The sequence below is a fragment of the Elephas maximus genome, chromosome 25, assembly GCF_024166365.1.
Source record: "Elephas maximus indicus isolate mEleMax1 chromosome 25, mEleMax1 primary haplotype, whole genome shotgun sequence".
Taxonomy (NCBI): domain Eukaryota; kingdom Metazoa; phylum Chordata; class Mammalia; order Proboscidea; family Elephantidae; genus Elephas; species Elephas maximus.
In genome coordinates, this window is record NC_064843.1 from 38,792,417 (window position 1) to 38,934,745 (window position 142,329).

Sequence of the window (142,329 nt, forward strand, 5' to 3'; positions counted from 1 at the left end):
CCTCTCTTTTATTTTAGCTGGTATATGCCCCTAACATCATGACTGTGTTTTTCTGAATCTGTCCTTGAGGTTTGATCCTGTCTTGCTAAACATCCTTTGTGCCTATTCAAAGTAGACTGAGTCTAGCATTTGTTTAACATCAGATAATCCCAAATATGAGTCTAAGAAGATTCTGCTGATAGGGAACTATTTACATGAATGCAATGGAACTTCCCGCAGAGCTTTCTGTCACTGAGGACTCTTGTGGCTACAATGGAATCTGCCATAAACAATAAAGTATATAGAATGATCAGAAATCTGACTCCATTTCTCTGATTCTCTTGTCTATTATATGTGTCAACTTTGGATTCAGAATGATTCCCCTCAGGGTCACAAGATGGCTGCCAATGGCAACTGTGGCAGCAAGCTTTCTTCTTGGCTACAGGTAGGGTAAGAGAGAGAGAACCTTGCTCCCAACTGTGGAATAAAGGCCCATCTCGTCAACTGACTGGGCCAATATAAGCCATGGGCTCACCCCAGGACCAGTAACAGTAGCCAGATGTGGTAGATTGTTCCTTTGTTCAAGGGCCATTTACTCTATCCCATTTCCATTTGATTTGCAGTGATTCTCTGGGAGGTATGTGCTGTCCTCTGTGTGGCCACACTTCTCCTAGTAGGCTTCCTTATACTGATGGCCAAGAGGATGGAGATGGATGCTGCGAGGTCTCTTGAGGCCTAGGCTCCAGATACCATATGACAGCCCTTCTGCCACATGCTATTGGTCAGATAAAGTCACATGGCTCATTCACATCCGAGGGGATGGAGAAACAGGCTCTGTCTCGGATGGGAAGAATAGCAAGTGTCACATTGCAGAGGCGCTTAGATAAGGGAAGGAAGGAATGTGTGGTAATTCCACAATTTGCTGCAGAGAATGTTTACACTTTACAAGGTCCATGTCCTCTACTAACTCTAAGAAGTTGGTGGAAGGTTTCCATACAGAGATTGCAAGCTTCATTATTATCCCCATTTTACAGGTGAGGAGATGGAGACTCAGTGATGTACATTAAGGTGCCTGCGGCCACACAGCAAATAAGCAGAGGAGTCAGATTGGAACCCGTGTTTCTTAGACTTCAAAGCCTCATGTGCGTGCACAGAGAGGCAGGCAGGAAAATGCTGATTACTGCATCGTTTTCAGTAGCTTAAAATCAGAAACAGTGCACATGTCCGTCCACGGGGGCTGTTCAGTAAACGCTGGCGCTCCCAGCCAGGGAGTGCTCTGTGCTGGTTACAAGAAACAAGGTCATCCTGTACAGGGAGACATGGGACCATCTCCAAGGCATTCTGTTTAATCAAAGAACCTCTGGGAAAAAAAAAAAAAAATCCATGCACCAGGAAACGAAAGCCAAATATTCCATAAAATCTAAATCTGTGTGTGTATGTGTGTGTGACCTCTGAGAGCTCATCTGAAACAAGTGGAGGTGAATTAAACAATAGGATCTATTTATAGGACCCTTTTCCTTTCTTTAGACCTTTCTTTTTGTTGAGTTTTGAAATAAGACATGCTCAAAGGGAAACTTCAAAGAGCACAGCAAATTGTCAAGTTAAAAAAAAAATTACCTGAAATTCCACCCCCCCACCCCAGAATTAATCAGGCTGTCTTAGACTGGGTTCTCTAGAGGAATAAGACCAGTGAAGTGTGTATATACGAATATGTATAGAGAGGGATATCTCAAGGAAATGGCTCACGGAGTTGTGGAGGCTGGCAAATCCCCAGTCTGTGGGTCAGGCATCAGGCTGGAGGCTCCTCCTGACTCCTGACTCATGTGGTTGCAGGGGCTGATGAACCCAAAATCAGCAGAACCAAAACCAGAGGTGAGAGGATGACAAGAGGATGCAGGATCCAAAGCTAGCATGAGCTGGAACATCCATTTATATAGTGGAGGCAGGCCACACCCCAAAGGAAACTCCCTTTTAAACTGATTGGCTGCTCACAGCAGATCTCATTATGGCGGTCATTACGTTATAACGTATCTCACCGTGGAGATGATTGTATTACACTACATTGTGAAAGAGTAATCAGTCCAATGTCTGCCAAACCACTGAGAATCACAGCCTAGCCAGGTGGCCACATAACATTAACCGTCACACAGGCTCACACTTTGGTATGTATCTTTTTGGTCATCTTTCTGTGTGGGGGTGTGTGTGTGTGTGTGTATATATATATACACACACACACACACACACACAATGAAGTGCTCTTGTACATGGGATTTGATTTACACACAGACCGTAGAAACCAAAACCAAACCAAACCAAACCAAACCCAGTGCCGTCAAGTCGATTCCGACTCATGGCGACCCCATAGGACAGAGTAGAACTGCCCCATAGAGTTTCCAAGGAGCGCCTGGCGGATTTGAACTGCCGACCCTCTGGTTAGCAGCCGTAGCACTTAACCACTACGCCACCAGGGTTTCTAAGACTGTAGAGAAACACGCATATATGAATATGAGAATTTTGCTGCCATGAGAAAATGTCTCAAAGGTATAGAAGCATAAACAACATAGAAGCTTATTTCTTTGTCACATTAACTTGAAGGCTGGTGATGTTATGAAGATTGCCAGGAACGGTGGGTGGAAATGAAACTACAGAGAAGGCGGTCAAATGAAGGTGCCTTTTCCAAATACCACAAGGTCCCTGGGTGGTGCTGATAGTTTGCTCTTGGCTACTAACCAAAATGTTGGCGCTTTAAGCCCACCCAGTGGTGCTACCTGAAGAAAGTCCTGACGATCTGCTTCCATAAAGATTACAGCCAAGAAAACCCTATGGAGCTCGGCTCTACGTGTGATACATGGGGTCACAGGAGTCGGAATCGACTCCGCAGCAATGGGTTTGGTTTGCAAATGCCAGCGCACCCTGTCACCTAGCTAGCCCCTGGCAGAATAGGTTAGCCTGGATAGCACCATCGTCTACAGTCTCTTCTGCATGTACTTTCTCCGTGTGTGTAATTAATCTAGGAGCATCTGCCCACGTCAGCACAGTTGTCATTTTGTTCAGGTTCCACTCCAACATCCTTTCTTAGAGGAATCTATCGGAAACGACCCAAATGCCTTTGTAAGGGCAGCTATTAAAAAAAAAAAAAAAAAAAAAATTCTCCTTGCTGCAAAAAGGGACAAACTCTCCCCTCTTTTTTCTTAGAACATTTACTTTAGGAAACTTGTAAGTTATTTCTCTGCCCCTGAGATGTGTGTAAATCTTTTTAAAAGCTAAGCCAGCCTCTAGCCAGTTTTACAACCCAGGAATGTTTCCTCAAGGACTTGGGGCCATCTCTTTGGAATGGAATCATCGAGGGAGATAAACCCATTGCCGTTGAGTGAATTCCGACTCATAGCAACCCTACAGGACAGAGTAGAAGTGGCCCCACAGGGTTTCCAATGCTGTCATCCTTCTGGAAGCAGATGGCCCCATCTTTCTCTGGTGGGTTTGAATCCTTAGCCTTTCGGTTAGCAGCTAAGTGCTTAACTGCTGTACCACCAGGGCTCCTTATCAAGGAAGATAGGGTCCCTATTTCCCAGTCTCAGTGAGAGGTTAGGAGTTTAACTTGCTCGCTTGGCTCCAAGTTGTAAAACTACCTACTGTCATGATAGGAGTTAATTCTTCCTTGGTGTGATGGTTAACGTTGTGTGTTAACTTGGCTAGGCTATGATTCCCAGTATGTGCAGTTGTCCTCCATTTTGTGATCTGATGTAATTATCCTCCATTTTATATATTGTAAATCATAACCTCTATATGTTAATGAGGCTGGATTAGTGTGGGATGTGTCTTGAGTCACAGCCTGATGTAGGGGAAGTTTCCTTGGGGGTGTGACCTGCATCCAACATATACAGATGCTCTGGCAAGGCTCTCCCTTGCTCTGGATCCTGCATCTGGCTCGTCATTATCTGACCTCTGTTTCTTGGGACTTGAGCCTCTCACCTGACCTGCCACTTCTGGGATTCACCAGCTTCTTCAGCTCTGTGAGCCAGCAGCCCGCTATATGATCCGCCGATTTGGGGTTTGTCAGCCCTTGCAACCACGAGTGAGAAGCCTCCAGCCTGATGCCTGACCACGGATTTGGGACCTGCCAACTTGAGATAAATCTCTATGTGTATATACATATGTATATATACACACTTCACTGGTTTTGTTTCTCTAAAGAACCCAGCCTAAGACACTTGAGTAAATGCAATTTGCTAACACAGATGGCCACCCCACTTAGCAGGTGAATTCAGGATAAACACGTGTGACCAATGGTGCTGTCTAGTCCTCTTAACCTGAGGACTAGTTATCGTTTATCTTAAGAACATGTATGTAATAGGTTATATCTGCCTGGCTATTTAAAAGGATGAGATTTCTGTTTTGTAATCTTTTTAGTGGATTGTCTGTGATGTGTACACAGTCTGTTTGAACATGTTTTTAATAATCAAACTGTATTCTTTCTCTTTTACTTTTGCGGAGAGTTTTTCTGGTTTGGCAGGAAATTTTGCTTTTAACTATTCCCCAACACCTTTAAATGTTTTCTACAGAAACCAAACCAAACCCCTTGCCGGCGAGCTGACTCTGACTCATGGCGACCCCATGTGTTACAGAGTAGAACTGCTCCATAGGGTTTCCTTGGCTGTAATCTTTAAGGAAGCAGATCACCAGGCCTTCTTTCCAAGGTGCCCCTGGGTGGGTTTAAACTGCCAACCTTTAGGTTAGCAGTCCAGAGCAAGCTGTTTGCGCCACACAGGGACCTTTTCTCTACAGAGGGCTGGTTAAATTATGGCACCTCCACCTGGTGGAGTACTACGCACCCATGACAAAGTATAAGAATCCTCTTTCTGATTTCACTATTGAGGGAAAAGGGCAAGGCACACAGTGGTTTACTACTTTTGCTGTAAAAAGAAGTTTAAGAATTAAAACTCTGTATTTGCTTACATTTGCATAAATAATCTATAGATTATTTATGTAGGTGTTGAGATGAGCTGGGCAGGTGGGGGAAAGGGGAGGGACAGACTTTTTGCTGTACATCCGTTTTATATTTTTTGAATTTTGAAACATGTGACTGCATTTCCTATTCAAAACAATGAAGAACAAAAGGAGGGCGGTGGCAAGCAAGCCAACGAAACCAAACTATTAAAGAAATTCTAGGACCCGACCTTCTCTAAGTATTTGATTCTGTTCATTTTGTAGCTCAGTCTTGATCTTCGATTAGAACCAACTGAAAACTGATCAGATTGATACATTCTGGGGGGTTTATGTTGTTGAACTTCTCCTTTGAAGGCCATCTGAGTGTAAAAGCAGGGAATGTCTTTATTAAACAAACAGCAAAAAGTAAAACAAAACACTTAGGTAGGTCATGCTCCCCTCTCTGCACCTCTCCTCCTTCCAGTTGAGGGAACTATTTCCAAGGGTCCTCAAGTCCAGCCCAACACCTGGTAGGGAGCTCACTTTCTGAGGGTATGGTGGGACCCATAAGTCATTTCTCTCTGCCTTCCAGGAGCCCACTTATCCTCCAAGGAGCAGACCTTTGTGGGCCAAGAGGGGACAGGAAGAGGCATGGGGGCACAACGTCCCTCCACACTGGGGCTCAGGAAGCCACGATGACAGACCCCACCATGAGCCTTCTCCTAGAATCTCCTCTGGGAGGAGAGTGGGAAAAGGGACATGGGGCAGGGGTCACTTCTCAACCCTCTGGCCACCTCCAGGTTGTGTTAAACGTTGCTCTTTATCACTGCTGGGGATCAGATCAGGAAATGACCCAAGAGGGCGTACTACATGCTGGGACCTCTCTCTTTCATTCCTGCAAAGAGCCTAAGTAAGTGCTAGTTATTACAACCCCATTTTATAGATGAGGAAAAAGAGTAACAGTGAAATGAAGCGACTTCCTCAAAGTCACACAGCTTGTGCGGGCCAGGTCACCCAGATGTTTTCCACCTAACATGCCTTCTCCTTGGGTCTGACTCTGCAAATCAGTTACGTATCAAGAACCAAGGGAAGGAAGCTCCGGAATGGTGGACTCCCAGGCACTGTGACAGAGTTGGGTAGGGTTGTGCTTTGCATTTTCAGGCCCTTTGGGGGACCTGATGCATTCGCCATAGTTCCAAATGGGAGTTCGTGTCGATGGTTCCAGGACTCAGGCTCTGTCTCTCCGCTCCCCTACCCCTTGCTTGGGCATGCCCCTTGCCTTTCTGGGTGTCAAGCGTCCAGGTGTTAGTAATGGTGGGCGAGCTTGGTGCCTTGTAATGGTCCGTGCACCTCAACACTGCAGGCTACAGAAGTCCGCGGAGGAGAAGAGCCTCAACACGTTGACCAGCGGGAACATGAGCACGGCGCCGACCAGCGAGCCTAGCTGCACAGCCGCCCCACACCACAAGAGGGCGCTGCGGCTACGTTCGCGCAGGATCATACCCAGCATCGCCTTGACGTAGCTCAGACAACCAGTGAACAGCACCCACGAGGCCACCTGCGGAGATGGTCGGGGAGAAATGCAGAGTGAAGGGGGCTTGAGGGAGTGAGCCTCAGGGTGAAGGGTGCTCGTAGGATGACTCAGTAGGGCCATGGGAACGCCATGGAATAACCTCTAAGTGCAAAGAGAACCGCGTGGGGTGACCTCGTAGGACTAAGGACATGAGTTGACACTCCGCCCAAGGGCAAAAGAGAGCCCAGTGGTTTTTCTGGTCCCCGTGGTAAAGTCAAGAGCACCTAAGAGAAGGCCACTGCTGACATACACAGGTGGCATTCAGAGGCTGGGCTGTGACCTTGAACCAGTCACCTCACCTCTCTAAGACCCCATCCCAAATGAGAATTGACCCCTCCTCCTTCTCTGCCCAACCCAGGACTTCCTGAGAGACGGTCAACAGAAAGGCCTGTACCCAGGGTGGGGAGGGGAGAGCAGCCCCAGACCAGATACTTACGATGAGGACTTCACCACCCCAGTGGCCCTGCAGGAGGGGGCAGGGGCTCATCACAGCCATGGCCATGTTGTAGGCCCCAAACCCGGTCCCAAGCACTGTGAGGACCCCCAGGAACGGCAAAGACCTAGAACAGATTAGGGAAGATGATAAAAACGGCTATAAAAACAGCGGGGGGTCAGTGTCTGACCTCCTCTAACTTCGGGAGGGGAAAGATGAGTTAGGAGCAGCAGCCCATGGCTGATTCCTAGAGGTAGAGGGTCAGACATGCCTCCTTTCTCTGCCATCTTTACCAACTCTGACACCAACTGTCCCTCCCATGGCACGCTCTACTTCTCTGCTGGGTTCAATTATTCATTGAAATGGCCACACAGAACTCACAGACCATACTCATGACCTTTGCCTCCACCCTTTCCCAGCAGAGTCCATGTGGGAATGGCCTCCCATCTTCAGGGTTAGGAATTAGATCCATGAGGAAACTTCCAGGCCACCCAGGGCCCGTGAGGCTCACAAAGGGAAGGACTGGCTAAGTCACACTGGGCATTAAAGGTAGGGCCCAGCATCCTGGCAGGAGAAACAGAATGGCCTCTGGTTCCAGATGGACCTGGCTCAAATCCCAGTTCCACCATCTAAGCTGTGAACCTCAGCAGGGCTGTGGTGACCTGCAGGAACAAGTGTGCACAGCCTAACCCTGGCCCTGGGCCCCATATCTTTACCTTATCTGCCATTTCCTCCTGTAACACGCCCAACTTCAGCCAGGAAACTGGGCTGACTAGAAGGTAGCTTGGATCACAGCACCAGCACTGCAGGTATGCTGTATGACCTGGGGTGACTCCTTCTCCCTCTGGCCTCAGCTACCCCTCTCAGGACCAAGAGGTTTGCATGATCTCCAGGGCCTTGGCAGCCAACTCAGATAGACCACCATTGACTGCAAGGAGCATCACTCTACAGGTAGCCTTCCATGCAGAGCCCATGCCTGACAGGTGAGGACCCTGCTCTTCATTTGTGGTCCTTGTCCACACTCTCCAGAATGCCAAGACTGGTCTGCACCTTGGGTGAGACAGAAGGGGTCTGTCCCTGCCTCTAAGGACACTTTCTGCTCTAAGATTCTTGGATTCTGTGACTCTCAAGTTCTGTAAGGTTCTAATATTCTGGGCTTCTCAGACTCTGCAGGTCTGTGGCCTCTGGCCCCGCTTCCCCAGAAATCTCAATCCTCCCTCTAGGGTTTTAAAGCCTTGTTATGGGTTCGACTGTGTCCCCTTAAAAGATATATTGAATTCCTCACCACCGGTACTGTGAATGTGACCTTTGTTTGGAAATAGGTCTTGGTAGATGCAATTAGTTAATATGAGGTCATACTGGAGCAGGGTGGCCCTAATCCAATATGACTGGTGGCCTTATAGAAAGAGAAGGGACACAAACAGATGTGAGGAGAGATGGCCATGTGAAGACAAGATTGGAGTTATTACTTGTGAAGAGTGTGCTTCTTAGTTCAAGTAGATACATGAGACTAAATAGGCAGCTCCTGTCCCGAGGTGAGATGACAAAGCAGAAAGGGACAGGAGCTGGTTGAATGGACACAGGAAATCCAGGGTGGAAAGGAGGAGTGTGCTGACATAGAGAGAGCAACTAGGGTCACGTAACAATGTGTGTATAAATTTTTGTATGAGAAACTAAAGTGAGCTGTAAACTTTCACTTAAAGCACAAGAAAAAAAAAAAGATTGGAGCGATGCTACCACAAGCCAAGGAATGCCTGGGGCCACCAGAAGCTGGAAGAGGCAAGGAAGGATCTTCCCCTAGAGCCTTCAGAGAGAGCATGGCCCTGCCACTACCTTGATTTTGGACATCTAGTCTCCAGAATGGCCGAAGAATAAATTTCAGTTGTTTTAAGTCAGTTTGTGGTCCATTGTTACAGCGGCCACAAGAAACTAGTATGAGCCCCCAGGGAGATAACCTGGCTTCCTAGAAACCTGGCGTTTTCTGTCTGACTCCGCTGTCCTCCTTCCCTCTCCTTCCTGCTCTGGGGGAGGTGGGTGTATGCAGGTGGGGGTGGGCAGATTTGAGAGGCCAGCAAGGGCCAGGCAGTGTGGAGGGGGGAACAGGAGGCTCTTAGAGCTAAAATTTTATGTCCCCAAAGTTGGCATTTCTCCTCCTGGAGTCTGAAGCCCTGGCATTGAACCACCCAGGTTGCTTATTAAAAATTCAAATCCCTGGTCCCCATCCAGGCTCCACGTGAGCTGTGCCACCTTCCCCACTCATTCTTCCAGAGCTGCAGCTCCAGGGGGGCCAGCTGTGGGCTAGAGGCAGGAAGGCAGGGCTGGAAACCTGGGAGTTGTACCAGGTCATGCCCTCGTTCCGAGCTTCACTGTTCTCACTTATAAAATAGGAACTGCAGTAGCTGCCTGTTTCTTGCCATGGGGCTGATGACAGTCGTGGCTGACACTTTCACAGGACCTGCTGCGGGCCAGGTGCTGCTCTATGAGCTCTGCAAAACGAGCTCATTTCATCCTCCTTGCAACCCTAGGAGGTGGGAGCTATTATTATCCCCACTTTCCAGATAAAAGTCTCTGAGGCACAGAGAGGTGAAGTGATTGTCCAATATCACACAGCTAGCAAGTGGCAGAGGTGGGATTTGATTTCAGGCAGCTGACTACACATATAGCCTGATAGATGGGGCTTGGAACTCTGGGTTCTGGAGTGACATCTTCCCCCAACCAGGGTTCCCCAGGGCCAGATGGGCCAGACCTGCTAGACAGGAACATGGCCAAGAAGCAAGCGAGAGGGTTGGCCATGGAGCTGAGGGTGACAGACAGGTGGTAGGCGACAGGCCCGTAGGACAGGCAGGAGTAGGTCTGCACGGAGGGCAGTACGCCATTGGTAAGTGCATTCACAAAGGCCACCAGGAGGTAGATGAAGGTCAGGCGAGCCAGGTGGAGAGGGGCCATCTTCTTCTCTAGAGGTGCCTGGTCCTTGCCACTGTCCTCTGGGGCTGGGAGACCCAGGTCCTGCTTTTCGTGCAGCCGGATGGAGCGGAGGGTGATCTGGGAGCTGAGGAGGTCCTCAGTGGAGGCCTTCCAGTGCCTGGGTTGGCGCTGGAGGAAGAAGAAAGCCACTAGGCAGCAGGCCATCATGAAGGACAGCAGGAGGAAGAAGACCAAGGGTGAGAAGTTGGCGGGGAGGTAGCGGCTTTCCAGGTGGACAGTGGAGGTTTTAGTCCCTGTGAGGTCAGACATGACGGTGCTGCTGGTTCCCTGGGTAAAGACAAAACAAGGGCCAGTCAGATCCCTGGGGATGGGAGGATGAGGGTCGGTCAGGTTCCTAGATGGTGTCAGGACCAGGATTAGTCAGATCCCTGGGTGATGTCAGGATGAGGGCTGGTCAGGTTCCTGGGTGAAATGAGGATGAGGGTCAGTTAGTCCCTGGGTGATACAAGGACAAGGGTCAGTCAGGTCCCTGGGCGATGCAAGGACAAGGGTCAGTCAGGTCCCTGGGTGATGTCAAGACCAGGGTCAGTCAGATCCCTGGGTGATGTGAGGACAAGGGTCAGCCTGATCCCTCGGTGATGTTGGGATGAGGGTTGGTTAGATCCCTGGGTGATGTTGGGATGACAGTCAGTCTGATCCCTGGGTGTTGTCAGGACGAGGGTCAGTCTGATCCCTGGGTGATGCTGGGATGAGGGTTGGTCAGATCCCTGGGTGTGAGGTATTGAAGCAACATCTAAAGTCTATAGTTCTCAATCCTAATTGTACCTTAGCATCACCTGAGGAATTCTGACAAAATACAAGGTCACAGTCCCTTATCTGCAATTCTGAAATCCAAAATGCTCTGAAAATTAAAATATTTTATAGAACTAGTTGGCAACAACCCTGGAGATGAACAGATGTGTGGCTATTTACAGCCCTAATTGGCCCTCTGGGTGTGGATGTTGATGGGCTGTGAGCAGTGATGTCAGTGTGCTGGGTCACTGGGTACCCTGCATTGCTGGGGACTGGGGGCCCATGTTCTCAAATCTGAAAACCCCAAATTCTGAAACACATCTGGCCCCAAGGATTCCACATAAGTCCCACCCTCAGAGATTCTTATTGAATTGTTATGAATGTGAGTAGCTTCCCCAGGTGATCTAAGGTGCAGACAGGTAAGAATGCTGGTCTACCCAGTGTCTAGGAAACACAAGCCCTCTGCATGATCCACTCATGATTAAACCCAGAGCAATGCAATGGCTCTGGGTCCCACTGGGTACCTGTATGAGGCCAATCGTCCTGTTAGTCACAGGGCTTGGGGTGGTGTCTGGTGTTGTAGTGATGTTGATGCAGGTGGTAAGACCCGAGCCCTGAGCAAGAGCCACCAGGGCAGGCAGGAGGCCACTGAGTCCTTCGCCCACAAAGAAGGTGGTGAGGTAGCGGGTCGGCAGCCGACTCATGAAGGGCAGGAAGGTGACGGAAGAGGTACAGTCCACTAGGGCCAGGAAGAAGGTGAGAACCATGAAGGCAATGCTGTGGTGGCCACCCAGCACCCAGGAGGTCATGCTCCAGAGGAAGGCGAAGAGGATGCAGGTTACGGTACCCACACACACTATGGCAAAGATGACGGGCACCTCAGGAAGGCAGCTGGGCTGGAAGTGATGGAGCAAGGTGACCAGGAGGGGACCAATGTTGGCCAACTGGATGATCACCGTGAGGTAGGAGGGCAGGTACCAGCCCTCAGGCAGCTCTGTCACCAGCAGGGGTAGCTCTACCCAGAGCCCATTGATGGCCACCCAGGAGCCCGTTCCAAAGATGCAGACCAGCAGGTGTATAAGGATGGCCATGGTACTGTCTGCCTTGGATCAGAGCCACTACCTCCTCAGGTCAGCCTACAGCAGGAAGAACAGAGAAAGATACCAGGTAAGCAATCTCTAAGTTTACAGCCTAGCAAGAGACTGTGCTTTTGGGCCCAATGTTTTTCTTGTCATCCCTCTACCCATGAACAAGCTGGCTTCTTAGTAACAGAAAACACAGGCAAATTCCTTTATAACTGGGGAAAGCCTTCCTAACCATGATTCATAAATCCAGAGGGAACAAAAGAAAAGGTTTGATACGTTCAACTGCATAAAAGTGAAAACAAACACAAACCAGCAAATAGAAAAAAAAAAAAAATCTATGTGGCAAAAAATACCAAAAGCAAAGTCAAAAGGCAGATGACAACCTGGAGAAAAATATTTGCAGCGTGCACCACAAAGGACTCATCTCCCTAATATATAAAAAGTTCCTAACTATGTGCCAAGCAGTGTCTTAGGAACTTTATATATATGATCTCATTTGATCCTATTATTACTGCCACTTACAGAGAAGGGAACGGAGGCACAGAGACGTTAAGTCACCTTCCCTGGGTCACCCAGCTAGTGAATGGTGGAGCCAAGATACCAACCCAGGCGGTCTGGCTCCAGAGGTGGTGCTCGTACCTGTTATGCCCCACTACCTTCTTCATTTGGATTCTGTGAACAAAGTGGCCAAGAGGCCCAGAGTGGCTGGGGAGGTGGCAGCTGGTCCCTCAGAGTATAAGCGAAGGCTGGCCCATATCCTGGGCCTCATCAGCAACTCTCATGGATTTCTGTGTGTGGAATTCCCTGGCTGTGGTTACTGGCCAACTCCCCCTGCTCTCTGGGATGGGAGCTGGGTTCCCAGGGGTTGCTTGTCTCAGTGATCCAATTGAAGTCAGTCATCTCATTGTCTCCATTTTCTGCCTCACACTTGCCAGGCCAAACTACCATCCCTTGGACTCCCTGTGATAATGGAATATACCACTTATATACCTCTCCTGGTCCCTGAGTCTTTCCTTGATTTTCTTACAGCCTCCTGGCTTCTGGTGAGAACTCTTTTTCTCTTGAGGACTATTTGCTACTTTTGTGACTGTGACAGACACAGTCCTAACTGAAATCACCTCCAAGACTTAGAGAAAGCAGAGTGCCCCTTGTTACCCTAATACTCCACAATATATTTTCCCCTTTTCAAAATGGGTAATTGAGAGCTTGACATAACTAACGCCACAATAAGCCTATAAGTTTTTTTCTGCTTGCCTCCTCCTTGCTGTATACTTTTGTTAATGACTGTTTTGTTCTGTCCAGCCACCTGTGACTTACGACCCCCCCACATGAAGATTACAGCCCAGATGTCTGGCACGTATATCTTTAGCCTAATAAGGACATGTCTGGCATGTATCTCTTTAGTCTGATAAAGAGTCTCTTGTAATTATCTTGTAATGAATAACTCATCCGGCCATGCCATCTGTGGGCTGTGTGCCAAAAGACACTTCGAAACAGTGATATATAATCTCTAATGTGAAATTGCCTTTCTGGACTCCAGAAAGACAGCCTGTGTTACTGCCGGACTTTCTGTTGGTGTCACCTCCTAAATAAACTTTCTCTTTCTGAAAAAAAAAAAAAAAAAAAGTTCCTAGAAATTGAGAACAAAAAAGAGCAACAGCCCAATAGAAAAGCAGACAATGGATAGGGACAGTTCAGAGGAAAAGGTGCAAATAAACCTTAAACAATGGTAATGCCCATTACAATACTACTTGTGTTTCTCACCAGGAAATTGTCCTTGGGACGAAAGTTACCTGCCCCAATTCACTAATTAGATAGTAGATAAGAACTACTTTAGGTGAAGGGAAAGACAGCACACAATACAGGGGAGGTCAGCACAATTGGACTAAACCAAAAGCAAAGAAGTTTCCTGAATAAACTGAATGCTTCGACGGCAAGCGTAGCAGGGGCAGGGATGCGGGGACCACGGTTTCAGGGGACATCTAAGTCAATTGGCATAATAAAATCTATTAAGAAAACATTCTGCATCCCACTTTGAAGAGTGGTGTCTGGGGTCTTAAATGCGAGCAAGCAGCCATCTAAGATGCATCAATTGGTCTCAACCCACCTGGATCAAAGGAGAATGAAGAACACCAAGGACACAAGGCGATTATGAGCACAAGAAACAGAAACGGCCACATGAACCAGAGACTACATCATCCTGAGACCAGAAGAACTAGATGGCGCCCGGCTACAACCAATGACTGCCCTGACAGGGAACACAACAGAGAACCCCTGAGGGAGCAGGAGAGCAGTGGGATGCAGACCCCAAATTCTCATAAGACCAGGCTTAATGGTCTGACTGAGACTAGAAGGACCCCAGTGGTCATGGCCCCCAGACCTTCTGTTGCCCCAGGACAGGAACCATTCCCGAAGCCAACTCTTCAGACATGGATTGGACTGGGCAATGGGTTGGAGAGGGATGCTGGTGAGCAGTGAGCTTCTTGGATCAGGTGGACACTTGAGACTATGTTGGCATCTCCTGTCTGGAGGGGAGATGAGAGGGTGGAGGGGGTTAGAAGCTGGTGAAATGGACACGAAAAGAGAGAGTGGAGGGAGAGAGCGGGCTGTCTATTTAGGGGAAGAGTAATTGGGAGTGTGTAGCAAGGTGTATATGGGTTTTTGTGTGAGAGACTGACTTGATTTGTAAACTTTCCCTTAAAGCACAATAAAAATTATATAAAAAAAAGTTACCTGCCCCAGACAAAATGATGCCTGTATGAGATTACTGTTCGCTGTGGGGCCTTCTTTGTTGGTAATAGCTAAAGGTGAGAAACCACCTAAGTACCTATCAAAACGGGAGGGGCCAACTAAAGGGACCCAAAAAACCAAACCAAACCCATTGCTGTCAAGTCGATTCTGACTTATAGTGATCCTATAGGTCAGAGTAGAACTGCCCCACAGAGTTTCCAAGGAGCACCTGGTGGACTTGAACTGCTGACCTTTTGGTTAACAGCTGTAGCATTTAACCACTATGCCACCAGGGTTTCCAAATAAAGGGACAGTCTCTAGAATATCAGGACCTGTTTAAAGAAACGAAGAATGCAGAACGGCTGACTGGACTGATCTCCAGGTTATTCTGGTAAGTGAACAAAAGCAAGGTAGCTAGAGGGAGGGCGTGTTGCCCTGTGGTAGGAGGCAGGGGAAGAGAAGGGGAAAGTAAGGTATCTGTGCTTGTATTTGCATAAAGTCACCCCTGAACAACACACAGGAACTGGTCAGATGCTGGAGGCACCTCAATAGCTATATCCTTTTACATAGTTTGGATTTGTTAACCACGTGAACATACTGTTAGTTGTCGTCGGCTCTGACTCATGGCGACCCCATGTACAACAGGGCAAAGTGTTACCTAGTCCCACACCATCCTCATAATCGTCGGGATGCTTGAGTCCATTATTTCGGCCACTATGTATTTTCAGTGCTTTCCAATCTGAGGTGCCATTTTCCAGCACTATATTTATATATTAGACAATATTCTGTTGCGATTCACAGAGTTTTCATTGGCTACTTTTCAGAAGTAGATTGCCAGGTCTTAGTCTGGAAGCTCCATTGAAACCTGTCCACCATGAGTCACCATCGCTGGTATTTGAAATACTAGTGGCATAGCTTCCAGCACCATGGCAACACACGAGCCAACACAATATGACAAACTGACAGACGGGTAGTGGTTGAACATATTACGTATCACAAAAATATGGCTACCTGAAATAAAATCTAGTCTTTTCTCCTGAAATTATAGAACTTCCTAGCTGGACAGGACTTCGAGACCACCTACTCTAGCCCTCCTGAGCCATTTCGGCATCTGCTTACCACTTTCCCGATTACTATCCCAGGCCACCTGGGCCGTTTCTGACTCTCTTCTATCTACCCTTGGTCTAAGAATAAATATTGCAAAGGCCAAGAGCTGTCTGGGTTTGATCCAGCTCTTCCGCTTCCTAGCTGGTAACCTTGGGCAAATGACTTTGCCTCTCTGTGCCTTGGTTTTCTCATCTGTAAAATGGGGACTCTAATAGTATCTACCTCATGATTTGTAAGGAGATGTAAATGCCATTTCAAACAGGCCTGGCACATAGGAAGCACTCATTAAGGGTTAGCTATTATAATTTTTTTTTTTTTTTATTACTAGGAGCCTGAGTGGTGAAGGGGTTTGCAATTCGCTGCTAACCCAATCAGTCTGAACCCACCCAGTGGCTCCACAGAAGAAAGGCCTGGAGAATTGCTTCTGTAAAGACTGCAGCCAAGAAAACCCTATGGAGCAGTTCTACTCCGTGACACGGGAGTCGGGGGCCAGTTCGATGGCAAACAACAACATCCTTATCATGAAACACCAGGTTTGGCAACATGGTTATTACTTTTTTCCCCTAATTCACATAAACATTAATGTATGATCATTAAAATTAAAAGAGAACAAAGTTCTCCACAGGCACCATCTTTGGAAGTGGGAAGCAGGGTCCCGAGAGGTAGAGGGGCTTTCTGGAGGCTGGGAGGTGAGATTTGGAGTAGGTCCCCTGCACACACAGCCCACTCCATGGTAACCCCTGATCCCTTGGTTCAGCTTAGTTCACTTGGTCCGTGTTTACCTCCCTGGCTCTCTTCTTTCCAGAACATACAGGAGCCACCCTTTTGGCTGTACCAGGAAATTCCCAACTCTCCCTGTGGTCTCTCGCCCTGCCTCAGGGCCTCCCCTTCCTCTCCAGGAAGTGCTGGGGCAGAACGCAGTCAGACCTGTTTCAGTGCAGCTCCACCACCCCGTCTGGGCAGCCATAGGCAAGCCACTGGAGCTCTCTGTTCGAGCATGAGAAACTGGATTGACTAACAGCCCAGGACAGGCCCAGCTCTGTGTGCGCCCAGAGGACCCAAGGAGAGAGCGCGGGCTCCCAGACCACTGCCACAGGTGTTGCCCCTTCCCCACACTGGCTGTTCTAGCTAGAGCACCAACTCCACCCTGTCTGCATCCTAAGCTTTCTGCTAGATCCCATTGTCCCAGCCTCACCTCCCCAGGAAACCTTTCAAGTATCCTCACATGGGAACCTAGAGGTTCAAGGTTTCTGTTTTGTGGATTTATGCAGATACACGCCTTGTCTTCCGGGAGAGGCTGGAGAGCATTGAGGGCAGGGAGCTGCCTAGCATCTGGCCTTTTGAAGGCAGAAGGGCCTTTAGCCATCGTCCAGCTCAGGGTTTGTAAGCTGGTCCCACGAGAGCTGAAGCCAGGCAGCAGACATGCTATTTTGGTTTGCTCAGTGTTCTAGAAAAGAGCTGTGGTGGTGCAGTGGTTAAGCACTCAGCTGCAAAAGGTCAGCAGTTTGAACTCGCCAGCTGCTCCCAGGGAGAAAGATGTGGCAGTTGGCTTCCGTAAAGATGACAGCCCAGGAAACACTGTGGGGCTACTCTGTCCTACAGGGTTGCTCTGAGTTGGAACTGGATTGCTTCAGCAGCCACGGGCTTAGCATTCTACACAATTCGTTACCGAATCTGGCCAGTCAGGAGATGGCATATAAAACTCTGAAGTTCTGGTTTCTCAGGAGTACTGTGGAGGAGCTGGCCAGCTAGGCTTGCATGCCCATATGGCAACAATCAGTGGGAGCTTCAAGTGCTCCGCCCAGACACACGGCCTCCAGGATACCACTCTTGGTCCTGTTCAGCTAACAGTTCCTGCCTGGCCCTGCAGGAACTTTTGTTTGCAACCCTGACTCTACTACTAACCTAAAGGTACTGCTGAAGAAAGGTGACCTGCTTCGGTTAAGGAAACCCTATGGAGCTTAGGTTCTGCTCTGTAACATGTAGGGTCACCATGAGTCAGAATCAACCCCATGGCAACAGGTTTGTTTTTTTTTTTGGGTTTGGGGATTAAGCCCCACCCTCATTTTCTAAAGAGAGATGTGGCTTGTCCAGGCAAACTGGGGCTGGAATCCAGCTCTTTGGCCTCTAAGTCCAGAACTTCATGTACTGCCTCCAGCCAGCTTACTGCTCTCCCTGAAGTAGGGAAGTAGCGTCTGGAGCCCGATGCCTGGGTCCAAATGCCCCCTGCAACCCTTAGAAGCTGAGCAGGTGACATAACCTCCAGAGCTCCAGATTCCTCTCCTGCCCAATGGGGAAACTCCCAGTCTCAACAGGATGCAATTGTTATTATGATGAACACGTAAAGTGTGCAACAGTGCCTGACACCCAGTAAAAAAAAAACAAAAACAAACAGTAAGTGCTCAGTAAATGTTAGCTATTTCAGCAAATGTCAGTACTTCAGCAAACATATCAATTGTGTTTGAAATACGATTACCCTGAACACATTTCTGGACACCACAACACAGTGATTCCTGATGGCAATATTGTCATCATTTCCTTCTAATCAACGAACAAGGGGTTATTAAACACCTGCTTTGTGCCTCACCTTGTGCTCCACGCTATGAGGGATGCAAGAAAGGAGAGCCAGGAAAAGCTGTGCTGGCTGCAGAGCCCAGGCACAAGGGACAGGCTGAAGGAAGAGGCGGAGTTGAGGGAGGGAGCAGGGTGGCTGGGACTGGATCCTGGAGGTGGAGCTTCCCACCCTGCCACGGCCAAGGCAGGTAGCTCATCAGCTGCAGAGCGGAGGCAATCCTTCCCTGGTGGAACAGTGGAGTGGAAGAGAGGGGGACCTCTTTCCAGCTACTGCCTCTCAGTTTCCATCGCACTGTCTGAGAAGACCCAGAACCAGGTAGTGGATGCCCACCCCCACCTGAGAGCAGAGTCTGGCATAAAGCATGCAAAATCCCACTGAATAAACCTGCCCTGTGTCAACCCTGGCAGATCTTTGCCTATTATTGGTGAAACAATATGAATGTGAAAAAAGGTAGGAAGTTGTGTGATATTCCAAGGCACAGGCTGCTCAGTACTTCCCAGTAGTCACTCTCGTCTTCGTTTGTTGTTACAGAGCCCTGATACTTTTTGTTGGGCAAATAGCCACTCAGCTAAAGGACTAGCTGTCTTATAGTCCCTTGGAGCCGGGCATGGCCTTGCGACTAAGCTCTGGCCACTGAGGTGATGAGGGACTTCAAGAAGTTTCTTTAAAAAATGAGGGAGTGTGGCCTTCTGCCATCCTCCTGTCTAGAACTCGGATGCGATGGCCAGAGCTTCAGCAGCCATTTTTTACTATGAGGGATGGGGGTTTAGAAGCAGACCAGATCCCTCAGGACTTGGTAGAACAGAGTAGCCATACCAGGACTATGCTGCCTGCCCTGAACAGTTTGTTTAATATTGTTTAAGCTATAAATGAACTTTCATCTTGTTGAAGCTCTACCTATTTCATATCCAGCAAAACAGTGACTCAAATGTACAGAGGAATATGTTCAAGGATGTATCTTGACCAACTATTAGTAACCAAAAACTAATGAATAATATATTTACCTCCTGCACTGTCTATGTTCTAACTCAGAAACTCAGGTTCTGTCCCAACCAGGATTAGGTCAAAAACAAAAATCTACCATAAAGGGGCATAGCCACCTGCAGATACAGGTTTGGTGGTAGATATTTCTACATATATGACTGTATATGTTAATATAGACAATAGAGCACACAAGGGGCACAGTCAGGAAAACCTCTTAGACATAACCAAACACCTTGTGGGATGAAGTTCCTAGGCTCGAAGGCAAAGTACCATAGACTCAGGGGATATTTATGTCAATCAGTACAACATAGCTCATAAAGGCAACGTTCTGCATCCTACTTTGGTGAGTAGCATCTGGGGTCTTAAAAGCTTGTAAGCGGCCATCTAAGATATAACTTTCGGTCTCTTCCTATCCAGAGCAAAGAAGAGTGAAGAAAAACAAAGATTAAAGGAGCAATTAGTTCAAAGGACTAATGGACCACGTGAACCACATCGCATCGTACGTGATCCCGAGACCAGAAGTAGTAGATGGTGCCTGGCTGCCACTAACAACCGCTCTGACCACAACAGAGGGTCCCGGACAGAGTGGAAGAAAAGTGTACAACAAAAAATCAAATTCACAAAAAAGACCAGACTTACTGGTCTGACAGAGACTGGTGGAACCCCTGACTATGAGACTATGGACCTAAGACATCCTTCTGACCTGTAACCGAAGCCATCCTGGGAGACCACCTTCCAGTTCCAAAATTGACAAGCCCGTAAAATAAACAATGATACCCGAGAAGAATGTGCTCCTTAGAACAATCAGTTGTGTGAGATCAAAGGGGTAATATTTGTCCAAATGCAGGGATGAGAAGGCAGGAAGGAGAAGAATGTCAGGATGAGGGGAAATGGGGAAGCCAGGGTGGAGCTGGGGAGAGTGCTGACACACTGTGGGGAATGAAACCAAGGCCATGAAATACTTTGTGTATAAATTATCAAATGAGAATCTAATTTGCTCTGTAAACTCTCACCTAATGCACAGTGAAAAAAAGAAAATCAGCCAATGAAAACCTTATGGATCACAACAACAGAAATCTACCAAAATTAGTTGTTCAGACACACCTGAAAGAAAGAGACACCAAAAGGTTATGAATAAATGGGGGTAAACTTCCAGAGAAATGCAAAGAAAGAAAGGAAGGGAGAGAGAAAGGGAGGGAAGGAGGGAGGGAGGAAGGAAGGAAGGGGTCTTGATATAGATTTTGGTGCCAAAAGTATAAATTGAGATCCAGAGTGATTTCATATTGATAAAGACTACAGTTCACAGTGGAGTCAAACTGTAATGACATCAGTATTCCCAATAACATTCCCCAAACAGCCTGAGGCTTGCCGAAAGAAGTGGACAGAGCGGCACAGAGTGGTAGGGCGTTGACTCGCTGTGCCAGGCCTTGGCAGCTGAAGAAGGTATAGCATAAACAAGGCTATAGAGGAGGTGATAAATAATGGCACCAAAAAGGAAGAATAAGTAAATAATTAAAGGCAGGAGGTGAATTTACAGAGACGGTTACCTTTGCCATCTGAAAAGCTATTAAACTAATGAGAGAGTTCAGCAAAGTGGCCGGTTACACATTTACAAACATCAGCAGCTTTCCTGCATAGAGCCAGTTAGAAAATAAAGTAAGACTTGGTATTGGGTAGTCATTTGGGCAGGGAGGTTATATCTTTCTAACTTCTTACACCAAAAAAAAAGAAAAAAAAATCAATTCTAGCTGGATCAAACATATAAATACATATATATTTTTAATTGTTATTGTGCTTTAAGTGAAAGTTTACAAATCAAGTCAGTCTCTCATATAAAAATTCATATACACTTTGCTATATACTCCTAGTTGCTCTTCCTAATCAGACAGCACACTCCTTCCCTCCACTCTCTATTTTCGTGTCCATTCGGCCAGCTTCTGACCCTCTCTGCCCTCTCGCCTCCCCTCCAGACGGGAGCTGCCCGCATAGTCTCATGTGTCTACTTGATCCAAGAAGCTCACTCTTCAACAGTATCATTTTTGATCCCATAGTCCAGTCCAATCCCTGTCTAAAGAGTTGGCTTTGGGAATGGTTCCTGTCTTGGGCTAACAGAAGGTCTGGGGACCGTGACCTCTGGGGTCCTTCTAGTCTCAGTCAGACCATTAAGTCTGGTCTTTTTATGAGAATTTGAGGTCTGCATCCCACTGCTCTCCTGCTCCCTTAGGGGTTATCTGTTGTGTTCCCTCAGTTGTAGCCAGGCACCATCTAGTTCTTCTGGTCTCAGGATGATGTAGTCTCTGGTTTACGTGGCCCTTTCTGTCTGTTGGGTATAAATATTTTTAAAATTTCAAAAGTAACAAAAATACCCAAAGAACAGATAGGCAGCTTGTGCTAAGGTCCTAAGGTGAGTGTGACTGGAGCAGAGGGTTGATGGGGAGATGAGGGCAGACCAGGCAGGCAAGGAGTTTAAATTTCATTTTATGAGCAACGGGTCCTGTGCACACAAAGCCTAAATCCCCCCTCCCCACAGAGCTGAGTTGTCAGAGGTCTGATCCAGATGCCACCATAGCTGTGTAGTTTCAGGCTAGTGATTTGGTCCGAGTCTCCATTTCCTTATCTGGAAAATAGGCATGGTGGGGCAGGATGACCCATCTCTCTGGCCTCCCTGCCCTGACCCACTCACAGTCAGCCCCACTGAACTACCTCTGTTCCTCAAAAGTGCCATGTGCTCCTGGATCTGGGTGACACAGTGAGGAACAGCCAGCAATGACGATGGGAGGAGGCGGCGTGTCTGAGGCAGAGGGAACAGCATGTTCTAAGGCCTGGAGTTTTCAGAGAACCAAGGAGTGGCTCAGAATGGTGGAAGCTCAGTGTTGGGGACATTTATAAAATAGGCATTTCTATCTTTCCTATTTTTTTCTACAGTGACCTTGCAGTTCTTATTTGTTTATTTTACCAATATTTATCGGGCATCTACCATGTGCTGGACAACATCCCTTGCTCTCAGGAATGTGTAGGAAACAGACACTACGCAAAATAAAAATTAGAAATAAAGAGCAAGTCAGCTGATGATAAGGGGTGTGGAGGAAAGCAGAGCTGGGAGGAACAGGCAGGAAGGGGGTTGCAGTCTTAAAGCGGGTCATGGGAAAAAAAGTCCAAGAGTGAGCCCCTCCAGGGAAAGAGTGGTCAAGGGGAGGCAGCAGCAGGTGCAAAGGCCCTGGGGTAGGACAGCACCTGGCATGTCCCAGAAATAGATCTTGGTGTTTGAGGAGCAGCCAGGAGGCCAGTGCGGCTGCAGCAGCAGGAGGGAGGGGGAGAGGGCAGGAGATGGGGTCGGGAGGTGAGCAGAAGGTCACTTAGGGCCCTGCAGGCCTGCGTGAGGGCTTGGGTGTTTATCCTGAGCCAGAAGCTCCTTTGTTGGACAGAAGAGGAACAGGCTCTGAATTAGTTTTTAACAGGATCGCGCTGGCTGTTGTGAGGAGAATAACAGGGGGCTAGGGCGGAAGCCTGAGTGAGGCCCGTTAGCCCGTTGGGAAGCTGGCATAATAATCCAGACAAAAAAGATGATGATGATGATGATAATAATAAAAACCAAACTTGTTGCTGTAGAGTCGATTCCAACTCATGGCAACCCCATATATTGCAGAGTAGAACCACTCCACAGGGTTTTCTTGGCAGTAATCTTTATGGAAGCAGACCACCAGACTTTTCTTCCTCTGTGCCGGTAGGTTCAAACCACCAACCTTTAGGTTAGTAGTTGAGTACAAACCATTCTCGCTAACCAGGGACCTCTTAATAATGACAATAGCTGCTCTTTATTACCTGCGCAGGCGTCTCTTAAGTGTGTAAAACATATTATCCATCAAATCTTCTCAACAACCTTGGGGTAGGTGTTATGATTCTATCCTTTCTACAGACAAAGAAACTGAGGCTCAGAAACGGAAAATAACTTGCCCGAGGTCATACAGCTGGTCATGTGGAGCTGAGATTTGAACTCAGGCATGTCTGACTGCAGACCCAGCCCTCTTAACCCAGTCTGAGCAGGGCACTGGGGATGAGGGGACCGGGAAGGGTTTATCAAGAGGCTGTAGGGCAGGCTCCCTTTCCACTCCCCTCAGCCTCCCCATCACTGGGCCAGGAAGGGGGGAAAATGGGGTACAGTCTCCAAGACATATCTGCTTCTCAAGAACCCAGGGCCTCCTCTGAGACTGAAGAGGCCAGAGATCTCAGGCTTTGAATGAGGCAGCTAAGACCCTCCCTGAAGGACAGAGAAACCAGAGGGCTCAGTTCCAGAGCAAAGGTGTCCCTCATTCTTGCATCAAAACCAAGATCTTTCAAAGGCGGGGCAGGCTGGGTAAAAGAAAGGGTGGAAGGAGTGTGTGGCTTGGGCCATCTCCTCCCCCAGCAGGCAGGAGTGCCCTGTCTGCCCTTGGCCCTCTGAGCCCATGCAGCCCTACCCAGGCCTTTGCTCCAGCCATCTGCTTTATTATTTAAGTCGGCTTGGTTACTACTCCCCATGTGAGCAGGGTCCTGTTCTCCCCCAGTACCCAGGTGGCCATCTGATTAGCCAAGGGCTGGGCTACCCAACCCCCTGGCACCACAGCTGGGTCTTGCTTTGCAGGGGTCAGCAGGCAGCGGCTCCACTCCCAAGTGATATCAGCTGGAGGCTATCAGGAGACCTTCTCCACTGTTCGTCACCTTCAAGCTGAGTCCCCATGGATTTCATCTCAACTCAATGTCCCCATCATGCAGATGGGGAAAACCAAGGCCCAGAGAGGTGGCTGTGTGTGCCCATCCCAGGCTGTGGCGGTCATCTTGCCTGGACTCACTGACCATTGCCCTCCCTGGGCCTCAGTTTCTCCAACTGTGTAAGGCTCTGGGGATGCTCCTTGGCTGGGCTTGGCTGCCAGGGAGAATGCCCAAGATAAAGAGTGCACAGGCTGGCCTGCAAGACTGTGAGTTCCTTTGTTTCCTCTCCCTCGGGGCCTGGGGGGGAGGTTTCCACCTCCCACGGGGCTGACCTTGGCAGAGCAGCCTCCCCCAGGTGGGATGCCCTCACCCATGGTGCTGGTTCCCACACTCCTAGCCCCACACCAGGCTGGGAGGCTCAAGCTGACCTGGCAGCAGTGGCCGTCTAGATACCCCGATGGGGTGGAGAAGAAGCTGGGCAGGGATCAGCGGGGACCCAGTCTTTTTTGGCTGAGGGTTGAGGGGGCAGGAGGGGTCTGGAATCCACCCCAGCCGGCTCAGCTGGGTCTGTCCCAACCCCAACCCGAGCGGCTGGCGCTGAGGAAGAGGCCCTCCTTCCCTCCTATTCCTCCGCCCAGGAACTAAGGGCAAAGCCACAGGCCATCCGCTGTGCCCAGACATGCGCTCCTCCCCACCCAGCCCCGTACTCTAATCGTGCCAGCGGCTCGCCCCCGGTACCTGCAGCTGTGCCCTCGCAGACTTGGGCCGCCTGGCTCTGCCGGGTACCTGCCGGTCCAGTCCCGGAGTGGAACTGCTAGGGAGGAGCCCGAGGCGGCGGCTGGGTTAGTATTAACCTGCCCGCCTCCACCTCGAGGTGACGGAAAGGGAGGAGGACGGTGGGCGGAGCTCCCGGCTCCACCAAGCGCCTACTGTGTGCGGGGGACCTGGCCAGAGCCCCGCTGCGAGGAGAAACAAGATGAGGAGACAACAGAAACAATAAACGGCTGACATTATCGAGCACTTCCTGCTCCCCAGTTCACGAGCGTTGACCCCCAGAGGGCAGAAGAATTGCCCAGAAGGTTGCCCCTGGCCCCACCCTGGGGTCCCTGGCTCCACTCTGTAGTTGTTATAATCCCTTTCACACAGGAATAGGGCTCCCTGGAGCGGAAACTCTTGGTTCAAACGCTGGAGTTTAAGCAAGTTACTTTTAAGGCCAAGTGTAAATTGTAAAGTGGGGATAATAATAGCGCCCTCCTCACAGGGCGGAAATTAAACAGCCACAGCGCGCTGAGCGCTGAGCCTGTGCCAGGCGCTGTTATTCCAGGGCTTGACACGCACTGACACATTTAAGCCTCACCGTAGCCTCCTGGGGAAAACACTACGGGTGGCGCCAACGGTTTGCACTCATCTAAGCAGTGGAGCCCTGATGGTGTAGCGGTTAAGCGTTTGGCTGCTAACCAAAAGGTCGTCAGTTCAAATTCACCAGGCGCTCCTTGGAAACCCTATGGGGCGGTTTTACCCTGTCCTATTGGGTCGCTATGAGTCGAATCAACTCAAAGGTAATGAGTTAAGCAGTGGCTGAGACATCAGCTGCTAACCAAAAGGTTGGCCGTTCTAATCCACCTCAGAAACCCCATGGGGCAGTTCTACTCTGTCCTATAGGGTCGCTAAGAGTCGGAATCGACTAGATGGCAACGGGTTTATTAACCTAAAGAGCCCTGGTGGCGCAGCAGTTAAAGCGCTAGGCTGCTAACCAAAGAGTTGGAGGTTTGAACCCACCAGCTGCCCTGCGGGGTGGGGGGTGGGAACAGGGAGGCGGGGGCAGTAGGAGGAGACGTGACAGCCGCCTTCCGTGGAGATTATAGCCTAGGAAACCCTACATGGACAGTTCTACTCTGTCCTGTAGGTTTGCCGTGAGTTGGAATCCACTTGACGGCAACGGTTTTTGTCTTTGGTTTATTAATCTAATGGTTGGCGGTTCAAATCCACCCAGCAATGCCAGAGGAGAAAGGCCTGGTGATCCGCTTCCTTAAAGATTACAGTCAAGAAAACCTTCTGGAGCAGTTCTGCTCTATAACACATGCAGTCACCATGACATAATTGATTAGATGACTGTATATATATATATATATATATATATTTTTTTTTTCTGTCACTATCCCCAGAATGGAAACCCTGGTGGTGTAGTGGTTCAGAGCTACGACTGCTAACCAAAAGGTAGGAAGTTCAAATCCACCAGGCGCTCCTTGGAAACCATATGGGGCAGTTCTACTCTGTCCTATATGGTCACTATGAGTTGGAATCGACTCGACAGCAATGGGTAGGGGTAGGTATCCCCAGAATGCTCCTTAAAAGAAAGGATGGCAAGACTTCATCTCAAGTACTTTGGACATATTATCAGGAGGCACTAGTCCCTGGAGAAGGACAGCATGCTTGGTAGAGGGTCAGCAAAAAAGAAGAATATCCTCAATGAGATGGATTGACATAGTGGCTGCAACAATGGGCTAAACATAAGAACAATTGTGGGGACAGTGCAGGATCGGGCACTGTTTCATTCTGTTTTACATAGGGTCATTATGAGTTGGAGCCAACTTAAGAGCACCTAAGAACAACAACATCCCCACTTTACAGAACAGAAAACTGAGGCCCAGAAGTCAAGAATCTTGAATGGTATCACACAGCTGATACATGGATATATGCCAAAGTTGGTCTTTGATGCCTCTTGAGGTACCCCGGCAAATACAAATAGCTAATGTCCCAATTCGATCCCATATAGTTCTTTAATTAAGTCTTAATTAATCAATTAAGTTAATGTCTGATTAAGTCAACCCTATGGGGCACGTGCTAGTTTTATTCTCCACTTTACAGATGAGGAAACTAGCTCAAAGAGGTTCAGCAATTTGTTCAAGATGCTATAGCCGGTAAGTGTAGGCCGGAATTTGAACCCAGGCTCAAAGTCCACACCCACACTGTGTAAAATGGCTCACACAGAGCCTGGTGCCTAGTAAAAGCTCATTCCATGTTAACTTCTACTAAGAATTCTAGCCTGCTTTTTGCATTATTTTCCAAGACATTTATTCACTTAGTAAATAATTGCTCTCCAGCGAATGGTCGGAGCGAGAGATGAGCGGAGCCTACTGGGCCTGGGGAGGGGACTGCATCCCTTGCTCAGCAGGCAGATGCTCAGGAAGCCTTAGTATCAAGCACTTCGGGTCTCTAGGATGCAGGGATTTGTTTCTGGGGGAGCCTGGGGCACTCATCCTCTCTGTGCCCTCCATCTAAAACTTCAACAGCCACTGCCAAGGCTGCCCCAGGTCCAAATCCCTTCCTCCCAGGACTACTCCCCTCCTGCCTCCACTAGGAAGTTCGGAAGGTCCGACCGGAATTTCTGCTGCTGTGGTCTCACCTCAGGCCATCTTCTCACAAGCACCTCTTAGGCTGTTTTTACTTCTTAACTGATATGTGACATATGTGGACCTGCAGTCCTTCAGTCCCCTTCCCAGAGGCAGCCATCACTGGGTTCTCATGAGTGTGTATTTGTGTAGCCAGTCCCAGGGTGGCGCAAACGGCTAAGCACTTGACTACAACCAAACGATTAGCAGTACAAATCCACTCGGAGGAGCCTCAGAAGAAAGGCCTGGGAATTTGTTTCCAAAAGGTAGAAAGGAGCCCTGGTGGTGCAGTGGTTAGAGGCTACGCTGCTAACTCTAAGGTTGATGGTTTGAACCTACCAGGTGCTCCGAGGGAGAAAAGACCTGGCAATCTGTTCTTGTAAAGATTACAGCCTAGAAAATTTATTGGGAAGCTCTATGTCCCTGATCAAAATGTTCAATAGTGGTAGCCAGGCACCACCTAGCTCTTCAGTCTAAAGGTAGAGAAAGCAGTTGTTCATGGAGACAATTAGTCCTATAGTATGGTTCTTTCTCTCATTCTTGGGTTCCTTCTCTTTTGTCCCAGACAAATAGAGACCAAAAGTTACATCTTGGGCTGCTTGTAAGCTTTTAAGACCCCAGACACTACTCACCATACTGAGAGGTAGAGCGTAAACTTTAAGAACTATATTATACCAATTGACTGGATTGTCCCACAAGACCATGATCCTAAGCCCTCAAACCAAGAGAACCCATCCGTTGAGGTGACTGGTTATATCTTATTAGAATTAGCATCTATAACCCCCCTGTTATGGATTGAATTTGTGTCCCCCCAAAATATGTATTATACATCCTAACCCTTATACCTATGGTTGTAATCCCATCTAGGAATGGGGTTCTCTTTGTTATGTTAATGAGGCAGTATTAGTATAGAGTGTGTCTTAAGTCAGTCTCTTTTGAGATATTAAAAAAGCTGATTGAGCAAGCAACGAAGCAAGCAAGCAGAGATGGCAGAAGATAGATGGCAAGCCACATGAAGGTCTTGGAGGAACAGAAGCTCAAAAGAGAGACAAGGACCTTCCCAAGAGCCCACGCAGACAGAAATTCTTCCCCCAGAGCCGGCAGCCTGAATGCAGACTTCTAGCCTGCTAAATTGTGAGAAAATAAGTTTCTGTTTGTTAAAGCCACCCACTTGTGATATTTCTGTTATAGCAGCACTAGATACCTAAGTAATACGAGAATCTGGACTATATGAAGAAGAACGGGGCATCAGGACTGGAGGAAGACTCATTAACAACCTGTGTTATGTAGATGACACAACCTTGCTTGCTGAAAGTGAAGAGGACTTGAAGCACTTACTAATGAAGATCAAAGACCACAGTCTTTAGTATGGATTACACCTCAACATAAAGAAAACAAGAATGATAAATGGAGAAAAGATTGAAGTTGTCAACGATTTCATTTTACTTGGATCCACAATCAGCAGCCATGGAAGCAGCAGTCAAGAAATCAAAAGACGCACTGCATTGGGCAAATCTGCTGCAAAGGACCTCTTCAAAGTGTTGAAGAGCAAAGATGTCACCCTGAAGACTAAGGTGCGCCTGACCCAAGCCATGGTATTTTCAATCGCATCATATGCATGTGAAAGCTGGACAGTGAATAAGGAAGACCGAAGAAGAGTTGATGCCTTTGAATTGTGGTGTTGGCGAAGAATAGTGAATATACCACGGACTGCGAAAAGAACGAACAAACCTGTCTTGGAAGAAGTGCGGCCAGAATGCTCCTTAGAGGCAAGGATGGTGAGACTGCGTCTTACATACTTTGGACATGTTGTCAGGAGGGATCAGTCCCTGGAGAAGGACATCAGGCTTGGCAGAGTACAGGGTCAGCGGAAAAGAAGAAGACCCTCAAGGAGGTGGATTGACACAGTGGCTGCAACAATGAGCTCAAGCATAACAATGATTTTAAGGATGGCACAGGACCGGGCAGTGTTTCGTTCTGTTGTGCATAGGTCGCTATGAGTCGGAACCGACTCGACGGCACCTAACAACAACAACAACAGATAACTAACACACCTCCCCTCCCCCTTTTTTAGTTGTTGTTATTGTTGCGAATTTCTCTTTTTTTCTTATGTGCAGCTTATTGACATCAATTATATTAGTCAAGCTGCGCAAACTTTATCCACGTTCATTGCCACCTTTCTCATTATAAACAAAAAGTGACTACTACCTCGAGAATACTTCCCCCTTCTCCTTTCACACCCCTGGTAAGCACTAATGACCATTAGCCTCTGTGTATTTACCTATTCATGTCATTTCATAAAAGTGAGAACATACAATATTTGTCTTTTTGTGATTGACTTATTTTGCTCAACAAAATGTTGTCCAGGTTCATCCATGTTGTAAGATGTTTCAGGAACTCATTTTTATCACTGAGTGGTATTCCATTGCATGTATGTACCACATTTTGCTTATCCATTCATCTGTTGATGGGTACTTGGGTTGTTTCCATTTTTTTACTATTGTGAACAGTGCTGCAATGAACATAGGTGTGCATGTCTCTTTGTGTCATTTCTGTTAAATCCCTAGGGTATATACCCAGGAGTGGAATTGCTGGGTCATATGGCGGCTCTACCTCTAGTGTTTTGAGGAACTGCCAGGCACCATAACGGCTGTACTACTTTGTATTGCCACCAGCGGTGGATAAGGGTTCCAATTTCTCCACATCCCTGCTAATGCTTATTTTCCTTGTTGTTTTATTTTTATTTTTTTTATCTTAGCTTCCTACTTTGCTCTTCTTCTTCAAAATTGCTTTGACTCTTCAGGGTCTCTTGTCTTTCCATATAAAATTGAGGATTAGTTTTTCCATTTCTATAAAGAATGCTGTTGGAATTTTGATCAGGATTGCATTGTATCTGTAAATCACTTTGGGTAGTATTGACATCTTGACTTTATTAAGTCTTCCAGTTCATGAGCACGAAATGTTTTTCCATTGATTTCGGTCTTCTTTAGTCTCTTCCAGCAGTGTTTTATAAGTTCCATTGTATAAGCCTTTCACATCCCTGAGTAAATTTATTCCTAGATACTTTATTATTTTAGATGGTGTTATAAATGAGTTGTTTTCTTAATCTCCTTTTCAGATTTCTCATTGCTGGTATATAGCAACCCAAGTGAGTTTTGTGTGTTGACCTGCATCCTGAAATTTTGCTAAATTCCTCTATTAGTCCTATAAACTTTTTAGTAGATTGTTTGGGATTTCTTATATATAGGATCATGTCATCTATGAATAGAGACAGTTTTACCTCTTCCTTCACAATTTGGATACCTTATTTCTTTTTCTTGCCTTATCGCTCTCAGGAGCCCTGGTTGTGCAACAGTTAAAGTGCTCTGCTGCTCACGGAAAGGTTGGTGGTTCAAACCCACCAGCCGCTCCACAGGAGAAAAATGTGACAATCTGCTTCCATAAAGATTTACAGCCTTGGAAACCCTATGGGGGCAATTCTACTGTCCTATAGGGTCACTAAGAGTTGGAATCGACTTGATGGCAGTGGGTTTGATTTTGGTATTGCTCTGACTAGGACTTCCAGTACAATATTGAATAAGTCTTCTATAAAATCTTTGATCAAAACATTCGGTAATGCTAGCTGGGCACCATCCAGTTCTTCTGGTCTCATGGCAAAGGAGACAGTTGTGGGAGCAAATGGGTGAGGGAGCCAGCAGCCACTTTCAGGGCAAGAGTCCCAGGCGGGGGAATGACCTGTAATGGTCAATAGCTGGAGTGGAAGGAGAGAGGGCTGGCAGTTAGGGTGAGGTGTGAGGTAGGCCTGGTGGGCAGCAGGGGCTGGGCTCTTTCTCACAGCTGGTCAGGCTCTCATTACCCACTGGGATTAATTTAGCCAGCCACCATTGCTGGGCACTATCTTTTTTCCCCAGTCCTTTTGTAGGCTATATATTTAATGTAGTGTGAGCAAGTGACATATACAAAAATAGATGTATTAATATTTTAAAAATTAAACGTCTTCTGATTGTAAAAAAAAATACAGATTATATCATAGAGAACTTGGAAAATACTGACATGTATAAAGGAAATGAAAGTCACCTAGATCCAATTAGCCAAAAATAACCATAGTTAATATTTTCACCTATTCCTTTAGTCTTTTTCTATCAATTTTCTTTTCTGTATAGGTAAGATGATACAGTACAGAAATTTTTAAGTCTATTTAACAAACATCTACATGGAGGATGACAAAGAGGAACTTGGTGATAGATAGCATTTACCACTCAAATTATTCAGTAGGCTTTAAGGAGAAGGCTAACAATCTCTCATGTTGCCTGTCCATTCATACAGCCGTCAGAGTATCTGTAAGCCTTAAACGTGTACTGAGTTCCCACCAAAGTGAATGCAGACATAGACGTTCTTTTTACATCCAAGTCTAAACCATGTACAAAGGAGTACCCCACACATTAAAACATTCAATGCCATGGAAAAGCCCCTTTGGGAGAAGACAACAGCTGTCATCTGATTAGTAATATTTAGTAGCTTCCAATGAAACCTGTATAATGCACCTTCAACCTGTGCATACTTAAATTTGCATAAAAGTGGGTTAGCAAGAATATAAGGCATGATTGACAATGGCTCGTGGAAGTTTTAAATGATGTCATAGTCTGGATCACATATTATTGAAATTCCAAAGAATTTATTATCAAAACTAAACACAAAACTTAAGCTGTAGGTAAAGGAATAAACCTTTACAACAAGCTGTTACGGGTAAGTGGTAGCGTAAGTTCACACATATTACTGAAGGCAGAGTAGGCAAGGGAGAGCCCAGGGAGGAATGTTGATTACGTTCGTACAGTTTGCTCTTGACTGAAACCCTCATGACACACTGAGTGAAATCATGATATGGGAAGTTCACAGCACCTTGCTGACCAGTATCCTGTCTTCTTGAAAGTTGTGAGAGGCCTCAGTTTGACGCAGCTGTCAATGTAGTCATCAAAAGTGATCTTTCCATTGGTGCTATACCTCTTTGCAATTGAATTCACGGCCTGAGGGCTCAACATAAATCCCATAACCGTCAGGGCCTTCTGTAATTCTTGAGGACCCACCGTTCCACTTCTATCCCTGTCAAAACTGGTGAAGTGCCATTCAGTACAACACAGAGTTCTTTAAATTCATTGAAACCCATTGTGCCAGACATGTCTCTATCCAGCATCGAAACCATCCGCTGACCAGTCTCCAGGTTAAAAGGTTTGTATCCTCCAGCAATGCCTGACTGTGTTAGACACCTCTGCAACTGATCAACGTCTGTTGTGCCATCCCGTCCAGCTACAGCAGCAAAGTAACCGTCCAGCGGATCCTGAGTTTGTCCGGGAAACGCAGGCCCTCCTTGAGCCCCTTCGCACTAGCTTGGGAAGATGTCGCCGCCGGCGTCAGGGGGGCCTGGGGAGCCCACGGTGCCGACTGCGCCGCTGCCACCGGTGCCCCTGAGCACATATCTTTTGACCTCATGGGTAATGCCGCAGTCAACCTTTTGCCCATCTGTCATTTGCCAATGTGTGGCCTACTTGTAGAGTCAATTCTTAGCAGTGAAGCTACACTTAAGAGAGATCACCCAGTCGCCGTCTAAAAAAGCTGTGCCAGGGACGCATGTGTCCCCACAAACGGGCCACCCAGTGTGCTCTCAAACATCTGGTGGATCACAGTCTCCAGGGCAGAGATCAGCTATTCTGTGTCCTCTCCCTTAGGGCTCGCACCGAGACGGTCACAACTTGGGTTTTCTGAATGTATTGATCCCGCCATTGCCGTCTAGTTGATTCCGATTCATAGCGACCCTATAGGACAGAGTAGAACTGCCCCATAGGGTTTCCAAGGAGCAGCTGGTGGATTTGATCTGCTGACGTTTCGGTTAGCAGCCACAGCTTTTAACCACAGGTGAATGGATTGAGGACTGAAGGTGTCCCTGCAGTTTCTCAGAGAAGCCACCAGGGGGCGGAGGGAGATTTAAACTTCGGAAAGGAACTTTTTTTTTTTTTAATTGTGCTTTTTAGATAAAGGTTTACAGAGCAAATTAGTTTCTCATTAAACAATTAATGCACATGTTGTTTTGTGACATTGGATGCTAACCCCACAGCATGTCAACACTCTCCCCTTCTCCACCTTGGGTTCCCCATTACCAGCTTTCCGGTCCCCTCCTGCCGCCTTTGCCTGTGGTCTGGTGTGGCCAGTTAGCCTCGTTTGGTTTTATGGGCCTGCCAATCTTTGGCTGAAGGGTGAACCTCAGGGGTAATGTCAGTACTGAGTTAAAAGGATGTCCAGGAGACTTACCCTCCCGGTTTCTCCAGTTTTTGTGTATGTGTGTGAGTTAGAATTTTGTTCCACATTTTTCTCCAGCTCTGTCTGGGACCCTGTATTACGATTCCTGTCAGAGCAGTCAGTGGTGGTAGCCGGGCACCATCTAGCTGTGCTGGTCTCAGTCTTGTGGAGGCTGTGGTAGTTGTGGTCCATTAGTCTTTTGGACTAATCTTTCCCTTGTGTCTTTGGTTTTCTTCATTCTGCCTTGCTCTAGACAGTCAGATCAGTGGAGTATCTCAGGTGGCAGCTCACAAGCTTTTAAGACACCAGATGCTACTCACCAAAGTAGGATGTAGAACATTTTCTTTATAAACAATGTTATGCCAATTGAGCTAAATGTTCCCCGAGACCATGGTCCCCAGCCCTCACCCCAGTAATTCAGTCCCTCAGGGAGTTTGAATGTGTAAAAGGAGCTTCCATGGCCTTGCCTTGGTCAAGTTGTGCTGGCTTCCCCAGTGTTGTGTACTGTTCTACCCTTCACCAAAATTACCACTTATTTATTGTCTACCCACCCAGAAAAAAAACCCAGTGCCATCGAGCTAGTGTTTTTCCCTCCCCACCCCTCCCCTACCTCACAACCATCAAAGATTGTTTCTTTTTACATGTAAACCTTTTCATGAGTTTTTATAGTAGTGGTCTCATACAATCGTTGTCCTTTTGTGATTGACTTATTTCAGTCAGCATAATGCCCTCCAGATTCATCGACGTTGTGAGATGTTTCACAGATTCATCGTTGTACTCTGTCGTTGAGTAGTATTCCATTGTGTGTACGTACCATATTTTGTTCATCCATTCATCTGTTGGTGGACACGTAGGTGAGACGAACATTTTTAAGGGCATCTGGTGTCAATCCAAAAACGCTGGTGGTGTAGTGGTTAAGAGCTGTGGCTCCTAACCAAAAGGTCGGCAGTTTGAATCCACCATGCGCCCCTTGGAAACCCTATGGGGCAGTTCTACTCTGTCCTATAGGGTTGCTATGAGTTGGAATTGACTCAATGGCAACGGGTTTTGGTTTGGTGTCAGTCCAGATCCCTGAGCGGCACAAACAGTTTGTAACTGACTGCTGACCTAAAAGTTGGCAGTTTGAACCCACCCAGTGGTACCTCGTAAGAAAGGCCTGGTGAACTGCTTCCATAGATTACAGCCAAGAAAACCCTACGGAACTGTTCTACTCTGTAACACATGGGGTCACCATGAGTTGAAATTGGCTCCGTGGCAACAGGTTTGGCATGATTTTTGGATCTTTTGGAAGTAGACCACCAGCCCTTTCTTCTGTGGTACCGATGGGTGGGTTCAAATCGCCTACCATTAGGTTAGCAGTTGAGTGCAAACTGTGCCACCCACAGAGCACAACCATTAAAAACTTTATGGAACTCAATTCTATTCTGAAACACATGAGGTTGCCATGGGTCAGAATTGACGTAACAGCAACTGGTTCTAGTGGCTTGGGGGAGTCCATGCGTGGTGCAAATGATCGAGTGCTTGGCTGTTAACCAAAAGATTGGAGGTTCAAGTCCACCCAGAATGCCACAGAAGAAAGTCCTGGCAATCTACCTCTGAAAATAAGCCATGGAAAGCCCTGTGGAGCAGTTTTACTCTGACACACGTGGAGTCACCATGAGTTGGAACTGACTTGATGGCAATTGTTTCTGGTTTTGGTGGCTTAGGACTTCCTCTCACAGGGGCTGTGTGGGGCTTAAAAGTCAGGGTGAGAAGATGGAGGTGGGAGAAACGGGAGTGGGGAAAAGGAGACTCGAGAAAGGAGGGTTAGGAAGAGGGGCTTTTGAGGGCACCTCCAGACCAGTTAGGGAGCAGTTTGTCTCCCCACTGGGGCCCCCAGCATGATGCAACGCTTCCCTCACCCCATCAAAGCGAACTGGACATTGTACCTACGAATTGAGCTCAAGAGCCCAGAGGACAGTGGGAAAAAATTTGCAGGATAAATACGTACAGTATGATTCCAATTTGTGTAAAAAAACAATATTTGCAAATAAATTCTATATATTCTTTAGGGGTGTGTGAATGTTTATCACGTATCTATCTATAGAGAGAATTTTGGAAGTATAAATTTTAAACTGACAGCAGTGGTTATCCTTGGAATTGTATGTGTGGGGGAGAGGGGGTCAGGGGATGAAAAGGAGGAATGGGTAGTGATCAATGGAACTTCAGCCTTAACTGAAATATTTTAATTTTCTGGGAGTCTGTAACCCTATTAGTTGTATAGGTTAAAATAAAACTTTACACAAAAACAGAAAAAAAAAATCAAATGCCACCTTGAGTTGCATCAACAGAGGCCTCACACACAGCTCAAAGGAGGTGATAACCCCCTTTGCTCTGCTCAGACCACACCTGAGGCCTCCTTTTCTCTCCTTGACCCTGTCCTACCTGAGGGACAGTGACAGCTCTAGGCATGCCAGGGTTTGGGGTGGAAGGGATTGCAGTGCTATCTGAATGGGGTGCAGGTGGGGCAGCACACTCCTTACCCAAGCTGAGTGACCGAGGAACTGGATGGGGAGGAGAGCTGCTTCCAGGTGTGTGTGTGTGGCAAGTGGATGCTTGCAGACAGATCTGTGCAGGGTGCCCTGGGGCAGAGTTTGGGAATGAAGGATAGGGGAACTGCTCAGCGTGGGGCAGAGATTTCTCATCCAGCTAAGGAGGGATGGTATGTGCTCATCTGGGTAGTTGGGAGTTCTGGGAAGTATGCAAACCATGGCAGCACAACGCTCCATAGGATTGCGGAGGAGGGGCCCCCAGCATCCTACTGAGGGTGTGTTGGAGGGAGGATTCTCTGTAGGCCACCTTCAGCTCTGGGCTCTTGCGTCTCTGGTGCCTTCTGTTCCTTTCCAAAAGCAAGAGTCGGGAGGCCGGAAGGGCAGCGGTGGTGGTGTTGGCATGGAGACCAGACCCCTACCTTAGGTGGGCCTCAGTATCCTCACTTGAAAAATGGGTGAGGGGTGTGGTATAGTATCTGATTGTATCCATCCCAGCATCTACCAGGGCCTTTTGTCTGTCTCTTATGGTCCCCAAAGGAGCCGTGGTGGTGCAGTGGTTAAGTACTCCGCCGCTAAGTGAAAGGTCAGCAGTTTGAATCCAACAGCCGCTTCGCGGAAAAAGATGTGGCAGCCGGCTTTTGTAAAGATTTACAGCTTTGGAAACCCTATGGGGCAGTTCTACTCTCTGTCCTATAGGGAGGCTATGAGTCGGAGTTCACTGCATCTCCACGGGTAACGGGCAATGGGTAACTTGAGAACTTGCAGTTCTAAAAATTGGCCACCAGAGGACGCCCTTGGTCAGGCTTAAAAAAAGAAAAATTGAGACGTGAAAGGGGACTAAGGCTGGGCTTCTTGTTCTTTCCCTTCGCATAGATTGTTTACTTGTTCTTTCTCTTTGGATAGATATCTGTTGAGATCTACTGTGTCCCAGGTGCTGGGGATTCAGCAAGAAGCATGCTCCCCAAAATGGAACTGCTGATCTCCCCTCTTCTTTCTCGCACCCTACATCTGACCCCCCTGTGGAACCTCTCTTCCTTCCAGTAGATCAGAAGCCAACCACTCCACAGCCCTCCCCTGCCCCCACCCCACCCAGTCTCCTCAACTCCTGCCTGGACTGTCACAGCAGCCTCTCACTGGCCTCTTGTTTCCTTGCACCCGGGGTCTCCTTCACTCCCCTCTCAGCCAAAGGGAGCTGTGAAAACACAAGCCCTAGCCTATCTCCCCTCTGCCGAGAGCCTTCCCAAGGCTCCTCAGTGGAACCTACAGGACCCTATGTGATCCTGCCCCCATTAGCCTTGACTGCGTCTCCTGGCCCTCCCCTCTCACTCTCTCCACTCCAGCCACACTCACCTCCTTGCTGTTCCCCCCCTGTGTTGAGCTCCACTGGGGCTCTGTTTCTCCAGGTAGCCCCATGGCTCCTCCCTTGCTTTATTCACACCTCTGCTCAATCTCACCCCTCAGAGGTGACCTCTCGTTAAAACAGCCTCACCCCTGCCGCTCTCTATCTCCTCATGCTGTTCCGATGTCCCTCACTGCTCGGTTATATGTTCTCTTATTCATGTTCCGTGTCTGTCCCCTCTCCAGTGTCAGCTTGATAAGAGTGGGGACTGTGACTGCTTTACTCACGGCTGAGGCCTGGCACATGGAAGGAGCTTCATAAACATCTGTTGACCGAATGAATGAAAGGGGAGACCCTTGAGAAGGGGCGGCTGACTGGATTTGGGGGTGAGGGAGAGGGAGGAGTTGAGAGCAACTTCTAGGTTCCTGCTTGAGCAGTGGGTGGAATGGTCACCTTTCCTTGAGCTGGGGACACTGGGTGCGGCACTGATGGAGGGAGGGTCAGGGCTAGGTAACAAGGGGGAGTCTTCTCCAGCTGGGGCTGGGGACTCACAGCCTGCACCGGATTCCTTGTCTCTGAGAGTCTGCAGGCCGCTCAGACTTCTAGGGCCCCGTCCCTTACCTTTGCTTTGACCCTGACTCATGGGGTGCCAGAGACTGGCTTCTAACCCCCTCTATGCCCTGGGGCTTCTCATTACTTCTTTGCTTTTTACTTGTGAGCCCTTAGGAAAAGCCCAGGTCAGGAGACAGGGGACCTGGGCTGGGTGTGGGCCTCGGTTTCCCTGCCTATCCAATGAGGTGGGCAGTGAGAGAGCAGATGCCTAGGCCTGGGTCCACTGGGGTCCACTAGAGCAGCCCAAAAGGGTGCAATGGGCTGGTGTGAAAGGGCTGGACCCTTCTGACCCCACCCCATCCCCAGACATTGGTGGAGTGGCTGGGCTTCCCAGGGTTCAGGGACAGCTAAGCTGTTGTCCAGAAGCTGACCAGATCCCTCCTGCCCGGGCACCCAAGCCCTAGCCCTGAGGACAGATGTATGAAGGAGACAGCCTGCTGTGAGGCTCTGGGAGCCCTCAGGGCATCAGATGCCAGCTAGGGCAGAGAATCGGGGTGTCCCAGGGAAGAAGCCGCCAACAGGGGAAAGGACACAGGGCCAACCGAGTCTCCTGTATACGGGCCTGCCATTTCCAACCCAGAACATTCATTCTATCTTGCCCAGTCTTCTTCCACTTTCATTTTAAGTTCATAATCTTGGCCATATCCAGGAACCGCTATAGTGATGGTTTTCTTAATGCTTTTTTTTTTTTTAGATCAACTGGCTTTCCCTGTTTTAATTAGAATAGTTTTAAGCACACAGAAAATTTAGAGAATAACATTAGGAACTATAAACTCAATGCCCAGACTTAACAATAATGAACATTTTGCCATATTTGCTTCATTTATTTCTTTCTGAAGTATTTTAATGTGAATTATAGACATTGTGAATTTTCATCCAAATACTTTAGTCTGCATCTCTAAAAAATAAGGCCATTTCCCTGCATAACTCAAGACCATTATTTCGTCCCACAAAATTAACAGTTCCGATATCTAATATTAAGTCCACAACTGATTTCCGTAAAATCTGTTTTAGAGTTGGCAATGGATTTCTCGTAAAAGGAAACTTGGTACACTCAATGGAAAGCAAGTATCTTGTCATAAATGACAACAACAACCAAAAAAACAAACCCTTTGCCGTCTAGTTGATTCCGACTCATGGTGACCCCATGTATACAGAGTAGAACTAAACTCCACAGGGTTTTCTTGTCTGTAATCTTTATGGAAGCAAATTGCCAGGCCTTTCTTCCCTGGTGCTACTGGGTGGGTTTCAACTGCCAACCACAAGTAGAAGATATGAAAACATCCCTGGAGGTGGACATCATGCTTGGTAAAGTGGAGGGTTAGCGACAAAGAGCAAGACCCTCAATAAGACGGATTGACACAGTGGCTTCAACAATGGGCTCAAGCATAACAAGGATTGTGAGGATGGTGCAGGACCAGACAGCGTTTTCTGCTGTTGGACACAGGGTCCCTATGAGTCAGAGCCTAACTCGATGGCACCTAACAACAACAAACCCGCTGCCATCGAGTCAATTCAGACTCATAGCAACAACAACAAGCAAGGATTAACATTAAAGACAGAGTGGCACCAAAGAAGACTTTCTTACCAATGTGATAGAACTTGAAAGAGATTCTGAAAGGGAACCACTGTCTCCTCACTGGGCTCATTGTTATTTAATTTGGGGCTGGTCTGCAGGGGTGCGGGAGGTGTGGGCGAGGTAGGGGAGTGGCCCCTTCTCTAAGTGAGGGAGTACTTGAGGCTTCACAGGGTTCTAGGGAAGGACCTGGTGTCCCTGGAAGACCATGTTGATATAGTAGCAGAAGCACTGGACAGGGAGTCTGGGAGTGTGGGCCTGCCCCTGCCCCTGGTTTGCTTTGGGCCTCTCTATTTCTGTCTGTCAGTGGGGGAAGTGATAATACCAGGGCAGTTGCGGAGCTCTAATGAGGTAAGAGAAGACAAAGCACTTTAGCGATGGGAAAAGTGCTGGATGTTGGGGTATATCGGCCCCGTCCCACCCTCACACATCTTCTACCCTTGGGTAAAGTTCCAGCTGTCTTCCAGAGCTTGGAGGACCTGTGTGACCTGGGTGCCCTGGGTGACCAGGCTTCCTGCCCATCTCCCCTCCCCCAGCCCCAAGGCCCCTTCTGTTCCCCCCTTCCCCATGCTCTTGCTGGCTCCCTCCTCCTCACCCTTGGAGCCTCAGCCCTGATGTCACCTGTCCGAGGAGCCTGCCCTGACCTCCTGAATAGATTAGGGCTCCCCACATTTGGGGCCTCAGCTGCCTGTGCTTCCTCCATCACCAGGGCTTTGAACTGGTTCAGGTTGGAACCCCTGCTGAGAATTGCATTTCTAACAAGTTCCCAGGTGATACTAACACTGCTGGTTAGGGACCCATTCTGAGAAGCACTGATCGAGCAGTGGTTCTGAAAATTTATTATATGTAAGATTACTGGGGATCTTGTTAAACTGTGGATTCTGATTCAGTATGTCTAGGGTGGAAAGGCAAATTCTCAGCAGGGGTTTGAACCGGAATGAATCGGTTTGAAGCCCTGTCCATCATATCCCTGACCAGTCAGAACTGTAATCACCTGCTGGCCTTTCAGTGTCTCCAGCTGGCCGCAGGCAACAGACAGCAGAGAGCAAGTATGTCTTATATTCCCAGACCCTGCTTCAGTGCCAGGTGCATACCAAGAACACAAGACCTTTGTTGAACGAACAAGTGATTATTATAATATTTCCCATCTCCTTGGGGTTCTCAGAATGGAAAACTGGCCCTTTGCTCATTCATCGTTGTTGTTACGTGCTGTCAAGTGAGTTTGGACTCATAGCGACCCTATGTACGAACAGAACGAAACACTGCCCAGTCCTGTGCCATCCTCACAGTCGTTGCTATGCTTGATCCCATTGTTGCAGACACTGTGTCAATCCATCTCACTGAGGGTCTTCCTTTTTTTCGCTGACCCTCTACTTTACCAAGCATGATGTCCTTCTCCAGGGACTTGTCCCTGCTGATAACGTGTCCAAAGTATGCGAGGCGAAGTCTCGCCATCCTTATTTCTAAGGAGCATTCTGGCTGTACTTCTTCCAAGACAGATTTGTTTGTTCTTCTGGCAGTCCGTGGTATATTCAATAATCCTCCTCAACACCATAATTCAAAGGCATCAATTCTTTTTCGGTCTTCCTTATTCATTGTCCAGCTTTCACAAGCATATGAGGCGATTGAAAACACCATGGGTCAGGCACACCTTAGTCCTTAAAGTGACATCTCTGCTTTTTAACACTTGAAAGAGGACTTTTGCAGCAGATTTGATCAATGCGATGCGTCTTTTGATTGTCTTTTGATTTCTTGATTGCTGTTTTCATGGGCGTTGATTGTGGATCCAGGTAAAATGAAATATTGCTTATTCATTATTCACTTTCAAATATTGATTGAGCACCTACTGTGTGCCAGGCACTGTGCTAGACATGGAAAGAAAGACAGAGCCCCTGCCCAAGTGGTGGGGGGGTGGGCAAAGAAGGCAAAAAGACAAAATATAAAATAATTTCAATGTTACTTACGCTGCGGAGATAAGCAGAGGCTGTGGAAGAGAGTGTTGGAGGGCTTCATGGAGAAGGTGACATTTATTTGAGTTGAGACTTGGTTGAGAAGGAGCCGGCCAGGGTAAAGGCGCTCCCAGCAGCCAGAACAGAGTGTGCAAAGGCTCTGAAGCAAGAACCAGCTGGGCCTAGTGAGGAACAGTAGGAAGACCTAGGGTCGGGTAGAGGAAGGGAGCTGGCAGGCAGTGCACGAGGGGCTGGTCAGGAGGGCTGTCCTGAGTCCGGGAAGGCCAGTGGGAGGTTTTAAGTGAGAAGAGGATGGAATCTGATTCATATTTTAAAAGATACCTGCCCCTGGGTGGAGGGAGAGCTGGAGTGGCCCAGGGTGGCCTAAGGAGCAGCAGCAGGGCAGTGTCCAGGCAGAGATGGACCAGCGGAGCCCATTCAGCCTCGGTGGAGGTGTGGGGGTCCAGGCCTGGGAAGCCAGGCCAGGTACTGGGCATGCAGAGGGAATGGGGGCAGGGCTTCTGGTGTCATTGGGGTCTTTCTCTGGGCCTTAGAGAGAGAAAGGGAGGCGGGGCTCCCCCTGCTCCAGCTGGCTCATTTGTATCTGGTTAGCCCACATAGGAAGTGCACGGATCAAGTTGAAAGTTGGAAAGGCTGTGTCAGCCTCTTGGGTGGAGGGTCTTGGTGTGCTGGGTTAAGTTTCCACAGAGGTTTTGCCCCGAGGATGCTACCTTCCCTTTCAGGAGGGGCTATACTCCTCCCACCCCACCCCGGCCTGCCACTGCCATCTGGAGTTGGGGAGGGGCCCTGGGGACAAGGCTGGTTCTTTTCTTGAGGGTTCTGCTATGAGAACAAAGGGTTCCTATTCCCGGAACTCCCTTCCCTGCAAAATCCCATCTGTCAGGTCCAGCCTCTGACCTTCGACCTCACTGGCAGTGCAGGATAGGGGAGGGGAGGATTCTTTCCTTGCCTCCCCAGGGGAGTTCCACTCCTCTGCTCCCAGCCTCTGCCATCTGTCCTGGGTAATGCAGACATCTTCCTGCCTCTGCTACCTGCTCTCCCCTTTCTGGGCCTCAGTTTCCCTGAGTGTCACATGGAAGTGGGCTTGGATGGCTTTCCCGAACGTGAATGACTCCTGTTCCTCTTTTGTAATCCTCGCCACATCCATGACCCACCTGTCCTGTTGTTGACTGAACGCTTTTTTTTAAAAAAATTGAACTTACTCTCCTTTACTTAAATAGATTTAATTTAAACATTTCTGTTAAAACCATCAATTTTATACCACCTCTGTAAATGGAAAGGAGCCCTGGTGACGCAGTGGTTAAGAGCTCAGCTACTAGCCAAAAGGTCGGCAGTTCAAATCCACCACCTACTCCTTGGAAACCTTATGGGGCAGTTCTAATCTGTCCTATAGGGTTGCTACGAGTCGGAATCAACTGGACAGCAACCAGTTTAGGACTTTGGTAAATGGAAAACCAGTATCATTTGTCGTAATTAGAAAAATACTGGAAAAAAAATAATGGAATGGAAATAAAACAATGTTATTAAATTTTAGTGTAGCCTGAGGGGAAAGAAGCAGACACAAAAGGCTACATAAATGTATGATTCCATTTATGAGATATTCTGCAAAAGGCAAATCTGTGGAGAAAAAACCAGATTCGTGGTGTCCAGGGGCTGAGGAGGGGGAGGGAACTGACCGTAAGGTTCATAAAGGAAATTTTTGGGGCGATGGAAACTATTTCTTAATTGTGGTGGTTACAGACCGTGTGCATATGTCAAAAAATCATTGAATTGTATACTTAAAACTGGTGAATTTGAGTATATGTCAAAGACATCTCCAAAAGACAAATTAAAAAAAAGAAAAGAAGAGAAAAATTTAAGTTTAGCCTCAAGTGTGAAGCCTCTTGTCTTTGTTAAAATTATCAAGTAGACAGAGGTCCTGACGACAGAGGTACCCAGAGATGTCAAAAGAGAATCGATGAGGGTATAACTGGTTCTAGAGTTATGCTAACCACTACTGTGGCCTAGTGTGGCTATTTAAATGTAAACTCATTAAAATTAAATAAAATTGAAGGTTTAGTTATTCAGCCATACTCGCCATATTTCAAGTTTTCAAAAGCCACCTATGGCCGGTGGCGACAGTATCAGAAAAACATAGTACAGGTACATCCTTACAGAAAGTTCTAGTGGACAGCGCTGCTCTAGAGGATTTATCTGATCTATACAAGCTGGTGTCCTCCCTTTTTTCTCCTCTGGGAAACACTGGGCTCGATTTTACCGGTTGCCATGGGGTCACCTCTGACTCACCGAAACCTCCTGTGGGTTAGAGCAGAACTGTGCCCCAGAGCATTTTCAATGACTGATTTTTTGGAAGTAGATCGCCAGGCCTTTCTTTCAAAGTGCCTCTGAGGGGACTCAAACCGCCAACCTTTTGGTGAGCAGCTGAGCTGTGTCAACCATTTGTACCACCCAGGGACTCCAAGTTTGATTTTAATCTCTATTAAAACCACCGTGTCTTTCTGCTCCAACTTGCCCAGTTTCAGCTCGCACGATCAATGATTCTATAGAGCTGAGGGTGCCGGGAGTCCAGGGCTTTCTCCTGAGGGAATTCTAAGCTTTTAAAGACCTCAGGATTCAAGTAATTCTGGAATTTTCAGCTTCAAACCCTGCTCCTGGAGTTTGAAGGAGTTGGAAGTGAAGAGCTGATGAGGCCCGGCTTGGGCCAGTTCTAGCCGGATCCTCAGGTTTGTCTGCCTCCTCCCTTCCCAGCATCCCCGGCCCCAGCCTGGCCCTAACCCCAGAAGTTTGCTCCAAGTCCCCAGTGGCTCTGAGCTGGTGTCTAGCTAGGCTGGCTCCAGGGTGTGAGCGGGTGTGTTCCCTGCCAGCGTTGCTCTGTGGAATCTCCGAGATGGTCGTTAGCATTTTTCCAGTTGCTGTTAAGTCAGCTCCGACTTCGGGCGACCCCGTGAGTGTCAGGGTGGAACTACACTCCACAGGGTTTTCTATGGCTGATTTTCACAAGCAGATCACTGACTCCTGGCTTCTGCGGGACGTGGCGGAGTAAGCCACGAAGAAGCCTCAGGAAGGCATTCAGGCAGCGGGCCCTGAGGGGAGGAATGGCGTGGTGGGGGGGCATGGCTCCAGGCTGCTAAATGGTACCGGGATTGGCTGCCTAGGGCTTGAGGCAGGGATGGGGTGGAGGCTGGGGTCTCAGGAGCTCCTCTTGGGCTGAGCCCTCCGCTACCTGCCTCCCGAAGCTACTCATGCACCCATAGGTGTCCAGGTCCCATGCTTCTGCATGGGACCTGGGTGAAGAGGGGCCCCATGATCTTGATGTGTTGGGACTGACATTTTGGTGGCTGCTCTGACTCTGCCTAGCTTAGAATCAAATCCTTTCTAAGGGCAGAAAATCCAGAACCCCACCTGGCTTGTGTATTTGAAGAGACTTCCCAAGTGTACTCAAAATGAATGTTATTGCCTTCATTGCAGAGATGGTGAGATGGAGGCTCAGAGATAGGAAGGGTGCAGCTGGAGACTGGGGAGTGAGCCACAATGTGGCTGAGCCATCAGGTGTGTCCTCAGGCCTGGAATGTGGCCATAGGAAACCAGGCCTGGTTCTTTTGGAGGTATAACCTGGTTGTCTGGAAGCATTGATCACCATCAATGAATGGCATGGGCTGCAGGGAACTTGAGACTGAGGTTAGTCTCCGTGTCTTCAGCCTGGCCCCAGCGGGGAGGCAACTGTGTTTGAAAGGCGGCACTGGAAGAGGATGGGTCTCCTGGAGGGAGTGACATTTGAATAGAGACCTGAAGGAAGTGGAGGAGCAGCCATGTGACTGTCTGGGCGAAGAGCAACCCTGGCAAGAGGGAACGGCAAGTGCAAGGGCCCTGAGGTCTGAGGATGTTTGGTGTATTTGAGAAGCAGCACCACGGCCAGTAGTCAGACAAGAGGGGCTGGGAGGGAGGGAGGTAGGCAATGAGGTTGACAGGGGCCAGCTCCTAAAGGTCGTGGTATTCAGAGTGTGTCAGGGAGCCCTTGGAGGGTTTGGGGCAGTGGGCAGCGATACTTTGGGACATGTCTCATGCGCTTATGCTGATCAAACAACCTCATAAGAACAGCGGCAAGATCACCAGCCACAGGGTGCTGAAGATCAGGCAGGGTGCCAGGTGGTTTACAAGTACTAGCTGTGACTTTCACAAGCCTGGGAGGTAGTCATGGTTGGCTCCTATTTTACAGATGAGGAAACTGAGGCTCAGAAAGATGAAGGGATTTTCCCATGACCTCAAATGCTTCCTCTGGCTGCCCTATTCCCTTGTCTACGGGGCTGGCAGGCTCAGTTGTCTTCAACCCTGGTGTCTTAGTTGTCTAGTGCCTCTGTAAGAGAAATACCACAAGTGGGTGGCTTTAAAGAATGTAAGCTTTTTTCTCACAGTTGTGGAGGCTAAAATTCCAAATGAGGATCTCAGCCATGTTGATTGCTTGCTTGTAGATAGTCCTGGGCATTTCTGGGTTCCTTAGCTTGTAGACTATCTTCACATGCCTCTCCCCCCAAACCATGTGCAACTCTCTATGTCTAATCTGCTCTTGTTGTTATTCAGAAGTCATTTGAATTAGAACTCACCCTACTTGGGTGTGATCTGATTAACATAACAAAGAAAATCCTATTTCCAAACAGAATTACATGTGGGTTTAATCCATAACTCCTGAGTGCACACTGGGATGGCCTAGGGTAGCATTTCCCAGGAATGGCCACACCAATACATCTCACATCCCACATGCTTGGCCATTAGAATATGACAGAAGTAACGGGGGTGGCTTCCAAGGCTGGGTCATAAAAGCCATCACCATTTCCACTTTGTTCTCTGGAATGGCTAGTTCTGAGGGAAGCCAGCTGCCCTGTCACGAGGACACTCAAGCAGCCCTGTGGAGGCGCTCGTGGGCAGAGGAACTGAGGCCCCCAGCCTACATCTGCACCACCTTGCCAGCCATATGAGTGAACCACCCCCCAAGCCTTCGGATGAGATCCCATGAAAGACCCTGAGCAAGAACTGCCAAGCTAAGCCCTTTCTCAATTCCAGCCCAACAGAAACATGTGAAAGAGGAAAAAGTATTGTTGTGTTAAGCTGCTATATTTTGTGATGATCCCTTATGCCTAGGGACTGTAACAAATTCCAATGCCCAGGCTGCAACTCAGACCCTCTATCTGTATCTCTGGGAGAGGGGCCCAGGCAACAGGACACTCATGTGCAGCCAAGGTTGAGAGCCACTGAGAGAGCTACTCAGCTTGCAGCTTCTGTTCGGGCAGCCTTCACTGAGCCTCAGCCGAACCATCTCTCCTCTGGGATCCCACAAGCCCCTGTGCTGACCCAACCTGTGCCTGTGGCCATCTCATGCTTAATGCATGTTTTGTGTCTGTCTCCCCCACTAGGATGTGGGCTCCCTGAAAACAGAGGTTTCTGGTGGGTCCTTCCAGAGAAGTTCAGACGTAAGCAAACACATACAGAGAGAACACCCTTTAAATTAAATGAAACAAAATAGAATACAGCCACAGGATGCACAGGCGACAGAGAGCTGACATCTGAGTCTGATTTCATCTCAGTTTCGAGCTGAGTGGAGAAAAAACTGCCAAGGTCAGAGTTCTGGAGGGGGCAAATCCCACACACTGAAGGAGCCACCGGCCTGTCAACAGGGCAGATGCTATTGTTGCTCAAACATGCTGGGTCAGGATAAGACCGTGAGGATTGCTGGCTCCCTCTGATCCAGGCGCAGTTAATGACAGTTTGTCCTTACTCTTAGTCCTCCACCCCAGCTTGGAGGAGGGCAAGGACTGGGATGCTGTCAACCACTCTGGCTAGGCACCAGGCTCTTAGCACATCCTTGAAGGAGGCATCATCAATACGCTGTTGGCATGTGAAGATGCCCAGAGTTCTAGAATCCAATACGCCCAAATTATCTTTCTTCATATGGCATAATTTGGGGTCCAGGGGAAATCCCTTCCCCCCTGGTTTGCTTTACTTTCTTAATCTGGGGAATGAGCCTCAGGTGGTGGTGTTTTGTTTTGCTTGGTTTGTTGTCAGCTGGAAGGCATGCAGGACAGAGGAAAGCTTTGAAGATGCAAGGGTCAGCAGGGCCTTTCTCCAAGCATCTCAAGTATATCCCAACCCCTGATTAAAGTTGAACGATGTTTCAGAGAAGAATCAGACCACAACACCATTATCATTCCTCTTTTAATAACAGGGAGGTCAAGGTCTGGGAGGGACCCTGGCAATGTGCTCACAGGGTCATATGCTTTTGTAACACTTGCCAAAGTAAGGTATTTTAACTGCGCTCTGTTAAAGCCACCATCTCTTTACACTCCAAATTCTCTTTGTGTCAGATGACGTTGGGGTGGAGTTAAGCATTTTGGGGCTTTGGCTAAGGGGACATTGAGTTGGGGACACATTTAGTTTGGGTTTAGTGGGATATATTTAGGTTGTTTCCAGTCATTTTTTTTTTAATTATTTATTTGTTTTTATTTTGCTCTAAGTGAAAGTTTACAGATCAAGTCAGTCTCTCGTACAAAAACATATACACACCTTACTATATACTCCTGGTTGCTCTCCCCCTAACGAGACAGCACATTCTACCTCTCCACCGTGTATTCCCTGTGTCCATTTAGCCAGCTTCTGTTCCCCTCTGCCTTCTCATCTCCACTCCAGACAGGAGTTGCCCACATAGTCTCATGGGTCTACTTGAGCCAAGGAACTCACTCCTCACCAGTGTCATTTTCTGTCTCATAGTCCAGTCCAATCCCTGTCTGAAGAGTTGGCTCTGGGAAAGATTCTAGTCTTTGGCTAACAGAAGGTCTGGGGACCATGACCTCCACGGTCCTTCTAGTCTCAGTCAGACTATTGAGTCTGGTCCTTTTATGAGAATTTGAGGTCTGCATCCCACTGTTCTCCTGCTCCATCAGGGGTTCTCTCATTGTTGTGAATATTTAGGATCTCTGGTGGCATAGTGGTTAAGAGCTTGGCTGCTAATCAAAAGGTCAGCAGTTCAAATCTACCAGCTGCTCCTTGGAAACCCTAGGGGGCAGTTCTACTCTGTCCTATAGAGTCACGTGAGTTGGAATGGACTTGATGGCAACAGGTTTGTTTTTTGGGGTTTTTAAAAACTTATTACTAACTGACCTGGTGTAGGAGCCCTGGTGGTGCAATGGTTAAGAGCTACAGCTGCCAACCAAAAGGCTGGCAGTTTCAATCCACTAGCCATCCCTTGGAAACCCTGTGGGGTAGTTCTACTCCATCCTATAGGGTCGCTATGACTTGTAATCAATTTGAAGGCAACGGGTTTGTTTTTTTTTGACCTGGTTTAATAATGGCTTCCAGGAATACGATTACCCCTTGAACTATCCTGACTCAATTGGTGTTGTGACGTGATAGTGCAGGGTTAGAGGTCATATTTCAATATAAATGACCTTACATCACCCACACCAGAAGTATTTGGGTGCTAGAGGAGAAGTTTGAAATGTACGTATACATGGAGCCAGAAGGTAGTTTGTGGAAAGTATTACATGGGTATGTCAAAGAGGTAATAAAGAATGTTATTTTTCCGGGTTTTGTAACATTTGCGGGATTTGTCAAGTTTTAAAATTTTGTCACTTGTGGTAGTTTCTTTTATCTTTCTAACCAAGTATTCACTTTATGACCTAATTATATATTCTTTGCTTTAAAGAATTCCCCCTAAATTGTATAAAGCTTCAGGCTGCACAAAGCCTGGATCTGCTTCTGCTCAGCTTTTTCCTGTGTCTTATAGGAGCACAGGGCCAGCCTGGCCTTCCCTCACCACTGCTGCCACTGCCACTACCAAAGAGTTCTTGCGTATTTATGAAGGAATATAACTGGCTCTGGATTCAGACAAATCTTAATTTTCTCACCTATAAAATGGGAATAATAGTAGGATCTCTTTCCTCAGATTGCAATGAAGTCATGGCTCAGATTGCAATGAAGTCATGGGAGATAATCTTTGTAAAGCCTCTAGCACAATCTAGCAGGGGATACAGTGAGGGCTAGGTTTGATATTTACCTGGTGCTCACAGTTACAGCCAGACTCCTCATTTATGACAGTTTCTGTTCTGATTTGATCAGTGCCCAAGCCAGAGTTCAAAATCATTGTTAGCTGCTGACATACATAAATGCTCCTTTCTACTCCCTGCCCCCACAAGGTATGTATACATAAGCGCTCAAACATTGACAATGCAATGAAAGAAGGAAAGACACCAGCCAGGATAGAAAACAGAGGCAGGCTCCAAATTGAGCAATGCCTTAGACTCAAACAGTGACTCACAGTTATAAAATTAACCTTGAAGAGCCCTTCATTTATTCTAACCTCATAAAAAAAGAAAACAAAAGAAGTTTTCCTGACAGTTTTAAGTATTGGGAATTTGGAAATTCCACAAAAGCACAAAGAAGAAATTAACGGCTGTTAATTTTTTTTTTATACATATATACATGTGACATCACGATTATAAACTTAATGCCCATCTATGGGGCAGTTCTACTCTGTACTACCGGGTCGCTATGAGTCGGAATTGACCGGACAGCGCTGGGTTTTTTGGTTTGGGGCATGCTGTACATACTGCTTTGAAACATATTTTAAGTTTAATGCATTCTTAGCATTTCCCCTGTATCTTGAAACGTCTTTTAACTATACCATTTTTAATGAATGCTTAACATTCTTCATCAAAAAATGGGGATAAAAAAAATTTTTTTTAATTTGATCTCAGGGAAACCCTGGTGTCATAGTGGTTAAGTGCTACGGCTGCTAATCAAAGGGTCAGCAGTTCAAATCTGCCAGGCGCTCCTTAGAAACTCTATGGGGCAGTTCTACTCTGCCCTATAGGGTCGCTATGAGTCAGAATCGACTCGATGGCACTGGGTTTGGTTTTTTTGGTTTTATTTGATCTCAGAGGATTATCCTGAGCACTGACAAAGTTATACCATGCCAAGCCGCCTGGCATGTAAAAACTCAATAAAAATCCAAAAAAACCCGTTGCCCTCAAGTTGATTCGGACTCATAGAGACACTATAGAACAAAGGAGAACTGCCCCATAGCGTTTCCAAGGAGAGAGGCCGGTGGTTTCGAACTGCCGACCTTTTGGTTAACGGCCAAACGTTTAACCAGTGGGTCACCAGAATGGACTTACATAATCAATCCCTTTCTGCTGGTCATTTAATTTGTTTCCACTGTTTTGCTATGGGGAATAACGCTGAGCTATATTAATCTTTGCTCGCATTTTGATCATTTTCTTAGGACAAATTTCAGGACTGCAGTGCACGTCATTTTAAAACGAAGCCACTCATCGCTGTGCAGCTAGAGGAACAGGGGAAGAGACTTGCCCAGGGTCACATGGCAAGTTAGCTGCAAAGGAGACTAGACACACTCCAGAAGCCCCAACCACTGCCTCTTTCAGGTGGGGACCCTCAGGACTTCCGGTCTGGGGAGCGGGGGGGAGGAGGAGGAACGGAAAGAACCACGCGCCCGGGCGACTGCAGCCGCCGGAAGAACGTGGGGCCGACAGGGAAGGGGCGGGGCCGCCGAGTCCGGGCGCTCAGTTCACGAGGTTGACGCTAAGTCGTCGCTTGGCAACGCGGGCGGCGCGGCGTTCGAACGGAAGCGGGGGACCAATCAGGATTTCCGGGGCGAACCATTCCGGCCGAGGGGGGTGTGTGTGTGTGCGGCGCGCTCACTTCCCCTTCCGCGGATCTCTGGACCTACGCTCCGGCCGGGGCCTTCGGAAAATCAAGGCCCCCGGGCCATCTAGTGAGACGGCAGCTCAAAGAGGCCCTCGGGGCTGGGGTCTTCCGGGCCGCGTTGGGAACGGTCACTCCCAGCCCGGGTCAGAGCTGTCAGCCTCTCCAAGACCCACGCTAGAGGAGCGACGACTCGCGTAGCACAGGCCCCAGGTGAGGGCGCGGGTGGTCTGGGGTGCGAGCCGGGGTCCAGCAGGGGGTTACGGTTCACTGAGCGCCTGCTGTTGGCGTCCTCACTGAATCGTACCTGCAAGAAGGAGGTGTTACCCCATGTCACAGGTGAGGACGCTGAGGCTTAAGAGAGTCAAGTGGCCCAGCCCGGAGAGGTCTGGCAGAGAATCCCATTCAGGTCTTTCCACCTCATCTCGCAGCCTAGATGTGCCTAGAAAGGCCCAGACGGCAACTGGTGGTCACTTCTTAGCTTCTTTGGGGCACGGCTCGTAGACCCCCTGGCTGGATCACCTCCTCCCTACAACTAGGCCCCTCCTCCCCGTCCCCGGCGTCTTTGGGTCTGTAGGGTGCCCCTTCTGGGCGTCTGTCTTCCCTTCCCCAGAACGCCATGGGTTGGACTAAGTGTTCATTTGGGGATCTTCTGCCTGCATTCTTTCTTACAACAAAAATTTATTGGCTTCACAGCCCTGCCCTCCCCCTTGCCTGTTTTGTCTCAGTAGCATTTGCCCCATCTGTTGTCCTATCTATTTCACTTATTAGTGAGTTTATTGTCTTCTCCTCTGGAATGTGACACAGGGCAGGGGCTAGAATGAGGCAAGTGAGGCACTCAACCTCTAGTGCAAAATTTAGGGGTGCCCAAAAGCTCAGTAATTAAGATAAATAGTATTTCAGTGAACCATTTTTAAAAGTAAAAATGCAGTGCATGCTAAGCAAAATATCACTGTTACAGGGTTAGTAACAGTGCTGTGCCAGGCAATATTGGATCCAAAAGGAAGAATTAGTATTCTGTCTTTATAATCACAGAAATGATGTAAATAACCACATATCCAAATGTAAAATTTCAGTGTGACAAGGAATATAATAAGAAGGAGGAGAGAGCCATGAGGGAGTTTCACTGGGGGCCCTGAGCTAGTCTAGGCATGGTCAGGGAGGGTTCCTGGGAAAAAGGGATGTTTGAACTGAGATCTGAAGGTCAGGGAAGCTTTAGGAGGAGAACAAGTGGTGGGCAGGTGAGAACATCCCATGCAGAGGGAGCATCAAGGGCAAAAGTCCTGAGGTGGGAGCAAGCTTGAAGAGGGTGGAGATGTGGCCAGGAAGAAGAGGAGCGTGGTCTCCAGGGCAGGCCAGAGCTCTGTCCCTGGCATTTGGGCCCTTTGAGAATTATTGCTTAAGGGGTACCTTGTAGGGTTGCTATGAGTTGGAATCGACCCTAGTAGCTTTCTTTCAAGTTCCTTGGCGTTTTGTTTGTTTATTTAAGTGTTGTGTAAGCATCACCACTATTTATTTCCAAAGCTTTTTCATCATCCCAAACAGAAACCCTGTACCCATTAAGCAATAACTCCCCATGTCCTGCCTCCTCCCAGCCCCTGGTAATCTCTAATCTACTTTCTGACTCTGTCCATTTGCCTATTCTAGGTATTTCATATAAGGGGGATCACACAATATTTGCTGTTTTGTGTCTGGCTTATTTTCAAGGTTCTTCCATGTCATAGCATGTATCAGAACTTTATTTTTCTTTATGGCTGAGTAATATTTCATTGTATGTGTATACCACATTTGTTTATCTGTTCCTCTGTTGATGGACACTGAGTTGTTTCCATCTTTTGGCTACTGTGAATAACACTACAGTGAACATTGGTGTACAAGTATCTGCTGGAATTCTTGCTTTCAGGTGTCTTGGTTATACACCTAGGAGTGGAATTGCTGGGTCATAAGGTAAGGTCATATTTAATTGTTTTACTGCATGTTATTCTGGTGGGAGGTCAACTTGCATGGCTTCCATGGAGTGTAGTTCCACCATCTCTGTCACAATTACAAGTGCTGTCCGCTGACTCAGCTGTCTCACTTCAGGTATTTCTTCTTGGCAAAATGACATAGGTACAGTGACACTGCAGCATGGTTTGTAATAGGAGGGACTGGACACACACTGGGTGGTGCAAATGCTTAACATGCTTGGCTACCAACTGGAAGGTTGGCCTTTTGAATCTATCCAGAGGCACCTCACAGGAAAGGCCTGGTAATCTACTTCCAACAAATCAGCCATTGAAAATCCTGTGGAGCACAGTTCTACACTGAAACACATGGGGTCACCATGAGTAGGCGTTGCCATGAGCGGGAATCGCCACAAACGAGAGTCAACTCAATGGCAAGTGGAACTGGTAGGCACAGTGCAGCTGTGAAAAAGGAGAGGCTGCTCTCTGGGTATTGATGGCGTACCCAGAACAACATATATTGTTGAGGAAGAAGGGCAAGGTTGAAAACAGTACACAAAGCCTGTTGCCATTTGTGTAAAAAAAGAGAAAACATGTATGTCCATACTTGCTTGTATCTGCCTAAAATTTCCCTGGAAAGACACACAACTACCTGGTCACAGTGGTGCCTACAGGGAGGGGAACTGGGTGGCTCCCCAGGACAAGGGCAGGAGAGAATTTTTTTTTACTCCATTCCTTTTTATAGGTTTTGAATTTTGAGCCATGTGAATATATCACCTGGTTGAAAAATGATACATATGTGATCACTATATATTATATATCTAATTGTGAGAACCACTGCCATATCTGTGGTCTGTCACTGACTTGCTGGGTGACCTTGGGCCAGTTTCTTCACAGCTCTGGGCCAAGGTAAGAAGCCATGATAGTGAGCCCCCAAAGGGTCAGAGGGCAATCAGGACAGAAGTGGGCTGTGGGTCTGCTTCACTTCTACCACCCCCATCCTCTGTGCCAGGCCCTTCCCTAAGGGTTTGCATGTGGCATCTCCCTCACTCTGTACCCACTGCAAGTCCCTCTGTCCTCATTTCCAGAGGTGCAAATCAAGGCCCAGAGGATCAAGCTGGTAGAGGTGGGCAGCTGGTGGGCCAGGCAGGAGCTTACTGCCCACGGTGTCCATGCCCACACCACTCCCACAGCCTGCTCACCTCCCCCTTCCTGAGGTTTATACAAAGCGCCCTGGGCAAGGCTGACTCCTGGGAAGGCCAGAGCACAAACATTTCAGGGGGACTCCAGAAATAGTGCAGAGTTGGCGTGGCACTGGAGGGGCCCAGCTGGGTGTCTATGACCCAGACAGCTGGGCTGAAATAGAGCTGGGCTGCCTGACTGGCTGGTCTCCTCCTGCTGCCTGGAGCCTCTGTGATCCCCTGGGGCAGGCAAGGGTCTCCGCCTCCCACCAAGTCTGGGCCAGGCTTCCATTGAAGGGAAAGAGAGAAGCAGGTGGAAGGAAGAGGAGGAGGGGGCAAGAATGTCATGTAAATTTATAAATATCAGAAAACACTCCCACCCAACAAAGGATAAACATCACAAACATCTTAGTATGTACCAGGCACTTGACAAGTATGTAAAAGTACAGCTCTGAACTCATTTAATTCCCTCAGCTCTATGATAGAACGTAGTTACTGCTGTTAGAGCTTCCATCTTTATTGTTGTTGTTAGCTGCTGTCGAGTTGGCCCCTGACTCATGGCGACCCACGCACAGCAAAACAAAGTACTACCTGGTCCTGCACCATCCCTATGATTGGCTGCAGATTGGACCGCTGGATCCATAGGGTTTTCACTGACTGATTTCTGGTAGTAGATTGCCAGGCCCTTCTTCCGATCCATCTTAGTTACTGCAGTTATAGTTTTCACCTTATAGAGGGGAAACAAGAGAGGACATGAGGAGGTTCAGTAACTTGCCCAAGGTTACCCAAACCTGGGATCCAAACTCAGGCATTCTGGCTCCAGACTCTGCACTCTTAACCATTACTTCGTGCCACTCGTAGATTTGCAGCCTTCTAGAGAAGTGTTCTGGGCTGAGGAATGCCGCACACAGGATCTGGGCACTGGAGGATCTGTTCGGTTGAATAGCAGTCTTAGTTATCTAGTGCTGCTATAACAGAAATACCACGTTTGAGTATTTCTTTATTTTCTCACAGTTTTGGAGGCTAGAAGTCCAGATTCAGGGTGTCAGCTCCAGGAGAAGGCTTTCTGTCTTTGTCGGCTCTGGAGGAAGGTCCTTGTCTCTTTTGAGCTTCTGCTCCTGGAAAATCTTCATATACCTTGGCATCTCTCTTCCCCCATCTCTGCTTTCTTAATCTGCTCCTTCCATATTTTATAAGAGATTGACTCAAAACACACCCTATATTAATCCTGCCTCATTAACATGACAAAGAGAACCCATTCCCAAATGAGATTATAATCACAGGCATAGAAGATAAGATTTACAACACATATTTTTGGGGGTCATAATTCAATCCATAACATTCTACCCTCTGGCCCCCCAAAATTCATGTCCTACCCACAGGCAAAACACATTCACCCCATCACATCATCCCAAAAGTCTTAAATCAACTCCAAGTTCAAAATCTCATCTTCTGAATCATCTAATCAAATATGGGTGAGACTTTAGGCAGATTCCATCTTGGAGCAAAATTCATCTTCATCTGTGAACTTGTGAAACCTATAATACAAGTTATCTGCTTCCAGGGTACAACGGTAAAACAGGCATAAAGTAGACATTTCCATTACAAATGGGAGAAATTGAAGGGAAAGAAGAGATAACAGGCACCAAGCAAGTCTAAAACCTAGCAGAACAATTTACATTAGCTCTCAAGGGCGGCCATGCTCTCTGGATTCTGGGTGGAGACCCCTTGGCCCTGGGCTTCACCTCTGCCTTCCAGGCCCACTGGGACAGCAACTCTTTTCCCTTGGCTTTGGGTGGCTCCATTCTCCTAGACCATCTGAGTGGTGACCCCACCCCCTGAGCCCCGGCAGTCCCCATTCTTCTGCCCCTTGGGCATGGCAGCCCTACCCCCTCAGCTTTGGCAGTGTCCCCGTCCCTTTGGTACACCTTAATGGCAGCCCCACACTCTGGAGCTAAGTTGGCAAAGATCCGACTCTTTGAAACCTAGGAGGCTGTGGCCCCACCCTTTGAGATCCAGGAGACCGTGGCTCCACCCTTTGAAACTCGGAAGGCTCTGCATCCTGCGCTCCTTCCAACAGTTCTGCTGAACTCTGAGCTGCTCCAGGGATGGTTCTTTTCTTTTCTTGGAGGATAAGAAATGTACCTCCTTTGACTTGTTTTCTGCTTGTAGGATGCAAAGAGGCAGACAGTGTTCTTTCCCTTCACCCTGTCTCTGACCCCTTCAGTCTAAGCTGATGGGTTTTCTAATGTGATAGTTGGTTAGATCCAACACAAAAGATTGTGTAGCCACGTCCTTGGTGAACATTCTAGGATATGTTTCCTTAGTTTGTACAACAGAATTTTCCAACTCTTTAAGTTTTGTTTTCATTTTGCACAGTTCATTTTTAAGTCCATCTCTTTCCTCTCGCATTTTAGTATAAGCAGCAAGGAGAAACCACGCAGTCCCTTTAAGATCTTGCTTAGAAATCTCATCAGCCAGATACCCAAGTTCATCACTTACAAGTTCTACCATCTACCAAACATTTGAACATAATTCAGACAAATTCTTTGCCACTGCATAAAAAGCATCACCATTCCTCCATTGTCTGATCACATGTTCATTATTTTCTTTTAAAGCCTCACCAGAAGTGTGTTTAATGTTCACATTTCTAGCAACATTCTGTTGCTGGCACTGTATGTATTCTCTAAGACAGTAGAGACTTTCTCTACAGCTCTTCTCATTTCCTTCTGAACTTTTACCAGAATTGCCTTTGACGTCCATAGTTCTACCAATAATCTCCTCAAGGCAATTCAGGTGTTTACTATTAGCACTTTAAAACTCTTCTATCTTCTGCCCATTACCCAATTCCAAAATTGCTTCTACATTTTAGGTGTCTATTAGAACAGCACCCCACTCTCCATACCAAATTCTGCCTTTAGTTATCTAGTGCTGGTATAACAGAAATGCCACAAGTGGATGGCTTTAAGAAACAGAAATTTATTTTCTGACTGTTAAGGAGGCTAGATGTCTGAATTTATGGTACTGGCTTGTTATGGATTGAATTTTGTCCTCCAGAAATGTGTGTTAACTTGGCTAGGCCATGATTCTTTGTGTTGTGTGACTGTCCACCATTTTGTCATCTGATGTGATTTTCCTATGTGTTGTAAATCCTACCTCTATGATGTTAATGAGGCAGGATTGGAGACGGTTATGTTAATGAGGCAGGAATCAATCTACAAGATTAGGTTCTATCTTGTATCTCTTTTGAGATATATGAGAGAGAACCAAGCAGAGAGACAGGGGACCTCCTACCACCAAGAACGAAGAACCAGGAGGAGAGTGTGTCCTTTGGACCCAGGGTCCCTGTGCTGAGAAACTCCTAGACCAGGGGAAAATTGATGACAAAGACCTTCCCCTAGAACCAAAAGAGAGAGAAAGCATTCCCTGGGAGCTGGTGCCCTGAATTCAGACTTCTAGTCTCCTGTACTGTGAGAGACTAAATTTCTGTTTGTCAAAGCCACCCACTTGTGGTATTTCTGTTATAGCAGCACTAGATAACTAAGAAACTTGGTTCTAGGGGAATCCTTCCTCTCTTTATCGGCTCTGGAGGAAGATCCTTGTCTCTTCTGAGCTTCTGCTCCTGAGCAGTCTTCATGTGGCTCGGCATTTCTCTTCCCCCATCTGTTTAATCTCTTTTATTTCTCAAAAGAGATTGACTCAAAATATACCCTACACTAATCCTTTCTCATGAACATAACAAAGACAACCAATTCCTAAATGGGATTATAACCACAGACATAGAGGTTAGGATTTGCAACACGTTTTGGGGGTACATAATTCAACCCATAACAATAGTCATCACAGTTCACACGTTGATGGCATTTGTCATACGCAGCCTCACTGTGGAAGAAAAGCTGTTATGAGTCCCATTTTATAGTTGGAGAAACTGAGGCATGGAGAAGTTATGAATCTTACTCCAAGGTCTTAGCTAATCACTGGAGAAATGGGGACTTGCCCCCCGGGTAGGTTGGTTCCAGAGTCCATGCTCCTGTCACCTACAGAGGTGGCCAGAGGATGGGGTTTGGACATAGTATGTTTGGACAAAGAACATGGCTCAGCTAGAGGTCACCAAAACTCCGTTTGAATGAGGGCATCTTGAGGCTGGAGGAGGAGCTAAACAGGTGGGGGAGCCTCAAGCAGGGTGGGTGATTGGCGGAGGCTTGGTAATGAGGGACCTTGGCCTTTGAGGTAGCCTGGGTTCCAGCCCAGCCCCTTGGTCAATGGTGTTCTGGGAGGAAGAAAACAGAAGGGTGTGATGGTGCTCACAGCACAGTGTAGGGGACAGGAAACAGGTGACAAATAAGAAAATGTTTAAAATGATAGGATGTGATGAGTGCTTGAAAGGGAATAATTGGTGGGAGCTTCTCGGTGGTCTGGGAGGCCTCTCTGAAAGGTGATATTTGACATGAGACTCAAAGGAGGTGAGGGAAGAGAACAACAGGTGCAAAGGCCCTGAGGCAGGAGAGACCTTGGTGTGTTTCAGAACATCAGGGCTGTGTGGCTGGAACAGGAGAGAGAATAGAGATGAAGATGGAGAGGTGGGTAGGGGCCAGATCCTGGACGGCCTGAGGGCCTAGTAGGGAGTTTCAATTTCATTCTAACATGATGGGGAGTCACAGGAGGGTTTAAGAAAAGCAGTGATGGGATCTGATTTTTGTTGGGAAAATATTGCCTTATCAATGCCTCCATTTTACAGCTGAGGAAACTGAGGGCCAGGGCCATAGCTAGGGAGTGGTTCTTGAGGTAGCTTTTCCCTCCAGGGACCGGGGGAGGGGGATGCTGTAGATTCCTCAGGAGTCCCCTGGGGGGTGTAGCTGGTGAGTGGCCCAAGGGTAACACTGAAGACTGTCTCCTCTACATCCCCTCCCCAGACCCAGGCCTGGGTTCAAACCCCAGCTCTGCCATTTACCAGTTGTGTGACCTAGGGTGAGTAGATCTATTTTTCTGTGCCTCAGTTTTCTCATCTCTAAGATGGGTATGATAGTAGTACCTACCTCACAGGGTATGAGGACTAAATGAGTTAACATACCTAAAGAGCTTAGAACAGTGTCTGGTATGTAGAAAGTGCCCAGAAATGATTAGTTCTTACCTATTTTATTATGAAAATTTTAATTGTTATTTTTGTTTTAACTACAATTACTGCCTGACTGAGCCTCCCCTCTCCCCTCCCCAGCTCCCACTGTTGTTGCCTTGGTGGAGGGTCAGAGGGGGTTGGTGGTCTTGCCACTCCTAGCCTCAGCTCAAAGTCAGGCCCCAGGGGCTGGTGGAGGCTCAGGGCTGAGTCACTCCTAAGGGGAGGAGAGCTGTTTTCTGAGTCACTTCCTGCCCCTCATGCCCCCACCCCAGTTCTGGCCCAGCCTTCCCAGTACCCCCAGGCACAGACATGGAACTGGGCCCCATCGGCCTCCCCAGGGCTCAGATCTGAGGCCTGTTGGGCGCCTCCTCCTCTGGGCCTCAGGACCTCAGCGGAAGATGGCCTGACTACGTGTGCCCACCAGAAGTGACGAAATAGGGCTTGGACTGGCAGGGAGCATCACTTCCCTCCCAGGGATTCCTTCCTCCAGGGCTGCAATCTCCTCACCTGTAAAATGGGGCGTAAATAGTACTTCCCTCCGGGGGGTCCGGAGGTTTAAGTAAGTCGGTACAGTGCCTGGCACTCAAAAATTCCAGCTGCTGCTGTTGTTGTGATCATTATTACTGCTAATTGGTAGTGATTACAGCTTGCACAAAACATGGAGGTTTGCCGGGCACTCCCAGGCCCATAGAGCTCGCACTGGCCTGGCTGGGAAGGTGGGACCCTCCTTACTTGGCAGAATGGAGGGCCAGAGAGATCCACCAATTTGCCCAGGGACACAGCTAGAAAGGGTTGGCATTCAGACTTGGTCTGGAGGGAAAGTGCCCAGGTTGGACTCCCCGGGGTGACTTCGGGTAAGTGACTCAGCCTGTCCCAGCCTCAGTTTTCCATTAGTTAAAAGGGGATAATAATAGAGCTCACCTCATAGGGGTTGTTAGGAAGATTCAAATGGTCGATACCAGAAAAAACACCTTCTGGGCCTGGCACAGTGAATATTAGCTGGTGGTGATTGGACTCTGCCTCTCTGAGGGGTTCAGTTTTTCTATCTCTAAGATGAGTGCACTTGTCTGAATAGGTCACAGGGTCCCCATGAGCTAGATGTGCAGATAGGGCTAGTACAGCTGGGGTTGGGTGGGCCCTGGCTCTCGGAAGAGTTTCCTGGGGTGGGCCAGAGGTGGTGGCCCTGCTCCTTGCGCCCAGCCAGCTGCTAGCACGCCTGGGCTCAGGTTCCGGCCCCTGCCTGGCTCTTTCCCCTTTTTCAAGTAACACCTGGGCCGGCGGGTTCACCGGCCCACACCCACCGGAAGTTGCGCAAACGCGGGTTACCTGAGTCCCAGGTGGGCTGGGCCAGAGGAGCGCAGGGCAGCGGCGCGGGCACAGCCAGGTATCTGCAGGCCGGGGCGGGGGCGCCTGGCTGAGGTGGGAGATGGCCCGGGCACCCCTCCTTCCCCTGGAAGGCGGGGACGAGGCGGGGTCTCACCTTCTGGCCTGAACAGGATTGCAGGGATCGTGTAGTCAGCCTCGTCATTCCAGAGCCAGGGCAACCGGGGCTCAGAGAGGGGCCGGCGAGCCGTCGGAGACACACAGCAAGCTGTCCCGCCCGTGGTCCCCTGCGCCAACGAGGGTGCCCAAGATTGCCTCGAGGTGGGGAAGAGCAGACTTGGGATGCGAGGTCGGCCCTTATGCCTGCAGTCTGGTCCCGGAGAGCCCATGGGGAGGGGGTGGTGTGGGGCTGTGTGCCCAGGGGTGCCAAAGAGATGGGCCCCGGCGCCTCCGCATTTGTGGGCTGCGTTTGAAATTCCGTGCTCAGCAGGCGGGGTTGGGGCATTGGGGGTGAGATGCGGCCTCAGAAGGGACACTGAATCCCACCTGGGACCCTGGCTTCAACTCACAGGCACTGCCGCACCTCCGTTTGCCCACCTGTGAAATGGGCCTTGTTCAGGTCAATGTGCTGTTTAGCCTTTATCATGTGCCTGTCTTGTGTGCAGCTCTGCCTGGGACAGACCCTTCTGGAAGGTGCTTAGAGACCCCCCGAAGGAGGTGGTCTGAGCTTGACTGTCAAAGTAATAATAACAAGGAACCCTGTTCGTGGAGCGCTGCCTTTTCGACAGGTGCAGAGGAAAGGCCTTGACCTGCTTTATCTTTCCATCCTCACAACGACCTGGAGGTTCAGGAAGGTCTATTTTTATCCGCATTTCACAGATAAGGAAATTGATTCTGGGAGAGGTACTGTGGCATGTTCAAGGTGCACAGCAGGTGGTGGGCGAGTGCCGGGTGTCCTCCAAACCCCAAAGCCAGGCGTGGCTCCTCTGATCTGACCCTGCCTTCTGAGGAGACCCTGGGATTGGCAGGTGTGTGTGTTGGGGGAGGGAGGGATGGTGGCCAGAGACTCCTGCCCCAGCCCTACCCATCTGACCTCCTTCCTCCCACTGCCTCCAGGTGCCCAGGAGGGAACTCCCGCCTCCAACGGGTTGGACTGGTTTGGGAGCCATCAGAGGTGGGGCAGAGTCTGGCTACCTCACTGGGGCTTAGCCAGGCCTCCCTTCCTGGGGGTTGGCCCTGAGGGGGTGAGCCCTTCCCTTTCCACCTCCTCCATCCCTTCTACCTGGAGAGCAGGTGCTGGCTCTGGGCCAGCAGCCCCTGGGTTCTATCTCCATTGCTGCAGAGGTCTCAGACAGGCCTGTTGTGGGCCAGATTGTATGGGGGGCAAAAATCTTGGAGACATGTTTTGTTGGGTCTGTAAGAAACAAGGTTTTAAAAATTTTTATTGAATTTGCTAACCTTTAAGAATCTAGAGTTTTCACACACTTCTGGATTTTTGGCTCCCTAGAACAGGCCACATCTATCCCATGGGCCCGCTTGCCTGCAGTAGGCCGGGCATGCCCCTATCTAGTTCATTCTTGGTTTGCTTGTTCACATGGGGGCCTGCAGGCATTTCAATTCAACAAATATTTATTGACTATCTACTATACGCTATGTGTTGAGCAGTGTCTTGAACAAAACGGACAAACCCCGTGCGCTTATGGATCTGACATTTTAGGAAGGTGGGAATGAAACAACCTTGGTAACACAGCGGTTAAGTGTTCAGCTGCTAACCCAGAGGTCTGTAGTTCAAACCCACCATCGCCGGAAGGTGGAAGATGTGGCAGTCTGCTTCTGTAAAGATTTATAGCCTCGGAAACCCTGTGGAGCAGTTCTACTCTGTCCTGTAGGGTTGCTGTGAGTTCGAATCTACTGGAAGGTAATAGGAATGGGTTTTGGGGAAGGAAAAAGAGTAAAACAACAATAAACATGATAGATAAGTGAGTTATTTGAGTTTTATTTGGCATTTGTGAAGGTGATAAGCGATAATGAGAAAAAAAATAGTAGGGTAGGAATGTTGAACATGTGGTAGAGAGAGACAGGGTGCAATATTAAAATAAGTGTGGCCATGGTGGGCTTCCTAGGAGTTTGTATCTTATCAACTCTGAGATTCACTTCTCTGAGCCTCAGTTTTTCCATCTGTAAAACAAGGTGACAGTGACTTACCTCACAGGCTTGTAGAACTTTAAGAGAGGACAGTGTCAAATGTCTGGCACACAGTAGGAGCTCTGCCCCCCCGTCCCCCAACCCAGACTCCCTCTCACCTGGAATTCTGAATATCTTGGTGAGGCTGTCCACTAGAGCTTTCTGCGGTGGTGGGAGCGCTCAGATCTGGCCTGTCTAGTGTGGGGGCCATTGGCCACATGTGGCTATTGAGCACTTAAAGTGTGGTTAGTGTGATTTGGGAACTGAATTTAAATTTTTATTTAATTTGAATTTAAAGTTATACAGCAACCTGTGGCTAGTGGCTGTCGATTTGGAAAGCAGAGGTCTAGATGGCCTGACCCACGAGTCCTCTTGGGAGACTTCTAAACTAAGCACCCCTTCCATTTTATAGAGGAAGGGCTGGGAACTTGGTTGATGAGTTTTCTTCTGTCCCATAGCCAGGGCTTTGTGGCTCTGGGCCTTCCTTGGAAATGGGACAGATGTGGTCCAACCCTTGGGCCATGAGGCGCTAATGCTTGGATGACCATGTGGATACTTGTACACTCGGGCATGAGCTGTCCTGCTTCTGGGTGCCCATCTTGTGGCTCCCGGTGGGTGGGGGTCTGCTGGATGTATCTGGCAGGGCTGTGTGATTGTGGGCATTTCTGAATTCTCTTGGAGCAGCATAGCTCAGGGCTGATGTTTCTACCCGCCGGCATCTGTAGATCACTGTGGGCCTGGCATTTAAGTCCCATACTGGAAGCTGACGGTGACTGGACTGACTGGGGTGGGGTCAGGGACTTTCTACACGCCTCTCCACAGGAGCTCTGCTCTGGTGCCTGGGGCCTGGCATGTCTAGGCGGGTGGCTGGCACTGGGCAGCTTCCTGCCTGAATGGGTGCGGGGCGGAGGTGGTACCAGACTCCCGGTGGGAAGCCCGGCTGGGGTGTGAGGCTGGAGCCCTTTCTCTTGGTCATCCAACCCCGAAACCCCTGTGCCAACACCTCTGCATGGAGGTAAGGGGCTGGTCCAGCTGACCTCCTGGGGCAGAACCGCAGGATCGGCTTAAGCAAGCTGCAATTGCTTCCTAGGTTTCAGTTTTCCCATCTGCAAAATGGGATTGTTGAGAGGACCTACTGAGGTGGAGCCGGCTGGCTCCCAGCACAGGGCCAGGGGACCCGCTTTGCTCCCCTGAAACCAGCCTTGCCCTGTCTTTTCTGCTGGGCTGCCCCATGCCTTTCTTCTGTCTCCTGGCACCCTTTTCTCTCTCAGCCTCAGCTGAAGAGGAAGGGAGTAGGCGGGGCCGCAGGCCCTGCAGCAGTTGCTTTCTGCCTGCTGATTGGCTCACTGGGAAGCAGGGGTGTGGTCTTAACCTTATAATAGGGAAAGAGCCTTCAGCCTCTCAGCCTTGGCTGAGCCTTTGTCTGAGTGTGCTCAGCCTCTTTATCTTTCCTTCCCTGCAGCGGTCACCGGCATCCAGCTGCCAATTTTCTGCCGGATCTGTCTCCTCATCTCTCCAGACTCCTTAGACTGAAGCCCGTGGGTTATGTAACAGCCATGCCTGTGGACACACTGGCCCCTGGGTCCCCAGCCACCCCGGCCCTACCTTTCCGCCTGCGAACCAAGGTCCCTGGCTACCTGCTGCGGCGGCCAGCAGATGGTGGAGCCCGGAAACCTAGTGCTGTGGAGCGCCTGGAGGCGGACAAAGCCAAGTATGTCAAGAGCCTGCACGTGGCCACCACCCGCCAGGAGCCCGTGCAGCCCCTGCTGTCCAAACAGCCACTCTTCAGCCCTGGGACTCGCCGCACAGTGCTCACGCCTAGCCGCAGAGCCCTACCCGGCCCTGGTCGCCGGCCCCAGCTGGACCTCGACATCCTTAGTAGCCTCATCAACTTGTGTGACAGTCCCGTGTCCCCTGTTGAGGCCAGCCGGATCCCTGGACGGGCAGAAGGAACCCGTCAAGACCTTCCAGCCACCCCCCCACGGCCACCACCCAGCACGGCTGCGGTCCGCCGAGTGGATGTCCGCCCCCTGCCCGCCTCATCTGCCCAACCTTGCCCATCGCCAGGCAGTGCTGCCGCCTCTAGCCCTGCCCGGCCACCCGGTTTGCAGCGCTCCAAGTCGGACCTGAGTGAGCGCTTCTCCAGGGCAGCAGCTGACCTTGAGCGCTTTTTTAACTTCTGCGGCCTGGACCCAGAGGAGGCACGGGGACTGGGTGTGGCCCACCTGGCGCGGGCCAGCTCAGACATTGTATCTCTGGCTGGGCCCAGTGCTGGGCCAGGCAGCTCTGAGGGGGGCTGCTCCCGTCGCAGCTCTGCCACCGCTGAGGACCGGGCCCGGGACCGTGTCCCCTATGGCGTGTCGGTGGTGGAGCGCAATGCCCGCGTGATCAAGTGGCTGTATGGGTTGCGGCAGGCAAGGGAGACCCCGGCGGTGGAGTGCTAGGCTGCCACTGGACAATGCATTTGCACAGGACTGATCTTATAGATGCAGTTGGCCCCTTGACCTCTCCTGGATCCATTCCCTGCCTCTAGTGAACTTGGTACAGGGAGGCAAAGGCTCAGAGACTAGACCAGCATCCATCTGGCAAGAACTGACCTTAGAGAGAGTTGCCTCTTGACCTTGGACCACCCGTACCCCACACATGCAGGGTTTTTCACATGCGTGTACCCCTGCTTGGTTCCTGTCCTCTGGCTGGAATTGGGGCACTTTTTCCTCCCCACCCAAAGTTAGGGATCATGGGATCTCACTACTCCTGTCTACCCACAGGCTCTGTTTCCTCCTTCCTTCCTTGGCCTCTATCATGTGCTAACTTCCTCTTTCTTAACCAGTGGGTCCTGGTTCCCTGGGAACTTGCTTGGGGCAGGGGCAGGGAGAAGTTGCCTATCCACTGTTCTCCAGGGTCTTTGGCAGCTTGGCCTGGGTGGGTAGACTATAGGAGGGACTGGCTTGGAGTCAGCACTGCTTTGACTTGGTTAATAAACACAAATGCTTGTTTCTCAAGAGCTAGGTCTTTAGACTCTTCTGTGTTCACAAAAGGTAGGGTGGGGTGCAGTGGGCCTTCGAATTCAGTCATTGTTAAGCCCAGGATCTGCTGAGGCAGGATTTCAGCTGCTAGCCTGGCCTGACCTTGCCCTGCAGGGGGGGTCCTTCTAAGCCCTCTGGAAGACTGGCAGTCTATCAACCTATTTCACAGTGGAGGAAACTGAGGTCCAGCCTCAGAGTGAGTCTTGGTAGAGCTTGTCCCAGGAGTCTTTTCCTACAGGAGCGGGGCCTGCATGGAAAGTTTGACAGGGAGACACGGACTCTCCCCTGACCATCTGTGTTCTACCCTCTCTACCTCCTGCCCAGTTCCCAAGAGGATGGGAAGCTCAGAGAGGCAAACCCTGAACTTGAGGTCACACAGGCCATAGAGGGGGCCTTGAAAGTGAGAGTTCTTGGAGGAAGAGTGACTTGGGGTGGAGACCACAAAACCAAAGGCCTTATGACCCTGGGCAACTCTGGCTGACCCTGGGCAAGCCAGTTTCCCTATCAGGGCCTTAGCAGGAAAGTTGGATGGCACAGCCCTCTTTGGGTTGGCACATGGTTGTGTTCTGGGTCTTTTGTGCCTGTATTCCAGCACCTGGGGACAGAGGAAGGAGGGGCTGGCATTGGGCTTTGAAGGTCCGGCTCCTTCCCATCTCCCATCAGGTTTGCTGTACATGAGGAGACTCTCCCTGCTGGAGCAGCGAGGGCTAAGGCCGTGGGTCTGGCACACAAAGGGTGAAAGCCTAGGGTGGCCTCTGGCTCTAGTCCCCCTTCCCCCTACCCGAGGTGGGAGTGGGGAGGGGCTGGGTGGCACTTCCTCTTCCAAAGGCTGCCTTGGCTGTGGCACTCAGAAACAGGAACCTCTAATGGGGAGCTGATGACAGGTTTGATGTAGCTTTTATTTTAAGCATAAAGAGGAGATTTCCGTCAGACTGTTGACAAACATCCAGGTCAGCCCAGCTGTCTGTCTGTCTGACAGTCTACAACCAGTCTCTGGAGGCTTTGGCTGGACCTGGGTGGTTTGGGGAAAGAAGGGGAAATTGGATTCTAGAAGATAATGGTGCTTGAGCTCACAAGAATGGAGTCCACCCCTGCAAGGTACAGATGGGGAGACTGAGGCACAGGGAAGACAATGACCTACCCATAGGTGCCCAGTAGATTTAACAGAGCCAGGGCTGGGCTTCCTGGGTCCCCACACTAAAGGAGTGATAAAGTCAGGGAGGACAATCCCAGCAGGCTCTGCAGAGCCAGTGGCCCCTGGTGTGGCAAAGAGCAGTCCCTCTGGGAGCCCTGCTGGAATTCTGTGCTAAAGCTTTACCCCCTGCAGTGACCTGCCAGCCTCCCCAACACCTCTCAACCCAAGGAGGTGGGTGCATTTTACATGTGAAGAAACTGAGGTTCAGGTCACAGGTCTGGCGGGTAGTGGGGAGACCCCTTGTTTCTGAAGGCGGTGTAAATGCTGGGCTCAGGCCCTTCACACCATCCTCTCACTGACTCTCCGGGTGACACCAGGAGTATTGTCTTAGAGCAGGAAGTCCTGTCACACAGCAGGTCTGCAGGACATCCTGGGGTCACACTCTGGCCTGCTGGACACTCCATAGCTAGCGGCACTAGGATCCCTGATTCTCCCGACGTAACCCACCTTTCTCCCCAGTCCTGGGAGCCTAGGGCCATTCCTTGTGGCCGCTTTATTGAGCACCTACTGCGTGTCCAGCAGTGAAGAAGATAGACATTGTCCCTGCCCTAGCCCGGGGGAAAGGAGGAGGTGGGAAAGGGCAAGTGGTCAGCAGCAAGCACATAAATGGTCATATAATGTAGAGGAGGAACATTGAGGGACTCCTGCGCTAAGACCAGAGCTGTTCCCAGGAGCTGGGCCAGGAGGTAGGAGAAGGGCATTTCCACGTCCTTGCTGGGAAAAGTTCAGGAAAGGATTCTTGGAAGTGGAAGCCTCCAGGCTGAGCCTTGACTTTTCCAACAAGGCCTGATTGAGAGTGCTCCCCCTCCCCAGGATTCTGGAGCCTGCTAGCCTCCCATGCGGGGCTCCCCCACCTGCCAGCCTGCCAGCCTCAGGGCTCTGCAAAACAGCCCCTCTATTGTTCTACCTCTCTGAGCAGGAGTTGCTGCTTTTCAGCCTCTCAGAGGGCCTGCAGCTGCTGCCCCATCTCCTGGGGCTGCCGTGCCTTGTAGCTGGTCCTCCAGGCAAGTGCGGCCCCAGCTGCCTAGCCCCTAATTAGGCTAAGATGAGACCTGCTTCCTGATCCATTTCCCACCAGCTAATTATATATACGTGGGCTTGGGAGAAGGCCACCTGGCTGCTCCTTTCTGTCATGAAGGGGTGATGGGCCCCTGGGAGACGTACCCCCCGCCCGCTGGCCTCAGTTTACCCTTTTGACAGAGGCTGGGATATAGCTAGAGGGCCCTGTCCCTGGCCCTGGTGAGATACTGAGTAATGGTTCTGCTACCGAGGCATTCAAAGGGACGAGGGGGAGGGGACCCCATGCTGCCTGAAGCCCTAAGAATGCAGAGGACGGAGGGGATGAGGAATTAGGCTGGGGGTCCCTGACTCTGGGATCTCAGATGGGGGGACACAGGCACGGGTGTGGCGACACCTGCCCACTGGAGAGACATGCACATGGAAAGGCTTGGAGACCCTCTGGGCTCAAGACAGAGCAGCCTGTCCAGGAGTTTTTCTTCAAACTTAATATTAGCTTTCAGATAATACATGCATATATTGCCCCCAACATTTTATTAAGAAAAATTCAAACATATAGAAAAGTTGAAAGAATTGTACAGTGAACTTTCATATACTCACTACCTAGACTCACAATTGTCAATACTTCGGTCTATTTGCTCTGTCATGGACCTCCCTATCTATCCATGCCTCTAAGCCATTCACTAATACAATACATTTTGCCCTGGTGGTGCAGCGGTTAAAAGCTATGGCTGCTAACCAAAAGGTCAGCAGTTCGAATCCACCAGCTGCTCCTTGGTGGAGTTCTACTGAGTCCTATATGGTCTCTAGGAGTCAGAATTGACTCAACGACAATGAGTTGTTTTTTTTTTTTCCGAAAGTACACATTCCCCTTAAGCACAAAAAACAGTTTTGTTTTTTTTCCCAAAGTATACATTCCCCTTAAGCACTAGAGTCCAATGTTTGTTGACATTTTTTTGGGAGATAAAATTTACATACAGCAAAATGCACAGATCTTAAAAGTACCATTAAAAAAAAAATAGCACTAACAAAAAGCAGTATTTCTTTGCCCTGCCCCTCCCCCTCCCAATGCTGCTCTCCAAAGGTAACCACTTTCAACTCTTAGCTATTTCTTCTGGTACTTTCCTTCATATTTTTAAGTATGTAGTTGGTTTCTCGATTGATTAATTTTAGGCAGATGTTGACAGACTTCCTGGCCTGATGTCTTCACAAGTGTGACCTTTGTAGCTTGACTGCTGGGTTTGGATCCCAGCCATTTCCCCACACTGGCGGTATGACCTTGGGCAAGTGTCTTAATCTTCTCGTGCCTCAGTTTCCTCATTTGTAAAATAAGAGTAATAAAAGCATTTAGGTTATTGGGTTGTAGTGAGGATTCAACATGTAAAGTGCTTAGGATAATGAATATCACCCAGAAGTGGTCAAAATGTGTTTTGTTATAATTATTATTCTCAGGGAAGGTTTCGCTTCTGTTCAACCCCCTCTCCTATCAATCTACATTTATTGAAATTTTTCGTTACATGAATATTTAACATTTGTGATATTACGACTATATAAATACTGCTCCCTGCCGAGCCAAGTCGCGTATTATGATTATACTTCCTTTCTTGTACAACGTTTTGTTTGTTTTTCCCCGTTACTACCTGCCTTCCTTTTTATTTGCTTAGCTTCCTCTTAACTCACCCTAAGTCTTCTGACACCCTTCACTTCACACAGAGCAGATATATTTATTGGTTCCAGTTTCCTTCCTGAAGCCCTTTAAGTGCATTTTAACATTTCTACACAGTCGCTATGAGTCGGAATCCACTTATGACAATGGTTTTTTTTTTTTTTAATGGAGTCCCTGGGTGGCGCAAATGGTTAAACTCTCAACTACTAGCCAAAAGGTTGGTGGCTCTAACCCACCCAGTGGCTTCTCGGGAGACAGGCCTAGTGATTTGCTTCTAAAAGGTCACAGCCTTGAAAACCCTATGGCGCAGTTCTACCCTGCACACATGGGGTCGCCATGAGTCAGAATCGACTCCACGGCAACTAACCACAACGACAAAACAGTGGAAACAATTTCAAAGACAAAACTTCAAGCACCAGTGAAACCTCTCTGGATAAGCATTTGTGAGCGCCTGCTGTGTGCCCGGTGCTGCGTCTGGCACAACTGCAGCCAGATAGAAGTGACCCGGCCCTCGGGGGTCTCTCAAAGGATAAAAACTAAAGCTGCTCCCCACCCCACCCCCGGGTTTCCCCTTCTCCCCCACTCTTCATTTACCTGTGGAACTCCTCAGCACCTCCCAGGAACCTCAGAGAGCCCAGATTTACTCCTCTGTAAACTGGGGACCATCCAGTCATTCTGGAATCACTTCCCAGCTCTGTGCTCTGGGGCTGTGTTCCGGGTGCGGGGACACAGCACTGATCCCTCACTCCTACCTCGGAGGCACTCGTGGAGGGCTAGGATGACGGCGGGGGCAAGCAGGTGGTGGGCTTCCCAGAGGAGGTGCCATTGGAGGAGGGTCCTGATGGATAGGGGCAGCGAACAGCCATTACCATGTGCGAGGGGCCGTGCTGAGACCTTCCATGAGTTATCATATGATATCCTCCCAACAACCCTTGGAGGGCAGTAATGAGGGAGGTAATATTTTCATCTCAATTTCATAGTTGGGGAAACAGGCTGAGAGAGTCCAAGTGACTAGCCCAAGGGCACACAGCTAGGAAGCTAGAAGGGCAGGATTTGAATCCATGCGATTGGGTTCCAAGGTCCAGCTCTTTCTTAACCACACACTATACGGCCTCTCACAGGCAGGCTCCCAACTCTGGCCCCCGCCCCATCTGTGGCTACCTGGTTTTCTCCCATCTGCCCACTGGTGCCGACCTCTAGCTCATCCTGTGCCCTTTGCTCTATTCATGCACTCATTCCACAAAAAATCTGCTGTGTGCCTTTTCCATGCCCAGCACTGTGCAGGATGTGAGTGCCAGGAACAGGGAGCTTGGGCAGCGTCGGCCTTCCCACTCCCAGGCTGGTGTTTACATCGATATGTGAGCAGCCTGGACAGTAGTTTGAGCAGAGGGGTATGTGAGGTTAGGAGGGTGATGGCTGGGTGTGCCTGTATGCGACCTATGAGGGGTATGTGTGGGTGCTGACAGCTTCTTCTATGGAAGGTCATTTGTGCATGTGTACATAGGTGTGTACGCGTTGTCTGCAGAGTGTGTGTCCACCAGATGACTGTTGTTGCATAGCAAACCATGCTAAACCCAGTGACCTAAAACAACAATTGTTTATCAGCCCACGATTCCGGAATTTTGCAGTTTGGCCTGGGCTCAGCGGGGCAGTTCTTCTGGTCTTGCCTATGCTCACTCAGGTATCTGTATCAGCTAGGCTGGCTATCTCAGATGAGCTCACTCACATGTCTGACTGTTGGCAGGCTGTTTGCTGGGGGCCTCAGTTCACCTCTGTGAGGCTAGCTCAGGCTCATTTACACAGTGGTCTCAGGGTTGCATGTCCAATGCACAAGGCTTTTCAAGCTTCTGCTTGCACCATGATCACTAATGCCCTATTGGCCAGACAAAATCACAAGGCCAAGTCAGATTCAAGGGGTAGAGAAATAGCCTCTGTCTCTTAGTCACATTGCAAAAGGGCATGAGCACAGGCACGGGGGAAGTATTGCAGCCAATTTTCAGACAATTTACCACAGCCTATGTGTTCCAGGTAAAGTGTAGAGGAAAGTACCCAGCTTTGAAATCAGACAAATCTGGGTCCCAGTCCTTGCTCTGCCACTTCGCCTCACCTTTGAGCTACTGTAAACTGGGTAAAATTGATTGAAAGGAGATGATCTTTATAAAGTGCTTATGCTATTAATTTGTTCGTTAATGCGATGCATATTTACTGAGGGCCTACTCTGGGCCAGGCAGCCACATCCTGGGGATGCAGCAGTGAACAAAATGGACTAAAACACTTTCTTTGGGGAGCTCACAGCCTAGGGTCTGAACAGACATTAATTGATCATCCTGATAATCTTATGATCTAAGATTAGGTCCAGGAAGGACAACCCAGAGTGGAAGGAGGGATTTCTGACTGGCCAGGCAGGTTTGGGAAGCCTGAGATATTTGAGCTGAGATGTGAAGGATGGGTAGGCATTAATCAGGAGAATAGGGGATGGGAGCGGAAAAGGATTCCAGATTGTGGAAACAGCATGTGCAAAGGCCCTGTGGTGAAAAGAGTTGGTTTGAGGAACAGGGAGAAGGTAGGTGGGACCGGACCTGAAACACAAGGGCCAGACTTTGTGGGGCCGTGAAACCTTTGAGCAATGTGAGGCCTCCTTTGCCAGGCAGCCTGAAATAAAACCCAAAGGCCTTACTGTAGCCTACAAGGCCCTAATGATCTGGTTCCCTGTTACTCCTCCAGCTCTCCCTTCAACCTCCCCTTTATCCATCCTTCTGAAGCCACACTGCTTCCTTGCTGTCCCATTCCTGCCTCAGGGCCTTTGCACTTGCTGTTTCCTCTGCCAGTACCCATCCTACCCCAGATATCTGCATGACTCATTATGTCATTTCATTCAGGTCTCTGCCCACATGTCAGCTCCTCAGAGAGGCCTTCTCTGCCTGGCCACCTCCCAACTAAACCACCAGCATCTGTTTTATTTTTTAAATATTTTGCTGTATTTTTTTGGTGAAAGCATACACAGCAAAACAGGTTCCCATTCAACAATTTCTACACATAGTGTTCAAAGACATTGGTTACATTTTTTGCATTGTGTCAACATTCTCATGATTTCCATTCTAGCTGTTGCATTCCCATTAACTTGGTCTCACTGCCCCCTCAACCTTCTCAACCATGTTTAGAATAACTGTGGACAATTTGGTCTCGTATGTTGTTGTTGTTGTTAGGTGCTGTCGAGTCGGTTCCGACTCATAGCGACCCTATACACAACAGAACAAAACACTGCCCAGTCCTGAGCCATCCTTGCAATTGTTGTTATGCTTGAGCTCATTGTTGCAGCCACTGTGTCAATCTACCTCATTGAGGGTTTTCCTCTTTTCTGCTGACCCTGTACTCTGCCAAACATGATGTCCTTCTCCAGGGACTGATCCCTCCTGACAACATGTCCAAAGTATGTAAAATGCAGCCTTACCATCCTTGCTTCTAAGCAGCATTCTGGCCGCACTTTTTCCAAGACAGATTTGTTCGTTCTTTTGGCAGTCCGTGGTATATTCAATATTCTTCGCCAACGCCACAATTCAAAGGCGTCAGTTCTTCTTTGGTCTTCCTTATTCATTGTCCAGCTTTCACATGCATATGATGCGATTGAAAATACCATGGTTTGGGTCAGGCGCACCTTAGTCTTCAGGGTGACATCTTTGCTCTTCAACACCTTGAAGGGGTCCTTTGCAGCAGATTTACCAAGTGCAATGAGTCTTTTGATTTCTTGGCTGCTGCTTCCATGGCTGCTGATTGTGGATCCAAGTAAAATGAAATCCTTGACAACTTCAGTCTTTTCTCCGTTTATCATGATGTTGCTCACTGGTCCAGTTGTGAGGATTTTTGTTTTCTTTGTTTATGTTGAGGTGCAATCCATACTGAAGGCTGTGGTCTTTGATCTTCATTAGTATGTGCTTCAGGTCCTCTTCATTTTCAGCAAGCAAGGTTGTGTCATCTGCATAATGCAGGTTGTTAATGAGTCTTCCTCCAACACTGATACCCTGCTCTTCTTCATATAGTTCAGCTTCTGGTATTATTTGCTCAACATACAGGTTGAATAGGTATGGTGAAAGAATGCAACCCTGAAGCACACCTTTCCTGACTTGAAACCAATCAGTATCCCCTTGTTCTGTCCGAACAACTGCCTCTTGATCTATGTAAAGGTTCCTCATGAGCACAATTAAGTGTTCTGGGATTCCCATTCTTCGCAATGTTATCCATAGTTTGTTATGACCCACACAGTCGGATGCCTTTGCATAGTCAATAAAACACAGGGAAACATCCTTCTGGTATTCTCTGCTTTCGGCCAGGATCCATCTGACATCAGCAATGATATACCTGGTTCCACGTCCTCTTCTGAAACCGGCCTGAATTTCTGGCAGTTCCTTGTCGATACACTGCTGCGGCCGTTTTTGAATGATCTTCAGCAAAATTTTGCTTGGGTGTGATATTAATGATACTGTTCTATGATTTCCACATTCGTTGGATCACCTTTTTTGGGAATAGGCATAAATATGGATCTCTTCCAGTCAGTTGGCCAGGAAGCTGTCTTCCATATTTCTTGGCATAGACGAGTGAGCACCTCCAGTGCTGCATCCGTTTGTTGAAACGTCTCAACTGATATGCCATCAATTCCTGGAGCCTTGTTTTTCGCCAGTGCCTTTAGAGCAGCTTGGACTTCTTCCTTCAGTACCATCGGTTCCTGATCATATGCCACCTCTTGAAATGGCTGAACATTGACTAATTCTTTTTGGTATAATGACTCCGTGTATTCCTTCCATCTTCTTTTGATGTTTCCTGCGTCATTTAATATTTCCCCCATAGAATCCTTCACTATTGCAACTCGAGGCTTGAATTTTTTCTTCAGTTCTTTCGGCTTGAGTGTGTTCTTCCCTTTTGGTTTTCCATCTGCAGCTCTTTGCACATGTCATTATAATACTTTACTTTGTCTTCTCGAGACGCCCTTTGAAATCTTCTGTTCAGTTCTTTTACTTCATCAATTCTTCCTTTTGCTTTAGCTGCTCAATGTTAGAGAGCAAGTTTCAGAGTCTCCTCTGACACCCATCTCGGTCTTTTCTTTCTTTCCTGTCTTTTTAGTGACCTCTTACTTTCTTCATGGATAATGTCCTTGATGTCATTCCACAACTCGCCTGGTCTTCTATCACTAGTGTTCAATGCGTCAAGGTATTCTTCAGATGGTCTCTAAATTCAGGTGGGATATACTCAAGGTCATATTTTGGCTCTCGTGGACTTGCTCTGATTTTCTTCAATTTCAGCTTTAACTTGCATATGAGCAATTGATGGTCTGTTCCACAGTCAGCCCCTGGCCTTGTTCTGACTGATGATATTGAGTATTTCCATTGTCTCTTTCCACAGATGTAGTCAATTTGATTTCTGTGTGTTTCATGTGGTGAGGTCCATGGGTATAGTCACCGTTTATGTTGATAAAAGAAGGTATTTTCAATGAAGGAGTCGTTGGTCTTGCAAAATTCTATTATTTGATCTCTGGCATTGTTTCTATCACCAAGGCCATATTTTCCAGCTACTGATCCTTCTTCTTTGTTTCCAACTTTTGCATTCCAATCGCCAGTAATTATCAATGCACCTTGATTGCATGTTTGATCAATTTCAGACTGTAGCAGCTGATAAAAATCTTCTATTTCTTCATCTTTGGCCCTAGTGGTGGGTGCATAAATTTGAATAATAGTCATATTAACTGGTCTTCCTTGTACGCGTATAAATATTATCCTATCCCTGACAGTGTTGTGCTTCAGGATAGATCTTGAAACATTCTTTTTCAAGAATGGTTTTGCAACACCATTTCTCTTCAAGTTGTCATTCCCAGCATAGTAGACTATATCATTGTCTGATTTAAAATGGCCAGTACCAGTCCATTTCAGCTCACTAATGCCTAGCATATCGATATTTATGCATTCCATTTCATTTTTGACAATTTCCAATTTTCCTAGATTCATACTTCGTACATTCCAGGTTCCAATTATTAATGGATGTTTGCAGCTTTTCCTTCTCATTTTGAGTTGTGCCACATCAGAAAATTAAGGTGCCAAAAGCTTTACTCCATCCACGTCATTAAGGTCAACTCTTCTTTGAGGAGGCAGCTCTTCCCCAGTCATCATTTGAGTGCCTTCCAACCTGGGGGGCTCATCTTCCAGCACTATATCAGACAATGTTCTGCTGCTATTCATAAGGTTTTCACTGGCTAATGCTTTTCAGAAGTAGGCTGCCAGGTCCTTCTTCCTAGTCTGTCTTAGTCTGGAAGCTCAGCTGAAACCTGTTCTCCATGGGTGACCCTGCTGGTATCTGAATACTAGTGGTATAGCTTCCAGCATCACAGCAACACACAAGCCCCCACAGTATGGCAAACTGACACGTGGGGGTGGTCTCATACAGATAATTTTTTAGAACAGTGCAGTACTCAAGGGTGACAATTTTTAGTTTTTGAGCTGAACTGCTATTTAGTTATAAGGTGACTTCAGGGGAAAGCTTTGCTTCAAGGCTTGAAGAGTATCTCAGGACAATAGTTTCAGTGATTCCTCCAGTCTCAATTGTCCAGTAAGTCTGGATTTACTCTGGTTAGTTTTTCTTCCTAGCATGCTTCACCCCTCTGGCATCTATTAAACAGAGGCCCTATCTGTTTCTTGTCTCTGTCTCCCACTAGACTGCAGCTCCAGGAGATGGGGACTTGGCTTTGCTCTCGACTGTGTCCCCAGGACCCAGGAATAGTAGGTATTCCATAAACACCTGTTGGGTGAAGGAATGAATGAAAACAAGTGAGCGAATTGTATGCTGGGAAGAACTGGCTCCTGGGAATTAAGAGGTCTGGGTTCAAGTCTCAGCTAGGTGACCCAGGTTGATTATTTGCCTCTCTGTAACTCGGTTTCCCTAGCCGTGCTCTAAGGAATTTGTGGCTCTAGGTTTGGGAAGGGAAGACTCGGCTGTGAAGGAGATGGGGCCTGTGGGGAAGGGAGCCAGGGCCCTTTCCCTATCGAGGCTGAGGTCCTCTTGGGGATGAAAATAGCCCAGCCCCTCGCTTGGCCCCCACCCGAACTGTGGCGTCCAGGTGGAGCCAGGGAGCTCTGTGTGGAGCCTGCCAGCCTGGCGCTGGGCTGAGATAGAGGTCCTTGACAGCTGGGCCAGGCAGCCCTGGGGGTTCTTAAGAGCCTGTTTGATGTCCCTGACCTCCCTCCCCACCTATCCTTCCTCCCTCAGCGTCCACTGGCAGGACAAATCCCTTAATCCTCAACATGTCTGCTGCCTTTGCAGCTTGCAAATCTGTCTCTGGGTCTGTGTCTAAGTTCACCCCTGCACAGTAACTACTTTATTAGCGGGAACGCTGAGGCTCAGAGAGGGCAGATGCCTAGTTACACACTGAAGACCTGGTGCAGCTACTACAATTCACATCTAGGTTTGGCCCACCCCTTCCCCAGGTTAGGATGTGCCAGTGTGTGTGTGTGTGTGTGTGTGTGTGTGTGTGTGTGTAGACTGGCATGACCCCAGTTGAGCCTCACTGCCAAACAGTGCACTCCATCACCCCCTGCCCCCCAGGCCTCTAATAGTGTGTGGCGGTTAAGAGCACCTGGGGCCAGGCTGCCTGGGTTCAAATCCTACTTTTGCTACTTCCCAACTGGCTGTCCTGTTGAGCATCCAGACCTCCCCCATACTGGCCCCCATCCCTCAGTGTCCACCAGTTGGACAAATCCCTTAATTCTGGACATTCTCATGACTAACAATGTATGCATTACATAGGGTTTTTTATTTTTTTAACATTTAATTAGTTGCTAATATTTAAACATTTAAACCATGGGAGAATAGCATACAAAAGCCAACGAATGAATATAAATCAAGTCCCATGCACCTCCCGTGTGCCTGGCACAGAGCAAAGCCCTCCCCGGCTGCTCACCCCTCCTTTTCTGATGCCTCGTGAAGAGGGTGCAATGACCGTCTCCTCCAACGCAGTCTCAGAGAGGTGAAGCCATGAGCCCGAGGTCACAGTGCCGGGGAGCGCAGAGTCCGGGAGAAAGGGGAGGCTCACCCCTCTGGGACTGTTGTGCCCCCGGGCTGGTGTGTCACCATTTCTGGGCCTGGGTGCTCTCCTTGGCAAAACCAAGGTGGGGCTGTGTGAGAGGAGAGGGATGGGGAGTCCAGCCCCAGCCCCAGCCCACTGTCATTACTTAGGACTGTGAGTACTTACACAAAACCGAAATCTCAATAAATGTTATTATATGTTATTCTCTCACTGTTTAAATGTGGGCAACTAAGAATTTGAATCTAAAAATACCCCACGCAAAGGATATAATGTTAATTATACCAGCGTTTGCAATAGCGAACAATTGGAAATGTCCTTCCATAAAAAAAAAATGGTTAATAGACTCCACCCAGCCATGCAATGGAATCCTACTAAGCCGGCAGAAATAGCAAGGACGCCCTCCCTGGACGCGATGCATTTAGCAGAGCACGCAGTTCAGGGAACAAAGCAAGGTGCAGAACAGCACGCACTGCACTCTGTGCTACTATTCTTGGAAACGAGAATATGTATCCATGCACACTTGTACTGGCATCAAATCCCCTGCAGAGTTATACGGGGAACCTGACACCTTGGGTGCCTCTGGGGAGGGGGCCCAGCTGGCTGGGCGAGGAGTCGGAGGGAGATTTGCTTTTTACCTTTGGTTGGAAAACAACCCAACTCGTTGCTGTTGTCGATTTTGAGTCATGGCGACCCCATGTGTTATGGAGTAGAACTGCTCCGTAGGGTTTTCTTGGCTGTAGTCTTTATGGAAGCAGATTGGTGCTGCTGAGTGGGTTCGAACTGCCAACCTTAAGGTCGGTAGTTGAGCACAGACCATCTGTGCCATTTGAATTTTAAACCATGTGAATGTATGATCTATGCAAAAAAAGAAAAAGCAATTTAAAATAAACTGAAAGAAAGTAGATGAGGAAGTTGAAGCTGACGAAAAGAAAAACACCAGGCTTGCAGGCTCAGCCAGCCATGGCCCCACTGGCAACCTCAGGCCACATTCTAGGCTCTGCCCAGTTTAGTTTTGTGGCTCTATCCTCTATGTTAATATTTTGGTTTCCACACACACAGCACCCACGGGAAACCCCAGCCAATGGGCACCAGGTTCCAGCCGGGCCGCCCGCAGGTTGGTGGTGGGCATGACAGCCCGAGAATGGCGACGTCCAAAATGCCTGAGCGATGATGCGGCCCGACAGAATGCTGCTGCTTCCCACGGTCTTGCAGGCCCTGCCCATCTGGTGTTTGTCTTCCAGCCTCCAGGTGGGTGTGTGGACACTTCAAAGCAGCCATCCTCAGCAATTAACTCTGTACCTGCAGGGACTGAATTCATGCATGCATGCATTCCTTCATTCGTTCCTCAAATATTCATTGAGCACCTTGTTGTTGTTGTTAGTTGTCAATGAGTCTGACTTGTGGCGATCTCATGTGTGACAGGAAAACATTGCCCGATCCTGTGCCATCTTCATGATCCTTTGTGTTTTGAGTCCATTGTTGTGGCTATCGTGCCAATTCATCTCATGGAGGGTTTCCCTCAATTTAGCTGACCCTCTACCTTACCAACCAGGATGTCCTTTTCTAGTGTGCCAAATACAGTTCTAGACGTACTGAATGTACAGCAACGAACAAAACAAATAAAACTTCCTGCCTTCATGGGGATCACATTCCAGTGGGGAGACAGACAATAGCCAGATGGTGGGAATGCTGAGGAGAAACCAAAGCAGGAAAGGGGAATGAAAGAACACAGGTTTTTTCATTTTTACTGAGGTATAATTGAGATAGGAAAAAATTGACCCATTTGGGTATATAGTTCCATGAGTTTTGATATTTTACGTGTCTGTGTATCCACCGTTACAAACAAGTTATAGAACATTTCTATACCCCCCTAAATTTCCTTCATACCCCCTTGCATCAATCCCAACGCCCACCCCACTCCCCACCTGAGAAACCACCGATGATTTTTCCTAAATTTGTCTTTTCTAGAGTTCATACAAATGAAATCACAAAGTAAACGTCTGGCTTCTTTCAAAGTAAACGTCTGGCTTCTTTCATTAGCATACTACACGTGAGATTTATCCACATTGTTGCGTGTACCAGTAATTCGTTCCTATTTATTGCTGAGTAGTATTCCATTGTGTGACTGTAGCATAATTTTTATCCATTTGACCCATCGATGGACGTTTGGGTTGTTTCCACTTTTTGGCTATTACAAATAACGCTACTGTGAGCATTCCCGTCCAGGCAGTCCCTGACTTACCACGTATTGAAGTTACGACAAAGGGCACTTATGACCATCTAGTTATTTATTTAGGTGCATCTTATTTTTAGTAATACGTACTACATACACTGTTGCAGTGTGTAATTTGCTGATGTTATCATTCTCAGATGTTCACTCGTAGATGTTCAGTGTTATGATTTATAAAAATACTGATAATAAAAGGCAAGAATAACTAAAACTAAAAAAAAAAAAAAGAGCCATTCCACTTACATTAGGATCAACTTACAACAGAGTTGTTGGAAGGAACCTAGTTGTAAGTCAGAGACTACGTGTACAGGTTTTCGTGTGAATATAGGTTGTCATTTCCCTTGCGTAGATACTCAGGAGTAGGATTGTTGGGTCTCATGGTAAGTGGATGTTTAACCCTATTAGAAACACGGACTGTGCTTTTGAACAAGCTCAGGGGAGGTCTCGCTGACCAGGGGCCTGAAGGGAGGATGGGGGCATCTCATGGCTGTCTACAGGGCACCCAGGCGGGAGTGAGCCTGGTGTGTGTGAGCACCAGCATGGAGTCAGTGTGGCAGGGGTGGAGAGAGTGAGGGGAGAGGGTAGGATGTGTGTAATGGGGCTGGGCCATGTAGGGCCGTGTAGGTCATGGTGAGAACATTGGTTTTATTATCAGAGCCCACAGGAGGGATCTGAGTTTGGGTAGGAAGGGATCAGACCTATGTTTTAACAGGCCCCTTCTGTCTGGGAAGTTGAGAATGGGCTGCAGGGCAGTGAAGGTGGAGGCAGGGAGGCCAGTGAGGAGGCTGCTACCATAGTCCAGGGGGAGATGCCGGAGGCTGGGGCCAGGAGGAGATGGGGGGGTGTCAGACTGTTGATTCTGGATCTGCTCTGATGATAGGGTAGGCAGGACTTGGGGATGTACTGGAATTAGGGTGTGAGGGAAATGGGACCTGCGGGATGGCTGGGACCTGAGGGCGGCCTATAGGAGCTGAGAGTGACTCTGCAGCCAATAGCCAGCAAGGAAACGGGGACCTCAGCCCTATCCCTTAAGGAACTGAATTCTGCCAACCCCACATGAGCTTGGAAGAGGACCCTGGACTCCGGATGAGAGCGCAGCCCAGCCAGTACCTTGATTTCAGCCTGGTGAGACCAGAGCAGGGGACCTGGCTATGCCCTGCCTGGACCTCTGTCCTACAGAAATTGCGAGCTAATAGGTGGGTGTTGCTCTAAGGTGACAAGTTCTTGGTCATTTGTTTCGAATCAGTAGATGACTAATACAGGCATCCTGCTGCAGCAATGAGCTCAAGCATAACAATGATTGTAAGGATGGCTCAGAACCGGGCAATGTTTCATTCTGTTGTGCACAGGGTCGCTATGAGTTGGAACCAACTCGAAAGCACCTAACAACAACTACAACAATAGGCATACTAGTGTTAGAGCTAAAAGGGTACTTAGTAACCATTGAGCCCAACCCCTCATATACAGATGGGGAAACTGAGGCCCAGAGAGCAGACAGGACTTGACCCCTGGTTTCCGTAGGGAGGCAACATCGGGCAGAAGCTGCCCCAGCCTTTGAGGCCCTACCAGCCCCCAGCCTCTCATCTCCCAGGAGGCTGCTGTGCCAGCCTCTTCTGCCAGCTCCTCCTCCTCCAGGCATTGGTCCCCTCCAGAGGGTTGGCTTCTGGCCACCCACAGAGTACCCTCAGCTTCTGCCGCACTGAGCTCGGGCAGGGTCCCCACTGGGCCAGGCCAGCTGGCCAGGAGGTAGACAGAGCCCTCGCCCCCACAGGCAGAGCATAGCCCAAGGGTGCAGGAGCCAAAGCCGAATCTGAGACCTAGGGAGAGGGAGGGCCCTGGCTAGAACCCCAGCTCTACTAGTCACCAGCTGTGTGACCCTGGGCAAAATACGCTCCTTGGCTATGGAGAGCCAATGAGCTAATGCATGGTGGGAACTCCATACTGCACACCCCCAAGCTTTTCCTCCTCAGGGGCCTGGATTTCCCATCTGCTAAATGGTTATGTACCCTAGATGTGGTCTGGGGCACCTCACAGCTCCGGCAGCTGAGTGTTTTAAGAGTCTAGCTTCCTGGGTTCAAATTCAATCTCTGCTTCTTACTAGCTATGTGACCATGGATGAGTCACTTAATCCTCAGAGCCTGAGTTTCCTCACCTGCAAAATGGGGCTATCGATAATACCTACCATTACATGGGAGCCCTGGTGGTGCAGTGGTTAAAGAGCTTGCCTGCTAACCAAAGGGTCAGCGATTCGAATCCACCAGCCACTCCTTGGAAACCCTATGGGTCAGTTCTACTCTGTCCTATAAGGTTGCTATGAGTCGGAACTGACTCAAGAGCACCTAACAACAACAAAACACCCATTGCATGAGAGGTGCATGTTAGATACCTAGTAGAGTACCTCAAAAAATGTCAGCTAGTTTTTATTATCTTCATTCCGAGTGTGTGAGTTAGGTCGTACCTGTTGGAAGGCGCACTAGAACAGAGCCTCCCAGGGCTAAGGCAAGTTTGGTTTCTTCGGAGGCAAATGTTTGTGGACTGGGCCAGGCCTGCATGTATTTCCCTCAACCCTCTGTCCCTGCAGCCACATTGAGTCAGGTCCCTATTATCACAGTGCTTGTAAAGGTAGGAGTTCCTGGGTAGTGCAAATGGTTAACACACATGGTTGCTAACTGAAAGGTTAGAGGTTCAAGTCCACCCAGAGATGCCTCAGAAGAAAGGCCTGGTAATCTACATCTGAAAAATCAGTCACTGAAAACTCTGTGGAGCACAGTTCTACTCTGACACACATGAGGTCACCATGAGTCAGAGTCAACTCAACAACTGGTTGTAAACTATGACCCCAACGGCAGGTTTGGGGAAACACAAATATGCCTTTAGTTCTATTCCTTGTTCTGGCAACTCTCTCCTGTTTTCCTCTAGTGGGATGGCAATAGCTTGCGTAAATGTCTGGGGGTGAGAATGGGTGTCATAGACACAAACTGGGGTGGCCGTCACTACGAGGTCTCCCACTGGCCAGTTATGAATTATGCACCCTGTCCTCTGACCACAGCTGACTCGCTGGTGTTAGCAGATACCTGACTGCAGGCTGGGTAATCCAGAGTCTTGGGAAGAACAGCAAAAACTACCGAAAACTACACGTGCGGGAATGTATGTACGTAAGCATATGTGTGTATAAGTGTGTAGATGTGAGGGAGCCCTGATGGCGCAGTAGTTAAGCACTTGGCTGCTAACCACAAGGTCGGAGGTTCCAGCCCACCAGGCTCTCTGCAGCAGAAAGATGTGACAGTCTGCTTCCGTAAAGGTACAACCTTGGACACCCTACGGGGCAGTTCTACTGTCTCCTATAGGGTCACTATGAGTTGGAATCGACTTGACAGCAATGTGTTTGATTTGATGAATTTTATGTATGTATATTTTATGAATTTTATGACTTTTTTTTTGACTGGTCAACTTTCTATGAAATTTATTTTCATCATACTTTCACAAATATTCAGTTAACAATAGTGACCTCGAGTCCCATGGGGCTATAGGTTCTAAATACTGGACTTAAAATCAGAAGGTACAGGATTTGTTGTCAATATCATTTAATATTTATTAAATAGCAACCCACTGGCCAACACTGTCATTTACGTTTCTGCTCTTAAGGCACTTAAGTTCTGGAGTAGTCACAACAGACAGGATAGTCACACAACGCAGAAAACCAAGACAGCATTCACCTAGCTACAAGTATCCCTGGATTTGTTTACTAAATATGCCCAAGCCAATTTGGCAGAAAAGAAAATTGTGTGTTTTAAAATTCATTTTCCAATTATGCAGCATTCCTTGTACCGCAGAATACCCAGCGGTCCTACTTTACCAGCAGGCGCCAGTCCCACGAGCAAGCTGAAGCACAGTCAGGCTGCACAGCTCCCACCATGGTTGGAATGCAGAGACAAGTCCCAGCTCCAAAGCTGAACTAAAGATTTAAGCTTCCAAGAAGCCTGAGCCTTTTAAAACGACGGTTGATGCTTCAATTCACTGATTCTTTCTTAAAGTTCCTCTCTGCAAATTTTATGAAGAGTTAACATTCTAGAGTTGGAAGGAACTTGGCATAAGAGCACACAGACTTCATGTTTGTTAGAAAGTGACTGCACCAGGACTTGATCTCCAGCCCCAGACCAGTTCTGTTTTTACTACACCAAACTAGGCTGGGGAATATTTGGAAATGACACCAGCGTTGGTTCTTTAGGAACATGGGTTAGGTCTGGGTTGCCTAAGGGAAAATTCCAGGAGATCTTGAACAGAGTTCCAGGTACACTGGGAGCAAAAAAACCTAGCAAAGGAGAAATACAGGACACAACTTGGGTATAAGGAGACAAAGAACTAAATGGTAGGAAGGAGTGGGGGATAGGTTGGAGAGTAGTATAAAAGAAGCAGAAACAGGAACCCTGGGATGGCTGGGGTCAAGGGACTGGATGCCCTTAAGGCCAGTATGATACATCTCAAATAGTTTAGGAGTGCTGTGAGAAACATACTGTCCTAACTGGCTTTGCCACAGGGGGTTAACATTGGGAAATTCTTTCTCTGTGCTTTGGCTTTCCCCATTTTAAAGTAAAGATAATAATGTTTTGCCTTGACATTTTTCAAAGAGGACCCAGACAGTAACGCATGCCCCGGAGCAACACAGAGTCTTCAAAGAACACCAGATTTGAATACTAGCTTTGTAACACACTGGCTCTGTCCTAGGACACATCCCTAAATGTCCCCTAAACTCATTTTGAATCTCTATAAAAATAAGGGATTGGGGCCCCTGAATTAAGGTCTGTTCCACCTCTATGGTTTCCATATGTGAAGGGTTTTAAGCCTCCTAAAGGGAAGTTTTTGTACAAATGACTTTACGAGCCTCGTCATCCCAACCTTTCTCCCTGGCTGCTGTCCTCCTTAGCCCAAGCAAGAGAATCACTTAAAAAGGATTCTAAAATATAAGTAATGGGAAGAAGAGAAGGGAGGGCTTTAAATGGACTCTTTAGAGTAAAGCATATCAAGCCATTAATGCTGAATTTCATGAGTATATATGTGTGTATATATATGTGTATGCATATGTATATGCATCTATGTGACTCTATGCACATATATTCATATATATAATAAAACACATGGGGGGCACAATTACAGATACTTCTTAGATACAACCAAACACCTTGCAGGGTTGATTTTCTGAGTCTGAGGGATTGGGACCATAATCTCTTGGAATATCTTGGTCAATTGGCATAATATAGTTCATACAGTTATGTTCTATATTCTGTTTGGTGAGTAGTGCCTGGGGTCTTCATAGCTTGTGAGCGGCCATCTAAGATACAAGTATTGGTCTTTACTTATCTGGAGTGAAAGAGAAAGAAGGAAACCAGAGACTCAAGAAACTAGTCTACACGACAAATAGTCTACATGAACCATGGCCTCATCTACCCTGAGACCGGAAGAACTAGATGGTGCCCGGCTACCACTACTGACCATTCTAATTAGGGCCACAATAGACGGACAGAACATGTGGAACAAAAAATGTGGTAAACAGTTCAATGCAGAAAAATGTGGAACAGAACCTCAAATTCCTTAAAAAAACAACCAACTAACCAAACAAACAAAAACAGACTTGACTGAACTGGTTGAGACTAGAGGACTCCCTGAGACCAGTGCCCTGAGGTACTCTTCAAACCTTGAACCGAAACAACCCCTGAGGTCACCTTGTAGCTAAATAACAGATTGGCTCATTAAATAATTAATACCACGTGTAAGTACTGTGCTCCTTTAAACATCACCTATATGAGACCAAATGGGCAACATTACTTTAAAACAAAGATAAGACTGTAAGGGGGCAGGGAAACTAGATTAATGGAAATGGGACATCCATAACCAGAATAATGAGAATGTTCACACATTGTGAAGAATGTAACCAATGTCACTGAACAATTTGTGTAGAAATTCTTAAATGGGAACCTAAACTGCTGTGCAAACTTTCACAGAAAACACAGTAAAATATTATTTAAAAAGAGAGAAAGAGAATGAGAGAATGGAATCCAGACTTTCTGGAGCCATTGAGGCTAGAGGAACCCCCAAATCTATTGTCATGAGTTAATCTTTAAATTTTAAATCTCAAACCAAGACAATCCCCTGAAGTCTTCTTTGAACCAAAAAATAATTTCTATTAATTAGTAAAGTATGTCTGCCTTGAGCATTGTGCTCTTTTAAAGAATTATGTGAGATCAAATTGAAAGGTTGAATGGGACGCTTAGGGGGCAGTGAGTTTAAGATAATTGTTGTAGAATAATTTGGAAAAGGTAATGAGAATGGTAGCACAACTTGAAGAATGTAACCAATGTCACCGAGTTGTACATATAGAAATTGTTGAAATGGTTTATCTTTGGCTGCATATATTTTTACCAAAATAAAAAAATTATTTTTATTTTTTAAAGAGGAGTCTCAGGGAATTTGAAATTTGACTGGAGGCACACAGGCAGAGGGTGGTTGGAGATGAATCATTCCCAGGCAGTACACTAGACAGGAAGTCCACAGGCTCTGCACTGAGCTTGCCAGAGATACCCTTTCCAGTCATTCCCTGAGGAGTACTCATGCTAAGTGTTCATTCTTTCCCCATCCTGGGACTTCCTTCCCTTAAATCTACTGTTGGGCTTTTAGTCAGTTTCTGATGTTTATCACCCCAATCTCCTCAGTTGATATGGTAATTTGAGGGGCATAGCTTGGTGGGGTGTCGAGGGCAGACTGTGGGATGGAGCAAGGACCCTTTGTTCTGTGCAAGCAGCTGTGGGATGGGAGAAACAGCACTGGTCTTGGAGTCTGGCTCTCCATGACTTACTGGCTGTGTGACCTTGGGCAAGTCATTCAGCCTCTCTGTGTGATCAAGTGAGACAGAACCAAGAGGAACCTTAGTGAACATTAGGATGATCACCCTACCTCCCACTTTGCAGATGGGGAAACCGAGACCCAGAGAGGAAAAGGGCTTTAGTGAAGGGCACACAGCAGGTTTAGGGCAGACCCAGGAGAGTTTCTGGGTCCCCCAACTCCCAGTCCTGGGAGGGGGAGTTCCCACAGTGGGAAGCTCACCTCTATTAGCAGGGCCTATTTCTGGATGAACCTTGGGTCCCGAAGTACGTCAGAGCTCACAAAATCCTTTCCCATTCAAAGTGGCAGTTGGCCTTGGCAACGGTACCAACATCCCACTTGAGGGCTGAATAAACTGAGGCCCATAGAGGGACGGGGACTTGTCCAACGGTCACACTGCAAGTTCATGGCAAAGCTGGGGTCTGAGTCAGATCTGAGCAAAGGCTAGGCTCTTTGCTCTAATTTAGTGTTTCTCAGACTGGTATCTCAGGGTGTACTGGGGGGAGGTGTTAATGAGGTTTCCGTAAGAATTTAAAAACTGTGTGTGGGTGAGTGTAAAGCACATGTGTACAAAAGTGAACCGTAAGTACTTGTCCACTGTGGACCTTCTGCCTGATGGCAGGAACCACTTGGATGAATAGCATCCCCACATCTCCTGGGCCCTGGGGGCTGAAAGACTGGACTGGGGGAGGGGGAGGGGCCAGGCAGAGATGGAAGGTGCATCAGAGGTGGGAAGGCATCAGGTGAAGGAGGGGTTTAAGGGCAAGCATGGCCCCAGCTGCTGGCCTGAGGCTTCTTGTGAGACCTGGGCCTAGTGTGCAAGGGGGAGTGGCAGGGGGAAAAAAAAGGAGACAGTTGCTATGGTGAACCCTTCCCTTAGTGAGCCTACTGACTAAAGAGCATCTGAGACCACAGTCCTTGGGCTAGGCTGCCTGTGGGGAGTGGATGTTCTTGGGCAGCCAACCCTCCATTCCCACCATCCTTCTCCACACTCAGAGGTCCTGGGGCGAGTAGCCTAGAGGGGTCAGTCCAAAGACGGGTCCCTCTGATAGCACCTCCTTCTCCCTGAAAATCCCTTCCCTTCTCCCCAACTGTGTCTCTCTGTATATCTTTCCCCAAATGCTGGCAATTCTGATTAACGGTTGTTTTCTTCCTCAAGGTTAGGCGATACCAACAAAAATCATACATACGTATCATGTGGATTATTTGTGGTCATTTGTTCACCCTCATACCTGTGCCATACTGGGTTAATTATTACAGCTTTGTGTTGTGTTTTATAATACAAATGACACTGCGATGAGCGACCTTGCATATATATTGTGTGGAAGATCACTGGGCCAAAGGTAAAGGCATATGTAGTGTTGTTAGGTGCCCTCCAGTAGGTTCTGACTCATAGCGACCCTGTGTACAACAGAATGAAACACTGCCCAGTCCTGCCCCACGCTCACAATCATTGCCATGTTTGAGCCCGTTGTTGCAACCACTGTGTCAATCCATCTCATTGAGGGTCTTCCTCTTTTTCACTGACCCTCTACTTTAAAGTTTTTGGCAATTGCCAGATTCCTCCCAAAGACCTTTCTTTGTGTTCACATTATATTTGTATATTTATAAACTACCCTCTACATTATTATCTTGATCACTTTTGGTTACCTTTTAAGAACTTTTTATAATAATAATATATTATTTTATAATAATATACATAGAGAACCAAAGAAACCAAACCAGTTGCCGTCGATTTGACTCCGACTCCATGTGTGTAAGTCTAGAACTCTGCTGATCTTTCAAAAGTAAATAGCCAGACCTTTCTTCCAAGGAACCTCTGGTGAACCACCAACCTTTCAGTTGGAAGCCCAGGGCTTAACTCTTTATGCCACCCAGGGGCTCTAACACACGTAAAGCGCCCAAGGAAAGGTACAGCTTGATGAATTATCACAAACTAAATGTGTGTAACCCTTACTCAAGTCAAGCAACGAACATTCCTAGCACCCCAAAAGCTGCCCTAGCACCCCTCCTAATGAATACTCCCTTCCATTGTATGCATTTCCCACTATCCATATTCCTTTTGAAGTTTCCAGTTACAGGTGAATATGTTCTATATTCTTTGGCTTCTGGCACATTCAGAAACCAGGACCTGTTGCATGGATGCCATGTTTGTTAGACACTCCTTTATGTTTCTTTTGGTCGAGTGGTTCTCCAGCTAGGTTCCTGTAGGATCCTCTAGTCTTTTCCCAAATCAGAGGAAAATAATAAAGACATCGATGGGCTTCTCTCAGTTTAAGATTTGCTCACTTGTTTACTACCAAGTTTCAGCAGTGACAAATGACCAGGCAACAGGAAATAATGGGAAAATCCAGGAATGCCACAGGCTGTATTGAGAATAAGAGTGACCACCATTTATGGACAGGGGTCTGGTACAGACCTTTCACAAGCAGGTGATAGATTTTCTCTAAAGCTTCATAAACCCTCGGCATAATAGGTATCACCGTCCCTATTTCATTGGGAGGGAAAACTGAGAGGGGAAGTAACCTTCCCAAGGTCACACAGCTCACAGGCCAGTTGGGAGGATGGGAAAGACTGCAGGATCTGGGCTGCTGTGCTGGCTGTTTAGGCCACATCTGCTGTGCCCTCTCCTTTGTCTGGTGCCCAAGGCGCTGCCTGTACTAGTCCCTGCGGGGCTCTGGTGTCTTCCTCTTCCTGAACTCTTGGAAGCTTCCCCTTGGGCCAGCCCCTGGGCCTTTGCATGTGCTGGTTCCTCTGCCTGAAACCCTCCTTTCCTCTTCACCTTTCCCAGCTAAGTCAGTGCCCTGGCTCCAATAGCACCTTCTAGACCCCTTCTCATATTCATTGTGCTCTTTGTTATTTAACTTCTGTCTCCTCCCACCCACCCCAGACAGTGAACACCTTAGAGCAGGTGTCAGTTCTGCCTTGCTCCTGATGGTATCCCCAGCTCCTAGCACAGCTCTGGCACGTGGTAGGTACTCAATCAATTTTTGAGGGAAGAGACGATCTTATTTGAGTCTCAGCAACCCTGCGAAGCAAGCCGGCCTGGGCTGCTCACTCCCATTTTATGGAAGAGGAGGGAAGGAGTTGGTCCAGTTCCCCTGTGATTTGTGGACATAGCCCGGCTTGGCCACTGTGGTGCTGACATCCCTGCCCTGGACACCTGAATGTGCAGGGGTTGGGGAAGCTGAAGAAAGGGGCCTTAGCCAGCCAGAAGGGCTTCTGGGCTCCCGTAGCCCTTCCTTGCTCCCCAGATTAGAATCAAGTGTGGCCTTTTCTTGCCCACCCCTGCCCAGGGCCCAGTGTGGGAGGTCAAGGAGGTCAATGGGAAGAAAGTTAAGTCCTACTCAGAAGAGTTGGGGGTGGCAGGCCCTGTGGGCGAGTGACCTGGAACCAGCGCAGGAGAGTCAGGTTTGGGAGAAAGGAGTGCCTGGGGGCAGGGCTGGAAATAAGGCCCTGTCCCTTGCCCACAGGGCCCCATTTCACCCCCAGGAAGGTCCCATGGGGACAGTGGGCCTTCGTTTTCAAGTGTGAGCTTCAAGCAATTGGCCAGCTTGAACTCAACAAGTGTCTATCTCTGTATGTTTTTATTTTCCTTAACTTTGGTCATGAGGGAGCATAAGATCAAGATTAAAATACACTCTGAGGCAGATGGCTTAGATTCAAAGCCACCTTTGCAATCCTTTGCTGTGTGACTTTGGCCAAGTGACTTCACTTCTCTGGGGCTCAATTTCCCCACCTGTAAAAGGGAAGAATATTGATAGTATCTATCCCATACGGTCATGATGGGGCTTCCACAGATAATCCAAAGAAAATTCTGTCAGGAGGCTGCTGGGTCCTTCAGGCAAGAGATGGGACTGGGTGAGAGGGAAGGGGCTGAGGGGCTGGGCTGGTTACAAAATATTGGTGTTCTCAGGGCAGTCAGTTCCCTTCCTGCTAGCTGGAAAGGACACATTTAGGTGTAGCTGCTCTGTCCACAGAGAGGGAAGCTCTGGTCAAGGATGGCAGAACTGCCCACCACCCATGATCTGCTAGCTCCAGCCTTGCATGGGAGAGAAATAAACATCTGTCTCATTTAACCCACTGAGTTTGGGAGTCTTTTCGTTACAGCAGCTTAGCCTGTACCCCAACTCACTGTGTGACCTTAGGCAGGGCATTTCACCTCTCTGAGCTTCAGTTTGGATAGCTGTAAAAAGGGTAATAGAACCTACTTAGATTCAGTGAGACGGTGCATGTAAAGCTAGCACAGAGGAGGCACCCAGTCAATGCCTGTTATTCCCACTCAAGCCCCCCAGGCTGGCCCCCATGTAGGAGACACTCCTAACTCCCCTTTTGGTCCCAGGGCAGAGACCCTACTTTCTCTTCCTCTTTCTGACTCCTTCAATGACACCCACTCAGGGCAGTGGACACAACAAGCCCTTGACCCAGACTGATACAATAACAGGATCTGGATGACTTTCGAACAGAGGTGACCCCCACTCTGTCCCTTTCCCAGTCCTTGGCTGGCATTGGGGTGGGGCATTGTTCTCTGACACAGGTGCTCAGAGACTGGTAGGCAGGTGTATTTCTCACCACTGTCACCTTTGCTCACTGGGCTCCAGTCCCACTGGCTCCTTGTAGATCCTCAGATAAACCAACCTCATGGCCACCCCAGGGCCTTTGCACTCTCTCTTGGCTTTTAGGCCTTAATTTAACATCACTTCTTCAGAGAAGATTTCTTTGATCACTTTGCCTAAGTTGGACCCTCTGTAATTCTTATTGCTACCTCCTATTTGTTTTATTTGCAATATTTAGATTAATTTGTTAATTTGGTTTTTGCCACTCTCGCCCTCTAGCCTGTTAAGCTCTGTGAGTACAGGGCTGTGGGCGTGTGTGTGCCTTGTTCACTGCTCTGTCCGCATTACCAGCCAGGCCTTGGCCCAGCCAGGACCTCAATACACACTTGCTAAGTGAATGAATGAATGCCTGAGTGAATGAATAAGCACTATTATGTGGGAGGCCTGGATGTCCACCAGCACACTGAACCCTTGTGGCTTCCCTGTGAACCAGGGCCCAGTATTCCCATTTTGCAGATGAGGAAAGAGAGGCTTGGAGCGGTCCCACAGGGTAGAGCAGGAATGGGTCAGATGCTGAAGGCCATTAGACCTCCCTGCTCTAGGATGCAGCAGAACCTGAGCTACACGGTCTCACGTTAATCTGAGGCAAGAAAACCAGACTCCAGATCTCACTCTCTGAAAGGCTGCTCCATCAGAGATGCTGAAGTTGTCACGGTAATGCAGTTAGCTTTCTGAAGCACCTTTAACTGGAGAGATGAAGGCCTACACAGGCAATGAAGGGGAGAAAAACCTGGGAAAAGGGGTCAGATCTGCCAGCTATCCTGATGCTGACCACTTCTCCTTTTCGGGCCTGCCTTCTACCTTGCCCCCGGCCGCCTGTCTCTGGGGTACACACATGAGCTCCCTCCCCTGGTGTGGAAACTGCCTTTGCTGGGAACATTTTGCTACTCTGCAGAGGTCTTGGGAACAATGTGTTCTGCCCATCTGGCTCCAGTGGGAAGGACAAACGGATCTTCGGAAACCAGAAAGCTCCTTCAGCCCTGGATACGGATGGAGGGGCACCAGTCCAGAAATTCTGTGGCAGGGGTCGAGATGCCCCCAGAGAGCTCTGGACGAAGGAGGCAGCTCATAAATGTGAGAGTCCTGGGGTTGGCGATGCCTCTGCCACCTTGGATCCGACCCTTGAGTCCTGGGGCTGGCAATGCCTGTGCCACCTTGGATCAGACCCCTTCTCTCTTTGAGCCCCAGCTTTATCACCATGAAGGTGGCGGGCAGGCTAGTCTGATGCGGGGAGAGGTACGAGATTCTGCCCAGGAACCTGCAGGTACAGGCATCCCAGAAGCCAGTTCCTGAGAACCGTGGTCCCCAGGGGACACAGCCTGGGCCCAAGGCCACACCAGCCCTGCCCCCCCGCCCCTCCCAGGGCACTGCTGCTGCCTAGAGCTCTGTGGCTGGTCTTGGCTGTGCCATTGAGAGTCAGCATCACTGTCAGAAGGGCTTTTAGAGGTCAGCAGGTGCTTCCTCCTTACTGCACGGATGGGAAAACCGAGGCCCAGAGAGGGCCAGGGCTCTGCTCGAGGGGGGCAGAGACTGAGAACCAGGGTCTTGCATCTCCAGACAGGACAGAGCACAGCTCTGCCCTTGATAGTCTGGGGTAACCCGGAGGTGAGTGGAGTCTGGGGCCAGGCTTTGGGGGTAGGAAAGCTGGGAAAGGGGCAGGGATGGAGAGGAGGAGATGGGAGCCAGACAGATGGAAAGATGATACATTCTTGCCTGCCCAGCATCCCCATCTCCTGAAGACAGTGCCTCAGTTTCCCTACCGCCAGTCCACATGATTTGGGTGAGACTGGCCCCACTCCCTGGTTCCAGGCACAAACGCGTGACACAGGTCTGGTCAGTCAGAATCACAGTGATAAGTTCATGGATGGACATGGGGCCAGTCCTGGCTGGTGAGAATCCTGCCTTTGCTGGAACCATTGGGTCAGGGAGCTACATCTTAGGGGTGCTGAGCTGGGAGGAGGACATGAGCCGGGATGGCTGGAGCCATCTGGTCAGAAGAGAGCCTGACTGAGAACAAAGTTGACACAGTGGCTGGCAGGGCCAAGATGAGGAGACGGACAGCATTTGAGCCTCTGGATCTAACCGCACCTGAATCCATCCCTAGGCTTCCTGGTTATGTGAGTCAATCCATTCCTAGGACAGGGTTTCTGTCACTTGCACCTGAGGTCCTGGCATGGAGGAGGAAGGAAGGTAAGAAGGAAGCATGAATATTTAAAAAGAGGTGTCTGAGGGGAACCCAAATCAGCTTCTTGGCCTCTCTAGGAAACTGGGTTCAGGAAGAGCAAATGAGGTTTGGGCCGTCACCCCACCCAGAGGAGTTCTGTCCCTGGGCTCACAGCTTCACCTTCTTCTCTCCAGCCTACAACCCTGCAGTACAAAAAGAAATACTGCAGATACAAAAATAAAATGCATTTCCCTCCCCTAGGTCAGGAGTAGGGGCAGCATGTGCTGGGGGCGTTGCTCCTCACCCAGCCACCTCTCTGGGAGCTAATGTTTATTAGGCACCTGCTTCAGGTCAGGCTCTGTTAAGAAGTTTCTATACCTCATCTCATTTCCTCCTTGCCATAGCCCAGCGAGGAGGGACCATTATCGTCTCCATTTTACAGATGAGACAATTGAGGCTTTGACAATTGACGCAACCGTGGAGGCCGAGCCCCTGGCCTCCGTCCCAGAGCTGGAGCAGGCTTGTCTGACTCTGAAGCCCTGCCCGTGGCACTGCGCTGCACGGAGCAGACACTGACTAAAGGTCTCCTGGGCAAATGCTGTGCAAGGTGATTTGAGCTTTCTGGGCAGCAGCCTGCCCCTAAACACGTTCCCTGTCCTGCCTGAAATGCCACCTGTAGCCACCACACCCTTTGAGTCATGAGGGTGGAAAGTACTGTTTTCCTCAAAGTCCGCAGGTTTACTCAGGGGATTGACTGAGAGTTGGACTCAGAAGTTAAGGCACAGTGGGTGGGATGAAGGTGTCTCCTCTCCATTGACCCAGTCTCATCCAGGAGACCTTCTGAAGACAGAGGCTAGGCCTGAGTGCTGGCTAATGATGACAGGACTGTGGTGGCCCATCAGGGCTGAGGAGGGTGACATGGTGGTGGGAGGTGGGTGGTAGAGTGGCGGTGGCTCCTCTCTGACTAGGGCTTCTGAAAGAAGTTCTGAGGAGCCCTGGTCTCCCACACACAGGGTCTGTGGACCCCTAGACACAGCATTTGCTGTTGGATGAGGCAGGGAAGGGGGCGAGAAGTTCTAGCTTGGAGGCAGGAAGGATCTGGACCCTGGGATCATTGTCCTGCCCAAGGCAGGGTGGACAGTCCCCGGCTGAGCCTGGGTGAGCTGAGTTACAAGGAGTTCTGAGGGCAGCCCAGGGGCAGAGATCTGACTTCCTGGGGTGGAAGGAGCCTTGGAGGACATCGGCGCATAGCATAAACAGGGAAACTGAGTCTTAGACCTTGCCTCAGGGATGATGTGTGTCTGTTTTAACACAAAGGTTCTTTCCAGTTGTTTTCAGAGGCTATCACTGTGGCCCCTGTAGCCAGAAAGGGTGAGCATAGCTGGGGGTAGGGGATGGTGCCCTGGGGCTCCTCCTTATGACATGAGAGGACCAGCTTTTCCAAGAGCATCCACAGCCCCAAGAGATGCTCCAGGACCAGATTTTCAGATAAGTATGCTTGGGGAGAGTTGCCCGCTTAAGCCCCTTTGTGGACAGTTGCAATACTCATGACCCCACTAAAGGCTCTGAGAAGTCCCACAGCTAAAAATGCCTGTTCACTTTGGTTTAATGTGCTGTTTCCCTCTCTCACTTGACTACAGGTATTTTTAGGGGGAGCCTTAGTGCAGTGCCCTAGTCACCCCCTGTGGAACACTCTAGAACAGGCAGGGCTGGAGGAAGCCCTCTTGGATCTCTTGAAGCCCCTGAGACCAGGTCTGAGCTCCAGATGCTGGAACTTAAGGGGAAGTGTGGATTTGGGGGGAGGGATCCTGATTCCCACTGGGGATGAATGCAGCCTCTTCAGCCTTGAAAAGAAAGTTCAAGGACATCTCAAGGCTCGGAAAACTCACTGCAGACTTGGAGCGGGAGATGGGCTCCCCACTAACCCCAGGGACAGAATCTGGGCCTCCATCTGGGCAGCTTCCTGTCTGCAATATCCACCTGCCTGAAATTCCACCATTAGTCACACATCCATTCGAGGCACTGAGTTTAGTCTGTTCTGAGCTCACTCAGAGTGTTGTGACCCTCATGCTGGTGGGAGGCAGGAGGGATGAGGGGTGCTGCAGAGGTGGGCACCCCCAAATCCCCATCATTTCACAACTTGAGGAGAATGGGTGGCAAGTGACTCTTCTGGACTTCTGGGCAAGGAGGGCTGGCTCAGGAGGCCCAGGGTGTCCAGGACAAGACCCTGGTACTGTGTCCCGTGTTTGGGTCCAGTGGCCCAGTGGACACCAGTTCTGCTCCTCTTCTGCTGTCCAGCCTCCAGCGCGCTGCTCGCTAGATGCTTGAGGGCCGCACCATCATGCGCGTGGCTCGCAGTGAGTAGCTGGGACCCTGGAAGTAGTGCCAGCGGATGCCGTTGAGCTTGCGCATGTGGTTGTGGTCTGGGTAGTAGATGCCATTGAGATTGGAGAGGCCGCAGGCGTCAAACCACCACCCTGGTGGGAGGAGGAGGAAAGAGGTTTTGGGGAGTGGGGGGCCAGCCAATGGGGTGAAGGCAGCCCCTCCACCCCGAGAACAAGGACTCATCAGGGCTGTTGCCTCCTATGGGAAACCAGCTGGCTGGGGACAGGGCTGGAGTGGGAGTGGGTGCTGGGGTGGGGGAACTCCCAGATCCTCTGCTCAGCCCGGGACTGCCCAAGGGCAGCGCTGGGCTCCCGCTAGCCCCTCCAGGGCTCTCTGCCCCTTGTCACCTTCTCTCCACCCCTTTGCGTCCCCGCCTGCCTCCCTCCCTGTCCTTCTGCTTCCCCCTCTCCCTAGCACAGTCTCTACCGGACTCTCCCCACTGGCCTGATGGTCTTTGTCGCTCTCTGAGTCTCTCACACACTGAGTTAATCTCTCTCTCTGATAGTCTCTGTGCTTGTACCTGTCTCTCTCTGTGTCCCTCTCACACTGTGTCCATCTTTCTCTGATGGCCCTGTCTCTCTCTGTCTTGGGTCTCTGTCACCCCCTCTCACACATCATGTTTGTCTGTCTTCCTCTGGTCTGCTTTGCTCTCTCCATCTCTCCCCCGTCCTCTGTCCCATGCAGTTCTTTGTCTCCTCCTCTCTGTCAGTCTTGGTGTCTCTTTCTGTCTCCATTCATCCCTGTCTGTGTGTCTCAGGAGGTCTCCCCTATCTCCTTCCCAGTCTTTCTCTGTCTCTTGCTCATCCCCATCCCCCACTCTCTGACTTCTGCTCCCAACCCCCCTCCACACCTTCTGGGCCAGAGTTGGTAGTGGGCTGCCCCTCTGCCTCCCCTGCCCAGGTCTCCTCCATCCTGGTCCATGGCAGGTTAGGGATTCTTAGGCCAGGGGTGGGGCCCATCAGGCACTGTGCTTCCTAGGGTGCCCCCTGGGGCTCCACTCTCGGTGCCATTGGAGCCTGGCCCCTGAGGGAAACTGGTGGTATTAGTGTTAGGGGAAGGTGAGAACTCGGATCCTCCAGGACCTGGTGGGGGCAGGTACAGGTGGGCCAGCTGAGCTTTCGGGTGGACAAGGCTCTGGCCTGCACCCACCTCCAGACAGCATCTGGGAGCACAAGGGTCTAGGACGGGATGGAGGAGCCCAGCCAGGCGAGCCTGTGGGTGGGCAAGGCTCCACCCACTCTCACCCACCTCCAGAGAGCAACTGGGCGCACTTGCAGAGGCAGTTGTCGTTGTCCGCATCGTAGGTGCTGAAGTTGGTGCCCTGCAGGACCAGGCTGCTCTGGAGCCCTGCTGAACCACTGTACCCGCTCAGGGAAAGCCTGGGGGCCGCCCAGAGGAGGCAACGGGAGAGGGACAAGTCAGGTTAGGGCTGTGTCCCCAGGTGTTGAGGACAGGCCCTCACCAGGAGGCTTTCTGCCAAGCTGGGTCTCAGCACCAGTGGCTCTTTGAGGGTCTTGGGCTCTTTCCCCTCCTAGATCGGCCTCCCTGCCCCCCAGGTGCCTCCCAGAGACAAAGCACCTACTGTGTGCTGGGTCCCCTTACCTCCTTTATTCGTTTCTCTGTGTCTTGGAGAAGAGTGGGAATGATCATGATAATGACAATAATGAGGATAATGGTATTTTTTGAGTGTGCCAGGCATTGTTCTAAGCACTTTGCATGGGTTAACTCATTCTTGGTTAATCCTCCCTACGCCTTATCATTTCAACTTTACAGATGAAGAAACTGAGATCCCAAGAGCCAAAGGGATCTGCCTAAGGTATCAGAATGAAAGTGTCAGAGCTAGACTCTGGCCCAGAGTGGCCTGACATGGGAGCCTGTGTGCGTTTTGCTCCCAGCTGACCATCCTGTAAGGCACCTCACCAGCCCCGTCACACCTCCCCGCATCTGCCCACCTCCTCCAGGAAGCCTTCCCTGACCACACCAGTCTACATGGGTCTGTTGAACTGGGTGCCCCCAGCCCTGCCATGCTGACATCTGCAGATAGCTGGGGGAGCCAGGCTGAGAGGCCGTGGTGGGCAGGCCTGGGTCCATATGATAATTAAGGTCATGAATTCTGGAGTCCGAATGACTGGATTCAAACTACTAACTTGCTGTGTGACCACGGGCAGATTGCTTTACTTCTCCGAGCTTCAGTTTCTCTACCTGCTAAGGTGGTAGTAGTAGTAACAGTGATGACCTCGTGTGGTTACTGTGATTCGATGACTTCAGTGTGCGAAGCATGCAGAGCACTGCCCACACATGGTGAGTGCTTGACACATTTCAGTGCGTGTTGTTATTCACCCCTTGGCATGCAGCTGGCACCGGCTTCCGCTGAGCCTGGTTGGACAGAGCAGCGGGAGCTTGTGGGAGGGGATGGCTGCACTGGCAGCCAGCAGCCGAGGTGGAAAGCTGGTTTGGGAGCAGTTAGGAAGTTCCTCGTGGGCAGAGGTGAGTGGGCGCCAGCTGTGCCCAGGGCAGCTCTGGGAAACTGTGGTTCACCCAGCGCAGGACTTAGAGATGCCCTCGATGGGATCCAGATGGCATGAGGGCCTGCACATGGTGTGGCTCAGTCCCCACACCTCCGCCCATGGGCTCTGTCTGTCTGTGGAAAGGCAGGTGCACGGCCTCAGGGACTAAAAGCCCTGACTGTGCCCTTTGGCATGCCACCCTAGACTTGGGTGACTGGTGTTACAACCACCACTGCAAAGTAGCACACCTGGCCAGGGGCTCCCTGAGTGGTGACAGGCAGACTGGCCCACTCACTCATATGGCCCGGCTCCTCCTTTTGGCCATTTGAGTGCTTCCTCTTGAAGGCTCAGTTGAAGTCAGTTCAAGGCCAGGCTCAGGGCTCAGGCTGAGGTTTAGAGTCATGGTCAACTGGGGATAGTGGAATAAGATCTGGACAAAACTGACCAGCCTGTGGGTTCGCTCCAGCTGCACTGGCCCCTCTACTGTTCCCAAGTCCTCAGCTCATGCTCTGCCTCTCTCCCCTCCCTTCTGGGAGCCAGAATGGAAATTTGTGACTTCTGAAGGATACCCAATTCACTGACCAGGAAACCCCCACTTGACTCTATTTCAGATGTATTTTGCCATGTTATAGGTAAGGCCTGAGGAACCCCAAACCCATGAGTCTCTTGGGGTCCCTGAGCTAGACACACAAGCTGTGTTTCCCACACATTTGTGGATCTACGTATGAGTCTGTGTGTCTGTATTTGAGTATTTGGACAGGAGTCCTTGTGCCTGAGTGTGTCTGTGGTTGTATTGAGTTTGTGCTGAAAGACATACTATGGTCTGAGCATGTGCTCTGGAATCTACTTTTGTGCCTGGATTGTGTGTATGTGTGTATGTAGGTGTGTGTTCACTTCTGTGTGGCACGCTTGCACACGTGTCTGGGTGTTTGGTATGTGCTTGTTTGTACAGCTATGCACTTGTGTGTCTATGTGCTCTGTAGCCCTGTGGCCCATGCACGTGTGCATTCGTATCTGTGTGCGCCCCCGTGTGTGTCTGTGTGTGCTGCATGCGTAGTTGGGTCTGGGTGGCTGGCACCGCTGGGAGGCATGTGCACAGTGTCTCTGTGTGCCTGTGTCCTGTCTGTGCCTCCCTCCACCCCTCCCTGGTGGTCACTTCCTCTATAGGCTTCTGCGTGCCCCCAGCCTGGCTCCAGAAGGCCCCATTACTGCATCTGAAAATAAGGGAACCCCTCCACCCTGGCTCCCATTCCCCAGCTGCTGACTGCCCACACTGCCCTGCCTTTGGGCCTCCTGGGGATCCTCCCTAGCCAGTTCACTCCGTGGGGTGGGGGCAGAGTGGCCAGCATCTGTTCTACCACTCTACCCCTGACCCTCCTCTGGCAGTTTGCAGGTCCCCCTGCAGTTCCCACCACCTCCAACCTCAGCCTCCCAGGCTTTTCCTGACTCAGGAGGTCTCTGCTTATGGTCCCAGCATCGCTTGTGGGCCTCACTCACGTCTGGGGCATCTGTGGCTCAGCTGGATGCCAACTCTCTTTTTTTCAGAATGTGCCCTCTGCCTGGATTGCCCATCCTAGCCTCTCATTGCCTGGAGAATGCCCACCCATGGCAGGGATCACCTCCTCCAGGGAGCCCCCCTGATTGCATAAGCATCCTCTGGCTCTGGTGCTCTGCGTGCTTCCCCTTAGGCACCTCCAGCCTCACTGTGGGCACGGGATTGCCTTGTGGGCAGACTCATCCCTAGACACACACCACACTGGACTGTAGACAACTTTGGGGGTTGGCGCAGGGCTGATTCTTCCCCAGAGGTCAGCACCAACCCATACCTGGCACAGGACAAATGCTCGGAATACCATTACTATGATTTAGGGCTTTGCAGAAGGTCTTTTGAGGCCTGGGCATCATAGACTGGAGCTGTGGACAGGAAATCCTCCACAGCTCAGACAAAAAGCCAAAAGCAAAGCATCAAATTTCTGTATGACAACATGGAGAGGGGTTCCAAAGTTAACACACCTACGTGTTTGTATAAGGAGCCCGGGTGGCACAGTGGTCAAGCGCTCGGTTGCGAACCGAAAGGTCAGCGGTTTGAACCCACCAGCTGCTCCTCAGGAGAAAGACGTGACAGTCTGCTTCTGTAAAGGTTACAGCCTTGGAAACCCTATGGGGTGGCTCTACCCTGTCCTATAGAATTGCTATAAGTCAGAATTGACTTGATGGCAGTGAATTCTTTTTTTTTTTTTTTTTGTGGGTTTGTATACATGGACATAAATGCCATATATATGCAGAAATATTATATTTTTGTCTTTGAATAGATAATGTCTGTATATCTCCAGCATTTATTTAACACTTACTATGTGCTCTCTGCCTTACTACAGATTATCTCACTTATGACATAGATACTACGTTTTACAGCTAAGGAAACTGAGGCACACAGAGGTTAAGTAACTTGTCTAAGGTCACGAAGCCAACAAGTGGTGGAGTTAGAATTTATAAGCCGGCAGTCTGACTCTAGGGATTGTGCTCCTTAGTTCAATGAGATATTTTTTTTTTTTGCCTAAGAAAAACTGCAGATCCTGGTCTTGGGGTCATGAACGTTGCTGCCCAAGAATTGGCTTAGGGAGATTAGGCTTAACTGCTACATGTGTAGGGAAGACTTGGAAGGTTCCTTTAGCTTCCTCTTATGTGCTTACCATGCACCATGGGAATAGCAGTGAACAAGACAGGCCTGGCTCCCACTTACAGAGAGCAGTCCAGCTAAGGGTATGGGGGGCTTCCTTGGGGATGGCAATCATAACTTATTTGCTGAGTGTTTACTACATGCCAGTCCCTGTGTATATATGTACACTATCTCACTCAAGCATCACTACACCCTGAAAAAAGTAGGCCTGTCTAGGACAACCATTTTATAGATAAGAAGGTGGAGAGACTTGCTCAAGGTCACCCAGGGAGGTAGGGATCAGGGATTAAACCTAGGCTTTGGTGGTCAGTGGCTTAAAAAAGTGTTTACTCACTGGATGGCTGTGAGCAGAAGGGGCATCCAGCTCAGCCCTGCCTTACATAGATGCAGGGATGTTTTATTCACCTTCGGCCTTGCGTTTAAGGGGAACATTATAGATTGGGGTGGGTTCTATAAGGAGGGGTGTCAGAACCACACAGCGGAAGGAAGCAGGGGCATTTAATAAGAGTAGGGGGTGGGAGCACATCACCAAGAAGCCCCCAGAAGTGGAATTAGGCATAAAGTGCAGGGTTCAGAGAGTCATTCAGAGATTCCTGAGGAGGAAGTAGCCTCCCCATCAGTGGGGGCAGTCCAGCAAGGCTAGGTGATCGCTGGACTGCGGGGAGGATCCTAGCATCATATGAAGAACCAGATGACATAGGAGGTCCTTTGGGCCCCATGAGTGTGAGTCTATGAGTTCCATGACTCACACTCCATTCTGGTTCAAAGATGGCTAGGCCAGGCTTATCTTCAAGATCCTTGAGTTTCTCAGAGAAGCAGCATCATATAGTGGAAAGGCCATGGGCTTTGGCAGCAGGGAGACCTGAGTTCAAATCCAGGCTCTACCTAAGTTGTAAGGGGGATTTAAGCTCTGAAGCCTCAGTTTCCACGTTATTAAAGTAGATACAGTAATGCCTTGGGAGACTTAAATGGAGTGCCATATTTTTAGACAAATAGCCAGACCTTCTATGTTTTTTTGCCAACTGCACCGTCCCCCTGTGAGGTATTTTCCTAAGCGCCGCTATGGCAATTTTTTAATATGCACTGCTATAAAAATATTAGCATAGCATGTTTATGAAAATATGTCATGGGGAGGGCATGGTTGGCAAACAAACATAGAAGGCACGCGTTATTTGTGTAAAAATATGGTAATATGCCTAGAACACAGTAGGTGCTCAATAAATGCCCATTCCTTTTTCTAAACACACAGGCTGAGGAAGGGTTAAGAAACCTCGATGAGTTTACAATATCCTCACATTTAAGTCCATCCTGCTTGTTGAAGAGAAGCTAGAACCTTGGTTTGCCCAAGGTCACAAAGAGAGCTGGGGCAGAGCCAGGAGGAGCCCAGGTCTCCCAACACCCAGCCCAAAGACCTTTCTGCTTCACTCCAGGGAATAGGTCAGGCTGGGCAAGTCACCTCCCTCTTCTGGGCATCTGTAAAAGGACTGCCTTGGGGTGACTGACCTTGGAAGGCCCCTTCCCACTCCCAGGATGGCGCCATCAGTGACTTTCTCTCCACCCCACCCAGCGGCTAGGAGGTGCTGAGTGCTAACCAGCCGCCTCCAGGTCCCGTGACGTGCGCCCAAATGGGGGACAGATGGTAGGAATGGGAGACGCCCAGGGACTGACCCTTGGTGCAGACCACGTGCTGCTAGCCCAGGAACCTCAGCCTGCCCGCCAACCCACCTGGCAGCCCGCCTGTGACCTCCTCCTAGTCTGGGCCCTGAGCCCACCTGTACAGCTGCCCCTCGCTGCCCAGCTGAAAATTCTCATACTGGGCATAGGCCTCGTTGCCTTCCCAGTCTTGTAGCTCCACGCGCAGAGAGTAGTCCGCCCCGCTGGTGAGCTGGTGCACCACCTCATTGCCCAGCCAGTGCTCTCCGGCTGGGTCGCCGAAGCCCTGCAGGGAGGGGAAAGTAGGGGTGGGCTGAGGTCTAGGGAGGGAGGCTACACCCCTGGCTGCGGAGCTGGGCTGGGCCAGACTCTGGAACCATTTGTCCAAAACCACTTTGCCTAATGATCAAGTTCATAAGTACAATGTGGGCAGGCCTGGGGGTGGGAACTCCCCTACTCCTAGAGGAAAAAGACTAAGGCTTTTGTAAATGTAAAGCCTGTTAAAAATAATTGAAATCACATTTCTATAAAGTTCAAGAACAGGCAACACTAATCTATGGTGTTAGAAGTTGGAATAGTGACTATCTTTGGGGGGGTATTGAGTGGGAGGGGCCCCAAGGGAAGCACAGGGTGCTGGAAGGGCTGTGTGTCTACATCTCGAAGGTGGTCACGGGGTGAACACATATGTACAAATCCACTGAACTGTACACTTAGGAGTTGTACTCTTAACTGTACGTATGTTAAGCCTCAAAAAAAAATTGAATTGAAAAAAATTTAGATCATCTACATAAATGGTAGAGAAAACTTTATTCAATGTCAAGGGAGTCATTTAAAAATTTCATCAACATAGAAATGAAAAGCTAAGAATGCTGTATCAGTAGGAGACACCACTGTCCCAGGGTGACGAGAAACCAAACCAAACCAAACCAAACCAAACAAAAAAACACTGCTGTTGAGTTGATTCGAGCTCATAGCGACACTATAGGACATAGAACTGCCCCATAGCGTTTCTAAGGCTGTAAATCTTTACCCAGGCAGACTGCCACATCTTTCTCCCATGGAGTGGTTGGTGGGTTCGAACCACTGACCTTTTGGTTAGCAGTTGAGCCCTTGAACCCTGCACCACAGGGCTCCATAAAAAACCAGAAACAAACAAACAAACAAAAAAAACCCACTGCCATTGAGTTGATCCCGACTCATAAAAGCCCTACAGAACAGAGTAGAACTGCCCCACAGGGTTTCCAAGGAGCGGCTCGTGGATTCAAACTGCTAACCTTTTGGTTAGTTGCCTGAGTTCTTAACCACTGTGCCACCAGTGCGCCAAGAAACCAATAATAAAAAAAAAAGAAACCAATACCTTGGGCTAAAACAGAGATTCAGCACCAAGGACAGGGCACACCTAAGCCCCACTCCCCATTTCAGTCATGCTGTGCGGCTGATGAGTTTAATGGCCAACGTTCAGCACTCTTCGGAAGTCTTTCTGTATCTGAGCATCCTCTTTCTTTTTGCCATTTTAATGATTGTTTAAAACCCAGTTGGTTCAAGAACACTCATAGCTTAATTTGGTATTTTTTTTTTCCTGTATGTATTTTTATCAAATAAACAAGTAATAGGGTAATACACAAATAATAATACAGTTATGTTTCCTTGTGGACATCTTTTTCTATTTCTTTTGCTTTTGAAAACTTTAAAGGCTTTTAAGTCGGCTTGCCAAAAAATTCTTTATTCGAACTGTAAAAAAATTGAGGAGGCGGGGCCAAGATGGCAGAGTAGTCAGACATTTCCTGTGGTCCCTCTTACAACAAAGACTCGAAAAAAAAAAGTGAATAGATTATATATGACAATCTAGGAGCCCTGAACATCAAAGGCAAAGTTGAGGAATCAGACTGCGTGGCACTCAGGACACGCTTTCCACATTGGGAGAGACAGCATCAGAGAGTCTACCCACACCTCCAGAACCACTGAAAAATGGTGTTCAATTAGCTAACCTATGGTGAGGATCAAAAAACAGCCCTTTGGGAAAAATCTCTCTCCTATTTACCTGACCCTTCCCAGCTAAGTACTGGTCTTGAGCTGGCTTCAGAGATTACTGCATCCCCTGGGCTGGAAGTAGGACCCGTCACACACCCTGAGCCATTCTCTTGGCCTTGGAGAGGGAAGAAACTAATAAGCAGGAAAAAAATAATCTGCCAGCTCCCCTAAGCCAGGAACTCAGGGCAGGCACAGCTCCTTTGCCTAAGCATAGGCATAAGGAGTCCCTGGACTCTGAATGCCTTTCACCCCTGCATAGGCCTGTGTGGGATCATTTCAACAGCGCAGGCCCTCACTGGCACAGTACAACAGGGTATACCTGAAGCCTAACTTCAACTGTATCAGCTATATGATGGAGAGGCAGGCTTGTGACATTTGACACTGCTTTGCCTATTAAGCAGGGTCCTCACCTACCCAATCAGGGGCCTGAGGACTGGTGGCTCCACTCATGCCACCTAGCCACCCAAAATAGGGGTCCAAGAACAAGTGATGCCTCCTAGTCCTTACAGCCAACAGCATTGGGTGCCCACAGTCTGGCTGCAAAACCCACCTACTTACGCACTCTAGGGAACAGGGATGAGCTTTCCTCCCAGATACTCAGGGGTGGTTATCAGCCCTCTGCCTTGCTCAGGGCATGACTTTCTACTGCAGCCAGATACCTGGGCCTACACCAATCACCTCTGCCCACCTAGGACTGTAGGTGAGAGCCTGCACCACATGCTTGGTGACCGACAACCTGGACACCTGAGCTGAATCCATACAAGAAAAGTAAACAGACTCCTGGGCTCACATACCTAGTAACAGATCTAACCACCTGGTGACATGAGGGCTTCAAAGGCACCGATAATCAAACTAGCCCACACGAGCAGCCTATTTGGGCATGTCAAAACAAAACAAAACAAGAAGCTAGGACACAGTAAGCAAACATAAAAGAAATAAATGTAATAACTTATTGATGGCTTGGAGATAATGGTCAATTATCAAATCACATAAAAAGGCAGACCATGATGGCTTCCGTAAGTTCCCAAAACAAAAAATCAAGAAATGTTCTGGATGAAGAGAAATTCCTGGAATTACTGGAGGCAGAATACAAAAGATTAATATACAGAACTCTTCAAGAGATCAGGAAGGAGATCAGGCAAAATGCAGAACAAGCCAAGGAACATACAGACAAAACAACAGAGGAACTTAAGAAGAGGATAAGGACAAATTTAACATGTTACAAGAACCCATAGAGAGACAGCAAACAGAAATTGAGACGATCAACAATAAAATTTCAGAATTAGACAACTCAATAGAAAGTCAAGGAGCAGAACTGAGGCAACGGAAGTCAGAATTAGTGAGACTGAAGATAAAGCACTTGACACCAACTTATTTGAGGAAAAATCAGATACATGAATTTAAAAAATGAAGAAATACTAAGAATTATGTGGGACTCTATCAAGAGGAATAACCTAAGAGTGACTGGAGTACCAGAATGGGGGGGTGTGGGGGAAGGGGTAACAGAAAATGCAGAGAGAGTTGTTGAAGATTTGTTGGCAGAAAACTTCCCTGATATTCTGGAAGATAAGAATATATCTATCCAAGATGCTCATTGAACCCCACGCAAGGTAGATCCCAAAAGAAAGTCACCAAGACACGTTATAATCAAGCTTACCAAAACCAAAGATAAAGAGAATTTTAAGAGCAGCTAGCGATAAATGAAAAGTCATCTACAAGGACAGTCAATAAGACTAAGCTCTGACTACTCAGTAGAAACCATGCAGGCAAGAAGGCAGTGGGATGACATATATAAAGGCTTGAAGGAAAAAAATTGCCAGCCAAGAATTATATATTCAGCAAAGCTGTCTCTCAAATACGATGGCAAAATTAGGGCATTTCCAGACAAACAGAAGTTTAGGGAATTTGTGAAACTCAAAGCAAAATCAGAAGAAATACTAAAGGAAGTCTTCTGGTTAGAGAATCAACAACATCAGATAACAACCCAAGACTGGAACGTAGGACAGAGCAACCAGGTATCAACCCAGACAGGGGAGTCACATAAATAAATCAAAGCTAAAACACTGAAAATAGGGAACCAGCGACATCATTATATAAAAGATGACAACGTTAAAACAAAAAAAGAGGAGCTAAAAAATGTAGTCATAGATCTTTCATACGGAGAGGAAGTCAAAGTGACATAAAGAAATAAAAGATCGTTTTAAACTTAGAAAAATAGGGGTAAATATTAAAGTGACCACAAAGGAAACTAACAATCCTACACATCAAAATGAAAAACAAGAAAAACCTAAAGACTCAGCAAATACAAAATCAACAAGAATGAAAAAGATGAAAAGAAAATACCTAGAGAAAAATGACTCAGCAGAGAAAATCAAGTGGAACAAAGAAACTCTCAACAACACACACAAAAAATACATCAAAATGATAGCACTAAACTCATACCTATCAATAATCATGCTGAATGTAAATGGACTAAATGCACCAATAAAGAGACAGAGAGTGGCAGAATGGATTAAAAAACACAATCCGTCTATATGCTGCCTACAAGAAACACACCTTAGACTTAAGGACACAAACAAACTAAAACTCAAAGGATGGAAAAAAAATATATCAAGCAAACAACAATCAAAAAAGAGCAGGATTGGCAATATTAATTTCTGACAAAATAGACGTTAAGGCAAAATCTACTACAAAGGATAAGGAAGGACACTATATAACGATTAAAGGGTCAATACACCAGGAGGACATAACCATATTAAATATTTACGCACCCAACGACAGGGCTCCAAAATGCATAAAACAAACTCTAACAGCATTGAAAAGTGAGATAGACAGCTCCACAATAATAGTAGGAGGCTTCAACACACCACTTTCAGTGAAGGACAGAACATCCAGAAAGAAGCTCAATAAAGACGCGGAAGATCTAAATACCACAATCAACCAACATGACTCGTAGACATATACAGAACACTCCACCCAACAGCAGCCAAGTATACTGTCTTTTCCAATGCACATGAAACATTCTCCAGAACAGACCACATATTAGGCCATAAAGGAGGCCTTAAAAACAAACCAGAAGACCATTGGGCACGTGGTCTTTGAACCAGCAATTCCACATTAAAGCGTCTCTCCTGCAGAGGTAGTTGCACAGATGTGCAAAGACAAGGAAATTAATTTAATCAGTGTAGCCAGGGGTGGGCAGGAGAGATTTACTTCTCTGCTATACTCTCTGTAAAAAAATGTTAGCAATGTATATGCATTGTCTTTTCAAAAACTGAAACAAAAGTAAAGTTAAAATTTCATTCTTAAAACATATGCCAGAACTTTCAAAGAGGGAATTCAACTTTAGGTGATGGCGTTCCCAGAAACCTGTCTGAGAATGGCCTGCTTTATGTGGGCTGATCGCTTCTGGGAAGGGGTGAGGGCAAACGAGTCCCCTGCCTACAGCCCACCCCTGCTCCAGGTTTCACAGCTGAAAAGGCTGTCCCCAGGGGAACAGCTTTACCTGTTTGTAGTCCTTCCAGTTCCGATGGAAATTCATATGGCCATCCTTACGGCGTTGGATAAGGGTCCACCCGCCTCCATTGGCCTCCATGTCACAGAACACCTGGAGGGAACAGGAATGGTGGGAGGGGTGTGGAAGGAGAGGGGAGCCGGAAGCCCTTGGAGGCAGCCAGCAGCCAGGTGTGGACTGGCAAAGTGTTACTCGACTTTGATGAACAGGTGAGCCTGGTGGTCAAGGGCATCAGAAAGATCCAGGCTCAAATTCCCCATCCACGGCTGTGATTTTTCTAAAGAGGCAGGCTAGTGAGGACTTCTCTGAGCCTCCCTTTCTCATTTGTAAAATGGGGATGTTAATATCTTAACCTCTTTGTGCCCTAGTTTCTCAACCGCAAACTGGGGTTGTTGGGAGAATTAAATGAGGTGAGTCATGCAAAGTGTTCAGAACAGAGCCTGGCATACACTAAGTGCTCAGTAAATGAAAGCTTTTCACTTGCTATTATTAAAGGCTGCTATAAGGATTAAATAATAGGTGTAAAGTGCTTAGCACACAGTGTAGACTCAGGAAATGCTATTACTACTGTCATTCAGGGGACAAATATTTTCTGAGCACCTACTATGTGCCAGGCTCTGTTCAAGCACTGGGAATATGGGTGAGACAAAGTTCCTTCAAAGAGCTCACCATTCACTCCAATTCAGTCTTTCCGTCTAATCTCTGTTCACATATTATTTTTTCAACCAGTTCAGTCCATGTTCAATGAGCCCAGACTTGGTGCCTGGCCCTGTACTGGACCAATAAGAGACAAATCAATCCATGGGGCTGGCTTGGTCTGGGGGTGGGGGGCTATGATAGGGCAGCAGACTACGGATCATGAACCTTTGGGTTGTTACAGGGAGAGTCTCCAAAAAGATGACACCGGGCAACCCTGGAAGGCTCCCCAGAGGAGGTGGCATTGGAACAGAGCCTGGGATGATGATGTGCCTGGGAATAGCATTTCCACAGGAAGGAACAGCAGGAATGGAGGTTCTGAGGTGGGAAAATTCTGCTCTGGGAGAGAAAGGACAAGTGGCATCTGTTGTGGGGGTAGCAGAGAGTGTAGGAAGGGAAACTGAGGCCCAGACAGAGGAAGGGACTGGCTCAAAGTTCCCCAGCAAAGCTGAAACTTGAGCCTAGGTCTCTTGTCTCCTAGGCTAGCTCTTTCCTTTCAGTGTTCCCCAAATTTCATTCACTCACACCTTTCTAAATTCTACAAATAGCTGAATTTACTTAATTTAACATAGCATATTTACTTAAAAACAATGGTGTCCTTTTTTACTTAAATAAAATGTGTTTTAAAAAGAAAGCATATCAGTACCATAAATGAAAAACTAGTAACACTTGCCATTACTCAGACAAATGTAAATAAGTATAATGAAAACAAAATAACGGTATGAAATTCTAGCTAGAAGTTACTGCCAGCAGAGAGCCCTGGGTCTGATCCCTCTTTGTTAAAGGTGAATTCACCAGAAGGGTGAGAAGGGCTAAAGATAAGCCAGCACCAAGCTAGCACCTCTGCAGAAGCGAAGGATGAACTTCCAACATTGGGACCTTTTGCTTAACCCCACGATCTGACCCCTGACAGGGTGGGGGCTCCAGAAGGTAGGGGTCATCCCACCTTCTCTGGTACCTTGGGCAATGGGTAATGCCTGAAGCTGATAGGGGAGGAAGTCTGTTTGGGAAGCCTTTGGCTCAGCAACCCCCCATGGCCTCACCCCCAGGGAGCCCCCTAACCTTCCTGGGCTCCATCACATTGGCCACGTGGATGGTGTAGATGCCACTGGCATTGGCCCCGAAGCGCTGGATCTCGGCACAGTCCTGGAACACCTTCTTTGCTGCTGTTATGGCGGCTGCCATGGGAACTGCAAAAGGCAGTTGAGGAGCTAGGGATAGGGACCACAAGGACACTCCTGCCTACTCCGTGCCAGGGTCTAGGTTGGGAGGTGCTGGGACAGGGAGAGGAATCCAATCTGCAAAGACTTCTTGGAGGAGGTGACACTGGCTTGGGACCTGGACAATGAGCAGGAGTTGGCCAGCTGGAGAATGGGAGGGTGTTCCAGGCAGAGGAATAGCATATGCAAAGGGTTCAAGGTGGGGAAGGTCCTGGTGTGTACTAGAGAATAGGGTGCAGCGAGGGGGAACTGAGGCTGAGGCCAGGGAGGGGAACTGACTTACACCATGAGAGCAGACCTGAGGCCAGAGAGAACTCTGGCTGTTTGATGAAGCTGAGAGCAGTAGAGTGAGGCTGGCACAGAGAAGGTGAGGAAGAAAGAGAGGAGAAATGATGCTGAGCTCAGCAGGGGCCACATCAGGCCAGGCTGACGACTCCAGACCTACCTTGAGGAAGATCACTCTGGCCAGAGTGTGGAGTGGACACCAGAGGGGATGAGACCCAAGCAGGGAGACCAGGGAGGAGGCTGCTAGGATGTTCTGGGAGAGGGTATGGGGGCCTGAACGCCAGTGAGGTACTTCTCCATTTCACAGATGAGGAAACTGAGGCTTGAGAGTGAGGTGATGGGCACAAGAGCACACAGCCAGGTCGGTGAGAACCTTCCTTCTCTACATGTCTCATGGGGCATTTGTCCTTGGAGCTCCCTTAGTTGGGAGGCCCGGGGCTCCCCTCCGAGCAACCCCTCCAGCTGGATCCCCTCCAGCCTGCGCTTTTTTCCAGATGAGAACAGAAGAGCACAACTGAAACCCACGAAGGCCCTGGGGCCTCTGAACCTGGCCTGGGAAAAGTGACTGCAGGCAAACTGCAGGGATTGAAAATCCCCTCTCTGGCCTTTTTAGTGGGATCCAACTAGAAGTTTGGGCTGAGATCCCACTAGAATCCAATCTCTAGGTAGGTAGGTACCTAAGGGTGGGGCTAAGGAGCCAGATGGATAGATATCACCACCAATGAGGAACCAGGAGCCTATCTGGGGGCAGGACTTCCTGTTTTGGCCTGACTCCTGGATCTTGGCACTGGGACTCCCATAGGAAGGCTCCTGTTGTTCTCAGATCACAAATGAAGCCCCAAATCCACTGCTGCCCCTCCTAGTTCCATACAGTCCATGAGGAATAAGAGTCCAGACAACCAGGGGCAAGTACAGGCTCTGAGGTCAGCACGGATGGGCCCAAGTTTACACAGCAAGGCAAGGGCAGAGCTGTGAGTTGGCCTCAGGTTCCAGCCACCTTTCCCAAGGCTCTGTCCCCTGTTTTCCTCCCTTAGTCAACAGTAATATTGATAACAGCAATAACAATAAAAATAAAAGGTCTACCACATACTGTAGTGTTTCGTAGGTGCCAGATACCGTCAGGGGCAGTCTGGGGCCAGGGAATATTTTTGGAGGTCACAATAGTAAGGATGGACTGGTATCGATATGCAGCATAGCTGGACTCCAGGCTGGGCTCTCTTTGAACCTCTGGGCTGGTCATTGGCACCAGCTTTGCCCCCTTTTGGCCCTTGGCACTGTGTTGAGCCCCTTCATATGCATGAACGCATCTGATCCCCATTTTATAAATAAGGAAAATTGAGTCTCTGAGAAGTTAAATGACTTATGCCACATCCCAGTGCTAGTAAGTGAAGGAGTGAAGACTTGAACTCTGGTCTGTCTGACTGCAAAGCCGATGCCCTTTCTACTACATACCTTCCCTGGGGTCTACTGCTGAGCCTAAATAAGGCTGGGCACACAGACCATGTTCATGAGTGCTGCTGCTTAGCCGTGCATGGGGTAGGTCTTCTCTGCCTGTTCTCCTGTCCTTCTAGCCTTGTCTGAACCAAATTCCCCAGTGGCTGGAGCCTTGATGCTCTTCTCAGCCTCTCACCAGCCCCCACCTGCTCAGGACAAAGCTCTGCAGAGAGGGGGCGCTCACTTCTTGCTAAGCTTCAAGGGTGTTGGTTCCTGCACCCATCTCTGTCCACCCTCTAGTGTATACTCCTGGCCCGGCCCTCTCCTTCAGTTTCTCCATTTAGACAAAGGGAGAAACAGAACCCCCATTGTCCTTCTCTGGCTACAGTGGGGCAGAAGGATGGGGCACTTGGGAAAAGGGTGCCCAAGGCAAGAGGCAAGGTGCCTGACACAGCCTCCCACTCAGCCTGATGAGCAGACATTCAGCTGGCTAGTGGTGAGCCCGTGGGGAGGGGCACCGGGCCCAGGTCTGGTGCCTTGGGCTGAGCTACAGAAACCCACACATGGGATTCATCTAGGCAGCCTCACTGCCAGGGCTTTGCACAGCTGGTAATAGGTCTGGGTCACTCTACATTTTGTGGTTTGAAAGGCATCCACCTTCGGTCCACCCCTGTCTTCCTTGGGCCTCAAACCCTTTCCCAGCAGGGCCATGGGCCATGGGGAGCCACACGGAGTCCTCTGCTCCAAACCCCTGCCTGACACAGTGCCTGGAATCCCATCACTATGGCTTGATTCCTTTGCCCCTTAAAGGTTTTCCAGCCTTCCCTGTGGAGATTCAGCAGCAGTAGAAAGCCCTTCCTCGGTGTCTCACACACAAGTCATTCTCCACTCTGGTACCCAACTGAACTTCCTAAAGCATAATCTCCTTTCTCTGTTCAAAGCCGCCTCATGGCTCTGACCCTCAGGTTAAAGTCCTCTCTTCTCTTAAGCACAGCCTTTTAAGGCTTCCATGGTCTGCGAACTTCAGGAGCCCTGCCAGCAGAGTATATGGCTCATAGTCGGCACTCGACAGACATGCATTTCCTTCTCCTTCCTTCAAGGCCCACAGACACAGGATTGAGTATTTACAAGAGATGGGAGCCATGACTGTCCTATTTACTGCTGTGTCCCAGCACCCAGCACCAGGCTGGCGCACAGTGGGTGCTCAATAAATGTTTGTTGACTAAATAATTGAAGTTGGGCCCGGGAATGCCTTGCCCACCCCCATCCCAAGTGGGTCCCATTAGAAGGAATCATTGAGAGCTGGGGACCTGGCCCAGGCATCATTCTCCCTTCTCAGGAGCCAGGGCCACAGGTGCTTCCGCACCTCTGCTTGGCTCAGCTCTCTCTAGGCTTAGGGGCAGGGGGAGTTAGGGGGTGAGAAGCTCTTGGGGAACATTAAGTTCAATTTCTTCATTCTACAGGGAAGGAAACTGAGTCCCAGGGAGGGGTAAGGGCAAGCCCAAGCAAGTGGGGCTGGATCCTGGAACCCAAATGTGTCAGTCTGAAGTGGTGTCCTTGTTACTATCATCACCTCCTTTAAACAAATGGGAAAACTGAGGCCAGAGAGGGGCAGGGGCATGCCCAAGGTCACCTATGGAATGGGGTACAGGCAGGAGTCTAGATTGGCTCTTGTTGCTATGGTGATTATTATTAATGTTGTTATTTCTATTTAACAGACGGGAAGACTGAGGTCAGAGAGGGGTAGAGCATTTTCTACTTGGGTTCCAGGGCCAGGTTGAACGGGAAGGGTAAACAGGGACTCCCTCCATTACCCCGACCCCCACACCCAGGCGCACCCGGCTTGCTCACCCTGGCCCTGGGCGACGAAGTGCACCAGGCGCTGCACTGACTCCAGGAGCTGGCGCTGCTGGCTCTGCAGGAGACTGGAGTTGCTGCTGGCGGCGCGCAGGCTGCGCTCTAGGCCGGCGAGGGCGCCGCTCTGGCGGCCCAGCAGACGCCGCAGCTGCTCCTTCTGGTCGCGGAGGTTGGCTAGCTCGGCCTCTTGCTGAGTCTCCAGGGCCTGCATCCGCGTCTCCAGCGCGCTGTGGGGCGGAGGTGCATAAGGGTGAGCTCGCGTGGGTATAAGTCTTGCATCCTGACAGGCATTCACACCCTCGTGCTTTCCCCTGGGCCCTGGGCGACTCAGTTGTACAGATCTGAGCTGAAGCTCAGAGAGGTAAAATGTCCTGCCCAGGGTCACACAGCCTGGCAGTCCGTGCCCAATGTAGGCACTTCTATATTTGGCACAGAGTGAGGAGGGAAGGAAAGAGAGTCCCTGGAGTGAGGGACAGGGGTGGGAGGCAGACGTTTATACTAGAGTAAAACCTGTGAGAGCTGGAATTTGACAAGACTGCCTTGTGTTTCTGGGTCTGGCAAGTTTTCTGCCTTTGACAAGGTGAAATCTTACCACTTTTGTATCGCTATTAGTGGAAAATATTTTGAGTTTTCCTTCTCTGATAGGTTTCCACCTTACACAGGTTCCGGTTTTCACAGGTTTTACTGTACATGCCCGGTTATGCCAGCCCATCCACCAGATTAAGTAAGTAAAGGAAACTAGGACAGAAGGAATTTTCCCTGGACCCCAAATTATGCCACAGGAAGACAGAGAATTTGGGCACAATTGGGTTCTAGAATTTGGAGTGTCTCCATGTGCCAAGAGCTGATCGATGGCATCGGCTTTGCCCGTTTCTAGGCACCTAGTGCCAAGTCAGGGTGATTGACAGTCTTCCAGTCCTTGCCCTTCTCCAACCTGGGGTGGAGCACTAAGAATAAGGACAAACTGTCATTAACTACACCCAGATCAGAGGGAGCCAGCAATCCTTACGGTCTTATCCTGACCCAGCACGTTTGAGCAAGAATAGCGTCTGCCCTGTTGACAGGCCGGTGGCTCCTTCAGTGTGTGGGATTTGTCCCCTCCAGAACTCTGACCTTGGCAGTTTTTTCTCCACTGAGCTCAAAACTGAGATGAAATCAGACTTAAATGTCAGAGTTCTCTGCCTTATCTATACCCCACGACTATTTTTTTCTTTGTAATTTAAAAAGTGTTCCGCACATGCATATTAGCTCATAAAATGCAGACACCCTCTCTGATCATGCAAACAAGAAACTGGTCACTGCCATTGCTTTTGGGGTGGGAACAAGGTAGATGGGAGCCGATTTGGCTATTTACAAATAAGTACATCAAATTAAAATTTACAGACTGAATTATATGGCATGTGAATGAGATCTCAATCAAGCTGTTACAATTTACGAAATAAAGTAAGAAAGAATGAAAGAGAGAAGTAAAGAAACAAAGAAAGGAGCAGAGTGTTTGAGTCCTAGGAAAATACCAGTCCCCTGTCCCCACTCAATGCAGAAGACCCAGGTCTTGTGGATCTGGCCCCAGCCCCAGTGCCTGCCTTCACTCCCAGCTTCAGCTGGGACTCCAACCTTGGTCCCAGTCCTTACCCCAGCCCTGGCCTAGTCCCCAGCTCTAGCCCTTCAAATGGTCCCTTATCCCAGTTCTAACCCAGCCTCTAGACCCAGTCCAAGTCTAGACCCAGCCCTGGCCCCTTGATTCCAGTCCCAGCCCCTACCCTGGCTCCATGCCAGTGCCCACCTGTTGCGGCCCTGCAGCTGGTGGAGCTTATGTCCCTGCAGCAGCAGCTGCTTCTCCATCTTGTTGGTGGACAGTGAGGTCTCCAGCAGCTGGATCTCCATGCGTGATGTCTGGTTCAAGAACTGGCCCAGCAAGCAGAAGGGGCAGGAGCCATGTAAGCCCTGCAGGAGCAGTCGGCCCATAGCAGCAGCCCACCTGCCCACCGGCCCTGTCATACCAGAAACTGAATGACCTCTTTCCCCGACCCGATCATTAGTTCCTGTGGTCATGCATTCATTTGTTTATTCACTCATTCATTGACTTGCAGGCCCTAACTGAGCTTATGACCTGCTCTCTAAACTTTCTCTTCCACCATGGCTTCCCCTCTCCACAAATGGCTGCTCTATTTCTCCTGTGGCTTGGGCCCCCTCCCATCCAATCCTTCAGCAAGTTGGGTCAGCTCCACCTTCCCAATAGGTACCTGGCCACTTCCTCCCCATCCACGGCTCCCACCCTGGTCCTGGTGGACTGTGCCAGCCTCTTCACAGGGCTCCCTGCTCCTGCCCTGTCCCCTATAGTCTATTCCCTACTCGGCAGCCTGGGGGCAGCCTTTTAAAATGTCCCTCCTCTGCTCAGAGTCCTCCTGAGGCTCCCATCCCCGGCAACAGCAAAGCTCCAGTCCTCAACACAGCCTGCAAGGCCCGGCGACCTGACTCATCGCCCCCGCTCTCTCCCATACTTGCTCCAGCCACGCTGGCCTCCTCCGTGTCCCTAGAGCCTACCAGCAAGGTCCTACCTCTGGGCTTTTGCACTTTGCTCTTCCCCCTGCCTGGAACAGTCTGCTGCCAGGACGCCTGGCTTTTCTTGGTGATGCCTTCCTGGGCATGCTGTCTAACACTGGAAACCCCACTCACCCTCACGCCGCTCCCAACACACTCTCCCCATCTCTCTTTGCACTAGGACCATCTGACATAAAAAAAAAAAAATTCATGCTTTATCTTGTTCATGTTCTTTGTGCTCCATTAGAAAGTAAGCTCCTGTTTTGTTTATTGCTACAAGCTAGAACCAGGCATCTTGAACAGTAGCTGGCACATAGCAAGGGTTCAACAAACACATCCCCACTTGTCATGAGTTTGTTCATCCATTCACTTCCCAGCCCTCCCGTTTACTCCCGTGTCCCTCCTTCCCTCTCTCTTTCCCCCGCCTCCTATCTCAGAGCCCTGGGCCCACTGAACTCTGGTTCTGTTAGGTGCTGTCGAGTCAGTTTTGACTCATAGGAACCCCATGTGACAGAGTAGAACTGCCCTGTGGGGTCTTCTAGGCTGTAACCTTTGTAAGAGCAGATCTCCAGGTCTTTCTTGTGCGGAGCTGCTGGTTGAGTTTGAACCACCAAACATGTCCTATAGCAGCTGAGAGCTTAACTGTTGCACCACCAGGGCCTTCACTGAAGTCTGATGACTTGTTAATTCTCCATCTTCCCCAGTGCTGTGAGCCCCCTGAGGGTGGGGGAGTGGGCTGCCGCACCCCCTCACCGCACTGCCCAGCGCAGAACCAGTCCCCTGAGTAGATGCTTAGTAAATGTTTTGGAAATGGTTGAGGAAGGCCCAGTGCCTGGGACTCTCCTGTGCCCTGTCAGGCCATGTGGAGGGGTGGAGGGGCCAATAGCAGAAATTGGCTTTGTCCGGAGAGAGATCAGAAACCCTGGTGGCATAGTGGTTAAGAGCTACAGCTGCTAACCAAAAAGTCAGCAGTTCGAATCTACCAGGCGCTCCTTGGAAACTCTATGGGGGCAGTTCTACTCCGTCATACAGGGTGGCTATGAGTCAGAATTGACTCGACAGCAATGGGTTATAGGTTGGGTTAGGGTTTGGAGGGAGGTCTGGGGTGTGTGTTAAATTAGTAGAACGGGAATTCACTGAGTACCTACTTTATGCAGGCACTATGCTGGGCACTGGAGTCACAGAGGCAGAAAAGCCACACCCAGTGTCCATCCCCTGGGGCTCATGGCCTGGGGGAGATGGCTTGTGATAGAGTCATCAGGAAGGGAGCCCAGGCCCTGACCTCTCCAAGGGCACTGTCAGGGCGAGATGCCTGGGCTGAGGCTTGGGCTGTGAGCTGGCCTGGTCTTCTTCAGCACCCACCCGCCTGCCCACCGCTCCCTCTCAGTACCTGGGCCTCCACATCGGTCAGCTTTCGGGTCTGGGCGGTCGTCTGGTTCAAGAGGCTGGTGCCCAGCTCAAGCATGGTGGCCGTCTGATTCTGGACCATGTGCTGCTGGGCCTGTGCCAGCTCCGACCTCAAGTTCATCCGGATGTACCTCTCTAGCTGTGGGGAGACAGACCATGGGCTGGGGTCACGGGGCAGGGGCTGGGCAAGGCTCCTGTCCCTTCCATGTGTCTCCATGGAAGGGCATAAAGCCACCAGGAGAGGTCTTCCTACCTCAGAACAAGCCAGGCCAGGCTGCCATTACCTCTCACCTGAGCTATCCCAGTAGCCTCCTCCTTGGCCTTCCCCCTACCCCCAGTCCATCTTCCACTTGGCAGCCAGAGGGTTCCTGCAAGCCTAAGTCAAATTATATCCTTCCTTTGTTCAAATCCTTCCCAGGGTTCCCATCTCACTCAGAGGAAAAGCCAAAGTCCTCACCATGGCTGCAGGTTCCTCCATGATCAGGCCTCACTACCACGCTGATTTCCTCCCCATCTCCCTTGCTCACTCTGGTCCAGGCACACTAGCCTTTATGACATTCTTTCAACACATCAAGCACACACCCACCTCAGGGCCTTTGCACATGCTGTTTCCTCTGCCTGGAATACTCTTGCTCTAGATATCCATATGGCTTGGTCTCTTATATCGTTCCAGGTCTCTTCATACGGCTTATCACGCCCTGACTTTATACTGTATATTTCTCTGTCTATTGTCTGACTTACCCTCTAGAATGTCAATTTCATGAAGCCAGAGATTTGGTCATGCTTACCACTTTACCTCTGTGTCTAGTACCATGCTTGGTGTATAGCAAGTGCTCAATAAATATTTGTTCAGCAAATTGATGGAAAATGGGAAGGAGCAAGGGATAGAGCACAGTCCCCAATTTCATGCCCTCTTCCCAGCTTCCTAGGGCTGAGCCAGCCAGCAGGGGGTGGGAACATACCTCTTTCCCTTGTACAAGAGTTTGCAAGTTCATCTGCCAAGCTACACTTTCTATTTTCTGGTCCCTAGTTTCTCCATTTGCCCAATGGGGTTGGGTGCATCAGCCACCAAGGGCTCTCCCAGCTCGGATGTTCTGGGATCTGACATGGTAATGTTCATTTCTTTGACTGAGCTGCAGTCTTTCCCAAGAGCAGAAGTTGGTCAGGAGAGAAACCAGGATCAAATTGCGAAGCTGAACAGTGTGTTCTCAGGGCAGAGGGTGGCCCCTCCACCCCCCTCCACTCAGCACAGGTGCTGGCCCTTTGCCACCACCCCTGCCCCACCCTGGGCTCCTTCCCTCCACCTTCGTTCAGTCTCCAAGGAGGCCAGGAGGCCAGACAGGGCAGCTCCCAGGGGCCGTGGGAAGACCACTTGTGCCCCTCAACGAGAGGTGATGTCCTGGGTGGGGCGGGGAGCAGGCTCAGGGTGGTAAGGGATGGCGGGCCAGGCTCTGGCCACTTCCTTCTTTATCTCTTCTCCCCTCCTCCACTCAACTGTCAGCTCCCAGCCCTGGATTGCTTTTGAAGGAGCCTTATTCTACTGCAGGGAAAGGTCAAATCCAGGAGGGGGCGCATGTGAGAAGGGGGACTGGTGGTGTTTAGAGCAGCAGCTCTGGGAAGTGTGGTCCTAGGATAGTGTCACCTGGGAACTTGTAAGAAATGCAAATTTCCAGGTCCCCCGCCACCCAGATCTTCTGGATCGGACACTCTGGGTGGCACCCAGCAACCCGGTTTAACAAGTCCTTTAGGTGATTCTGAAGCAGCTCAAGTATGAGAGCCAGGCGTAGAGCTCACAGAGGAAGCTGAGGACCAGGGAGACAAGCATGTCAGAATCTCTCACAGATTTTGTCACTTTGGCCCCTTCCTCCCCTCATCGTCAGTCCCCCTTAATCACTGTCCCCTGCAATACACAAACATGCTCTAACAGCTCCCATCTTAAATTGACAAAAAATCCTTGACCCTGCAACCCCTCCAGCTGCTTCCCCAATTTCTCTGCTCCGTGCAACCACAGAACTTCTCGAACAAGTTGTGTCCTCTCTGTCTCCACCCTCAAGGAGCCCTGCTAGTGCAGTGATTAAGTGCTCCGCTGCTACTCCAAAGGTCAGGGGTTCAAGTCCACCAGCCACTCTTCAGGAGGAGGATGTGGCAGTCTGCTTCTGTAAAGATTTACAGCCTTGGAAACCGTATACCAATACCAAACCTGTTGTTGCCAAGTCAATTCTGACTCCTTGCGACTCTATAGGAGAGAGTAGAACTGTCCCATAGGGTTTCCAAGGAGCAGCTGGTGGAGACTGCTGACCTTTTGGTTAGCAGCCATAACACTTAATCACTACTCCACCAGGGCTCCTGGAAACCCTATGAAGAAGTTCTACTCTGTCTTATAGGGCCGCTATGAGTCGGAACCTACTTGACGGCAACGGGTTTGGTGTTTTTTTTTTTTTTTTAAATCTCCATCCTCACCTTTTTTTTTTCAGACATTACAATTTCATTATGGTATAATTCACAAGTGCAAAAAAAGCATAAAGAATGATATAATGAGAATCTGTATATTTACTACTCTCCAGAAAAGAATATCACCCCTAACGTTGAATCCTGCGCACTCCCCAGTCACGTCCCTCCAACCCCAGGGAGTCTCCTCTGCTTTTTAACCTGCCGTATCATGGCTCTCCTTGACACCACTCCGGCTTCTGGGAGCACTTTCCAAACACTACCCCCTCCTGGTTTTCCTCCTACCCCTGCTACCCCTTCTGTGATTCCTCCTTTACCAACTCTTAACATGTCTGGGGGCTCTCGTGGCCCAATCCTGGGCCCTCATCTCTGTACATTTTCTCCCTAGGTCACGGGTCCTTAATGGGGTCCATGGGGTCTGTGGTGAGAACTTGAGGGGGTCCAGAAACTTGAGGTAGAAAAAAATTTCATCTTTTGTTCACTAACCTGTAATTAAAATTTCACATTTCCTTCTTCTTCTTTTTTTTTTTTTTTTCCAACTATGAATGTAGGTCACAAGCCATAGCGGTATTAGCAGATCCTGTGACTTCATTACCCAGTGGAAAGCACAGATGCTTTCATATCACAGCACAGCTGTTACAACATCAGGAAATACTGTTTTTACTCATCATTACTTTGGAATTATGGAAATTACCAAACTCACTGCTGGATTTTGTGATTTAATGCTACCACCACATCACAGATTTGAAGTTGCCATGGAGTAGGTTCAGATTCATGGTGACCCCATGTGTGTCAGAGTAGAGATGTGCTCAGTAGGGTTTTCAATGGCTGCTTATTTGGAAGTAGATCAGCAGGCTTTTCTTCTGAGGCAGCTGTGGGTGGGCTCGAACTTTCAACCTTTTGGTTAGCAGCCAAGGACATTCACCATTTGCACCGCCCAGGGACCCACGTATCATTACAATGACCATGTTATTGTGTGTTCTTAGGCTTTTATTTTTTGCATTTAAAAGCATTATTCTGAGAAGGGGTCCACAACAGGCACCAGTTGCTAAGGGGTCTCTGCCCAGACATGTCCCGACCCTGCCCCAGGGGCTCCAGTTAGTCCTAGGACTTTCACCTCTCTAGATGCTGCTGGTGCCCAAGTCTCCGTCTCCACTTAGACTTCTCCCCTGGATGTTCCAACCTGACACCTTCACGTGGGTGTCCAACGAGCACCTCAAGCATAAAGTGTCCAACATGGCACTCTGGATTCTTCTGCTCTCACCACCCCCAACCCCACAACTCCCACCGCCAGGCTCTCCTCAAATTTTTCCCATTTCAGTACATGACCCCTCCCGGTTCTTAAGCCCCAACCCAGAACTCATCCTTGACTCTCCTCTTTCTCTCACCCGCCACGCTCAATCCACTACGACCCCTACATGAATCTGTCCACTCCGCCATGGGTCTGCCAGCTTGCGCCCTCCCCATCTTCCACCTCCCTGCGTGGCAGCCGGGATGATCACTGCCATATATAAATCAGATACTGACACCCCTGCTTTCCACTGCAAGTATCACGTAAGATGGAGGTCAAAGTCCCCATCATTGACCTCTTGAAACAAACAAGCAAATGCTGAGCACTGTGGCCAAGGGGAGAATTGAATGACTTGTCCTTTCTCAAACCCACCCTCCCCACAGGCTTCTCATCCACAGCTTCTCTGGGGCTCCGTGAAGACAGGAGGCAGGAAGCAACGAAGCTGCTGCTTCTCAGCTTGGAGAATTCAGTTTTGTGCTGAGCCTAGAGATACATGAGGGACAAGGGAGACCAAGGCTTCATCCTCAAGGGGCCCTGGGTCTAGTGGGGACACAAAGACATGGCTATGAAGTTGAAAGAGGGGCTCTGCTTTGGAAGGTCAAAGCTGCTTTATTTCTGTCCTTTCAGTAAAGAGGGCAGCATGGAGTCAGTCTGGGCTCTGAGCCCTCACCCGTGGGTTTGTATCCTGACTCCTCCATCTTCTAGCTTTGTGATCTCAGGCAAGTTACTTGACCTCTCTGTTCCTCAGTGCCCACCCCCTGTGAATACCAGTACCTACCTCATGAGGGTTCAGTGAGCTTTTATTTGTAAAGGACTAGAACTTTTTTTTAGAACCATGGCTGGCTCAAAGTAAGCACTACAGGAAATGTTTGGTTATAAAAATGAAGGACTTGCAGAGCACCTACCGTGCCGTGCCCTGCTTTGTGTCAGGAACCTTCAGGGGATTCAGGAGAGAGGGATTTCGTGGGGCTTTCTCCAAAGGAGTTTCCCATCTACTGGGAGGGTGTAGCGCAGTGGTCCTCAGCCCTGGCTGCTTCTTAGAATCACCAGGGGGAGCTTTTATTGATACCTCCTCTTCCTCCCCATTCTGGTTTAATTTGGGGTAGGCCTTCCTCCACTAGTTCCCTGGGGGGGGGGGAGGTGGGAGGTTCTAATGTGTGATTGGCTGGGGCTCACCAGGGTGGATAGGGTAAGCAGAGCTATACAGAGGCTGGTCTTGGACTTTTCCATGGGTTGCGAACCACCTGGGACCTGGTGTAAAATGCAGGCCATCTGCTCCAGGCTGTCACACAGCAAGTTCATTCCTGAGATGAGACCTTCTCAGTCATTTCCCCCAAGACTCTCAGTTGCAGACAGGCAAATAATTGAGGCCCAGGAAGTGACCTTGACTTGCCCAAGTTTACCACCTGGCAGAGGCTTCTCCAGGTCTGCAGAGCTGGGCTGGGGACCCCAGGTGACCTAAGGTCATCTCGATTGGCTGGAGTTTCCTAAGCAGACCCACTGTCCTGCACTTGTCCTGTGGCTACAAATGGCTGGGTGGGGCAGAGGCCACCCACAGCCAGGACCCATCACCCAGTTTACCATGTCCTCCCACCAGGACTGGCCTGGGTGGGTAATCTGGGCCAGATGGGTCCAGTTTGGCTGTACTGGGGCTCTGGCAACTACCATCAACCTGTGTGGTGGGGTTGGGTCTGGCACAGGTCACAGGCATGAGCTGGAAGGGCAGGGCAAGAGCGCAGCAGAGAAACCCATCCAGGGTGGGGTCTGCTGCTCTAGTCTCTGGCTCCTCACCCACTCCAGAATTGGAACTGCCCCACCTCCGTTGCCCTCAAGCTGGCAAATTCTCAGAGTTGAGGTGGGAAGTGGGGCCTGAGCAGCCACTACTCCAAAGAGGCTGAGCTTTGGCCCCTGGGCTACTGCCCCCCACCACTCTGTTCTGGGTTCAAGTTTGGGCTCTGCTCTACTCTAGCTGTGGACCTTGGAGAGTCACTGCATTTATCTGAGCCTCACTTTACAAATCTGTGACATGGGGACACTAAACCCTGCTCTTTGATGGGTAGAGGGCATTTGAAAAAGGCCCTGAAGGAGAGAAGAGTTGTGACGGCAGGGGCTGGGGGAAGAAGGATATTCAGACAGGCAACAGATAAGTATCTGTGGATGAGGGTTCTCAGTGGCCAAGGAGATCTGCTTGAGCCTGATTTTCTCTTGCATAATTAAAAACAAACAAACAAACAAAACTTTAACTAGTAAAGGGGTTAACAACTGCGGTCCATCCATCCACTGGAATGAAAAGGAATGAACTACTGATGCCTGTAACAATGTAGATGGATTGCAAATACATTATGCTGAATGAAATAAGCCAGACACAAAAGCTTACATACTTTGAGACTTCATTTATATGGCTTTCTGGAAAAGACAAAAATACAGGAATGGAAATCAGATCCATTGTGGCCAGGGACTGGAAGTAGGGACGGGGATCTACCACAAAGAGACACAGAAGAACCTTCTGGGGTGATGGAATGTCCTCCGTCTTGATTGTGGTGGTGGTTACATGATTACATGTTTGTCAAAACTCACAGAACTGTTCATTAAGGGGATGAATTTTACTGTAAATGAATTACATATACTTCAATAAAAATGCCACAAGCAAAGGTTCTAGAAAACGTCCCATATATAAATGTGAATTATAATATTAAGTGTTTCTTCAGGCTAATCCCCTCTCCCTCTGAGTTTCATTCACTTATGACAAGTGTTAGGAAGAAAAAAAGATAGGGTGATGAGCGAGGTTAGGGTCAAGTTTAACCAGAGTGGAAGGTAAAGTCTCACCAAAGAGGGTCATCTGAGCTGAGAGGATCGGAAGGAGCCTGCTGTGAGGGAGTCGGAGGACACGGGCATTTCAGGAGGAGGGAAAGGAGCGTGCAAGGGCCCTGAGGTGGGAGTGTGTCTGATGTATTTGAGTACTGAAAAGAAGATCAGTTAACAATGATATGCCCTGCTGTGGAAAATTGTGCATGTGGTTTCTGTCTGGGAGAAGCATTTTGCCAACTGCAGACAAAATCTGTCTTAGAAGAAGTACAACCAGAATGCTCTTTAGAAGCAAGGATGGCCAGATTGTGTCTTACATACTTTGGACATGTTGTCAGGAGGGATCAGTCCCTGGAGAAGGATATCATGCCTGGCAAAGTACAGGGTCAGCGGAAAAGAGGAAGACCCTCAAGGGGGTGGATTGACACAGTGGCTGCAATGAAGAGCTCGAGCATAACAGCGATTGTAAGGATAGCTCAGGACCGGGCAGTGTTTCGTTCTGTTGTGCATGGGGTTGCTATGAGTCGGAACTGACTTGACGGCGCCTAACAACAACAACAACAACAATCTAAAACTGAAATGAGCTTTTCTCACAGTGATGACTATAGGCCACAAACTGTATTGTGTGCACGACTGTAGCTGGCTACCCCTCTTTTGTCAGTTTGTTGTACTGTGGTGGTTTTCATGTTGCTATGATCCTGGAAGCTATGACTGTGGCATTTCAATTACTAGGAGGGTCACGTATGATGGACAGGCTTTAGCAGAGCTTCCAGACTGAGGCAAACCAGGAAGAAAGGCTTGGTGATCGACTTCCGAAATTAGCCAATGAAAAGCCTATGGATCACAGCAGAACATTGTCCGATACAGTGGTGGAAGATGAACCCCTTAGGCTCGAAGGCACTCAGAATATACCGTGACCACAACACTGGGCTCAAGCATACCAATGATTGTGAAGATGCGACAGGCTTGGGCAATGTTTTGTTCTGTTGTACTTGGGATCACCATGAGGTGGAGTCAAATTGAAGGCAACTAACAACAACCATCTCTACTAAAATTAGTTTTGTCTACAATGCTGAGTAGGTCCTGGAGTGGTGCAAACAATTTGCACTTGACTATTAAAACCTTTTTTTTTTTTTTATTAACCTAAAGGTTGACAATTCGAAGTTATCCAGCAGTCTTGTGGAAGAAAGGCCTGGTGATCTGCTTTTGTAAAGATTACAGCCAAGAAAACCCTATGGAGCAGCTCTACTCTGTAACACACAGGGTCACCATGAGTCTGAATTGACTCAATAGCAATGGGTTTGGTTTTTTGGTTACAGTGCTAAATATAGACAACAAACTGGTGCACCACTATAGGTGTGTTACTGGTTGTCACCAGTAGAAACCACAGATATTCTCAGGTCACCTCTCCAAGAAATCATTTATACTCATCACAACTTCAAAATGATGGAAACCTCTAGATCCACGACTAAAAAAACCCCAAAACCTGTTGCCATCAAGTCGATTCTTACTTGCAGTGACCGTATAGGACAGAGTAGAACTGTCCCATAGTGTTTCCAAGGCTGTAATCCTACGGAAGCAGACTGCCATAGCTTTTTCCCTCGGAGCGGCTGTAGAGTTTGAACCACTGACCTTTTGGTTAGCAGCTGAGTGCTCAACCACTGAGCCAATCACTAAAAATCACTAGATGTTGTTATTTAATGTATCAATACAGAAGCAATATATGACTATCACAAACCTCTTTTTACAAATATTTTATCTGTATTTCAAAGTAATTTGTTTCCTTTTTAAATCTATGAATTTAATTTTATGATTTTAAAAATATTCTTCTGAGAGAGGGTATAGAACTTCATCGGAGCCAGAATGGCCCCAGAGCACCGGGAAGGTTAGGATTCCTCACTGCCCCTCCCACGCTGCAAGAGCTCAGGGGCTTTCCTTGCTTTTTCTTCTGATGCCTGGAAGGGTGTCTGGCGAACTGTAGGTGCTCTGTGGGTACTTGTTAAATTGAAGGAATGAATTGTACCGTTCTCTGAAAGAAAGAGCTTGGGAATAAAGCATACTGTGGAGCTCTATGACGCAGCCGTGGGAAGATGTAATAGCAGGAAAAGGAAGAATTGCATTTACAGGAAAAATAAACCCCAGCTGGGGCTGCCTCATGGTTTCTCACTTCCGGCCTTTGTGCCTCCATTTCCCCATCTGTAAGGTGGAGTGATAACAGTAACAGTACCTGCTGTGGGAGGGAGGTCACAGCGAGGAATGCTAAATGTGGAGATCACATTAAAGGGTCTTGTGGGCAGAAGCACTTGTAACCTCTCTGGCTGAGGATCCTGGGGGATCCAGAAAGGCCAGCAGGGGTGGAGACCAGCAGAGCATCCACCCACAGTGACCACAGTTGGGCAGAGTTTTGCTGGACAGATGTCTTTGGTCACCATGACATTTGTGGGGGTCTTTGGGAGTCAAGGGCATCTCTACACATGCTCCAGCTATTCCCAACACTGCGGACCTCACGAGGAAGTCTGGTCTGCCCAGGAGGGTGGGGAGCTGACCTCCTGGGTGCAAGGGATGCCGAAGGTAGGTAAGGACCAGCAGCAATTCCTTCAGAGGCTGGCAAAGCTTCCAGCATCAGAACTCTAGGCTCTGGGTTCAAACCCCTACTTTTCTGCTAACTGGCCATAGGACCTCAGCCAAGTGTCCTCTCTCTGAGCTTCGGTTTTCTTATCTGTCAAATGCGGGGCCCAAATACCCCCTTTCAGGCTTGGTGTGAAGGATCAATGAGGCGCCTGGGCAAAGAACCAGAATGATGTCTGGCACGTAGCAGGTACTCCATAAACATCGCAGATATCCTGGCCATTGCTCCTTGAGTGGTTCTGGAAGCTTCCTCTTGCTTTAACATTACTTTTTTTCTGTAGGTCTGGAGAGGGCCCTGTTCATTTGCAGCCTCGACTCCTTCCAACTGTATGGTCTCTTTGAACCTCATTTTTCTGATCTGTAAAATGGGGACAGTAATAGTGCTTGCCTTATGGGATTGTCATGAGGGTTAAATGACACCGTGGGTATAAATGAGACTGTGCCTGGCACATGGCAGGTGCACAGTAACTTTAACTGTTACGATTGTTGCTCTTGTGGAGCTGCTCAAGGCTGGGGCTAGTGCCTGGCCTGTGGCAGCACCTCTGCCACACACAGACCGGGGGCTGGTCTACCTTGGGAGGAGGGAGGCTCTGTTCTAGAGCATTTGTCCTGGCCTCTGGTCCTTCTGCCCTTTGCTGGTGGGACTTTACCAGTCAAATACCTCTGACAAGGAGTGGGAGTGGATTCAAACCCAGGTCTGCCAGTATTGGAGGCTGGAAGGTCAAGCCTGGTGAGGGAGAAGGGTCAGGGCAGGGGCCAAGGAAGGAGCCTTCCCTTCCCCAGTGCAGGCCCAGGGCTCAACCTTCTAACTAGTGAGCCCGCCCAGAGGGTGGGGGTTCTGATGTCGACCAATTTCCTGGGGCCCCAGCCCCAGGCTTGTTTCTGAACCTGACCAAAAATGACATAGAGATTTCGGTGTGTCGGGATGTGTGTTAAGGTCAAGGAAGGCCAGGGACTTCTCCCAAGACTGCTTCCTATGAAACTGCGGAGAGGCAGATAGGAGAGGGATGGTATGAGCACTGCACAGGGAGTCAAGAGACCTCGACTTCTGGTCCCTGCTCTGCACGTCTGAGCTGCAACACTTTAGCCAAATGACTTCATCATACGGTGTTATGGCTTGAATTATGTCCCCGCAAAATAGGTGTTGTAAATTTTGACCTCTATGCTTGTGGTTTTTGAAGCCCTGGTGGTGCAGTGATTAAGAGCTCAGCTGCTAACCAAAAAGTCGGCAGTTGGAATCCACCAGCTGCTTCTTGGAAACCCCAAGGGACAGTTCTACTTTGTCCTATAGGGTTGCTTTGAGTTGAAATCAACTAGACGGCAAAGGATTTTGGTTTGGTATGCTTGTGGTTATAATCCCATTTGGGAATTGGTTGTCTTTTTATGTTAATGAGGCAGGATTAGAGTAAGGTGTATCTTGCTTGAGTCAATCTCTTTTGAGATATAGAAGAGATTAAACAAGCAGGCAAAGCAGAGACAGGGAAGAGAGATGCTAAGCCACCTGAAAATTGCCCAGGAGCAGAAGCTCAAAGAGATAAAGGCCTTCATCCAGAGCTGACAGAAAAAGAAAGCCTTCCCCTAGAGCTGGCACCCTGGATTCAGACTTCCAGCCTCCTAAACTGTGAGAAAATAGCTTTCTGTTTGTTAAAGCCACCAATTTGTGGTATTTTTGTTATAGCAGCACTAGATAACTAAGACAGAATTTGGTACTGGAAGAGTGGGATGCTGCTCTAACAGGTACCTATAATGTGGATGCAGTTTTGGAATTGGGTAATGGGTGGAGGCTGGAAGAATTTTAAGGTTCTTAATAGTAAAAGCCTAGATTGCCTTGAATAGATTGATGGTAGAATTATGAACATCAGAAGAAAGTGAGGAGAGCTATAGGGAAAGTCTCTACTACAGAATACAGAAGGCGCCAGCAACAGAATGTTGCTAGAAATGTGGACATTAAATGTGTTTCTGGTAAGGCTTTAAAGAAAATGACGAACACGTGATTGGACATTGGAGGAAGGGCAATGCTTTTTATGTAATGGCAAAGAACTTGTCTAAATTATGCTCTAATGTTTGGTGGAAGGTAGAATTTGTAAGTGATGAACTTGGATATCTGGATGATGAGATTTCTAAGCAAGATCTTAAAGGGGCTATGTGGTTTTTTCTTGCCACTTATAGCAACAGGCAAGAGGAAAGAGTTGAACTTAAAAATGAACTACGCAAAATGAAAACAAACTTAAAAATTTGGAAAATTTTGTTGTACGAACTAGAATTTTCGCCAAGAACATGGTTACACAATCTTTTGTTAAAGACATTAATCCTGTGACTGATGAATCTAACCAACTACAACAGCAGAAAACCCATCATCTTAGACTAAAGGGGACAGGGAAAGAACGAAGGGAAAGAACGGTGTCTGCCTCTTGAAGTTCTACAAGGAGGAAACGGGCCAAAACAGCTACATTTGTTGTCCTCCAAGAAAAGAACAGGACCATCCCTGGATGACTGGCGATCAGCAGAACAATTGGAAGGAGCATGGGAAGCAGGGCCTTCTTGGTTTCAAAGGGTGGGGCCACTGTCTCCTGGATCTCAAAGGGCAGGGCCACAGCCCCTCGGTTTCAGAGCCAAATCTTTTTCAACTTGGTTGCCTTTAAGCTGTGCCAGGGGTGTGGGGCCACTGCCCATAAATGAGAGACAGGGCTTCCATGCTGAAGGGGCAGAAGAATAGGATCTGCTAGGGCTAAGTGGGTGGGATTGTCACTCAAAGGGACTAGGAAGAGGGAGTGCCCATAGCCACGGGAGTAGAGTTGCCATCCCAGTGGGCCTGGAAGGCAGAGCTGAAGTCCAGGGCCGAGGGGCCTCCACCCAGGATCCAGACAGCATTGCCAATGCCCAGAGTCTGGAGGGCAGAGCTGTTGCCCAGATGGTCCCCCAAAACAGAGGACTTTTCAAAGCTGTGGGAGTTAATGTAATTTGTTCTTCTGGGTTTTAGACTTGCTTGGTGCTCGTTATCTTTTCTTTCCCTCCAATTTCTCCCATTTGTAATGGAAATATCTATCTTGTGCCTGTTATACCACTGTACTTTGGAAACAGATAACTTGTATTCTAGATTTCACAGATTCATAGACGAAGAGGAATTTTGCCCCAGGATGAAATATGCCTAAAGTCTCACCCATATTTGATTAGATGATTCAGAAGATGAGATTTTGGACTTGGATTTGATTTAAGACTTTTGGGATGATGTGATGGGGTGAATGTGTTTTGCATGTGGCAAGGACATGAATTTTGGGGGGCCAAAGGGTGGAATATTATGGATTGAATTATGTCCCCCCTAAAATATGTGTTGTAAATCCTAACCTCTATGCCTGTGCTAATAATCCTTTTTGGGAATGGGTTGTCTTTGTTATGTTAATGAGGCAAAATTAGTGTAGGGTGTATCTTGAGTCAATTTCTTTTGAGATATAGAATAGATTAAACAAGCAAGCAAAGCAGAGACAGGGAAGAGAGATGCCTGCAAGCCACATGAAGATCACTGGGGAGAGGAAGAAGCTCAAAGAGACAAGGACCTTCTTCCAGAGCTGACAGAGAAAAAGAAGCCTTCCCCTAGAGCCAGCACACTGAATTTGGGCTTCTAGCCTCCTAAACTGTGAGAGAATAAATTTCTGTCTGTTAAAGCCACCCACTTGTGGTATTCTGTTACAGTAGCACTAGATAACTAAGACATACTGAAACTCCATCCTTATTGTCGTTCAGGCCCAGCCCCTAGGAGTGGCCCTCCAGTCCTCTCTCTCTTGTCCTGTTGTCCTGTTGTCTCCAGGTAGATTAGCAGCTTCCTTGCTGGTCTCTCAGCTTCTGCCTTTGCCCCGCCAGCCCCCAGACGTCCCCATCTACGCTTTACCTGTTAGCTAGAGAGATTCCAGTAACCCTAAGTTAGATCAGGTCACTAACTGCTCAAAACCCTGCCAAGGCTCTAGTGTGGCTGAGAGTGAACCAAGCTTCTTTGCAAATTCCTTTCGGGGGGGGGAGGGGGAAGGGGTGTGGTGGGATGGAGGGAGGGGGCTTTGCTTTGGAAACAGGCAAATCTGCCTCAATAAGCAGGGTCTAAACCACAGGCTGCAGCGGGGGTGGGAACTGGGGTGAAATCTGACAGGCCTTATGGTGTGTGTGTGTGTGTGTGAGGGGGTTAGAGCCTAGCCTAATGCTGAAGGGAGAGGGCTCCAGCAGACTCACCCAGGACCAGGGCCCAGAAGGGGAGAATATGGGGAGCAAAGACTTTGAGAACTCAAAGGACCAGCGGGACACCCTCAGGGACCACGCAGCCCAGCCCCATTTCACAGATAGGGAAACCAAGGCCCTAATCAGGAAAGCGACTTGCTGAGGCTCCACACAGGAGCCAGTGTTTGCGTCCCATCCAGATCTGTGAAAACCTGAAAAGTTAGAGCTTCCACGGCTTTGTGGGTGTTTTTTCAGTTAGATGGAAATTTTTGTCATTAAAATTTTTTTTTTTGAATGGGTGGTATGAGCACATTATTCAAAATTCCAAGAAACCAAAGGGTGTAGAGTGAAAAACAACTTTTCTCCCACCCCCACCCTGTCCCAGCCCAGGGTGGCCCTCCCTGTGGTCCCCGATGGGAGCTCTCCTTCCAGGGGAACTGTGCACGTGGCAGCAACAGTGTGTTTACACGCTCCCTCCCCTCCTTTATGAAAATATCAGCTGGGCATTCTGCACCTTGCTTCTTTTTGCTGCCATTGTTAGGTGCCTTTGAGTTGGCTCTGACTCATAGTGACCCCACGTATACCAGAAGGAAGCGTTGCCTGGTCCTGCACCATCCCCACAACTCACAACAGTGGATATGTTTGAGCCGATTGTTGCAGCCACTGTGTCAGTCCATCTCTTTGAGGTCTTTCTCTTCTTTGCTGACCCTTCCCTTCACCAAGCATGATGTCCTTCTCCAGGGATTGGCCCCTTCTCATAACACGTTCTTTTTACTCGGTATCATTTGGACACTGTTCTACATTCATTTGAATAGACTTGTCTCATCATTTTAACAGCTGCCTAGTATTCGGTCTAGGAGCCCTGATGGTGCACTGGTTAAAGTGCTCATCTGCTAACCGAAAGGTGGGCTATTCCAATCCACCAGCTGCTTTGCAGGACAAAGATGTAGCAGTCTGCTTCCATAAAGACTTACAGCCTTGAAAACCCTATGGGGTAGTTCTACTCTGTCCTATAGGGTTGCTGAGCTGGAATCTGCTCAACAGCAAAGGGATTTTTGTTTTTAGTATTCTGTCTATGGGATCTAGTCTCTATAACTGGCTTGGAAATGACCACTGGACTCTGTGCTCCGTGGGAGCTGGGATCCTTGTCTGTGTTGTTCACCGTTGCAGCCCAGGGCCTAGCACAGTGCCTGGCACATAGTAGGTGCTTATCAAAATTCCCTGACTATTTGTGATTTTCCTGCCTTCTGAGACCAGCTTGCATAGGAATGGGACACAAGGAGAAAGTGAGGAATGTTGGGGAAGAGGCTCTAGGGTGAGGGAGACCTGGGCCTGCCTGCACCATCCAAGCTTGCAGGGATCTCCAAATATATTAGCCACCACAGATAGGGCTGCTGTGAACATCCATACGCACTTGTCATTTAGTATTCATGCAAAGCTTACCAGTTGTTGTTGAGTGGAAGCTGACTCATGGTGACCTCATGTATGTCAGAGTACAACAGTGCTTCATAGGGTTTTCAATGGCTGATTTTTCAGAAGTAGATCCCCAGGTCTTTCTTCTGAGGCACTCTGGGTAAACTTGAACCTCCAACTTTTGGTTGGTAGTGGAGCAAGTTAACCAGGGATTTGTCATGCAAGGCTACATGTGGGATAAGTCCCCACAAGTAGAATTGTTGAGTTAAAGGGTGTGTACATTGGTGGTTTGGACTGTTGCTGCCAAGCTGCCCTTGGCAGAGGTTCTGCCTGGTGGTGTGTACACTGTGTTGGGAGAAGGGGCCCTGAGGGTCTGCAGAGGTGGCCACAGGAGCAAGAGAGTTGCTCCCTGGCACCTCCCAACACACACCCACACCCCCCAGCCTTGGCAGAACCTCAGAGCTTCTCCTGTCAGCCTCCTCTGACTCTCAGGTATCCAAACAAATGTCACGTCCTCTGAGAAGCTCTCCATGACTACCTACCTCAGGTGAGCACCACACCCCCACCCTACTCCACCGACAATGACATTTGTCAGAACGTCCAGTGTGTTTTCCTCACAGCACCTCAATGTCTGGGATGACCTCAGGCATTTATATGCTATTGGTCTGTCTCTCCTGCTGGAATATCAGCCCCAGGAGCACAGGGTTTGATCTACCTTGTTCACAGACATGTGCCCTGTGTGTAGAACAGTGCGGGGCACATCATAGACGCTCAACAAATGGGTCTGTTTTATATAAAGGATGCTCGCCAGATTTCCTCTGAATTGTTTGGCTGCTAGAAACAGGTTTGGAGCCCCCTGGCCTGGTGCCAGCTGCTGCTGGATCTTCATGAGAGGTGAGGTGAGGCCACAGATGCCAGACAATGGGAGAGACAACTGGTGCAAGGTCAGGAAAGAAAGGGGAAGAAATATCAGCATAGAGATTGAGGCACAGGGAAGCCCTCAGGAAGGGAGGGAGCCAATCTGGGGCATCTGCAGGGGGTACATTCCAGAAATGAACAAGACTATCCCAGCCCTCATTCGTCGGCTCAGTGAACTCATTTAGAGTGGGTACTATGTTGTTTTTTTTTTTACTATGTACCAGCACCCATGCTGGGGGCTGTGAGAGAGTAGTGAACAGAGCAGGCTTCGTCCCTGCTAGAGGGGTGGGCCAAGATCTGCCCAGCAGCTGAGGTCTCCGAAGGAAGATATCTGAAGCACTACTGTGTGCCAGGTGTGGCCCTGAGGACCTTACAAATATAGCTCATTTAGTTCTTGGAGCTGTCATTATCCCCATTTTACAGATGAGGAAAAGAAGGCCCAAGTCATGTAGCCTGTGAGTGGCAGAGGCTGGATTTGAACCAGAGCTTCGAACCGGTTCATTCTGGTTAACAAGTTCTAACAAGTTCTCAGGCTATGCAAATGCTACTGGTTAGGGACCAATTCTGAGAACCACTAGTAGAGCAGTGGTTCTTAAAATTTCTTATACACAAGAATTGCCTGGGGTCTTGTTAAAATGTGGATTCTGATCCAGTATATCTGGGGTGGAAATGCAAATTCTCAGCAGGGATTCAAACTGGAATGAACTGGTTCAAAGTCTTGATTTGAATGCAGCCCTTTGGGCTCCAAAGACCACCCCCTTAACCTTTTGGGCTGGCTGCTTGTGGGCAGCCAGGCTCCATGATGGCCCCAATGATCCCTGCCTTGCGGAGTCCCCTCCCACACTGAGTGAGGGCTGATTAAAAAAAAAAATCAAACCCATTGCTGTCTAGTTGATTTTGACTCAGCTACCCTATAAGACAGAGTAGAACTGCCCCATAGTTTCCAAGGGGCATCCGGTGGATTCAAACTGCCTACCTTTTGGTTAGCAGCCATAGCTCTTAACCACTACGCCACCAAGGATCGATAGGATACTGCAGAAATGATGGAGTGTAACTAAGTAGTTACATTTCGACTTCTGTCTAGCCCTCTCTTGGATCGTTTGCTCTGGGGGAAGCCAGCACCACGTCCTAAGGCACCTCAGTGGTCCTGTGGCAAGGCCTGTGTGGAGAGGAACTGAGGCCTCCCACCAATAGCCAGCACCAAGTCCCTAGCTGGTGAGTGAGCCACCTTAAGGCAAATCCTCCAGGCCTAGTTGAGCCTTCAGATGAGGGCAGTCCAGCTGATCTGAGTGCAGCCTCAGTAGAGGCCCTGGGCCAGAACTTCCCTGTTAAGCTGTTCCCAAATTCCTGATCCTCAGAAACTGTGAGACAATAAATACTTGTTATTTTAAGTTGCTACACGTTTTAGGGTAATTTGTTATGCAGCAATAGATAATGAATATGCAGTTTTTCCAAGGTTTACAGAGGGCAGACACTTTTGCTTCCAGTTCCTGTCCCCATGCTTGGCGAATTGCATCCCCACCCCCACCCACAGCCCTCAGTTTCCACAGGCCTGACTTTGTGGCTTTTGAGCTCAAGGATGAAGGGTTAGCCCCTCCTACTCTGTCTTGCTCTAGCCCTCACCCCTGGGCTCACCCCAGGCCCTGACCCCATGTTCAAAGCAAACTGGGGTTGTTTGTCTTATTTCTTCTGAACAGCAGGGCCCAGCCTTCCTTGGCTGTTTTTCTCCCTGCAAGAGATTCTGTTGGTTTTCTTCTTGGCCAGGCTCAGAGCAGTGGGCAGGGAGCCAGGGGAAGAAAGTTAGGGACCAACAGGATCATATGGAGGGACAGCGTTTTTCAACTCTCAGCTCAACCCACAACTCCTGGGCACAGGTCCAGCTTCTCGAAACTTCCAGCTGCAGCCCCGACTCTAGTTTGGGCCCAAAACACTGGGCCGAGAGTCAGGGGGCTTGTTCGAGTCATAGCTTTGCCATTTCCTTTCTGTGCCAGTGATGTAGCTTCTCTAAGCCTCAGCGGCCACATCAAAAAAAAAAAATGGGTTAATTGTTTCCTCCTCACAGAGAGGCTGGGGGGAGTAAAGGAAACAACCACTGGAATCTGTGCTCCATGGGGGCTGGGATTTTTGTCTGTGTTGTCCACTACTGCAGCTGGGGTCTAGTGCAGTGTCTGGCGTGTAGTAGGTGCTTATCAAAATTTGTTGACTATTTGTGCCTGTCCTGCATTCTGAGACCACCTTGCATGGGGTTGGGGCACAGGGAGAAGGTTAGGAGGGTTGTAGAAGATGCTGTGCAGGGAAGAGGAGCTGGGCCACATAGTCACACAGCTGGCAAATCAAGATTTGAATCCAGTGGTTGGGCGACCCATACTTACAGTGGTCTCAGAAGATGGGGAGGGGCTGCCAGAGTCCTTACCCCCTCAGGGGGCCCCACCAGGGTCAGCTCTCTCTTTGTGGCTCTCTGTATCTAAGCCCTGATCTTGGGAGATTTGTCTAAAATTGAGCCCAGCCTATGACCCTCTGTATCTTCCACGTGTAGAAAGTGGAAGTTTCATTGAGAGGAAGTGAAGCTGCATATTTCTTGCAACCGCCTGCCTACCACCAGTGCGTTGGTCTTTGCACAGAATGGGGGTAAGGCGTCCATTTTTGCGGTGCGATGGATGGCTTTTATATGGTCTTTCTAGCCATGGTCTTGTAAATCCCACCAAATTATTGGGTGGGTCTACGTAAATAAAGTGCTTGTGGCTCACCAAGGAGATTGGACAGATTGCTACTAATGCAAATAAGGTGCATGGCACCCTCGTGGGGGTGGGGCCATGCAAATAAGGTGTATGGATCCCTGACAAGGAGATAGGTTAGTTTTGTCATCCATTAGGCTTAAAAGAGAACCAATTCCAGAGCAGAAGTGGGACCTCACTACCACCAAGAAAGAAGAGCCAGAAGTGGAACGCATCCTTTGGAGCTGGGGTCCCTTGCGCTAAGAACCTCCTAGACCCAGGAGACAGAGAGCTGTAACATCAGAGTTGGTGCAAGATGGCGAGAAGTGGCAGAAAGTGCGGCAGAGAACTGGCAGCAGCAGAACCAAGAGACCAGCAGGAGAGGGCACAGTGTACTTCCTGGTGCACGAAGCCAGAAAGCTGAGGCTTGCTGGTGGAGTGGTGGGCCTCTGGGCACTTGTCAGCAGAGCTAAGCTTTCCATGGAGCTAGAGAGCTGAGTACCTTTGGATCGAGGCTTACTGGTGGATTGGGGTGCCTGTGAGCACTTTCTGGTGGAGCTAAAGAGCTTTGTAACACTTGCCCAAGTAGGGCAGAGGATAGGCTAGCCCAAGAGACCCGAGGGGCCAAAGGCCGAGAGGCCGAGTGTCAAGGACAGCCTGCTTGTGGGCATGGTCGAGAAGCTGTCCTGATGGAAGAACTGCATCCTGAGTCATTCCTGATCCTGAATTGTAACCTGTTACTTCCCTAATAAACCCCATAATCATAAGTATTGTCTGTGAGTTCTGTGTGGTCACTGCAACCAATCGTCGCACCCAAGAGAAAAGTAGAGAGTGCCATGGGAGGGACGGCTGGTGTCAGAATGGTAAAAAGGTTGGAGAGAAGAGGTATGTCTGACCTCCGCCTCATAGGAATCAGCCTTGAGCTATCGATCTTGATTCTCTTATTCCCTTGTGAAGTTAGAGGTGGTCAGATGCTGCCACCACGCCATCTTAGAGTTGGCGCCATTTTTTACAGTTGTATTTGGCAAATGTTTAATGAACACTTACTGTGTGCTGGGCACTGCCCTAAACACTATATACATTATAACCACCCTCTGAGGTAGGAGCTATTATCAACCCATTTTACAGATGAGGCACATAGAGGTTAAACAACTTGCTGGGGGAGGGAGGTAGGGGAAGGGTGCGGTGTTAATAATACTGGCGAGGTTTTGTTAAGCTGGGTGGTGGAAACGAGGAATTTTATTTGATTTTTCTTCTACCTTTTCGTACATCTAAAGCATTTCAGTAAAAATTTAGAAATGCATAGAAAAAACTCTAAGGAAATCTGACTGGGAGGCTGTCAGAGGGTTAGGCCGATGAGATTTTTTTTTTTCTCCTCTTCATCTTCACATACTTCATATTTCCCAAGTTCTGCACACTGAATATTAATTATAAGCTGAGCAAAGCATCTACGTGGTTGGCAAGAGAAGGAGCCATAAATGAAACCAGGTCTGCTAGACTCTGATAGGTGGTGCCCAAGCCCCCTATTCTCAGCTTCGCTCCTGCCACCTCTGCCCCAGTGGGCTCTGTCTGCAGCCTCTCGAGCTTTCCTCTGGAGGGTCCTCTCCGCTGCTCGGAAATTGTCTTCCTTCCTTCAGCCCCATTTGGTGGCCACACTCTGTCTGTAGACCAAAGGGGTTGGCCTGGGGTCAGGAGTGAGGGGCCACAGGGCTCTGCTGGCCTAAGGTTCTGAGGCCCTGTTCCTCTCTCTGAGGGGAGGGAACCTTATTTCAGCTTCAAGGGTCCCCGGTCTTCTCCTCGCTCACAGACACCACCAGACCTCTGTGTGCTCTGCCTTCTGTTGTCTTCACTTGAGGTACTTAATGTTATGACCCTCAGTTAGCAGATACGGGAACTGAGGCCCAGGACGGAGACTAAGGGGCTTTCCCAAGATCACACAAGACTGGAAGTAGAGAAGATGGAGTTGAATTCCTTTCCCGCTGTGCTGTGTGCTCCAAGTGTGTTTTCAGCTGTTGTGTTTACTGAGCTCTCACTTACTCTACGGAGCCCTGGGGACACAGTGGTTAAGAGCTCAGCTGCAAACCAAAAGGCTGGCAGTTCAAATCCACCACCTGCGTGGTCTTAAAAGCTTGTGAGTGGCCGCCTAAATAATCCACTGGTCTCTTCCTGTCTGGAGCAAGGGAGAACGAAGAAAACCAAAGACACAAGGGAAAGATTAGTCCAAAGGACTAATGGACAACAACTACCACAGCCTCTACCAGACTTAGTCCAGCACAACTAGATGGTGCCCAGCTACCACCACCAACTGCTCTGACAGGGATCACAATAGAGGGTCCCAGACAGAGCTAGAGAAAAATACAGAACAAAATTCTAATTAAAAAAAAAAAAAAGACCAGACTTATTGGTGTGACAGAGACTGGAGAAACCCTGGGAATATGGCCTGTGGACACCCTTTTAACTCAGTAATGAAGTCACTCCTGCGGTTCACCCTTCAGCCAAAGATTGGACAGGCTCATAAAACAAAATGAGACTAAAGGGGTATACCAGCCCAGGGGAGGGATGAGAAGGCAGGAGGGGGCAGGAAAACTGCTAATAGGGAACCTAAGTTTGAGAAGGGGAGAGTGTTGACATGTTGTGGGTTTGGCAACCAATGTCACAAAGCAATGTGTGTATTAATTGTTTAATGAGAAACTAGTTTATTCTGTAAACCTTCATCCAAATTACCATAAAAAAATAAAAACAAAGAATAATGATTAATCCTCAAAAACAAACAAACAAAAAACCAAACAAACAAATCTACCAGCTGCTCCTTGGAAACCCAATGAGGCAGTTCTACTCTGTCCTATAGGGTTGCTATGAGTTGGAGTCAGCTCGACAGCAACAGGTTTGGTTTGGTTTTGGTTTATTTTATGCCAGGCACTGTACTAAGCCCTGCATGTATATTAACTCGTTTAATCTCCGTGATGACCTAGAATGTAGCTTCTATTCACCCCCCCACCCAAAAGAAAAACCCTCTGCCATTGAGTTGTTTCCAACTCATAGTGACCCTAGATGACAGAGTAAAACTGCCCCATAGGGTTTCCAAGGAGCGCCTGGTGGATTCGAACTGCCGACCTTTTGGTTAGCAGCCATAGCTCTTAACCACTACACCACCAGGGTTTCCATAGCTTCTATTGTTGTCTCCATTTTACAGGTGAGGAAACTGAGACACAGAGAGGTAAGATGATTATCCGAGAAAACATCATCAGCAAACGGCAGACCTGGAATTCAAATCAAGGCACTTGGGCTCCAGGGCCCATGATCAGCCTCTGTGGGACATTAACTTCAGGCTCTGGCCAAGGGTGGGGGCCTAAAGGTGAGGATGCCCAACTGGAGGTTCTGGGACCCCTTCAGCTTTCAAGGGCTACCCCCTCTGGGGTGCTGCCCAAATATTCTCCAACAGAAGTACCTCAGAGAAGACCTCTTTGGCTGAGGGGTTTGTGGAGGAAGGGAAAATTTAGCAGCTGAGAGTTCTCCCCTTGGTTACTAGGGGCCTCTGTGCTCCCCAGCTGGTGGCCCAGCTGTCCTGTAGGTCCAGCGGCCAGCCCACAATGAACGTGTCTTTTTTATTAACCAGAAAACTGGCCTCAGTGCTTTACACTAGGGTTAAGAGTGTGGGCTCTGGCTTCAGATGGTGTAGGTCTGAATCCTGACCTTGTCCTTCCTGGGCTTGTGACCTTGGGCAAGTCACTTAACCTCTTGATGCCTCAGTCTCCTCATCCGTGAAGTGGGGCAAACAAGCTCACTTCCTTTATAGGGTCAGCGTGAGAAATGAACGCAAGAATCCTCACAAGGCGCTTGGATGGTGTCCAGCACTCAGTAAGCACTGCATGAGTGCTGGCCATTCATTTTGTCATCTCTATGCTTACACTGACCCTGGGAGCAGGGAGTATTTTGATGTCTATCTTACAGAGGAGCACGCTGATGTAGGTGACTTCCCCTGAGACATCCAGCTGGTCAGTGGCACCACTGGGATGTGACCCCTTGAGCCCAACTCTGTCCGCCCAGACCCCACAGCCGGCCTCTGGGGTCCATTCCAGACACTTCAGAGCTGACTCGGAGGTTAAGCAAACTGTCGGGGTCAGAGTCCTGGCCGGAGGTGTGGGCTTTTGGGGGGCAGATCTGGGCCTGCTTTCTCACACTTCCTGCCCCCGGAGGAGAAGGTCTGCCTTCATCCCAGCCCCCCTGGGCTCTGGGGACAAGGAGAAGAGAGCCAGAAACACATAGCCCTGCCCCTGTGGGACGGTCTGGGCAAGCACTTGAACAAATAAACTGGTCCATCTGGGGGAAGCCTAGCAAGGGGCCACTGTGGTGTGGCTCCCCGGCCCCATCCCGGTGCCGAGCAGTTGGTCACCCCAGGCTGGGGGTATCCCCCAGCCATTTCTAGGCCTCCTTTTTTGGAACTATAACCCTTGTTCCTCCAAGTAGCAGATGCTGTTCTTCCACCCCGTCCCCCAGCCCCAAACGGCTTAGAAAGGAGCCAGCGGTGAGGTTAGGAAATCAAACCTCAAGACATTTTGTTCGGCCACTGAGATTCGTTTCTTGTTTGGATAACCAAAGGCTGAAAATGCCAAGAATTTACGGGCAGCCTGGGGAGGCTGGGACAGCTGGGAGTCCTGGCCAGTTTGGGAGGGTCTTGGGCTGGGCCAAGACCCCATGCTGTGCTCCCACTGGGTGAGCTCTTGACCGTGTCTAGCCTGACAAAGCCCTGGATGGATGGGCTGAGAGAGTGAGTTATTCTGAGGTTTGACGTCAGGGACCTGGCGTGAACAGAAAAGGCTGCTGGGAAAGCACAGGGTCAGGGGTCCCTGCCCAGCCCAACCCCTCCTTGCTTGAGTTTGGGTGCAGAAAGAGGCTCCAGAGAGCATCCAGGCTGGGGGTGAGACCTGGCCATCTGGCCTGGGTGGCCTGGATTCTCTCAGTGAGGAGGGTGCCTGTGGATACCCAGTGAGTAGACACCAGGGAGCCAGGCAGGAGGGACCGTCTAGTGGTTAGAGAAGGGGCTGAGAGAGGCCTGGACGGAGGCAGAGAGAGACTCGGAAAGACAATCCTCCAGAGATCAAGAGAGAGAACAGACAGGGACACCTTGGAGTCAGGTCACCAAGAAAGATACTCGAACAGACACAGAGACAGAAAGAGGGGAAGAGAGGAGGAGGAGGAGGAGGAGAGAGGGAGAGACAAGCAGAAAGAGCAAGCAGCCCCCCAGAGCAGCTGTAGCTCTGTGCTCTGTACAGGGAGAAAGCTGAGGACTGTGGTGTCGCCCCACCCCTGGCACCTCAGAGACTCAGGGGAAGCCATGCTGCCCTCAGGTGGCTAGGGGTGGGCCAGGAGACCTGGAGGTTCGTGTCTGGCCCTGGTTTTCCTCAGTCTCCTCATCTGAAGAAAGGATCCTTCTGGGAGGATATCAGGAGAGGGCAGAGCGTGGCACTTCCTGGCTGAGACCTGGGCCAGCTCTCCTGTTACAGGAGAGTAACAGGAACAAGGAAGTGTGAGCCTTTATTGAGCACCTGCTGTGGCCAGGGGCTGCCCTGCTCTGCTTCTCTGTACCCATCTCACACGGTAGATAGGTGCTTTCTTTCACTCTCCCTGTAACTAACCACTGCATTGCACAGCCCAGCTAGGGAAGCTGAGCTCCAGCTGGCTCTGCTCCCACCCCTTCAGCATTCCTGGTTTTGGTTTTCCCCCCTGATGAGGGGATGGGGCAGAACCAAGAGCTCAACAATAGTGCCTCCAAAAGGATCCCCAGGAGGAGGCAGGAGGAGGAAAGGGGAGAGAGGTGGAAGGAAGGGAGAACAGGGGAGAAGGGAGAGGGGGTGGAGGAGAGGGACGGAGCGGGCTGGA

The 142,329-nt window shown here is 49.0% G+C and overlaps 3 protein-coding genes and 1 pseudogene across 8 annotated transcripts in view; 1 reads left to right on the top strand and 3 right to left on the bottom strand.

The window, feature by feature from the left end:
- Positions 1-5,303: 5,303 nt before the first annotated feature.
- On the bottom strand, positions 5,304-24,604 carry SLC52A3 (solute carrier family 52 member 3). Its single transcript, XM_049869203.1, has 5 exons — positions 24,537-24,604; positions 11,153-11,764; positions 9,658-10,163; positions 6,915-7,038; positions 5,304-6,463 (listed from the first exon to the last, which is right to left on the bottom strand). The coding sequence occupies exons 2-5, from the start codon at positions 11,717-11,719 to the stop codon at positions 6,257-6,259; spliced, it is 1,404 nt and encodes a 467-aa protein (XP_049725160.1). The 5' UTR covers positions 11,720-11,764; positions 24,537-24,604; the 3' UTR covers positions 5,304-6,256.
- On the bottom strand, positions 24,421-37,425 carry LOC126067344 (sorcin-like; annotated as a pseudogene).
- Positions 37,426-51,192: 13,767 nt separating this feature from the next.
- On the top strand, positions 51,193-76,632 carry FAM110A (family with sequence similarity 110 member A). Of its 6 annotated transcripts, XM_049869712.1 has the most exons (3): positions 51,193-51,433; positions 53,124-53,167; positions 64,430-65,960. In XM_049869712.1, exon 3 carries the CDS (start codon positions 64,524-64,526, stop codon positions 65,409-65,411), a length of 888 nt encoding a protein of 295 aa, XP_049725669.1. In that variant the 5' UTR covers positions 51,193-51,433; positions 53,124-53,167; positions 64,430-64,523; the 3' UTR covers positions 65,412-65,960. The 6 variants fall into 6 exon arrangements, 5 of the variants coding, with proteins under 5 accessions (XP_049725669.1, XP_049725668.1, XP_049725672.1 ...); XR_007515444.1 differs by lacking the exons at positions 53,124-53,167; positions 64,430-65,960 and adding an exon at positions 76,569-76,632; XM_049869711.1 differs by lacking the exon at positions 53,124-53,167.
- Positions 76,633-93,453: 16,821 nt separating this feature from the next.
- Positions 93,454-142,329, bottom strand: part of ANGPT4 (angiopoietin 4) — a 56,242-nt gene continuing 7,366 nt past the window's right edge. Inside the window, exons 2-9 of the mRNA XM_049869447.1 lie at positions 118,013-118,168; positions 115,865-115,986; positions 114,076-114,308; positions 110,348-110,475; positions 108,581-108,682; positions 103,164-103,330; positions 97,456-97,586; positions 93,454-96,299 (exon numbers count right to left, since the gene is read on the bottom strand). Coding sequence (XP_049725404.1) covers positions 96,139-96,299; positions 97,456-97,586; positions 103,164-103,330; positions 108,581-108,682; positions 110,348-110,475; positions 114,076-114,308; positions 115,865-115,986; positions 118,013-118,168 — 1,200 coding nt within the window. The 3' untranslated portion in view covers positions 93,454-96,138. The remainder of the gene's footprint in view (positions 96,300-97,455; positions 97,587-103,163; positions 103,331-108,580; positions 108,683-110,347; positions 110,476-114,075; positions 114,309-115,864; positions 115,987-118,012; positions 118,169-142,329) is intronic.

Coding starts and splice junctions, on each gene's coding strand:
- FAM110A (XM_049869712.1), top strand. CDS start 64,524: ATGCCTGTGGACACACTGGCCCCTGGGTCCCCAGCCACCCCGGCCCTA.
- SLC52A3 (XM_049869203.1), bottom strand. CDS start 11,719: ATGGCCATCCTTATACACCTGCTGGTCTGCATCTTTGGAACGGGCTCC. Junction 7,039..9,657: donor GCCATGTTCCTGTCTAGCAG/GTCTGGCCCATC, acceptor AATCTGTTCTAG/GTCTTTGCCGTTCCTGGGGG. Junction 6,464..6,914: donor GGGGTGGTGAAGTCCTCATC/GTAAGTATCTGG, acceptor CCATCTCCGCAG/GTGGCCTCGTGGGTGCTGTT.